The following is a 121,853-nucleotide window of genomic DNA, read 5'->3' as shown; positions in this document are numbered from 1 at the left end:
AACTTAGCCACTGTGGTAGACTGGTTAATAAGAAGCATATGTTTTAGTTGATTTTATAAGACTGACCAAGAACCTAGTGGAAGTTGAATTAAAGGAATTCTATATCCCAAGTTTCAAGCTGAAAAGTAGAACAAATAATGTATTGTAGGACAGGCTATAGTGAAATCATAATATATATCACTACATTTAAAGTATTTTAGTTTCTGATATGTTTATTTTAAAGTCCCAGGGAAATTTCGTCATCTTTTATTTGTCTTTTTGCTATGATAGTCTAAATTTTAGATTTAGAATGCCATATATTTAGGAGAATCTCCTTTAAAAGTTATATTCCTATAAAATCTTGAAAGATACAGTCTGAACAACAGTTGTTACCCGTGTCCCATTATTTGCAGGATGCTTTGAAAAACAAGCATGAGAAATTCCTTTTTTCATTACTTTTACCTTAAATCCAGACTACCTATTGCAACTCTTTTTTTTTTTTTTAATTAGAAATGGGAATTTCTCAGGTCGTGATGGGATATTTGGCAGTAGAAGTGGTGATGCAGCTTCTCCATCATAAATACCTCTCATGTTCCTACACCTCTATTGCCCCCTTTCTTTCGTGAGTGCTAGAATTTGTGTGGGAGTGTGATGGAGTCGGGAATTGACACAGGAGAAAAGCAGTGGCAGTGTTTCAGCTGAAAGACTCCCTGATCTGGTTCACCTTGCAGCCATACAAACAGCTGCGTTGGCAACAGCAAAATGCACTTTGAACAGTGTCCTGAAATTGTTATCACTTAAGTAGAGAAAGATCTCAGAAGAAAATACATGAGAGAAATAAACTGAGTAACGCAGCACCTTAAGTAGCAGAAGTTGCAGTGTTAAGTATCAAGATGAAAACAGAAGAAACCAAGACCATCTTATTTAACTAGGCACATTACAAAGGACTAAACTTGCTATTTATAAGCACTGCAGTTGTAATCCCTCATGTTATCCTGCAGACAGCGCTAAACTTCATTCATATTGATGTCAGAACATTCGCTGAATGGGAGACTGACATGCTAAAGACATGCTTGATGGCTGCTGTTTCAACACATTGGTTAGAGCAATAGGTTTGTTGATTAAGGCTAGCCTAAGGGAAAATGAAAAGCTGGCATGAGCAGCTTTATTCCCTGTTAAGCAAATTAAATGTGGATTATTCTCTTTAAAAAAGACAAAATTTCTGTAAGATTGTCACTGTTACTAAGTAATAGCTGTGTCTTTCATCCTGCTGCTTTTTACCATTCTATCATGTCTGTCTGTATACTTATTAGCTTCAGGTGAACGACAATAGTTAATGATTTTATAATGATTTTCTGACTGAAATTTGTTAGGGTAGTAGAGTTTTTAACCCATTAGTTAGTTATTCAAGGAAGTGTTTAAACTGAAGAACCGAGTCCTGCATTCCAAGAACACCCAAACTGCACTCCAAGATTTACACCCTTGTTGCTCTGCCACTGGTTCATCATATCTTCCAGGCTTGCTATGTTTGTGTCTGTTTTCAGATTTGGCCAAGCTACAGCCTGAAAAACATGCAATCATAGATTTTTTTAAAATAGTAGTTATTAAGGCAGAAGAAAATACATATTCTATCCTTTCCACTGCTTTACAAGTAGATGTGTTCCTTGTTGTTAATCTTAAATTATGATAATATCTTAAGATTTATGATTGAGTAGTTAATTTTAAAAAATGCCTCATGAACTCCCTTGTTTAACTAAAGTGATTTTCTGAGCTAAGGAAGAGTTGGCACTTACAGAAAATGGAAATTAAGGCATTTACGCAGCTGCCTTTTTCAAAAACATGGACAGCTTTTTAAACATTTTTTTTTCCCACAATAAGCTTATAAAGCAAAACAAGCAAAGGGACTTCTCTTGAGCTCTAAAAAAACTTTTGGAGAGGAAACAAAACAAAACCTGTCTGACTTTTGTAATTCAAATGTTATAAAGTAAATTGCTTTGGAACCCATATTTATTATGTGCTCACTGATCAGGAGAATTACATAGCTGTGAATGATACTTTTAGATGAGTGGAAGACAAGTAAGTTTTTTCAGTGTATTCCTTTTTCTGCAGCAACTGAAGTCCTTCAAGCAACATTTTCTGACATTAGGATTACAGTTCACTGGAATTTCTGGCTTAAATAAGTTATTTATGTCTAGAGATAATTCCAGGAATACATTCCCTTCAAAACTGTTTTGGTTTTCCTGTTTTGAAAGAGTCCTTGATTCTTTCCCAGACCCAGAATTCTATCATGTATATATGTATGTATGATGACATTGCTCTCTCTCCTTAAACAGTGGTTATGGAGTATAACTACATATGGAATAGATGGTTATTCCAACTCCACGTGTATTTTGGGAAGGAAAAAATGTATCTCTCCCTGAATAATTCAAACAGGAAATTTCAAAAAAGATATTTTTTTAACATCTGTAAAAACACTCAGTTTTGGTTGGACATTAATATATGTTTTAACTACTACCAAAGGAAATATTCAACAACAAAGAATGTATACTTAAGTTCTATAAATACTTCACTGAGATAGAGCTTTATACAAAACAAGAGTATGAAATATAGAACTCCTTCAGTGAAAGCATGCTCAGGAGTATTGACCTGAATTAACCAGGCTGAAACAGTTAAGCCATATTATATCTTTATGAGAAGAGAAACCTGCAGAATTAAACTGAACTAAACTAGATTATGAACAATTCCCTTCCAAAGGCAAGTGACTTAAGCAAAAGAATGCCCTTTATTTTAAATAATCATGTGTAGATTAAATATAGTTTAATGTAATCCATTCTAAAAGTCAGTTTGCAGTTGGTGGGTTTTTTGCTTGTTTTTCCAGGGTGCCCACACTATTATTCTATTTTCTGCCACTACTTGGCATCCCTCTTTTTCTTAGGATACCCAGAGATGAGTGGGCATTGCTCTGACCAAAATAGGAAGACCTGTTGCACATTTTTGTAGCTGGCCAGCACTTGAAGGAGGACTCCCACCAAAGGTATTGGCAATATTAGGTTTTGTTTTGGCTTTTTTGTTGGTAGTGATGGATTTTTTATATCTCCATGATAAAACATTGAGTATTGCATGCAAGTATGCTCTCTGTGGTATTTTATCTGTTCTGTCATGTGCATACCATGCTGTTGAAAACCCAAACTCACTGCATTACTGAAACAGCAAAAGTTTTTCCTTTTTAAATGCTGATGAAATTGTACATTGTCATTTTCAGCAGTTACTGGTCAAATTATGGGCTTGACCCCTGAAAATAAGATGAATTTTTTTTTTTTTAACAGCAGCTACATCAGTCTATACCCTTTTTTGAAAGCCATGCAATAAGAGAGTATCCTATACTAGACAACACTTACGTCTGTAGAAGAGGTTTTTGCCTTTTTTTTTATTCTTTCTTAAACATATATATATTATTATTTAGTTGCCCTTAGACTTGAGCTAAACAGCATAACAGTATCTTCCTAGACAAATGACATGTTGCAAAGTTGTGTTTGTGACTTGGTACTCTTAACAACTATGTTTCAGATACAGTTCATTTACTTTTTGCATACAGTGGTAATGCCCTAGCAGAAAAGTGATTTCTGCTGTCACTAAGAAATTGATGGGGGTGGAGGGGCAACAGTGTATTTAGAGAACAACTACCAGGCAACTTGAACTGTAACTTTTATGATATGAGCCTGATGTTAGATATGAACATTTTTAATTTCCTTAGGAAACTTAGCATTCTTTAAATTAATTTAAGATTCTTTCTTGTTAAAACATTGTTGGAAATTGTTTAAGCCAGTGAAACGTTTTGCGTAGGAATGGGTTAGTATAGAAATCCATCCATCAGTCATATGCTTTACATAAAAATTTAGTATACGACAGAGTATTTGGTTTTGTTTCAATGTCTCAGTCGTAATCTGCAGCAAAAATTAAAAGCTAGCGAACAGTCATTCTGTAATGCCTCGCCCTAACTTCTAGATTACTTTCTCAATCGAGGAGGAATTTTGCCTTCCGGAGTAGCGGAGTGGTGGTCCGCCAGACCAGCAGGGGGCGCAAGTCCCGCTCCGGCCCGTCCTGGGGGTGGCCAGGCCCCAGTGGGGCTGAATCCCAGGCGGTAGCTGCCAGGTGGTATCTGACCTGAATCCACAAAAAGTAGAAAGATAACGATTCTTTTAGGTTGAAAGGTTCAAAATTAGAAAGGACTTCTTGAATTTAAAAAAAAGTCAAGCAATTTCCGTGCAATATTTTAGCACACAGAAAACAAATGTATTAAGTGGGGCTAGTTGAAATTTGTTAATGCCAGCCACCACCGTAAGCATTAGCTTCAGGCCTCTGAGTAGCCTCAGAGGATAATGGTGAGTAAAATATGTTGCAGTGTGACAAAGTTACAGATGACTGGTCTAATGAGGATGTGAACAGAAAAGATAACCATTTTTCAAAATGGGTGACCTGAGATCTGCTGTTAGCCAGAAGAAAAAAAGGTGGGGAGGAAAGGGCCAGTCTGTGCTTTTAACCTTCTCTTAAGAGTAGTAAGAGTTATAATCGGCAGGTGGGACATGGATCTAGAGTTTTTTTCCCCAGCTAGCTTTACTCCCTAAGGTATCCAAATTACTCATACCTCTTATTATGTTTGGAAACAAATCAAAATGTACCACCTTGCTTTGGCAGGGGGAAGAAAAAGGAATAAAAAAGAGACATGCTTGTTAGGCTATCAGTGGTATTACAGTTTAGACTGTCTCCTGATGTTGTCATACACATTTAAACAGGAAGAGTGGCAAAACTGGAACCACGTGAAGCTATACCTGAAAGTGCCCCTACAGCAATGACCCAAACCCACTCTTCATGCGCACTGTCCCAAAAATGCAGTAGTTAAATTTTTAATCGTTACAATCAAGGTGCCTAGCTAAGATATCCTTCCTAAGTGTTAGTTGTCCAAAGTATGTAAAGATATGCAAATAAAACTTGTTTCTGGACTAGAAAATTCAAGATTCATTTGCAGAGCCACACAGAGAGCTTTGAAAATGTGACTTAAAAATTAAATGGAAGGTGTAGGGCATTTGGATTAATTCAGACAAGAAATACTAGGAGTACATAAATTTGAGAGACTGATACAAATAAAAGTTATGCTCTGTAAGCTCTCAGTAGATTAACTTCAGTTTTCCATCTTACTGGGCCTTGACACTGCATACCCTTAAGATCTGTAAATCTTTTAAGGTGCTTTACCATTTTCTTAAGAGATTCACACATTTGTAAAATTTCTTATGATCAAATGTATCTGTCTGGACATAAAGGCTGTATTTCAGTAGGAATCATATACATTGCTTCAATTCTTGATTTAATGATATCTGGTCTATTCCAGCTGATTATAGGTAATTTTGGCCAGGGTAATGAGCCATCAGAAGCTCAGATAGTTCTGTGGGCAGTTCTTACAGCACCTCACTTCACGTCCAGTGAGCTAAGAACACTTCATGAGAGTGCAGAATATACCTTGAAAAATGAGGTACTGATTTATATATATCAAGATACTTTAGGGATTCAAGGAAAGCATATCATCAAGGTATTAATTTGTCAACTCTCTTCTTTCTGAGAAGCTTTTAATTTTCATTTTTTTAACATTATGTTAGTCTTTACAGTTTCCCTAAAGAAAAGAATATCAGAACTTTTCCTACCCTTTAGAAATAATCTTTTTCTTAGTGTATATTGTGGTTAAGAAGGTTTAAATGTAGCAATCCATGCCCACTTAATTTATTAGATTATTTTATTCTATTCCATTTTCTCTATAGTGTTGTCTTACTCATTTGTATGTTATAAACAGGCATTGGAGATTAAGCTGAGGAATATTACACCTATTTTCTGACCTATTTGCTAATATAATATTTACATCACTGTTGTAACTAGCTAAGCCATTATCATGAGCTTCAGCTGTTTACATCAGGTCTTAATTTTATCATTTTCTTTTCTGTAACTGTGGCTACACTGATTAATTTAACAATGTAAGGTGTGTCTGATTCCTTCCTTTGGAAGACAGAGAATGTCACTGCCTCCACTGTTAGCATGAATCTTAGGAAGTGTTTTGCTCAAGGTATAATGCTTTGTAGCTGTACATTTTTGTTAGATTCAATATCTTGATTTTTTACCCCAGTAGTCCTGTCCTTATTTGCTTGGCTTTATATTTAGAGGTTAACTACAACAGATATTTAATGCTAGAGAACTCTAGTGTAACTGAAAAGGTGGAATATTGGTAAAGTGAATTGATCTCTTTTCTATCACAGGTTATATATGAGGTTTAAATCTGCCCATAAAGAAGATGGGGGAGGGGAAAACAGTGGTTTATAATCTAAGTCAGTTAAAGAATTGTGCTTTAGCAAATAACACAGGCAGAACTGAAGAATACCTCTCTACACAGGGAGAGATCCCTGCCTGAATAGCAAAAACCCACCTTTTTTCTTAGCTTTGCCAAGATCTAGAAGGTCTCAATCTCACAGTAATGTAAAAGCGAAACTAGTGTGACTTCTAGGAGAGTACATTTAGTAAGAGTTGTCCAAGAGAGGCCAGGGAGGGAGGTGTATGCTGACTGCTGTCTTTGCACATACTCATGTCTACTTTAGCAAGTAGACTAGTCCAAAAGAAGCCCATTTGTAGAGCGAAAGTTGTGTGGATGTCAAATGCTGAGCACCAATGCACATTTCAGGGGTTTTACTTTGGAATAGCTTTAGTCTGAACACATTGGTTGAATGTAGTGGTTGGAGCACACCTTCCTGGCTCATTTTATCCCAGAGGAATCCAGGTCACATGCTCTGAGACAACTATAAAATGAACCAAAGCATGGTACATGGAGACAATCAATTTGGCTCACTTCTGAGCCAAACTAAAATGCTAACACACACACACACACACACTTTGCCAGTTAGATTGCTCTTAGAAGGAATAATCTCTCTGAAGAAAGTTTTGCTGGAGACCTTTGCATAAACAAGCAGGGATCAAGCCAGATTTTCTCTTTTTGCAGTCAGGTATCCTAATCACAAGCTAGTGTCACTGGTGTATGTTCCTTTCTCTGTCACTAAATAAGAGACACTCTAATTCTTTCCACAATTTCAACAGAAACAGTAGAGGCAGTAGTTGCTTTCAAATCTCTTTAAGCTGGCAATCAGATTATCCTCTTCATAGGTGAGCTAAGTAGGTTAAATATCTTCAAAGCCTCTAAACTCTATCTCTCATATCCTGAAAGCTATTAACACATCGGCACTATCTGCTTCCCTGCAGTCCTAGGTCAAAATGGCTAAATGTTATGCCTCTGCCTTGCTTAATCATATCCATGTGGCTAAAACAGAAAGTCCCCAATCATCATATTGGCTCTTATGAATTCTTAATTCTCTCCATATACTATGGAGGAAGCTCAGGCCCTTCACATAGAGAACCAGCCACCACAATGCTCAGTTATAGACCAATACCTTAATTCCTGCAAACAGTATAAGCAGATATTCATCAGCTGATCTTAACTGTCATCCTTATTCTGAAAGGTCAAGCAGTCATCCAAAACTTGGGTTTATAAGCACTAGTAAAAATGGCAAAGTATTTTCAAGCTGAGTATAAAAACATACTTAAGGAATTCTTCAGGTTTACGTCTGACACATTCCAAAGAATTGGAATTTCAAGTCCTTAACAGTAGTGTTCACTTTTTGCTTTATATCATTCTACTTCATGTTGGAGAACATACTGAAAAACAAAATCATTTTAATACTGTGTCTCCTAAAACATAGTAAAACAAAAGCCACATTACAAAACTAACAATTTTACATATATACTGAAAAACTCTGACTGAATTTAAATAAAACTTTAAATAAGGAGTGGCCAGAGTTGACTAGCTTCTTTCAAAGAAAATACTTTTGACAGAAAAACAAAGGAGAATGAAATTAGCTGATGCATTTGATCTAGCTTATTTCTGGTTTTATATTGCTGAACATCAAACTGATGAGAGTTTTTTTTGTTTTCTTTACAATCATTACTGAAATACAGGATTCAAAGTACAACTCCTTCAGAGGGCAGGGGAGAGAAGAGTCTTCCCACCCTCCCAAAACACACACGCACTTTTCCAGATAAAATTTGCAAGTCGAATTCGCCTTTTATTCCTTCCTGGCAATCTTCATTTCAATTCTTGACTTTTCTTGAGCAACAAACTGTTTTAAAATACAAAAAGGATAAATAAATATAGCAATTTCTTTTTTTTTTTTTTAATTGCAGAAATTACTGGTAAGTAATGCTGCTGTGTTTTAAGAATTATAAATGGATACAGGAATGTTTTGGCAATGTGTAGATCAGTCATCATCAACAGTCATTTCATTAAGTGATCTAGCAAGCAACCGAAACTTTTAAAATGTGTTAAAACTAGGTCCTATAAACTTGAACATTTTCCTTTCAGTTCTCTCTTCTGTGGAGAAGCAGATTCTTTGAAATTAGAAAAAAAACCCAGAATACTTCATAATTGAGATTCTATCAAAAGAGAAATATTTTAGAACAGTATTTTAATTGTTGTTTGTCAAATTAGAAGGATTAGCGTTTTAAGGAAATCATAGAAGTAGAGCAGAAAACCATGAGAATGCTTTGGATGGGGCTTTGAGCAACCTGATCTAGTGGCAGGTGTCCCTGCCCACAGCAGAGGGCTTGAATTAGATGATCTTCAAGGTTCCTTCCAAACCAAACCAGTCTATGATCCTATGAATGCTGCTATAGACACCCTAAGAAATTATTTTCTTTGAAGTATCATACATGGCATCTGTCTGTCCAGCATCTTGGTATTCAAGCCAGTATGACTCTAAAATTATAAAATCTCAGAGATTTAATTGATTTACCACTGAAGTTGCTATATAAACAACACAATCACTGGAAGTTAGTGATTCCACAGGGAATTATTCTGAAGAAATTAATACGTGGAAAAATAAGGTTAGTGCATTTTCTTCTTATCTGACAGTGTCAGTATTCCCCAGTATGCATACTGCTCAAGAATTCTGGGAAGCAAGTGTAAACTACTGTGCTACTGCTGCCTAATTTAGTAGTGCTGACATAACTGTAGCTGTCAGCTGTATTGTAAGCATCTAGGTATATATGAATTAATCCTATAAATATATGGAATTTCAGAAGTGATAAGAGTTCCATGACAGTGGACTAACACAATATACTTAGTTTCACAGAGTTCTAATTCTGAAGTATGGAATAGAATCCAGAAGAACAGGCAGTTTACAGTGGCCATTACAAATAATGGCACTGATGGAGCAGCAAGACCTTTCACAACAATCTTAGTCCACATGGGTATTATAAGGCAGGATATAGGATACATGAAGTAATGGAGGAATGTTTTTAGGAAACAATTGCAATTGCAATTGCAACAGAATTGCACTGCCATTAACATAGAAGTTGCTACAACAGGCAGAGTCCTGCTGTTTCTCATACCTTTGCACTAATCAACTTTTTGTTTATTTCATGCTCTTTTAATCTGTTTTATAAATCCAGTTTTGTGTTTCTAACCACTTGTGCTTCCACAAAATTTGAGTTCTGAGCTTGTATGCTGTAAGACTCAAAACAAACCTTAGATGGTTGGGTTTTTAACTTGAATGCTGTGCTCTAAAATGTGGCACCCCACCCATTGGCTGTATACAAAAGGAGGTTTTAAATTGACAGGAGAGTTAACATTCTTCCAAACCTCAGCCTGGAGCATGTATAATTATGCTAAGTCATTGTTAGAAGCTATTTTAAAAGGAAATGTTGCCTGCCTTCTGAGGTTTTTCTGTATACATGTAGTTCGGGCATGTCAGCCTTTCTTTAAAACTACAGCATTATTATTCTTGATAGAATAAGCAGCACTAGCACACTTCAAAGCACAGAAAATAAGACAAGCAGCTAGGCTTTTCCAAGTTTGTATCTCCACCTTGCCACTGACTTTGTATAGAGCTTCAGTTATCCTGGGTCTCATTATTTAAGTTTGTAAAATTGAGCTTTGAGTTTTTAAACCTATGTAGCTGTTGCAGTGATTATTTGTTACATAAAAATGTACTTTCTTTTGTAAACTGCTGAATCTCAGGTATTCGATAGTTTTATACATTTTTCTTTGTTACCTTTTTGAAATAGAAATGTACTGGTCTAACTGAGGGCAGAACCTAGCCTGTAGTAAATATTGTTTACACATTATTTATATTGTCTCAAGACTAAAGTTTCTCTGGCTGTCAGTTGAAACATTTTAGTATTGAACTTACTGCCATTCCTTCCTTTTCTCAAAGGCTGTCCCAAATTATCACCTCTAACAAATATTTTAATGAATAAACCACCTTTTTCTTGCTGAGAAAAAAGGTTATCTTTATTAAATTTTATTTTTACTATAAAAATATGATCCACTTCAAATGTGCATAGTCCCATCTTACTGTAAGTCAACTGGTTTTAAATAAACCCTCCCCTAACTAGGCTGTCCCATCTCTACTTCTGGTGCCTACTCTTGATTCAACTTTTTTCCAGCCACAGGGCCCTTACAAGACATTCTTCTGTTAACAGAACCGGAAGTTCCTTATCTTCTAAAACTGTGTGACTCCAAATTTAATTATATGCTTTAAGCAAATAGAAAATATGCCTTGCTCAAAGAGAAATTACTTGGGCTGGTACAAGAAATTTCAGGGCCTATGGCATACAAGGCAGATAAGATGATCTGACCTTCAGCTCTTTGAATAAATGACAAGTGACTTAAGAAGCTGAAGAAGAAAAGATGATGGGCAGAGGCCAAAACAAAAGGATGAAAAACAAAATTCAAAGATGAAAAAAAATTCAAAGAAGCAGTCTACCAGTAAGCAGTTACACTTACTGGTGACCTTTCTCTAAGGGATTGTGCTGCTCAGTGTTCTCACAAAAGTTCCTAAGTCCAGTATTTCAAGTAAAATTAGGACAGCTGCAGCTCCTCCTCTTCCTTCAACTTGCAGTCATAATGATCATAAAAGGACCCACCTAATTCTAGTCCTTCCAGTTGTGGGGTAATCAGCTAATTATGGAGATTACAGAAAACTGAAGGGGGGGGGATGCAATATATGTGCTATGGTACAAAATATTTCTTTCTTTCTATGAAAGAAAGTGATCCTTTAGTGCTTATATTATTTAGTGCTTGCTTTCTGTCCAAAGGAAGATGCATTCCCTTCCCTAGGATCAAGGATGAAGTCATTACAGAGAATTAACTACTTTGCTTTACATTTTAATTCTACTTCATTGCCTGCATATGCAAAACACCTTTGCATGCATCAGTAGGCAAACTATTTGTTGCTTCAACAAAAATTAATAAATGAAAAATACTACTTGATTGGAAGTGAAGATAATGAACCTTCAGCAACATCTCAACACACAATTATCTTTGAACATCCGTGGATTTGAAAGTGATGTACAGTATTGACTTTTGCTTATTAAAATAAATACTATACAGATATTTTCTTTGGTGGCTATCAGAAAGAACAAATCTAAACAAAAATTCAGTATAGTATTTTACAGAATAAGTATTAATTAGAATTGCTTATGTAATTAAGTTTGGCTGTGGCTCCCCTTGACCCTCCATTCTAAATAAGACTTGGACACAAGCAAAGATTATCTGTTCCTGGCAAATCCTTCCTAGGGATTACATGCTGCATAAACTAATAAGGGTTTATCTTTTCTTTCTGAGAGAGGAAATAACTAGAGCAACATTAAAACATTAATGTGGCATTAAAGAATTCCAAACAGAATTAGGAAATTAAAAGGTTAGGATTCTCACAGTAGTATCAAATTACCATTAAGTTTAAGTATGCAGATTTTACGTGCAGACCACATAAAATTCAGATACTCTGTGTATGCAGTAGTGTTCTGCTCTGTGAAGTAAAAATGTCAAGTATGTATAAGCTGTTTATTTTAAAAGATAATCTGAATATGGTTGGCATAAAATTGTGTATGCAGCACCATATCATTCCTGTTTTTTGGGGTGCCATAGTCACAAAACGAAGCTAGACAAAATTTCTACCATTCAACATAATTTAAACTAAAATATTTATGGTAAAGTAATGGAGACACAATTAGAATGTGCTAAGTTTTACACCATAAAAAGATAAAAATGTATTTAGTACTTGCCATCTGAAAGAGTTTCATGATCACTGTAAAATGGCTATTTGGGAGTAAGTCTGTTTATTTCTGCAAACTTTGAAAGGCTAATCAGTGAAAGCTACAACATAAATCTGAAACTAGGAAGTTACCAAAGAAGGCCTCACAGGAATGAACTACTTTGTTACTAGTCACCTTTTGACTGCTGGTTCTTGAGATCACCTGTGACTTGATGCTATGTATATTTTAGGGTAAGTGCCTTAAAGAATTTAAATTCATTTAGCAAGATTCACACCTCTAACAGTTGAAAAGAAAACTATTCTTTCTAATGCTTTACTATGACTGATTCCTTGCTCCCATTTTTCCTTGCTATCTTGCACATCCTGATGCCAGTTTGCAAGGCCTATTACACACAGTATAGCAAACTCCCTTGTTCTGTATAGTAAATGCAAAGAGAATGATGGTTCCATCACTGCTAGTACAAATGGGGTAGTTCATGGCATTTGATGTATTAATTTTATGATGGCATCTCATACGCACTTAAGATTTTTTCTCCTTTATACATAGGAACAAGATTCTTCATACATGTCATTGTAAAGCGTACAGCCCCTCTATGTGTTTAGGATGGTATGAACTTTATTAGGTACGGGACCTGTAGACAAGAGTTTTTCTAGATGGCTTTCTATGAAATTCAGTAAATGAAGTATCACCATTAGGAATTTGTTTTATTTTAAACCAAGGAAGCAATTTATGTATTTGGATCAGGTCATCTTCCTTGTATTAAAAACAAAAAGAACAACCAAGGCTTAAGACTGCCAAACTCACTGGTGTCCTAGTTTGCAATTTCTACAATGGAAATTATGCAACATTTCTATATGTCTTTGAAGATTCAGTGAACTCTCTAAGAATTAAGTATCATCATCTTCCCTGAGCACTGTCATATTTACAAGGTACTGGGATTTCACTTCAGCAGCTACCTTCAGACTCAACTGTTTTCTTAGCTTTTTTCTGACCATGAGCCTACAAGTCTGCTTGTAAGTGTCCTGAACATGTCTTCTCTGTTCATAACTGATCACTTTTAAGGAAATATAAAGCCTACAGAATCATAAACTCTTTCTTAGTTTTAGGAAAAAGTATTCTTAAGCCAGTAATTGATACTACAAAGAAGCATAAGCTTAAGTCTTTATAATTACAGGTTAAATAAATTGTTCTAAATTGTTTATATTATATAGTACATGGCATTTGTTGCCTTCCAAATGCAGTAGAAAATAGGCCTACATAGAAAACTTAATAATACGTTTGTCATGATGGCCCAGATTTGAGAATGCATTTAAACTCTTACCTTCTATTGAGATGAGAGTCCTCGCTTCTCACTGGAAATCAAAACAGCTGCTAGTGGCTAAACAATAGCAGTTAAGCAAACATTTTACTGAACATAGACCTGTATGTTGTGCGCTTTATGCATACTCCTAAGCAAATGACTATTACATTTTTTGAGTGATTTGGAAGTGTCTGGTTTATTTCAGGTATAGCAAATCATGATGTTAGTGCTGACAGTTCTTTGGTTCAATTACTCCTCATCCCAACCACACTGCAAAAGCAAAGAGTAAACATGGGAGACAATCCAACAGCAAATAAAGATATCCAGAGCCTGCTTGACAAGTGACACATACTCAGTTCTTCAGCACTACTGAGCCCGTTTTTGATCCCATGTGTCTTAAGATACCAGATTTCTGGTATTCATTTCTTTGCTACTCATAAGTTCCCTAGCTAATCCCAACGTTCCCCATCCCTCAGTACTTCCAGGGTTTTTTTGTCTCTCAACAATACATTCAGTAACTTCCCAGTTCCCAAAGCAGGCTGGATGGCATTTAAGCTGTTTAAAGATAGATAGGTCTTGTGCTGATTAGCCTGAAACAGACAAGGGCTACATTCTACTCACCTTTCCTTTGATGGACACATAACTTGGGGGTTTTATCCTCTGCCAAGTGTCCAATTGCCATAAAACTCTTCAGAGCTGAGGAAGCAGACATCATGAACAGAAAGGTCATGAAAGCAAGCTGTAATACAAGCAGACCAGAACAACAGGGCATTGTACCATCGACAGGATGAAGAACAAAACAGTAAGAGGTGAACAAATAAACAGGTAAGAAAAATCTGCATTTTATTTTTAAGTGATTTAAAACATTTAGAGACAACAAAGAGCCAGTAGATGTACTAAAAGGAAAAGTTACACAAAATCATAATATGTGCATTTCTGTCTCTTCCCTCTTAGTGCAACGTAGTCTGCACAGTCTCTATAAATCCATGTTCTAGCTTCACCTTGAATACTGCATACAATTCTGCAGCTTCCCCCCCATCTCGGTGAAAATAGAACTGGAAGAAGATTCAGAAATGGTCAACAAGGACAAAGGCATAGAAATGGAATTTCCGAACAGGGAGTTAAAATGGTAGGAAAGTAGTTCTTAATGAAAAGGGCACTGCTTCTGTTTATGACAAAGCTGTCTTATAGATAATAAAAGTAGGCAAACAAAGTCTCAACTCTCTTTTAATTTAGTACAGATTATTTCCCCTGTGCATTTGCATATCTTAGTTGGTGATACATGGAAAAAATAATTATCAATGAATTTGTTATTGCAGTAGAACAGGCCTACTGCCTTCCCTGCCTGCAGGGCATAGTTTCATGAAAACCTTTAGGCAAAAGAAAAAGTGGTATTGGAGTCTCTTTCCCTGGCAGGGTGGAACTGCTAGTTTGAAGCTATCTGCTATCACATCACAAAATCATAGACTCACGTAGGTCGTAAGGGACTTCTGCAAGTCTGCAGCCCAACTTTCTGCTCAAGGCAGGTTCCATTAAAGCAGGTTGCTTTGGGCCATGTCCAGTTGAGCTATGACTATCTGTAAGGATGGAGTTTCCGTAGCATCTCCGGGCAAGCTGTTTCAGTCCTTGACGATCCTTTGTAGGGAAAAAAAAAAAAAAAAGAAAAAAAAAAGTTGTTTCCTGTATTGAATTTCTCATGTTGTGACTTGTGCTCATTGCCTTTTGTGCATCACTGGGAAGAATCTGGCTCCATCTTTTCTACATCATTCCATTAGGAAGCAGTAGACAGCAGTACAACCTCCCCTCACCATCATCTTCTTTAAACCTGAGCAAATCCAGCTCTCAGCTTCTTCTTGCGTGTCGTGAGCTGCAGCCCTCTGAACAGTTTGGTGGCCTTCACTAGCCTTGCTTTAGTATATCCATGCCTTTCTTAAAATGAGACACAGAGCTCCAGATGTAGTCTCACAAGTGTCAAATAGAGGGGAAGAATCAATTCCCTTCAAACCTACCAGTTATAGTCAGCCCAGTATGCAGCTGGACACATTTGCTGCAAGAGCACACTGTTGACTCACATTCAACTTGTCCACCATGACACCCAGCTTCTTTTCTACAAAGCTGCTCTCTATTCAGTCAGTTCCCAACCTGTCCTTCTGCATGGGTTTATGCCAACCCAGATGCAAGGCTTTGCGTTTGCCTTTGCTGAACTTCATGAGGTCCCCAACAGCTCATTTTTGCAGTCCGACTAGGTCCATCTGAGTAGCAGCCCTGCCCGTCAGTGTATCAAGCACTCCCCTCAATCACCCACAAACTTGCTGAGAGGTCAGTCTATTCCATCATCCTGGTCATTACATCAGTCATTTCAAGAATCCAAGTTGATGTAAACTATATAGAAGAAAGCAAGTCTAAGATCCATCCAGAGATATGCTAGAGATTTCAAATTTTGTTTTACAAAAATGCAAGAGTTGCATTGCTAAGGCTCTTCTTCTCTAGATATAAAAATAAAAAGTAGCCCTAGGTTCCACAAGCAGCAGGTCCTGGGTCTTTTTTTGGGTACAAATGCTGAAATGTAGAACTTGACTTACAGCGTGTAAGAAATCTACTGGAAGGCAGAGATGACTCTCAAAACTTAAGAGCTAAGCAAGCCAGAAATTATAGAGTCCTTCCCCAGAATCTTCCAGTCTGTGGCTTTGCTCAAAGACAGAGCATGTATTTCCATATCATAAAAATGGACAGAGTTGCATCAGTATATACATGGTACAAGAACATACTTGCAATCTTGTTATTTGCCTGGATGATTGTATGCACAGGAAGGACTTTGTGCTAGCAGCCATTATACTTAAGGAGCAGAGGGTAGAATCTGGAACAGAACAAAGCCAAAAAAAAGACAGATGAAAAAAGAAAACTGTAGGAGTAATTTAGCTCGTCTGCATACATTATAACTGTAAACCAGTTTCAAGAACATTTATGTAATAACAGCCTTTCCAGCACACAACTGTCTGTTAAGGGCAGCTACACACTAGCACAGTATTTTTGCAGAATGGACAGAGTAACATTGCTGCCAAAGGGCATATAAAGGACAACGCTACAAACATGGTCCCCCAAATTCTTTCAGAACATACTATGCTACTCATAGGCTTACTATTACCAACGACATTACAAGTTATAGTATGGGATGGTATAGTCTTAAAGTCGGATTTTGTTCTGTATGCTAGAAATAGATCTGAGATAATACCAAGTACATTGGAAAATACTATAAAATGGCTTAACAGAATGTTTTCTAATCTTCCACATGGAGCTTGTCTCTCCAAACTACACTTTATAACTCTCGTAGTTTTTGGAACAACATCCCCAACAACACGAGCTGAAGAAAACATTGGTAAACAGGAAGCACTGGTTGTGGAAAGGAGCTAAGAGAAGATGGAAGGACATGAAAGAGGAAGGCAGCCAGCCACACCTCTAAAAATAGGAATAAAGGCACTGAATGTTTCCAAACAAATACTTGAATAAGTAAGGCTGTTTTGGTTTTTTTTTTTTTTAATGAAGATAACAATGATAAAGAATTTGATGGTGTACTACTTGGACATTCAGTATCTGAAGGAACTCAGACTTGTAAGGGATGTATTCCAGGCCAAACCTGTGTCCCAATCTGATGTTTAAGAAAATGTGGGGTAACTTAGCAACATTTGCCAAGTATAGCAATCAAGTAAATACAGTCAGTTGACTTACTGCTGGGAAGCAGCTTTTCAATTCTAATTATTCTGATACCTTCACAGTGAGGCATGTGTTTTCTTTCCTTATTTTCCTCCAGGTGTCAGTGCCACAGAAGAACCCAGTCTGGGACTTAAGCTGGGATGCAGAACACCAAGGTGCAGTTTCCTAGCTCTGCTACAGCCATCATATAGCACCTTGAGCAAATCACCCTACCTCCATTTCCATCTCTAACAATGGGAAAATAATTTCTTTCACCATTCTTTAGTAGTTCATTAATTCAGTGGGGCAGCAAATATGTCATATAGCTTAATTGTCACATACTTAATGCAGCAGGATCCTAATTTTGTAGGACTTCGCTTAGATACCTACAGACCCTAGTAATTCTATACTTGTCATCTTTACTACAGTTCTTTGTAACAGTTAAATGCAGAGTATATATAAATTTGACCAAGGTAGGTGGTCAATGTTTTTTCATTTCTCAGTAAAAATAACTGTTCTTACTAAATAAAAAGTGTTAATGGAACCAACTTCTATTACTAGAAAAATACAGCTTTGCAGCTGTTTAGTCAGCAGTAAATATACTGTTATGCTGCTCTCAAAATCACTACCTTCCCCTGCTCACAGGGAAGTGGATAACTTACACTTACATTAGCCATATTTTAGACCATTCTAGTGCTTTCCATCAACATTTTAACATTTTGGATTAATATACTTTATCATCTTCCTGCATGTACAGAATCACAGCCACTGAGAAATGAGGCTTTTACAGCTAACTTAACAAGTTTGCCCATAATATTGTTATGCTGTGAGAATGTTCCTCAGTACAACTATGTGTCTCCATTATATTAATCTATTCTTCAGATTTAAAACCAACTTTAATTAAGCAATGATTAGGCACATGCAACCTTGTTTGAGAAAGTATATTTGAAAAGTAAATGCTTCTCCCTGCCCCTGCACAGCTCCAGTTGACAAAAAGAAAGAATTCATCCGTAAGAAGGAAAATGCCGTTTGTCACATATGACTTACACCAATTACCAGACACTTCAGATAAAAGGAACACTACAAAAAGCAAATATGACAGGTCTGCACTGCCACATAAGTTTTTATTTAAAAATCTAAAAGGAATTTTAAATCTTATTTTTAAAAAAATCACTATCATTGTAATCCATAGTAACTTCCAATCTGTTACTAGTATATTTTCTTAGCCGTATGCCACAGCAATTAGTCGGACAACCTAACTCCTCCTCGATAAAAGTATTTTTTTTCGATCAGTTTTCTTACCTCCCCACCCCAATTTCACTAGATGTTCTCCTTTGAACTTCAGCTTGTAGGAAATAGAACTCCTGGCTTGCATTTCTTACTTCATCACTTCATATAGTTTTTGTCTACTTTCTGATAGAGGCAGCTGTAGTCTGAACATTTCAGTCTCATTTGATTTTTCAATGGTTTTAAGATTACTTTCCTTCCTTCAGAGAAAAACATGTCAACTGCACTAATCCAACATCAAGTGCACTAACACATTGCATCAGTCAGTCTCCTGAAGAACAAACATGAAATGTAATTCATGTTGCTCCCCTGGATACTGTTTTCATTGTCATATCCAATGGTATGCTGGATGGGATACTGTTCAACTGGAAGTTTCACTAAACTGCTGTTGAACACTATTAAAATGTTCTAATAGGTGTGACTTATTGACCGGAAGAGTCAGTAAACAAATGCAGTATAAGTGACAGTATGAAAATAGAGTAGCAGTAATTAGCGATGTGACTCCATGAGTAACAGGAAAATTGCTTTGACCCAGTTGATGGCAGTAGCAACAAAATCTTAAAAATAAATTTAAAAAAATCTGTCATAAATAAATGGGTTTTCTATTATGACTTGTACATGACCAAGACTTCTCAGGGTCATTGACAACGTTTATGGTTGCCACAGATCCTATTTCGCTAGTATTCCAGTCCGGCTCTGTTGGGAAACACAGTGGTAGCTGTGGTCCACTATGCTGGTAAGACCCGAAAGATGGAGATAGAAAGACTAGCTGGCAGCATATCCTAGCACATTGTATCAGAAGCTACTTGGCATCGATCAGCAGGAAGTCACGGTCACACAGCAAGCCTCCAACAACTTTTGTCCTTTTGCAGAATATAAGCTCTTGAGCTGGAAACCCTGCTTTCTTCTGGTTTGTCAAGTCCGTACCATGATCCCTTCTGCTCGTTCAAGCACCATGCACAGTTTTGACTGGGCTAACGTACCATTTCTGGTGTTCTGCATGTAGTTGCACAAAGGTATATTAGGTGTACAAAGGCATATTAATATCCTACCTTAAACTGATGTGCTTCTACATTTATCCCACGCTACCCTAATTTCAGTGCCAACACAAACATTTCATAGAGCGTGGATTAATGAGAGCATAACAAAACCAAATCTGATCTGTCTGTGCATGCTTTTTGTCTTTTGGAATCAGACCACGTACGATTTTCTACTTCTGATTGAAGAGGAATGATATAACGCAGAAATCAGAGCATTTTAATGCAAAAGTCGAATTATCCTTCAGTATGCATGTGAAAAAAACATTTTACTTCTTTGATGAAAATACCATTCACTACAAAAAAACCTACCAGCTGCTCTCCAATAGTAAGATGACATGACCAAGAAGTTCTTGGTAAGTTTGGTAAAAAACCCTTTGTTTTTCTCTCTCCTTCCTTATCCTAGCAGTGTATGCCTCAATGGGATCCAATGGGGGTCATATCCCGGAATATAATAATATTTAAAAAAAACCCAGAACAAAACAGACACACAAAAAAATCAATACCTGAAATTTCAGGGGTCCTGATTACTTGCACAAGTGACAGGAAATGCACTGGTTTCAGTGCAATTATAAAAGGTCTGATGAAATACTTGGAACATATCAGCAAGGAAAAAATCACATAAAAGCAAGCGGTATTGTCTGTGTGTTGAGAGGAGCAGTGAAGCTACGATTGCAATATGGCATCTAGTTGTAGGTTTTATGAAATAGTACGAGAGTTGGAAAGGGAATGGAAAAATACGCAGAGATCCCACAATGTACAAAAAAAATACTCAGTATAGGACTCTCTCTGGTTGAGGGAAGGCTAAAAAGTTATTTCGATCGAGCTACAAATATCCATAACCAGTTTGGGAGTTGGTTGTTCTTTAGTCCTCCAAGAAAAGCAGCAACTGGGAGATGAAGTTTGGCAAACTGAGACTACAGGTGCAGCGCACGTATTCAGCACTGGTTATAACTAACCACTAGAATAAGTTACAGCTCTCTGCCGTCCTGCCTCTCCGGGTCCGGATTAAGTTATCTAGGGAGAGCTGTGATTCAAAGAGCGATCACGGCTACCCGCGCGGGGAGGCCCCCGCGCCGCAGCCCAGCAGACAGCCTGGCCCCAGGCTTCCCTCCGCGTCTGCCCGGCGCTCCGCTGCCCGAGTGACCGGTCCCGGCGCTCCCTCCGCAGCCCTGCGGCGGCAGCTCCTCCCTTCTGGCCAGATGGACAGCGGAGCGTGGTCTTCAGCCCCGGCTCCGGGGGGCCTGACTCGGGGCAGAAAGCCGCCTTTTATAGCCGGCCCGCAGCTGCCCCGGCTCACACCTACGCGCTCAGCTGCCGGAGCGGGGCACGCACGCACTTCGGCCGGGAGCCCGCACCCCCGCCCGCCCCCGGGAGCTGCCCATGGGACCCCGCCGCCCGGCGCTGCCCCTGCGGCCGCCCCTCCTGCTGCTGCCGCTGCTGCTGCTGCTCGCGGCCGGTGAGTACAGCCGCTGCGGGAGCCGGGCCCGGGCTCGGCCGGCGGCGGGCGGGCGGCGCGGGAGCCGCCGGGCCGGGCCGTGTCTGCGGGACGCGCTCGCCCTTCTCCGGGCGCTCCGCTCCGCTCCGCTCCGCTCCCCCAGGGACGGGGTTGGGGGCGTCTGGGGGAAGGCAGGAGGGGCGGGCGGGGGGGAGAGGAAGGAGCGTTAGGAGCGGCGATCGCGGCAAGGGAATGAATGCCTTCACGCTTCGGAAAGCAGCACTCCGAAATTCAGACTGCCGAACGCGCGGGGGCATAGCTTGGCCGTAACTCGCCCAAACGGAGAACACCGAGCGGCCGGCTGGCTGACGGCGCTCTGCCGGAGCTAGAGGTGCCGGCTGGCGGACAGCGGTAGGCTGGAGCTGGCTGCACTGGCAGCCCGTCCCTTTCTCAGCTTACATGTGCAACGCGGGAGTTTTGCGGGAGGGTCTCACGCCACTTCTTGTAAGTTCATCAGTAATGGGCAAGCGTGTTAAAAAGTTCAGTATTTAAAATCAGACCGCAGATTGCACGCGTAAGAACAATCCTTCTACAAAGCCGGTAAGTACACATACCCACACTCTTCTCGGGGGTATTAGAGCGAGCTGTCTCGGAGCGCTGAAGTTACAAAGCAGTTCAAAAGCTAGGAACTGCTAGAACTGAGATTGCCTACAAAACCGTAACTGGGTTATTCTGAAAGAATGAGTCAGTCTTTATGAATAAGTTATGATGTGAGAATGTAATTAAAGGACCCCTGCCTCATACCTGAGCATAGCCGACTACTCACTTTGCAAGTATTTAATTATTTTTTTTGCCTCCTATGTCCTATTTATTAAGCAGTCTTCAAGACCAGTTGTACTAATTTACACTCCATTTCCTCATAGGTTTTCGTAGGTATTCATCAGTATAGTATCTGAACGTACTTACTCCTTTCACACTTCTGTCAAATTATATTATCATCCTCTTTTTCAGATAGATAGGTGGGCTGACAGAAAATAAGCATCCACTAATTTTAGGTTCCCGTAGTGACGTGTGGCTCTCATGGTGACACGCTAGAACCCAATTTTACCTACGACTACTTAAAATTATGTGGAGCTTCAACTACTCAAAGCCTGGCTCTCACCAAGTATTGCAGTAGTTTAGTACTCCAACCCCAGGATATTCAGCAGGCTGGGAGCATACTATTAGTAAACATCGATAGGCGTTGTTTTAAAGTGATTAAAGTAACCTCATGCTGAACCTTTGTGACAGCTGTAAGGATAAAATCCAGTCTTCCAGAATAGCACTCAACTGCTTTTAATTAAGAGATTCTCTTTTGTCTTCTTACACTTCTTTTATACATTCCTACAGAGCTTGCAAATTCACCAAACTAAATCTTACAAATATCAGGACACTAAGGACAAGAGTCTCAATTCATTCTTGTAACAGATTCTGTGCACAGAACGAAGCAGGGGCAGGGGGAGGGGGAGAGTGGGGCAATCACATGATTAAAGACCATAAGGTAAGGTGCTTGCATAATGGGGCCAACTTAAGGTCCCACCAAGCTCACTGCCCCAATTCTACTTCCTGACCTCAGCATGCCCATATTATTCCTTCTGCATTTTGATCATTCTCCAGACTTCATCCTTTGCATGGCACAAACCTCAGCACGAACATTGAGGAAAGCAATGAAAGACTGTTTCGCTGCTTCTGCCAGCCTGGAGTGATCATTACAGAGAGCCTGGCTTCGGTCCGATAGCTCTGAGTCAGGCATCCCAGTCCCTTGTTCTGTAGGCAGTGAGGAGGAAGGCAAATGCAATTTACCTGTTTCTCAATGCTTGGTCCACAGTATCATAACAGGCAAATTTATAGTTTCAAAAAATTTACACGTGACCACAGTTTGTGGAGATTGCACATCAGTAATCTGGGCAACAAGATGAGGTGAAAAAGGCTATTCCTGATAGTTTATGAAACCAGAGGAAAAAAATCTAAGGGGGGGAAAAAAAAGAGTTCTATAATGCATACAGTTCAAAGGTTTCCACTTCCGGCAACATCTTGGAGATGCATCAGAAAGTCTGCTTATTCCCAAGTTTCAAGTTCTGAACTACTAGAGCACTATGACTGTACAAAGGAAGTATCACTATAGGAAATCTTACACATATTTAACATCAAAAAGTGTTTCTGTAGCCTCAGTCTTTGAAAGAATGGCTTAACATTTCTTTTAAAACCCACAAAACATCATGGACTGGATGCTAATGATTAATGTAGTTATGTATCATAATTATGCAAAGCTGTGCATTTCAATAAAAATATAATTATATATCTGCAAAAATAATTATTAAGTTTGCATTGTGCCCACTGCAAAGAGTAAAATGTTACGGGAAGTATGATCTTTCACAAAAAATTCATGTGTTTCTAAAATGTGGGTTTTTCCTCTATGCATATGGAAATTTCATGGACTGGATTTTTAAATACTATTGTAAGCTATTCAGAAAACTAGGAAAAAAGGAGAGTGAGAAGGTATAGTGGAAAACATCTTGCAAAGACATCATAACGTACAGCACTGAGCACAATTTGAACTCTCAAGGGCTTATGCAGGCAACAAACCAAGACAGCATGATGAAGTTCAAACTCTCCAAACATGGCAGGGCTCCAATTTGGGCAACAGGTATTACAGTTTTAAAATCAAGCACAACACATATAATGTGATTACTTACTGTTACTTTCTCTCAGGCTGTCTTTAGTGTTTACTTAATTTCAGTCTTCAGAAAGTCACCTCACAGCTTTTGATCTCTCTGGCTTTGTCATTACAGTCACAAAGACAACTGCATAGATTTGTTTGGGGTTTTTTCTTTCCCCATCTGCTATTTTATGGTGCCTAAAGCAGCCTTAGGATTGGTATGGTTTTGGTTTCCCTTCAACCTTTACTTTTAAAGCAGCTACGTCACATCCAGTTAAATCTGAGTTTGCTGATGGACTAATCTCTTGTAAGTTTTTTTTTTCCTCTCCCAAATATGTGTCTTTAAAGTTTTCTTTCAAGAATGAAAACAGTTGAAACTTTAACAAAGTTCCAATTCCTATTATGCACTAAACACTGGAATTAAATATTACAAGAATATTAAAAGCCATAACAAGACTAGACTCAAATTGTCTAACTGTAAATTATTTTTGTACGCTTAGTTGTACGTATTTCCTGTGACCTTTAGGTATCAAAACAATGTGGTTTTGATTTTTTCATGCAGATTATAAAGCAATGAAATTAAAATAAATGCAATCTGGATCCTTCCCTTTTTCCCCATGCACAATACTGTGTTTGATAGAGCTGCACAGAACCCGCATGACAAAACCAAAAACAGACTAGACATAGAGAGATGACATTACTCTTTCAGGAATGCATAATCAAACCTACAGAAATACTCTTCTCCATAAAGATAAATGTGAAGTCTTCATAAAAAAACAAACAAAACCACACAGAAGATTTTAAAAACATACCTTAATAATGAAACGTTTGGAAATACGCAGGATGTCACTTCACTCTGACTGTATTCCACAGAATTTCTGATAAAATACTTTGGAAATTCTATTATGTTGCTAATACACTAATGGAACCATCATCATACTGATAGTCTTATTGTTTACATAGTTCTGTGTCTTCTAGGATGGTCTTTGGTCGCTTTCATTAAACTCAGGTTACAAAGCTGTTGGGACAGAGACTTTTCCTTTAGTCATATTCAGAGTATCTACAGTACAATACAGTCTTGGTTTATACCTGGATGTCCAGATGCTGTACCACAAATAAATAGAAAAGATAAAAAGTTCATGTCCTTTTCTTTAAGTTACATGGCACATTTTAAAGATTTATAACTCAGGGAGCAGACAGTTAATCACTTCTACTTTACAGGGATTTAAATTAAGGGACTTGGATTTGTCCAAAGTTAGTAAACAATTCTCTAATGAAACCAGGAATATTTATTCTTAGTTTCCTCTTCCTGTCTTGTAGCTCTCCTACACCATCCTTCCTCAGTAGCCAGGAACTGAGACACAATGTAAAAATTCTTCACTTTCTTCAGAATCACTAACGTCATGCAAAGCAAACCCCCCTCTGCCATTAACGACTAACATGGTGCCTTCAGACTTTACTGGCTGAGTCTAGCCAAATCTTACTAAACATTTAAGAATATAAGCAGTTGCCATTTGTAATGCTGCAGCCTTACTGCAGTTTTTTTTCAGCTGGGAATTTACTGAACCTATACTGACAGTGAAGAGAACACTTTCAATGCCATCGTAAAGATAAGAATCTGGTTATACTCAAATGAATGCTTCTGCTCTCCAGAGCTGAAACATATATTCAGAGCTGCAACGGAATGGGAGATGATCACATGTCAGTTCCACAACGTGACTGTTATTTTGACACCTAGAACTACAAGTTCCAAAGAGTCCACCCAGTACAACTTATGGACCCCTTGGAAAAGCGTGAGAGGATCTTTTTACCAGAAAACCTATATAACTAAACAGCAGATAATATCCTAGAATGGGAGCCATGACACAAGAGATACTATTCACTATCTTAGCAAGGAAGTTTTACTGCCAATGGAACAGTTTTTAAATGAAACTGCATGTGACTACGTTAGCCAAGGATGCTTTTTTAACTCCTCAAGATGCAATTGCTTTTAATCAATGGCCAAAGATACATGTGCAAGTTTAAGCACTCTTGTTTCCACATCCTCTCCTCTCCCTAAATCACATGCCCACAAAGCAGGAGGGAACAAGATCTGGGAGCAGCTGCCAGTCAGAAAAGTACTAAATATTGTCTTAGGAAGCCTAGCTATTTTCGCAAGTAACATATGTTGTTTCTAAAGCTTTTTTTACCATTCTCCCATACAAACCAATTGTATTTCTTGATGAGGTGATTTCACGAGGTGTATAAATTTCTTTGTTTCACGAAATTACGAGTGCTGGAGGTCACCAGCATCCCACACATTTCAAGTTACTGAACTGTGCTGCAAACAGTATTTTTCTGGCAGATCTTCTGTTAACTGATTAATCATATAATCTATTATAATAGATTAGTCTATTAGTTAGTCTATTATAATAGATTATATGATTATACAGATTACATACAAACTGTATAATCATATAGTTATTCTGTAGGAAAATAAATATCAAAGCCTTCAACAACAAAGTCTAAATAATTTTTCTGCTGTCTCTCTCACAGATATTATCAGTTATTAAATCTTCACGTCTTTCCCAATCTGTATCCAGTACTGGGAGTTAAGGCTTATAAACTGTTCTCCTCATACCAAAATAAATCATTTATTAGTTTAATTAGTAAGACAACTCTAATCAGCAGCCTTCCACTAATTTGTTTTGTACTCATCCAGCTTCTTAAAAATTGCTGCAAACAGTTTGGAGCCTGCACTGCAAGGAAATGCTGTCCATTACCATTAAGGGTCTTTGACATGTTAGCTCAACCTGAAGGATGACATGAAGCCCCCAAAAAAGTCATCTGTCATCTCAACATTAATTTGCTGCCCTGGACCTACTGCTTTAGTACTGACACAGGATAGCTAAAATAAAATTCCTAAATACAGTCTTGTTCTGGTGAAATAATGGTGAGAATCCCTTAAACAACAACAACAAAAGCCAAACAAAAATGAAACAGAAAAAAAAAAAAAAAAGCAACCCTTCTTCTAATTTCCCTGGCAATGACTCCAAGCACTCACCCATTTCCCCACTCTACACCCACACCACCCCTGCCAGTTATTTGGCTGCTTTGTCTAAAAATGAGGAAAACCAGAACCCCATCATAGAGGGCATTTGTTTAAATGTAAAGCATTACATTCTACAAAATAACAACATGGGCAAAATTGCATGTTATGATAAGGAGAAAATACTGCAATGCTTAGGGCATCTAATCTTAGCAGATCAGTGGACCTAGACCACAGAACACATACTAGCCCTTGCCAGTTTTAAGGCTGGAAATGACTGAAGTCTGCCATTGCATGGTGCCTTGATGGGAGGAAATGACTGCAGCTATTCAGAATCTTGTTCAGTATTCTGTTCACTAGAGATCAGGGTAAAAAGGGACTGGGTCAAGCAGTGTGGCCCCAAAATGTCAAAAAGAAACCATTATTTTGAAGTACTGACATTCATTATCAAAGTTTAAAAAAACCAAAAACTACTTTATATCTGCATGTTTGATTCAACAAAAAATAAAGAGTTTTTCTTCCACAGGTTATAAAGGCACTTTTGGGGAAGCCCATTTTAGAAATCGAAGAGGAATTCTTGAATTAGCTGGAGCCATTAGATGTACTACAGGACGATCTCCTTTCGCCTACCTACGTTATGGATGCTACTGTGGTCTGGGAGGAAGAGGATGGCCCAAGGACAGAGTAGACTGGTAAGAGTAACTATTTATCTCAGTAATGAAGTGCTGAATGTATGCAGATGACAGAGTAAAAGCACTAAAATATGAATTAGGCCTATTTAACATCAGTGAGGGAACCGAGTTGAAACACACCTCAGACTGCTAAGAAACTCCAAAGCGTTAAAACTGTGTTACTGTCGATCTACATGAGTCCTACTTGCCTTAAACTCTCATTGCATTAATATTGGATTCACAGTACAATTGAGTTTCTTTGCTGTTGCTGTTTGGCCAAGAGCTGAAGAACTAAAGTCTTGGAGAAGTTTAAAGCTCAAACATTTAAGCTACCTATAAAAGTAAAAATGGGGGGAAAAAAAAAAGGGGCAACTGAAAAATCTTTTGATTCTACTACCATCCATCCCATTTTATTAGTATTCAAAAGAATACATAGAAAATTATGCAAAATTCAACCTTGAAAAAAATAACTCTTGAATTATGAATTGTTACTAAAATAATTCTAAAACCAAACCTTCGTATTTAGTACTAAATTTAGTCAGCGTACTGACTACCATCAATTTAATTTCTAATTGAACATGAGCTGACAGGAAGATGATTTTCTGGTTACAATAGTTAAATACAGTTTTATATTTTCAAGTTTATCATTATGATACATTTCCCTACCGTATGTGACATCTCAAGTTCTGACTTATCAGACAAATATATTGTAAATTAAAAGGAAAACAAACGTCTGATGCTCACATTTAGGGTAGAATACATGGGAAGTTCAAATCTGATGTTCTTTTTTTTTGCATAAAGATTCTAGTCGTAATTAGACCTAAAACTTTTAGAATCTTTGCCTATGTATTTCAAGTTTTTGGATGTGTAATCTGTTAGTTTAAAGACAATTTTGTAGAATGTAGTTGCTACTTTAGTGACTGGGAACACATAAAAAAACGGACTATATTATTAGTTCTGGACACTTGTATACCTAAAGATATTGATGGAGAATCTGCAGTTTGCCAACCTTTCATTGTAGGCCATTTTTTCACTTTGTAAAAGTCACACAGTAGCAAGAAGCTGCTTCTTCACAAAACATGGTTAGCTATTTGTGGTCTGGGTTTTAATAGCTACATATTAAGAACGAGCCAGAAGTGAGTGTACTTAACTCTACCGCATTTGAACAGAATCAAGAATTGCACTGATTGAATGTAGAAACATTCTTACCAAGTTTGATTTTTTAAAGTTTTGAGCTACACTGTGGGCTGTTTACATTCGGAATTATGCCTGAAAACAAGTGAAGTGAAAATACAGAAATATTTAATCTGAAGTAAGAACATCTGTAATGGAATTATTCAAATAATAGTTATTGCAATTTAGATTTTTGCCTGCCACTTATAAACTTTCAAATGGAGATAATCATATATTGCTTTCATAAGACAAAATATAAAATCCTTAAGCATCTATTTTTATTTAAAATGCTTAAAAGTGGACCAAAGTAATTTTAAACATTTCTGTGAACACATGAAAATAGTCTCCACTATGGCAAAAGAAGCCGTATTTCCTGGTTTATTTATCTTAGTACTGCTACAAAGACTCATTAGAATTTTAATTTTTTTTATTTCTATGCATGAAGTGGATGTATTGAGCTACTTCACAGGCATGTCCTGTTCAACTGTTATGTACTGCAGGATCTTTAAATGGCGATCCGTGTGGCATTACCAAGTAATTATTTAATAACCATAGGAAAAAACAGTAATTGCAAGTAAGAGCTCACAGCATTAACTTTTTCTATTGCAGACACAAATGCCTCAGGCAATCTAAACATCATGTGCCTACTGTAATATGATGGTTTTAGGCTACCAGGTGGAAATTGAATGACCGAATGCAAAGAGCTCACAGATACACCCTGTTCTTCCACCGAGTCAAAAAAGAAAGAGTATAGTTAGTTTGCAGCAAAAACTTCCAAGCTATCTAACTTCAGGTCCTTGTTACCTTCCCTATTTACTATTCTGGGCTTGCAAGGACTCTATACCAGAAGAGTAATTATTTTTTTAAGCACTAAAATATGCCGTTAATGCTTACCTGTACTGTTCAGTTCCACAATGTGACAAAGTCTATTAATGTCCAGTTATGACAGGAACAATTTTGAAATCATCATTTTGGGCAATTTTCCAAATTTTCTCATGATACTGAGCAAACAGTTTTAGTTATGGCATCAAACAGTACCCATGCCTATTCATTACTGAACATTTCACCTGCTCTCAGCTTTTCTGCCACCATCTAAGGACTTTGCTATAAGGTGACATTTATGATAGTATGCTACAGCCTAACAAATATTTTTGTCCCTTCCCTGTTAGTAACTGTTGCGATAGCATCAATAACTGGCAGAAAAACACATAATTCATTATCTGACAGACTGTTCTGGCATTTAATCTTCTTCTTGGAAGGGGCTAGGAGAGAGGCATATGCACATAAGTTTATGGTGTTTAAAACAGAATGCTTTTAAGATTTCTTGTATTTTCATCTATGAAGTTCAACTAGATCAACGTGTATCGGGCATTTTCCTTATCACTGATTATATGAAAGAGTGTAATTTCTTCCCAGTGATCTATAAAACAATTAACATTTTGATTCCTGAGCAGGTAACTGTTTGTACATTCGCGTATGTTGACTGTTCTATTATTTCACAGCCTGTAGAAACATGCTGATAAAAAACCATCTAGATTATGTGACCATAAATCACCACAGTATGAACTAAGGCAAGCTTGTTTCTATTACTCTCAGGTGCTGCTTTAATCATGACTGCTGCTATGGAAAGGCAGAACAAGCAGGTTGTCACCCAAAGATAGAAAGTTACCACTGGGAGTGTGAAGACAATGCTGCTGTGTGTGGTGAGTGAACAGTTCTAGTTGGGGCGGGTGGTTTTGTGGATTTTTTTTTTTTTTTACTTCTACCAATTGTCTCATTGACTTCATAGAAAGACATTTTCTTAATTAACTGTAAAATCCTTGTTTTACCAGCCTTCCTTTTGTGACTTCTTTGCTAGGGTACGCTGTGCCTCCAGAAAGCACAGCTATGCCAGCCAACTGAATGCAGTTTCTTCTTCTTAATCCCCACCTACTGGCATACATCAGCAAACAAAATTCTGATCTACAACCTTCTACTACCCTTTCAGAAAACATTACCAAACCCCCCTCTTTTTACTGAGCATTTACATATGTTGAGGAACCCATGTTATGCTACTCTCTGCAGGTCTCCAATTGGAGAGCAACTACAAACAGGAGGCGAGAAAATTACAACTGTTTAAAAAGGATCCTTTTTATACTTAACAGAAAATATTTCACACCATTTTTAAGTTTATAATGAACAAGTTTTTGGCATATTTACCACTGATCAATTGCACAGCCCACTACTAGTGGCTGCAATTTATGAATGAATTCATAATTACAACTTAAAATTTCAAACACTGAGGTAATAAAATATTTGATGATAAATATGTTTATTCATGGAAGTAACATGTCCACAAGCCATAAAATGTTAATTTGAAAATATTTACATAATTAGCTTACAAGTTGCAACAGAGGGCTGACCACATCCTGATAAATTTTGTTCGATTGCTCCAAAATATGAATATAATACACTTGCCATGCTGCAGTATCAGAGAAGGACAAAGAGATCTCAAAGAAACAAACAAAAAAATGTTTAACATGAAAAAGCAGCATTTCTTTCACATTATTTGTTCACAACTCCCAAAGTTTTAGCAAATATTTTCCAATACACTTCAAAGACTTTTTGAAACTACAACTTCTCACAAGCCCCCCAAATTTGCAGGGTTTTTTTCTTGTTGTTGTTAGGTTTTAGGGTTGGTTTGTTTGGCGTTTTGATGGGTTTTGTTTGTTTGTTTTGTGTGTTGTTTGGGTTTTGGGGTGGGTTTTTTTTGTTTTGTTTTGTTTTTTTTTTTTTTAAATCAGGTGCTAGGTAGGTTACTTTGCATGTAATTTTATGCTATCTAGAATGCAAATCAGCTTGAGAATTGGTTATTATTTGCACTACAAAAATGCAGACCCATACATAAACTTGTTTACAAGTCTGACTACCACAGTTTAAAGACAACACAGTAGGCCATTCAGAGAAAACACAAAAATCTCTCATTTCATAACACAATTTAGAATTTGCCTGACCTGAAATTAAAGTTTTTGACACTATTTCCTTTCCTCCTTTTCATTCAACCTTTACTTTGCCCAAATGTCTACCTCATGCAGAATCTCTACTTGCTAATTTCCTCTGCTCCAGAAGTACTAAGCGTCTTCTCTCTCGAACTATCTAATTAACTGTCAAGTTACAGTCCACCTATATTTGGCTGTAAAGGTTCTCTTTCTGTTCCAGTCCAGAAGCTGACAATATTTTAAAACACTGGCCAAGACAGTAGGCATGTCATCAAGAAACAAAGCTGAAACAAAGTCTGTGGTGTACCATGGAGAAGATTAAGTTTGTAGCAATAACAAGAGAAGGAATAGTTCTTCTCAGTTAATTTTTTTTTTTTTTAATCCTACCATGTTGTTTATGCTACTTATGCTACTGAGTAGTTCTTAGGGTAGCTCGTTGCAGCATCAACATACATATATAAAGAACACTTCCATTTTATAGCAGAATTTGAGTTCATTCACAAAACTGAACGCTTGTTCTGCTCCTAGACAAATCTCAAGCAGAGATTTGGCTAAGCTTTCAAGATGTTAAATACTCAGACAAAATATAATCAAGGATTCTTCAGTTTACAGACAGTTGCAGGGAGAAAAAACACACATTTCTGGGTTGGCACAATAAAACCAAAATATATTGCTGTAGAAGAAAATGTTCACGCCAAGAAGAAACGTTCATGCCAAGAAATCTGTTAAGCTACAACACTACAATTATAAAACAAGTATGGCCAGACATGAATTTTATTGTACTTAAACACACTTTACCTAACTTCTTATTGAATACCTTAATAAAAAGGGTGGGCAATTTAAGCTGAACATAGAACATCTTTGCATCCCTTATTTCACATGTATAATTTTAATACTACATCCTTTAGTAGATTAAAGCATATGTGAAATGGAAAGTATCTTCCCAAACTCAAGTTTCACCAGAGCAACAGGGCGGGCAGGGAGGGTCATATACCACTTTCTAAAGAGGAATCAGTTATCAGAGTTCCTTTATTAAAGAACGTGAAGAAGAGTATTTAAGTCTTTATCCAATTACTGTATTTTCACCTGACAAGATAGTTCCACTGATTATCAATTGTCACTAAACCAAACCATGCTTGTATATTCTCTGTTGCTGAGATGTCCTAGCATGGAGCTTTGTCTAAAGAACACGAAAGAAGTGTAAGTCTTACTGAAGCTCAGTACAGTTCCTATTGCACTTGAAATACAAGAGCCATTTATCTGGCAAATATGGAACATAAGGCAGCAATTCTTGGTATTCCATTTGGTATTTTTAATTACTTCAGACTAACATCCAACTTACTGTGTTTTCTTTCAGAATCACTAGAAGACAAATGCCAAAAAATGGCATGTGAATGTGACCGTGAAGCTGCCAAATGTTTTTCTAAAGCTCCCTATCATACAAAACACCTTTTGTGGCCAGACTTTATGTGTGGTGAGATTCAGCCTTTGTGTAGGTATTAGATATACAACATTGGTCTTTATGAAAACTCTCTGTGTATTTAAATCTAAAATTACTTTTTTTTTGGTCACAGTAGTGACAACAAATGATTTTCCCCTTTCTTGATCCTCCTTCCTGCCACCTCAGCCTCTCTACCCCAGAATGGCCAAAGTAAACATTTATCCTCTTACTTACCTTCTACAGTGCATGGACTAAAAGCAAGTTCATTAGTTCTATGTAAGCTTTTATTGACTAAATAGGAATTTGAGTTTATCAGCTTAAGGAGTAACTGACTTAAAATTAATTTTGTTTATATTCAGATTCACAGATTTTTCAGATTCATAACATCATTCACTGTAAACTTTTTATCCCCCCTCTGCTGGCTATAAGATACAAATCAAACCTTTCCACTAACATTTACCTTAACATTTGTTAACTTTGAACTGACCGGAAGAAATGCATGGAGTGACAGCACAAAGAGCCCTCTCATCTATATTAAACACTTATTATGAAGCATAATTTAACTTCTGCATCTCATTCACCTTAAGTAGTCCTACCTGTATTAAAAAATGCCTAATATAATTATTTTTTTCTAGTATTTACTTTTTAAATACGGTTTTCTAAGAAGTTGTTCCTTTGATATGGCTCAAGCTCCTTACTCTATGTACACATTGAGTTTCCTGTGGGCAGAGGGAGAAGTTCTACCCTTAAAACTTCAGATCCAGATTTACAAAGTGCAAATGCAAACCATCACGAACACAGATACATGAAAAAAGTAGCAGTCACTGGGACCAACTCAACTGCCTTTCCCATAAGTGTTTGATCTTGGACAGCATGGATTTGCAAAGTTCAGAAGTGTATATACCTCATAAGGATGTAAAGATGGTTTTAGTTAGGGTCATTTCATAGTGTTTTGAAACATTTTAGGAAGAGAAATCAGTAACATGAAGTGCTGAATAATACGTTTTTTCATAAGTGCTAGTTTTAACAGTTTTAAGAACCAGGAGTGTGTTCCGCCTACTTTCACCCATCTCAACTTAAAAGATGCAGGGCTACAGAACAAGTTTGCACAAGTCAAAGCTAATGACAAGTACTTCAATACAAAAAAACAGAATAAAACAAAACACTTCTTTAGGAAGAATGAAGATTTCAAAAGAGATCTTTATTCTTTAAAAATATTCATAGGCAAATTTAAAGTTCATATTAATGATACAAATGGAAAAAAACAGCCCCAAACCCCCAAACCAGTGCAGAATGCAAGGGGACAAAACTCTTGAAAAATCTGACTTTTGTTTCAGTCAAAAACCATACATTAACAAATGGCAATCCTGTTCACACAAAATAACTTTCCAGTTGATATTCACTCACAGATCCAGATAAACACGTTATATTGCAGTGAGATGTAATTACAGTGTCAGGTCACCTTTCCAAAATAATCCTTCTTAAGAGATAACCCTGAATTTAAGAATAAGCAACAGACTTCAAGAGGAGAACATTAAAGAAGCTATTAACGAAGTTTAACTGAATAAAAACTTTTGAATGACAACGACCGCATTTTGCAAAACAGAAGAAAACTCAAGCAGTCTTTGCCTTCAACAGTAGGAATTTTAGAACAAACTCTACTGTAAGGCTGTATTTGACGGTCACAACTTTACGTGTAAAGCAAACTGAAAACACTGAAGTACTTTCAATATCAAGCCTATCCAGGAATAGCTTTGCTTTGGCAAACTTAAGTTGAGGAACACCTTGCTGCTATGAAATGCTAAGTTACAAAAAAAAACCCAAAACAACCAAACAAAAACAAAACAAACAAAAACCCCAATCATTGTAGCTGTTCAGAAGACACTGATTTTAAGGCAGGCTTGAAAAATAACCAGAATGCTCAAGACAGAATAGAGGAGTTTGATTTGATCAAAAATAGGGTGACATGACTGTGTAAGTTTTATATGGCTAAATCAGGAATGTAATTTTTTTTTTCCAATAGAAAATTCCTTTTGGATAATAAAGCCCATCCTCAGATTTGGAATCAACTAGTTTAAGAATAACTTACCTTAAGGCTTTTTTGTACGTTTAAGTTAACATAATCCACCACTTTCACTGCTACATATATAAAGAAAAGCAAAGCTTATTTCAAATGTCCATTTTTAGAAGCTAAACAGCTCAAAAGTTCCAATGCCAGTCACTGCACTTGTGTCTCCAGACGCCTTACTTCTTTAACCACAAGATCAATGTTTATAATTGGGTTAAAGTACAAGGCCCAGTAAAACAAACAATTGCAGACAAACTGAGGAATAAAAGGCCAAAAAACGGCAACAAAAAGACCCTGGGTTGAGACTTTCCAGAAATGTCTCCACATTCTGTGAGGAATAGTCCTGTGAAAAAGGAAAAGAGGCTTAGAGGAACTTTCCATTTTGTTTTTGCCCATTCTAAGTAAAGCTAGTATGTGCTGCAGCCTCAAATTATTTAGCCCTTACTCAGGTACCTGTAAAATATAATTTTGCACTCCAGAAAAACTTTCTTGAAATATAGTAATACTAGATTTTATATGAGGAAGCATTAAGTCAATTTATTCAGACCACAAAGCACAGCAAGTTAAAGTGGTCAAACTCCAGATTTCTCACAGATCATGTCCATGTAGCCTGTTCTCTTTTGAACATGTTCTGCCCCCTAGCTGCTGGCAGAGAAAGTGAAAACCCAGTATACACCAAAACAAGAATTTCTCCTATGCAAGTTCTAAAAACTATGAATAAAAGATCACAGCAGTTATGAAGTACTATTAATATGCCTGAATTAAGGCTAAAGCAGGAACTAAAACCAGCAATTTTGATCACCTATCAGAAATATTATCAGTGTAACTAAACTTATTTATGATCCTGAGGACTCATCCTTTAATAACTATATTGTAAGCATATAATGACAAAATTAGCTGATAGCTACTACCAGTTACCATAAAAGGCAATTCTCAAGAGTTAATATTTACCCAATGGTTAAGAACATGCTTATTACCATTACAGCATTTGCTACATATGATCAATAAAACAAGCTATAAGAAACCCTTTCAAGAAATAAAGATACTCAAGAGTGAGTACTGGTATATGTGCAGATTCAGATTCACATGTTCTTATTAACCTCAGAGTTGTGGTTAGACATGTCATTTCAGTGAGCAACTGTGAAGTCGTAAGACTGTTACTTTCTATTTATAAGGCCATGTACTTCCTACCTTCTTCAACAAGCTCAGTAAGACTTACTTCAATTCTCTTCTTGACCAGAGCCTCCAAAAGGAGAATAATTCCAGAACAGACAGCAACATGGCATTTACAATTATAAATCTTGATGTCCAGTAATGCACATCCAGCCAATCCCAAGCAAATTCAGCTATCAACTGGTATGGCAAAAATAAATACTTCACAATGAATTCTCTCCACTGTTTCCAAGAAGGATCTTTAAGGTCCTGTAAATTAGGATAAAAAGACTGTTAATCAATTTCCTATTAAACAGGCACAATACTGGCTTATTTCCACTAATCTTTTGTTGAAAAATTGTTTTTTCATACATTGAAAGCAGTAATTTATCTTTACTATACTTTCTGGTAGATAATACTATAACCCAGTAATTTCCATTAGATCAGAATAAAACATCACAGACAGCCAGACCTTATAATGCCATTTGTTAAAATACTGCTATTTTGAGTGAACAGCCATTCTATAGTCATGTGAACGTCAAAAAAAAAAAATAGTTTGACAGATTTAAAGTCTTAATAGCCTTAAATCAATCTTATGAAAGGTAACGGTCACAACACTGGTGATCACATACAACAAAATCAAGGAACCACTTACTTTGTAGGACTTTTTTTTAAAGTTGTAAAGAGATGAAATGGTGAATAATTAGATCATGTGTTTTTATGCTGCTAGTCTTAAAATGCTTATAACTAAAACAAGTAGCATACTTAATGTTTTGAACACTTACTAGTAGTTTTGTGACAGTATCTTCATACTTGTCTTCTTGCGTAGGGCAAATTGTGTGGATAAAAGGTAGGAAAGCTTCTGCATAATCAAACAAATACAGGTATAACATACTAAGTCTTGGAGAACTCTTCAGTGCATACAGAAGAAAGAGTGATTTTCCTGGATTTACTGCCTGAAAGGTATCAAATTATCAAGTTTCAAACAATGAAAAAACAAAATGAAAGGGACATGCCAGTTCTTAGATTTTCCTGACAATCTTCTTTCAAAGGACCATTTTTCAGATACAACAGTTCATTAAACTGAGCAGTTTTTTACAAGGGTAATTCTACTACCTTAACACTCCTCCTGGCTTTAAGAGAATTTTCTTTTAAAGATATTATTTTAAAAACATTTAATATACATGACAGACTTTATATAAAATGTACCTTATATTCCCAAAGGTTCTGTGGTGGTTTAACGCCTAAAGTTTTCACACGTTCCAGTTCCTCCATAATAGCTCTTCTATGGTTACTGTTCTCTATACTGTAAGGCTCTTTCATGAAATCCTCCTCTGTCAGTGTTACAAGGAGTCTACAAAAGCAGAAGAATTCAGAAGGTAAACAGTGACTCTTCACCAAAAAGATACGACTAACAAATTAGCAATTACATACTGAAACAGTAAGCTACTGATAGAAGGTATCACCTTTTGGATTACAGAATCACAGAATGGTTTGGGTTGGAAGGGACCTTAAAGATCATCATTACATTCTGTATCAAGTGTTCCAAATCAAATGTGTCTCAGAGCCTGGGTTTTAAATATCCTTCTTTTCAAGTTTTTTCTTGCCTGCTTTCAGCATGAAAATTTATCAGCTTCTTGGCTATTACTGAACATAGTTCTTCGGTACTTCACAGATCCAGCCTGGTCTCCTGAAATCAAACCTAGAGCTCTTGGGTGGAATGCCACAATGCCTATAGCATATGAATATTTTCACAAGGAAGAAATGGTGGGAGGCGTGGATAATACATTAGTAGTATTTTACTTTCAGTATCATTTCAGTCTGCATTGTCAGCATTTAAGAAAGTTCTTAGAAAATTTTCAGTGAGCTTGCTTATTATCTACTGCTAAAGTTTTCAACTACAAGTGTTAAAACTTCCCCTGAATCTTATTCTGATACATCAACAGAATATTCCCACAGTCTATGGAATGAAGTATGGTCATTTCACAATATACCATCCCTAACGAAAGCTATCCAGTAGTCCAATCAAATGATAGCTGTTCTTGACAATTAGGCCTCTCACCTTCCATTCACCTTCTCCAGTAAAAATCTTTCTTTATAATGTGAAGCCCATGGGCCCAGCTGCTCTAGCCAAAGTATCACTTCCTCAGCAGTCCATTTAGCAACAGGCTTGTGGACAAGAAGATCTTCTTCAAATTCTCTGCTACTCCAGTGATATCCAAGTAGAACTACCTGTAAGTAGATTAAAAAAAAAAAGGAAAAAAAGAGATCATTTACCTGCAAAGCAAATATATTAATGATACAAATAAACATGCATTAAGAGGCTTGACATGTAGAATCTTCCATTTTATGGACTCTAGAATATTCAGGTTATAAGAAAGTATCTTGAAGTTTTACCCAATTTGTCTAACTTCTGTTTGCTGTATATTGCAATTGTAGTTCCTGACAGACAACTCTGAATGCTACCTTATTTACTCCACTCAGCTGAAGTTTCTTCTGTGCTGACAATCTTTCTTATCTGCATGTAATTTAAGTATATCTGATTGCATGCTTAATGAAGTAAATATGGAGAACCAACCAGATGAAACTTACTGCTACACAAGTTAAAGCTGTCAGAACGCCTGAGAAAAACCCTCCTCCTCGAGGATTAATTCTTCCTGTGTTCGGAACTGTAGGGATCTGGTCACTCCCATATTTTTGGAAGGTTGCTAAGCTGCGTGCTACATCACTGTTTTGTTGAATATCTTCTTTTCTTTGTTCAATGGCATCAGAAAATAGCTTTTCAATAACATCCCTAATGGGAAAAATATTTGTCATTGTACTATAACCACTGAGGCTTAACATTCGGAAAAGGGACTAATTTGGGGATTTTTGTTTTCCAGCCTCTACTAAAACTGTCATCTTTGAAAGTAAAAAAAACGTTAGTTATTAATACTTAGTAAAGTTAAACTTAAATCATTACTTCCAAACAACATTTTCCTTAGCTTCTAAAGATAGAGGAAGTTAAAATATCACACACACACACACACAAAAATCCTTATTTCTTAGATAAAACTAGAATTGTGTGTGCTACTGGCAAGCCTTGATTATTCAAAAATGTTAAGCAAAAGACAATATAAAAGCCTACCATCAATCCTACCATTTATTTCTTAAAATATTATTAACCTAAGATAAAGTATTATTGCACAAGAACTTGTGGGTAATTGAAGACAGCAAATTGATATGTCTAGGTTTGTTCTGCAATAAGATCACATTTCTTCCTATAAATAATTCCTATTACAGAAATAATTACATAATTATCAAAGATCATTCTAACCTAGAATTATTAGGAAACAACCAGCTACACTAAAAGATGCAAGTGTCTCAATAATAAAAAAAGATTCCTCCTTTCCACGCCCCAAAAATTCAGAAGGGGAAAAAAACACGAAACAAAACCCAAACCAAAGCAAACCAACCCACCCCTTAGTTCCATGCAGAAAAATGTACTTGAACAGTTCAGTACAAGTGCAGAACACGAAAGACTTCAGGATTGAAACGTCCTTGTGACAGTTCAGACTGCCAATAAACTACAAAAATCTGCAGCAAACTCAAGAAACCAGACAACTAATTTTGGTGGGTTTACAAATCCAAAAATGGCACAATATACTCACCTGAGGAGGATGTTGACTTTTGGGAATCCTTCCCATTTTTCTCTGCATTCGGGGCATTCATTCTTCTTGGACGATACCCACCACAAGGCTAGGCAATGTCTGCAGAAACTATGCCCACAGTTCAGGGTGGTGGGATTGACCAGAATGTCATAACAGCAGTGGCAAAGGAACTCACTAACTGATATCTGCCGACCGATCTCGGGAGTAGCATGTTTTTCAACTTTTGCCCTCTCCTTTTCACCTTGTAAAGTCTCATTTTCTTCCATTTTCTTTTATACCTTATGCAAACAGTAAGCTCTCTTAGGTCTTCAAGGCAGGTAAGGTATTACTTCTGCAAAGCAACAAGACAAACCTCATTAAGAAAAAAGTTACTATAGAAGTTTAGAATTGCAAGCAGTATAATTTATCATTGTAATTCTTTTGTCTCTCTGATGGTTTTAAACTTTGTAACTAACTTAGCTACCCCCAAAATGAAACATGATCTTCTACTTTTTCAGCAACATATTTATTCCAAACTACAATCAAAACCAGATTCTAGACGTAAACAGCTGGGCTCAATCTCCCTCTATGTTCTTTTCCTGCATTACATAACACATGAAACTGAAACAAAAAAACTCACTATGATTCAGATTACTTTTGACAATATCTTTAAATCAAGGTTTTAGTAAAAGATACCAATCAAAAGAAATATCATCAGAAAATACCATCAGAGAATACAAAAATAAAACACAAGTATAACGTAATGATCTAATTTACTCCAACACTGTTCTTTCCAAGCATATGGAATAAAACATTACTAACAAAGGTCAATGCTAGACATTGCTGGGCAATGTTAAAAAAATAAATTTTGAACCACAAAGTCATAGAAGGGATTGATCTGGACTGATCTGCTTGGCATCTCAGTGAAGGACTGAACTCTGTTTTAACTTTACTGGTAATTACTCGTTGCTAGTATTTCAGCAAATGCACAAATGAGAAGAATTTAAGATTGTTCCAAGCTTACCAAAAATGTAAACCTATTTGCTTGATGTTCCTACTATGTTCTCTCAGATGGCTGTATCCAGTTCCTTAAGAAAAACACTGATCCAGATCACTTCCTTATCAGTCATGGTATGTTAGAAGTTATCAAAAACTATACAATTTTCTTCTCAGACACTACCAAACCAAAATATGCTTACACTCTCCACCATGTGGCTCCTCCTTACTACTAAGTAACCATCTTTCCATCCAGATCAAGGACAAAGATGTAAGCAGGCAAGTTGGTAAAGAATAAAAATAATAATGAAAAAATAATACAAGCAGCACAGGAATACAAACCAACAGTGCAACTAGGATCCTCAGATTGTTACAAACATGTCTTTTCCCAGCAAAGCAAAGACTGTTGATTTTCTAAAAGACAAACCTGAAACATCACTTACAAGAGGAGACATAAAACCAAGGCTTTGCACCTAAGAACATTGTTCCTAGTTTTCCTGGAAGAGAGAGGCAGCAGGATTTCTGTGGGTGCAAAAATATTTCAGCACTCGGTCTCTGCAGCAGACAAGAGAGGGGTCAGAAGCAGAACGCTTACTAGCTCCTCTCCTGCCTCCTCCTTCCAACTTCAGCCCGCTTCCTCGCCTCTGCGCTGCCACCAAAACCGAGGCACCGACGGTTCGGGCCTGCAGCGACGTGACGGCCGCTTTCTCCCCCCCGCCCCAGGCAAGGCAGGGCCCATCGCGGAGGCGTCACCAGCCCGCCCCTTCCCACGCTCCCGGCAGCAGCGGGGAGCCCGGCGAAACGCCACCACTCTCGCCCCCCAGGCAGCGTGCACCGGCGACGGCTCTGCGGCGGCCCGGCCCAGCCCGCCCCGGCCCGATCCCCGCCGCCGCCCCCGCCCCCGCCCGCCCGCCTCACCCGCCGGCTGCCGCGGGGCCGCCGCTTCCCCACAGCCGCCGCCGCCGCCGCGCGGGGGCGCGCCCGGCCCGAGCGCCGCTGCTCCGCCGGGGGCGGGGAGGGTGCGCAGCTCGCGCGGCCCCTCCCAGCGCCCCGCGCCCGCCGCCTCACGGGAAAGGCGGGTGAGCGCCGTCCCGGCGGGCGGGGGGGGCGGGACGGGGACGTGCCTCCAGCCGCCCCCCGCGCCCGGGACTGCGGGGGGAAACGGCGTCCCCGGGTCCAAGGCGAGGAGGGCGCTCCGGTAGGGGTAACCGCCACCGCCTCCTCTCCCGCGGAGCAGCAGCGGCAAGCAGTCCACACGAGCAGAGCCCCTTTCTTTTTTATCTGTACGCCTTGTATTACGAAGCTTTGAAAATCACCGGACGGGAACACCGCTACGCTCGCATTTTTCTTAATACGCTCACCTCCACATCCGCCACAGTACAGCTAAGGTTTGCTGAATGTACGCCTGCACGCCCAGGTGATCTTCGTTCACAGAAACTTTGTTCACCGTTTATTTTACAAGTTAATGCCTAGAGGCATTCTAACTCTTAAGTAAATTAGACTTTCAGGTGCTAGCTTGACTGCAATGCCAACGCATACTGCACCAGGTTGCTTCACACGGACTATTTTTACCACATGAGAGTATATCTATATATACACACACGTTCACAATTATTTCTATCGGTCTCTGTTTCCTTACTACATTTCTTTTTGACTAGAGTCCGAAGAAAACTGAGTGATTTTTTTTTTTTAAGTACTGTTGAAATGTATCTTTTCCACTGTGCAACACAGTGACATTTTCTTAAAGATTTTGTTCTTGTTCCAGTTTGATACAACCTACAAGTCCAGTTCAAATGACATTTGAGTTACCAAAACCAAATAATTAACTTTATTGAAATAGCCTAGAATAATTCAATAAAGAAAATAGTAGTCTCTCACTGTTTCCTTTCCCGTATTATCCAAATTTCTCCAGAGGACAATTATTACTGTGCTGATACATACATAGCTCTGGTTTTGTTTGCTTTAGAACTATCCTAATCAGATTTCTTATGGGACAGAAAAACATGTAGCTGAAAAGTCCATCAACTGTTTGAGCAATGATCCAATATTTGTATATCACACTTCCATATTTAGTTGTTTTACTGAACGGTTATTGCTTCTTTACTGTCACATGGAGTTCTGTTAAGACTGCAGTACTATTGCTTAGATCCGTTTGTGGCAAAACAACCAAGATCCAATTCTGGCCTTCTTTAAAGTAATACATTAAAGGTACTACACGTTTCCTATCAACATGGAATAAACAGGCATCTATGCTCAAGTGTACATGCCATTTCAAGATTTTTTTTTTTTTTTAAATACAAAATTCTAGCTATAATGGTTCAGGGATCATAGGAACTGATTATGGCTTCCAAAGCAGTTTTCAGCTTTAGTCAAATACAACTTAAAATTCCACTAGCAGCACAGAAGTGTGGACAAGCAGGTAAGTCCATGCAAGCTAGCTTCCAAGGCTTATTTTATGAAAAGATCTACCAACCAGCTCATACTTAAGTTTATTTGTAGTTTTAATTAAAGATTTGAAGTCCCAATCAGCAAATCCTTATGCTGTCCTAGCATGAAAGTATTAAACCTCTTCTAGATCAGAGAAAGTTCATCTAGATCTACCTTAGTACACGAGGTGAAAGTGTGGCCCAGAATATTTAGGCCTTGTCCTAGATTCTAGTTTTTTAGTACTTTTTCTTTTTTTTTTTTTTTGGTGTGTTTTCACTTAGCTTCACATTTGACATTCAGTAAAGTAACACAACATACAAAAGTGTTTGATACAGTCTGTGCCACAGACTTACCTGATGTTGCAGAAATGTGGCCTTTTTGTCCTAGTTTATAAAACTTCCATGTATAAAAAAGCAATGTAGTCTTGTAACTAGGTGTTTGTATTGCTTTCTCCCAAGAGTACCCAGTAATTTGGAAAGCAGCCAACCTTTTCTGGTGTCATTTAAAAAATGAGAGATTTAAAGAACTCTGATTACAAACTACACATTCATAAGTGCAATTGCTTTAATATATACATGGAAGACAACCAAGCAGGTACTTAATTAGGCAAATCTTCTGAAACTAAACAACAGTGAAGATGTATGCCCTCCAAAACATTTTTTGACATATACAATTGCAAACAGAAAACTAATTAAGGAAAGCTACACAATATTGGGGATTAAAACTTGAATAAATATCATGGGAGCTCTAAATTCTTCTTAACACATAATAGCATTTCCTTTTTATTGCAATATATTATATACAGGAAGACAGTAAAGAGGAGACTATTCCTAAAGAGGAACAAAGCCAGAGAATGAGGCACCTGGGCTGTCAGCTGCACCATCAAAAATTAGGTTTTTCTCCAAACCAGATCTTCTCAGAAAGCAAAAGGAAGGTAAAGTACTCTCATCTATTCAAGCTCTAATTGTGCAGTTTGGGACAGTAGTAACAATGGTGGCGAATCCAAACAGAAGTCATCTAATATTTAAAAAAACCCACGAAACAAAACACTCAAAAAAACAACACAAAAGTAAATCTGAGGGGATTAATCGGACATTACACCTTCAAAGAGAAAAGATGACTAGTATCAAATGGTAGTTCTGACTACACTATCAACTAGGCAGAAATTGGTTGAGATGGCAAATGATTCTAATTCAGCAGAGTACTTTGCTGTTATAGTAAGAAATCACCTTGTATCCTATATGCAGGGCACATTTCCAAGATGATGGCACCAGAAAAAAACAGAGCATACAATACCATATCCAAGGTGAAACTGTATTAACTCTTAGCATAAATTATTGCATCACATCAGTATTTTTGAAACTATTATCACCAGAGTCAATGCTAACTATAATTGTGCTGATTTGGTCCTGCTATTAAAGTCCTTTACACTTTTTCTCCTTCCAAGTTAAAAATAACTTTTTTTTGATAACAAAAATGCAAAAAGATTAACTTGTTTCAAATTTTCCTTCTAAATATGTAATAATACATGTATGTTGAAGTAGAAAATGTCTAATCTGTAACATGTAATACTTAAATTCCTATTAAGTGCACTTTATTACAGCATCTTACATTTCTACTTGCAGTTTAGCTTTGTTTTGCAAGTGAATGAAGCAAAGAGTTCCCGGATTTGTCAGCTACTTGGGGAAAAATGTCAGGTTTCTGAAACAGCCACGAAGCACTTCAAAGTGCCATGAGCACTTTAACTACAGACTGCAGGAGCACTTCTTAAAAAAAAGAAGAGTAAGATGAAAATGTTAGGCTTCAGCCCATTTACTGCAAAACAGAAAAATCTCTACTACTATTTTAACTAACCTCTTACTGAGCACCATTTAATCGTACAGATGATTTGCTGGGAGCACACGTAGAATAAATTGCTTATCCTGAAAAGGCAAAACTTAATCTTGAAGAATCTTTAAAAGCGCTCTCCGCTCAGTCCTGCGTAATTCTGTATCTTCTGCTCTATGCAGAAATTACCTCCCAATTTATGGACCATTTTCCATTTGTTTCCATTCTGCTGGAATTCTAGAAAAGGCTCTTCACCTGCTGCGTGAACTCTAGACCTGCAGCACATATGGTAAACTCTGCATACTGTCCTTGCCCACAACTTCTGCTTTCTGCTCTTGCGCAACACCTTGGGCAGTCAACTCTTGGGCAGTCGTTTCCTTCCAGAGCACAGGTGCGAGGACATCTTCCTGGCCGTTGAGCTTTGCTTACGGTTACTCTACAATGAGGTGTGAAAGTGCTGGTTTAATCATTTTAACAGGAAGACAAAACACTTCTTCCGTAATACTTCCAGCCAGCCTACCAGTTCCTCCAGACTTTTCATCATTAAGGCATAATCACTGGTGGTTCTCCACTGCCCTTCTGGTCTCTCCTCAGCAAATTCCCATTCCTTCTTTCTTGCTGGTGCTGGTTCTGCCTTTCCAGTCTGAAAGGCAAAGACCGTGTTTTCCAACATCTGCGACACTTCACCCCACAGAAAAGCAGCTGTTTCACGACTCCCTTTCCGCTGGCGGCCCTATTACAGCTTTTCCGCTCTGGAGCGGCCGGCTGGGCCGTCCTCCCCGCCGTTACAGCACGCGGCAGGCAACCGAGTGGCACTTTTCAGTCCTAACGGCCCTCTGCAGCGGCGGCAGCAGCGGGTCTGCTGCCGTTCACACGTAGGCGGACGGGCCTCCACCCCGGGAGCGGTTCCTCAGCCGCCGCGCCCGAGGATAACGCGCGGGAACAGACGACCGACACGCTGACAGACCCGCTCCCGCCCGCCACCAGGCACCGCCCCAGGAGAAAATGGCGGCCGCGCCGCCCACCGCCGCCGGGCGCTCACGTGGGCGCTCACGTGCGGCGGGGCGGGAGGGGCGGTTTCCGGAAGCGCTCGGCGGAGGTTGCGGGCGGTGCCGAGCCGGGCCGAGCTGCGGGCGCGCGCGGGATGGAGGTGATCAGAAGCAGTGAGTGACCAGCCGCCCCCGCGCGCCCTGCGCGGGTCGCGCCTCGCGGCCGCGGCGGGAGGCTCCGAGCCGGCGGCGCAGAGGCCGCCCCGGCCTGCCGGCTTCCCTTCCCCAGGCTGGCGGCGGGGTCCGGCCTCAGCCTCTCCTCCGGGGGCGAAGGGGGTCCCCGCTCCGCCCCTCGCCCGTGAGGGACGGCCCTCAGGGGGGGCAGGTGCGGCGGGAGGGGAGGGCGGTGCGCCTCCGCCCGCGCCCCGAGGCTGAGGGTGCGGCAGGCCCCGCCGGCCCCGGCCCCGGCCCCGCCGTCGCTGGCGGGCGCGGGCCGCCTCTGCCCGCCTGGGGGGCGGCGGGCTGCGGTGGGGAGTCGTTAGTAGCCTCAGGTGCGTTTTACCCCTTTACCCGCAGATTTTAAGGATAACCTGAACAAAGTGTATGAAGCTATCGAGGAGTCGGACTTCCTGGCCATCGATGGGGAGTTTTCAGGTACGGTCGCACCCGTTTCGTGCTCGTGAACCGCTGGCAGTATCTGTGCGGGGTCCCGGGTGCCCGAGTTTGCTCGTGTACGGCGTCTCAGTGTTGGCTTGAAGAAGCTAAAGCTGAGGCTACCACAAAATGATGAAACCACTTATTATATGTGTGGTAGCAAGGTTTTGGTCAAATGAAGATACACGTCGTACTCTGCTGCTTCTGCTCCCTCCTTGCTGTAATCTTTTAATGTGTTAATTGATTTTCAGCTGCAGCTCAGGGAAAAGAGAAAGATTTTATATGTATCATGAAACCAAGAGATTGGGATAAATAAGGGGGGCCCTGCAAGTATTTGGACAGGGAAAGACGGCAGTAAGAACTTTGACATTTGTAAAACCCAGAGGGTCTGTGCATCAGAGAGATGCCTTAATAAGTGCTTTGGGATACAGAGTTCAGTCAACCATGAAACATAAATGTGATCAAGATTAGATTTTGTTAGATGTGGAGCTTGTGGAAATATGGTTGTTGTTATGTACGGCTTAGGGTGACCAAGCCATTCAATACATCTATGGACAGCACTCTTCCCATTTTTAGTTTGACTTTGATCCTGCATTGTGTTGTAAAGACCCATCAACATTATGTTACTGGTAGGTCTTTTCATGTTACTGTTGTGTTGAATAGGAACCAGAGCAACAGAGCTTTTGCAGCAGAGCTTTACTGCTAGAACTGTACCATCTGGGTGGCTTTTACGCTAACATGCATACTTTTATGCAGTTGGAAATATTTCTCAACTGAAATAATCTTAACATGTACTTTAAGTGAAAACGTTTTTCTTAAATTAACAGTTGTTGCATTTCTTTGCTGTGGCTAATTTTTAAACGCTTACCCAAAGCAAAATGCATTCTACTTTTTCAGGGATCAGTGATGGGCCTTCTGTTAGTGCATTAACCAATGGCTTTGACACTCCAGAAGAAAGGTATCAGAAACTTAAAAAGGTAAAGGGTTTACCTTGACTAAAATGAAAATGCTGGAAAAAGATGAGAACTCCTTAGTTCAGAATGGAGACAACGTAGGGAAATATGACAGAGGTCTGTAAAATTGAGTTACATAGAGCAGAAGGGGATTGCTTGTTTCATTGTCTCCACTAACAAGAAGCGGGAAGTGTTGCATTAAACTTGCAGAAGTCATGGTCAGAACAGACACACATGATTCCTCATGCAAGAGTTAGTAGATGTGTAGAACTTTTTAAAGGATCTTGAGAGTGTTAAAATTTATCAGTTCAAAGGGAGACTGGGTAAGAGCAATTCAGTGACAGCAGGACTAGGGTCCTTCCCAAATTACTTCCCCCGCCAGCATGTACTGACCCTAACAAAACTTAAATGCCAGCTGCCACCACTGCCTCTTCCTTTTTGCAGCACACACACAAAAAAAAAAGGTGCCAGAGGATGTGGAAGGAGTTTAGAAAAATAGCCAAATGACCACAGGAGACAACATATGGTGTGTGAGGTTCAAACGGTCAAAACTGTGATGTCTTGGGTTGTGGGTTTGGCGTTTGGTTTTGGGGTTTGGGTTGTTTTTCCATAAGAGAAGGGAATCAGAAAAGAGAAAAATCCTAAGCATCTCAGCACATGCTCTTTCCTGAAGTGTCCAAAGAGACAGTAAACACTGTTTACTAATGTTATGTTAAGAGACATTGCAGGATGAGGGAATGACTAGTTAGTGTTCCTACTGAGAAACTAGGACAACAAATGGCAAAAACTGGGGAGGAGGCTGTAGCTAAAAAAAAAAAACAAACCAAAAAAAAAAACCCACCAGAAACCACCAAAAAAGAAGGAAAAAAAAGAAAAAAAAAAAAAAAAAAAAAGAAACCCCCCCGAACACTGAAGGAGACAATAAAAGTAGAGATCAGTCTCTGAAGAGCATCCAAGAAGCTAGAGGATGCCATGTTTTGTTCACCTGGATGAATACGAGCCTTTGAGTGCTTCAGGGTAGCTGACAGTTCAGGCTCTGCAGGCACAGTGAGTCTCTCTTGTTCATTGTAAGAGGTCTGGTGTATTAGAAGCCAGCCCCAAATTCTTTGTTGTCACCTTCTTAAAACTTAACTTTTACCAGATAATAAATTAACTTGATTATTGTTATTTTTGATCTTTATACTCAAGAGAACTAATTTTCTATGTCCTGCTGCCACCCATTATTTTTTCTCTATGATAGTCTTGAATAATTCTGTGTGTTCTTTGTGCTTAAAATGGATGTTTGGCCCTCAGGAGGAATGAGTCTTTCAATGAGACCACAGTGCTTTTTTATTTTCTTGTACACTTGCAGTGGTGTTAAAAACATTTCCAATATTGATCCAACAATTGTGAAATACTAGAGGACATGATGATAAAGTGCCTAGTGACTATGCTAGTACATCTATCACATTATCCACTGTTAGCCACATGAGTTAGAAGAATATTAAATGTATTATTATGTGTATTTGAAAACTGTATACAGCCAGTGTCCCTCACACCCTGCTCCCACACTATGGGGAATGTAAATGAATGTTGAGGAGGAGACTGACAGCTGCTTTAGGTGCAGCATCTCATGTGTGTGAGCAACAGGTGGAGAGAGATGGGACTTCCCTCAGTTCTTGTCTGTTTACGGAATGGAAGTGCATGCTACAAATCATCTTTGGGCAATTGTAAGATGATTAAATGGGGATGAAAACTAGTTGAAAAACTCTGGTGTATTTATGTAAAAATTACCAACAGAACAAACGTTGGTTAAGAAGGTTCAGATTTGCTTAATTTGAAATACAGCAAAATCATATTTATTGTGGATGCACCCCAATTTTCTTTAAATGTGTACGATTTTTATTCTCATGCAAAGTTTTCCTTTCCTTTCCAGCATTCCATGGATTTTTTGCTCTTTCAGTTTGGCCTTTGCACTTTTAAATATGATCACACAGAAGAAAAGTATGTTATTCTCTTATTCCTTGTTTTCTTAATTGAGGAATTTGCAAAGTAATAGTGATAAGCTGTACTGACATGCAACTCATCTTTTTCACAGGTATGTAATGAAGTCATTTAATTTCTATATTTTTCCAAAACCCTTTAACAGAAGTTCACCAGATGTCAAGTTTGTCTGTCAGGTTAGTAGAAAAACAAGTTTGATTTTGTTTGGTTAAGGTACACCTGCAGCAAACTTCCAAAAAATGTTTCCAGGAAGACTCTACATCATTGCAGAGGGAGAAGTGGTTGGTTCTTTTAACAGCTTAAAAGGCAGAAAAACATAAGTTTCAGGTTTTTTTTCTTATAAAAGAAATAAGCATCAGTTAAGAGCAATCCCTAAAAATGAGCTCTAAGGGAATATCTTTGACTTCAGTTTTTAAATCTTGTCACACATTACATTGTGTGGTTTCTGGAATTGGAGATAACGTTCCAAACCTGGCAAGATGATTCTTTTCTTTCTTTTTTTTTCTTTTGTTTGTTTTTTGTTTTGTTTTCTCCCCCCCCCCCCCCCCCTTCTTGTCTGACTTCCTGCTCCCTTGCTTTTTCTGTTTGATCCTTTATTCCCAGCTGCTTATCTGACTTTCACTGCTTCCCAGGCTATCGCTGGCATTTTTCTGCTCTCAGATTTGTTCTCCTGAACTACATTTTGCTTTCTTTAGTTTCCTTTCTCCACATAGCTCATTCTTTCAGCTTTATCCCTTTAGTGTATTTATTGTTCTTGTATTTTATGGAAGTTGAAAATAAATAGCAAAAGTAGCATAGCCTAAACTCTCTGTGGCTTCTTCAGGGTCACAAACTTGGTCGCTCTTGACTTTGGACTTCATATAATTTCTTTAAAATTGTAAAAATAACTGAATTGATCTTTTTATGCCACAGATACTCTTGCCAATTATAAAGCTATTTTCTTTTGTTGCAGAGTTCAAGTATAGATTTTTTAGCAAACCAAGGATTTGATTTTAATAAAGTTTTTCGCAACGGTGAGTTGTTTTGTTGTTGTTTTTTTCTCTTTCTTTCAGTGTCTGCAAAATTTATGATGACATCTTTCTTCATTTTCTGCAAAAAGGCAGCCATTCATGATACTCTCTTAACACATAATGAAGTTCTTAGAATTATTCTTACCTGATCTATAATTGTGCTGATAGTTACTCCCTTTCCAAAAATTCATTGTATAGATTCAACAGAATAGAATTCCTATTTAGATGAGTGCTTGGTTGTTTATTTTTTTTGGTGGCTAAACATAAATAGATAGAAAAAGAAGTTATGTAGCTGTGTAATGGATCAGTAGTAACATTTTAGAAAAGGTATCAGTGCATTGTAATAAGTGCTGCTGCAGTCCATTATTAAAGTGATACAGATAGCAAGGAAGAGGAGTGTTAAATATTTTTGTGATTGTGATCTACAGTTCTGCAGTCCTCAAGCTCCTGCCTTGTGCAGATGAGGCATATAGGTCTTAAGAGTCCAATGGTACCAGCTAATCTGGCATGTGCTAGAAGGAAGCCTGTATAGACACAGATAAAGAATGGGGTCTAGAACAGACGACTGAAAGGGAAGGATATGTTTTGAGCCTTCAGAGGTGTAACACTGGCAAATGCTTGGTTAGTAATAAGTCTTTGCTAAATCATACATCCCTAATTTGTCTCTAATTATGATGAGCTTTTAAATCTCTCTCTCTTTCTCTCTCTCTCAGGAATTCCATATTTAAATCAGGAAGAAGAAAGACAGCTAAGGGAACAGTATGATGAAAAACGTTCTCAGGCCAATGGTGCAGGATCTCTGTCATACGTTTCTCCTAATGCCGCAAAGTGTCCTGTAACAATTCCCGAAGATCAGAAAAAATTCATTGAGAAAGTAGTGTAAGTAAAATTGATTAATATTCTGATGTTGTTGAAACTAAAACATAAACGATAATGACATGTTCATATGTTGAAGCTGTTTTTACTAGTTCAGTAGTTGTGAAATAGTTCTCTCTTTGTTATGAAGTGTTTTCTTGTCTTTTGGGGAGAGCTGTAAACATCATAAAAAGAAAACAGTAGATATAGAAGCAAATCATCTATTTCTTCCAGGGAACAGATAGAAGACTTATTAAAGAATGAAGAAAATGAAAGTTTGGAACTGGAGCCATGCACAGGGTCAGTTTCTGAAATTACATATCTTCTAAAAAAATCATTTATTTTGGCTGTATAGAGTTAGGGGATTGGCAAAGAAGAACAACATCTTTATTTGGGTTAACTGTAGCAAAATCTACATTTGACTAATCTCTGCAGGTTGAGAAAACATGGTAATTTATGTGGATGTCATACTCTGCTTTATGAGCCATAACTTCTGCATGTAGTGACAACATATTTAAGTATAGCCAAGAAGCGTCTTGCATATGTGAGCCTCCTTTTGCTATTGCTGAAGTGCTCCATAAACCTCGGTTATGGATTTTATAAACAGATTTCTCAAACCTATTGAGCTATTGGTTATTCAGAGTTGACACTATGTATTGAAACTGTTTTTAGTAGGTCTCCTTCCCAAAGTCTATTCAGCTTTGGAGTCCAGATGTTTGGAGAGTGCAGTTATTTAAAAAATTATTAAAAAAAAAAAATAAAATTTAGAAATACTAGAACATTATGAAGCTGGGTGTAAGGTAACATCTCTGTATCTATGTTCAGTAATCATGACTACAGAATATTTGCTTACGAGCTGGTATGTGGATAATTCTACAAAATGGTGTAAATGCCTTTACAGCTTGACAACTGAACGTCAGAATTCAGTAAAACCCTTCCAAGCCTATAGGTTCTGGTAGCAGTGACTTATACTTTAAAAATCTTTCTACAAATGAACATGGAGCTGGCTTTAACTGAGCATTATTACTTTGAAGCACTTTTGTAACAGGAGTGTTAGTAACACAAATGTCTTTTGATTTTAGATTTCAGAGGAAATTAATTTATCAGACCTTGAGCTGGAAGTAAGTTACTGGTAATACTGCCTTACTGTATATTTTTTAGTATTTCTTATAAGAAATCTGGGTAAGATCTGATCTACTTAACCTCAGAGGTGATTCATTTAGATTTTTTGTTTCCTTTAAGAGCAGACTTTTATAATGTTCTGAAGATAAATTGCATTAAACTGGTTTGTGATGATTCATTAGAATATTTTAAAGCTTAGTATTTACTTTAATATTCCTACCTAAAATCTGTGAATAGGACAGCACAGCCTAGAATTAAGTAACAAATGCAACTTGACGGGTTTTTAGTGAACAGAAAGTGCATGTCCTTATACAGATTGTGGGCTTTACTTGAAAAACTACTAGTTCTTTTGTAGGTACTGGTATGTTTATAGTTTTCTGTTAGGTGCCAAGGATAAGTGTTTTGATGACTTAAAAATCCTAATTCTAGTAGTAATTCTCTTCTTTCTTGGCTTACTTTATCCCTCATCTTTGCCTAAATATATCTCTTAATGCCTTAGGAGAAACTGTAAGGCTGTTGAGATGAGATTTTCATTGTTCTGATTGCACTAGTAAAATGTGGAAAATACAGTGGAAATCTTTTTTTGTACATTTAGTTAATTTGGTGTTGCAACAGTATCTGGCACTCAGTTACACTGGAAGTGGATAAAATAAAGCTTCTCTCTATGAAATGCAATCTCAAGAAGTGAGCTTGAGAACTGATCTGAAAAAAAGAGAGGTGTTTTCAAGAATTTTTCTGTGTGAATTTTTTAATATATTGATAGAATATCTACAGCTTCCAGTAGCACATAGTGTTATCTTTGTCTGACGCTTAATCTTGCATCTTCTTTCGGTGGATGGAAGAGTGTGTTCATGAATTGTATTTTTTTTTAACATTCAGCTGTGTTGCTTTATGCGTATACAGCTGTGCACACTGTGTGTGTATATTGGCGAGAGAAAGCAAAATTGTGAAGTCAGCATGGAGATAATTAAAGCAGAAAACAGTGAGGTTATTGATTGGCCTTGTGTCCTGAACTCTTCACAGGTAATTTTCTCTATTGAAGTGTTCTGTTGTGCAATAGTGTTTTGATGCATCCAAGGTCTGTGACATGAAACAGCTTGAAAGTGAGGTCTAGTTTCAAAATTGTGTGAGAAGTCAGGGTGGAGAGGACACAGTAGTATTCTAGTGTGTGTTCTCTAGTACTAGTTTTAGTAGTAGCCAGAGGACGAAGGAAACATGCTGGTTCTGCAGTGGTTATATAATTGTGGTTAGTTTATTATAATGGGAAGAGCAGAGTAATATCTACTTGTTAAGCAGTGAAAGACAATATTCTCTGACCTTGCTATCGGTTGGATGCTCTGTGGTTCTGTGTATGGTAGTACTTTGGTAATTAACTGTGATTGTGGTAGAGTGATGCAACCCTGTAGCAGAGGTAATGACATTTGTATTAATATTTCATATTAAAGCTTACTGTTAGCAGGAAGTTCAGGGATGTTTATAAATCCTAGAATAAGTGACATATTAAAGGCATGCAGTCACCAAAGAAGTTGTCTTGTGGCTGCAAGTAAATGAGAGCTTTCTCACCAGTGTTTTGGTTTTGGATTTCTTGAAAGGAGAGATTCTACATTGTGATGAAATATGTAGATGATGTTTATTTGTAATGGTACTAAAATAAGAAGCTATAGGTTCCACAGCAATAGGATGGGAAATTGCATAAGAAAATACATTTTAGTGCTAGTTACTGTTAGGTAACTTAAGGAGGCCAATTTAACTAGCCTATTGCTTCAAATTTTCCATTATTTTAAATTAAAAAGGAACTTTTAATAGTTCTTTTGCACTTAAGACTTATAGGAATAATGAAACATGAAATTACCGAATCACTGTTGTGGTTTCAATATGCTAAATGCCAAATTAATAACTACTTATTTTTACTTTTCATTTGTTTTGATGTAGGTATCCAAAAGGTATCCATGTTGAAACTCTGGAGTCAGATAAGGTAACTAGGCATGTTACTACCTGTAACATCTGTTCTCTTTAAAGGAAATTGTATTTCTCGATTTTACCAACTCTCCTAACTTGTAGATCTAACTTGAGCTTTGTTATGCAAAATGCAAAACATTTTAAATGGAACGCAATGAATTAGTTTCTAAACATTAAATCTGACCAACATATGAAGTGTAAGCATGTATTTGTGTGGCATAATGTTATTATTATATTTTTAAAAGGATACTGAAAGGTATTTTAAGGTGTAGTGCATCTGATGTTCAGTATTCATGAAAAGTAGATCTTGATCTTAGAGGAGAAATAGTGGCATCACATGCTGTATCCTCCACTTGCCAGCACAAATCTCTGCTTCAAAAGATACTTGAAATCCACTATTTGCAAGGAGATGCTGATAGCCTTTCCTCAGAAGTAAAAAGTGGATTTAATAAAAGTTAGGTTTGGTGGATGAATCTAATGCAGCTTTCTAATGTAGGCTTTTGGGAGTAGGTGATAAAGTGGTGCTTACAATAGAAACAGTCATGTTGCCAAGTAACTGCTGCTGAGGTATGACTTAATTTTCTTTACAATGTGAATTTACAGAAACTTGCAGTGGTCTTAAATATGAACTTCTCAGGGTCAGTCGTCAAACTATACATTTTTTATTTTAGAAGGAGAGATATATTGTTATTAGCAAGGTAAACGAAGAAGAACGAAAAAGAAGAGAACAGCAGAAACAAGCAAAAGAACAGGTAAGTAAGTTCCATTTCATTACTTTACGTGAAAAGAGGGAGGGGGATAATCTATGACTTCAATCAGCTCTGCAAAATTGTGTGATAGGGTTTGGTAATATTTTGCTTTTGTTTGGCTGTGGCTATTGTCTGAAATTGATCCTCCAGATTCTACCAGATGACTTAGGCTTTACAATAGAGCAAGAAGAGTAGCAAGACAGTACAAAATCTTAAAGAATGAGTAATTGTAGAATACTGAACCAATATTCTGGAGCAGTGAATTCTTCCATGTATGAATCTGCTCTATCAGAGAAGCATGGTTTAGTAAAAGGAAACACCAGTTTATTGCATTTATTAGTGCTGTATAACAATAGTAATTGCAAAAAGTATTGCAGAAATTCTCAAGCAAGTTTTCACATTATTTGGATTCACAGTCTGTCCTTGGAGTAGTACTCTGTTACAGAACTTGCTTGCTCTTAGTTGTCCGAGTTAAAATGTCCTGTACTACTAATATGTCAGCTGACTTTTCTTGATAGAAACGTACTGCAAGCGACTACTGTAGTAACAAGTTGACTGGAAGGTCATGTCTGGTATATTCAGGCACTCTTATCGTTGTTTATGGGACTTGATATTTTTGCTTACTGACTCTGAGTCAAGTTTGAAGAAGTCATAAGACTTGAATTGTGGGAATTCTTAATTACACTCTTGTGATTTGTGCTTACATGTTTCAAGACAAAGTCAGTCTGGGTGGAGCAAATAATACTTGCATGCAGGGTGCCCCTTAAGAGGGAAAGAGATACCTAACAGAGACCTCAACAAATGTGACATCTCTTTTTCCAAAAGGCAAGTTAGGGATAATTTACTACTACAGTAGATTTTTCTGAAGCAGTCTTTATAGGTGTATTACTCTGACTAGTGGCATTCAGAGCTGAACTAAAGTAACAGTGAATGTTTTTATTGAGTTTCACTTCTGGTTGGATAAAGACAGATAACGCAAGGCAGAAATTACTTCCTTAGACCTGAAGAAGAAAAATCTGTTACAAATTCTTTAAGAGAAACTAAAACAGATGCTGTGGTCAGATTCCCCCACCCCCCCCAAGCCAATCTGAGTCAGTTTAAAATGTGTAACTCACATTATATAATATTGTAGTTGTATAATATTTCTTCTTATTTTTGTTTATATAAATAGTGAAGAATGTTTCTTCCCCAATCTCAATGTCAGCATAAAAATACAATCTGATTTAATAGAAATAACAGTCAGGATTCAACCTGTTGCATCTTATGACAATGTATGTAAAAAATATGGCTGAAGGTATGTAGCTTAATTTTAATATCTTCTTGAGCTGTTTGCAGTCTAATAGCTGTTGAGCTCTATTGAAGATTGACAATATTGACATATTGACAATGAACTGAGTACAGCTGTATTGGTCTGGTTGGGATGAAGTTAACTTCTTCGTAGTAGCCCATGTGTTTCTGTGCTTTGCATTTGTCGCTAAAACAGTGTTGATACCATAAAAGTGTTTTGGCTACTGCTGAACAGCGCTTGCACAGTGTCAAGGCTTTCTCTCTCTCTTCCACCCTCCTCCAAAAGCAAGTAGGCTGGGGGGGGTGGTCAAGAGGTTGGGAGGGGAGTTTGTGGTTATGGTGTTTATCTTCCCAAGCAACCTTTAAGCATGCTGAGGCCCTGCTTCCTGGGAAGTGGCTGGACATCTGCCTGCTGATGGGAAGTGATGAATGAATCCCTGGTTTTGCTTTGCTTGTGCATGCAGCTTTTCTTTTCTTACTAAACTGTCATTGTATTGATCCTATTGATCCACAAGTCTTTTTGCCTTCCCTTTGAAATTTTTTTTTTTCCTTCTATCCCCTGGGAAAGGGGAGTGAACAAAAGGCAGAGTGGGTGTTTGGCTTTTGGCCAGGGTCAACCCACCACAATAGCTTGTGACTTCTCCTACTGTACAGTGAACTAGAGCTACCTGTAGCAGTGGAATTCTGTCAGCAGCATCCTGCTTTGAACTCGTGTATCTTCCAAATACTGGCATTTCCTCTGTGGTCTGTTCTTGGCTACGTCTGAGAAACAGTTTGAGCCAAACTGGTGTGTCTGCCAGTTTGCAGGTACAGTTTTGACAATATTTGTATTTATGTTTCACTAATGTCAGAATATTTGCTTACAGGAAGAATTGAATGATGCGGTAGGATTTTCCAGAGTAGTTCATGCCATTGCTAATTCTGTAAGTTAACATGATTTTTAATGTACCTTTGGTTGTAAGAAAAAAAAAAAAAATCAAAGAATTCTTTTGCTGTAACATTTTGGAAGACAAGATGAAATACAAGTTAAAGTAGCTTCTTTTTTTGGTTTTTTTTTTTTTGTTTTTTGTTCAGTTGATGTTGCTTCATGTTTTACAATGGTTGAGTATGGTAGGTTAAGTAAACTCTTAAACTAATGACATGAACAACCTCATTCTTAGGGCTCTTAACAAGATTCTCTTAAGTAACTAAGCTTTGAGGGCTTTTCTCCTCTGTCCTGAAAAGATTGTTGATTTTGGTTTTTTGTGTTGTTGTTTTTTTTTTTTTTGTTTTTTTTTTTTTTTTTTTGTTTTTTTTTCCTGGCAGTTAAAGGCTTAATCAGAGAAGGTCATCTGGTTCTCTTCTATTTACATAGTTAAAATAGTCTATAGTTTTACATCTGTCACCTTCAGCCCAATTATTTTAATGTAGTTGTTATCAGCCTGCTGTGTAGAAAAAAAAATACGTATGCATATTGTTTTCTTTAGCAAATGGAGGATGCAGGGAAGCTGAAAAGGTTGTCATGTCAAATGAATCAAAGTTAATGTTCAAAAAATTTCTTGTACTTTTTCAAGAAGGAACTTGCTTGTACAACATCTGCCATGAAAGATTCTGCACTGTGAGAAGCCAGATCATGCCCCTAATAACTATTATGTATTTACAAACGTAAAGAATATATTGTGAGTTGTTGTACAAGTTGTAAATTAAAAGGACTGAGAAATCACTTGACTTCAATCTTAAATAGATTACATTTGGAAACCAGGTTGTAAGTAGCTGTTCTAGTGCATCTTCTCAACATTTCAAGCTGCTGCTGAGGGCTGTGATAAGTGGTTGGGACTAGAGGAAAAAGGAGTGGGTGCTCTGAGAGGATGGAGGAGTCTGTGGGGCAGGCAGAGAGTGAATGTGGAAGTTTGATTTGTATTTGTTCCCAGTTGCCCTTGGCTAGCATCTGGGGTAGGTGCTTTTCACATATGGCCTTTGCCATGGCTGTCATTGGAAGTGTAACTAACATTTAATGTTCTTTTCACAGGGCAAGCTTGTTATTGGGCACAATATGCTACTGGATGTTATGCATACCATACACCAGTTCTATTGTCCCCTACCTGATGTAAGTAATCTTCTGAACTTTGAGATGATGAAAAAAATGCCTTAATGTATTTGTCTTGAGTCTTATCTCCAAACTTTCTTGTGAATGGAAGCATATGACAGTCTACAGAAAAGTATTTTAAAAAGAACACTTGCTACTTCTGGGCTATTGCATTATTTTCTTAAATCTTCATGTAGAAAGCTTAGTTGGATTGAATTCTGCTCCTTTACATTTTTTTAAATGTTCAAATTAAACATTGGAATTGAATTGTGGTTTCTGCTCATATCTCTTAGTCCTTCAGAAACTGTTTGGATAATGGCAGGTAAATTTAACTGACTTGTTAAGATACTGATTTGGAGCTTTAGCATTATTGTGTGGCACTTTTCCCCCTGTAGTTTACAAAATGGGAATACATGTTTTCATGTAATAGTACAATTAACAGAATGATAAGAAATCTTGTAGCAGGATGATGTTTGTTGGGGTAAAGAGGTGGAATGTCTGAATAATAGGAGGGAGCATACTTTCATGACTGCAGTAGGGCAGTCGAACAGTTCATGACTGCGATAGTCTAACAATTTAGTTAAACTAAGCAATGTATTGGCACTGAGGACATTGTCTGAAGAAGCCAAAGGTCTCATTGGAAGGATGGCCCGCATGATGGTTATATTACTTGAAATCCTCAAAGGTTTGTGGGTGTTATGGGAAAGACTTGCTTATGAGATGGGAGAAGAAGTCTGGGACCTGTTTGGACAGTGTTGGAACATAAGCAGTTGTCAGTTGTTCCTGTGCTTTTGACACTTGGAATATCTAAACCTGTAGGCAGTCAGCTGTCCACCTGGACTGACTGCTTATATTTCATTGGCATATTAAATGATGGGAACATTTAAGTAGAACTGTTAGCACAGCTGGAATTAGAGGTAGTCTGGGTTGTATAATAGGATAGGGTGTTGGAGGTGATAGAACATTTCTCTTACGAATCACAGACAAATCAGAAATAATTAGTCTATAGTTCTATGTGATTGCGGGTTGTATTTATGGTAATGCTGGCAGATACATCTCTTATGAGGTGAGAGTTCAGTCACTGTGTCTCAGTTTTAGAATCCAGTTGGATAATTGTAGCTACTGCTATCTGTCATCTTGAGACTGATAAACAGTTAACTTATTTGGATTTTATCTTCCGGTTAAATGTTAAATTAGGACCTAAGTGAGTTCAAGGAGGTAACATCATGTGTCTTTCCCCGGTAAGTTCTTAGTTCAAACTTTCAACTGTTCTAGTATTGTTTTAGCAAGCTGATATTGTTTGTCCTAGCCTTGTAACCTAGCTGCTACTGGAAATAAAAATGGGAACAAGTTAGATAAATATAGTTTTTAAAGTATTCTGTAGCATCTCTTTTTCAGAAGAGTAAAGCTGTTGTTCTACTTCTTGGCAAAAGATGCAGCTTTGCTACCCACTTGCTTTTGGCATTAGGTTTGGTGTTTTGAATCTGCACTACATTTGGAACAAGATTTATTTGCTACTTATTGTTTGCATCTCTCGCTATTGCTTAGTTGCTGTCCTTTTTCTTCATGTTGAACAAAGCCAAGGAGTGTTTTGGCTGCTCTAAGATCTGAGAGTAATGTTTTAGTAGGGTGAAACTGCTGTTTCCCGGCTAATACACCAAAACGTTTTTGAGGATTTGGCAAAATGGATGTTCTTCCATTTCAACTTATTTAGCTCTTGCATTGTTTCTAGGCTATTGGATACTAAACTGATGGCAAGTACACAACCTTTTAAGGTAAATTAATATAATATTATAGAATGATTTGAAGATACAAGTTTGCATTAAGTGTGTATTGAAACACATGATTTATTTTTAGAGAAAAATGTCTAACAATGTTTTCTGTGATGCTCCTTTTTCATAAAAGAATGATTTTTCTTAACCCCTTATCTAGACTTACGAATTTTTAGAATACAAGTTTTTACTTTTATAAAAGTGACTTCTGTGTTTGTTGCAGTTTTAAGGTAACTTAGCAGCTTTAAATTCCAAAATATGTACAGTTTTTTTCTACTTAAAAATGTGATTAGCAGATTTTCTGTCTTGTAAATTAGCACATGACTGCATGTCTCCTCAGGAGGAAAAAAAGCGTTATTTGTGAACAAATAGGACCTGGAAGCTGCTTGTATAGTCAAAGCTTTAGAATATTGTGACTGATGACTTAGATTTGTCTAGAAGAAGATACTTGAACATCATCATTAAGCTTTATTGTGGCCTGCTGTTCAGTAGGTAGTCAGCTGGAGAAAAAAATTACAGGTTTCTCTTAAAACTTCTTGCAATGTGAGTGTTATTCTTCCAAAGAATTATTGTGATGAGGGATCATACTCTCTTGCTTTCCTATGTGCCTTTGGAATGAATTAATTAAAAAATATGCTGATGAAGCAGCATATATCTTTCTGCATACCTCTCTGACTACAGCATTGCATAACAGAAAACCTCATTAAAATGTACTTAGTAGATATTTTCAGGTTTGTCTTGCATACTACTGTAGTAAGAATAGAGGCTTTTATATTCTGAAACTAATGATCCTGCACAAGTTTTATGTTTTGTACAGTTATGTTGATATTTGTAGTTTCTACAGTAGGTGTTTGGGTTTTAGGCTACTGTTATCAAATGGTGCTTTGGGATGCCAATATAATGCATCATTTAAGCTTGTTGATGTACTGAGTTCTTGATAACTTTTCAGACTGCAGACTTAGTGATAACTGTAAACAGCTGTCTTGATTTAGAACCAAAGGAAATTTGGTCCTCAAAAATTTCAGGCAACTTTAAGAAAGATTGTGTAAGATTTTTTGTTTTCTCTTGCTATTGATTCTGCATGTTTTTTCCATTGTACTGATTGACAAAGTATATTTGATTAAGAGCTTGAAGAATCATAGAATCATTTAGGTTGGAAAAAACCTTTAAGATCATCTAGTCCAACTGTTAACCTAGCACTGCCAAGTCCACTGCTAAACCATATCCCTAAGCACCACATCTACACGTCTTTTAAATACTGCCAGGGATGGTGACTCCACCACTTCCCTGGGCAGCCTGTTCCGATGCCTGACAACCCCTTCAGTAAAGAAATTTTTCCTAATATCCAATCTAAACCTCCCCTGCTGCAACTTGAGGCCATTTCCTCTTGTCCTATCACTTGTTACTTGGGAGAAAAGACTGACACCCACCTCGCTACAACCTCCTTTCAGGCAGTTGTAGAGAGCGATAATGTCTCCCCTCAGCCTCCGTTTCTCCAGGCTAAACAGCCCCAGTTCCCTCAGCTGCTCCTCATAAGACTTGTGCTCTAGACCCTTCACCAGCTTCATTGCCTTTCTCTGGACACACTCCAGCACCTCAATGTCTTTCTTGTAGCGAGGGACCCAAAACTGAACACAGTGCTCAAGGTGCAGCCTCACCAGTGCTGAGTACAGGGGGACGATCACTTCCCTGCTCCTGCCAGCCACGCTATTTCTGATACAGGCCAGGATGCCGTTGGCCACCCGGGCACACTGCTGGCTCATGTTCAGCCATCTGTCAACCAGCACACCCAGGTCTTTTTCTGCCGGGCAGCTTTCCAGCCAGTCTTCCCCAAGCCTGTAGCGCTGCGTGGGGTTGTTGTGACCGAAGTGCAGGACCCAGCACTTGGCCTTGTTGAACCTCATACAATTGGCCTCGGCCCATCGATCCAGCCTGTCCAGATCCCTCTGTAGAGCCTTCCTACCGCCCAGCAGATCAACACTCCCGCCCAACTTGGTGTCATCTGCAAACTTATTGAGGGTGCACTCAAGAAGTTTGGTTTGAAGAAATTAATAATCCGTATACCTTTTTGTGACATCTTACATACGCGTATATAGATTCACTAATGCAACTTATTCATTAGTTTGCATTCACTTTAGCTAAGCTGAAGTGTAGGAGCAGCTTTCTGATTGTAAGGCTTCTTTCACTTTGTATTACTTTAAATCAGCAGTATTTACACTTACAAAACTATTCAAGAATGTCCAGTCAGCAAGCACACTTCAATAATCACCTTGAATGTCTTCAACCATTATGATCGCTATTTAGGATATTTTGCCTTGCTGTTTGTGCTGTGTTTTCCCTTGCCATGTACCATGCATGGAACCAGATTCAAATAGAAATATTACTTTGGCATAATTCATCATCAAGAATTCTGAAGAGTGCTAATAAATGCTTGTGACTCATTATGTTCCAAGTGAGGCCAGTTAACTGTTTAAAACTTGTCTTGACAGACTTCTCTGGTGTATGATTTTGAAATGAGGCTTTGTATAAATCCTTAGAGAACACAAGGTGGCAACAGTAAATACTCATTTTATCCTATTTGATTTCGTTTTCCAGGGAAAACGTGCTTGGCACTGGCAGTTAATAGTGTCTTTTCTTGCAGGAGATCATTAATAATACATCCCTTGCGGAACTGGAAAAGCGTTTGAAAGAGGTTCCATTCAGCCCTCCTAAAGTTGGTAAGGCTATATCAAAATGGTCTTATTTCTGAAGTGTTCTCCTCTTTCAGAGGAAAGAAAGTGTTTTGATTATTTTTGTTCTTGGTCTGAAATGTAAATTCCCCTATTAATACTTAGTGTTTTGATGATAGGGATAGTGCAGTCCTAAATATAACTATTAGTGGAAGTCAGTAGGAATCCTTCCACTTTATTTCAGATAATGGAAGAATGGATTTATTCAGTGAACAGCAGTGTCGTCATCTTCTAATGATGGCATTTTGGTTTTTTAGGTTGATTTTTGATGAGTAACTTGAAATTGTTTTAAAGCTGTTTCATTTGGCGATTGTTGTCCTTCAGATCAAATCCAGAGTACTCTAATAGGCACTTGGACAAACAAAACCAAGAAAACTTACACAGTAGTGACTAGTCATATGTGTTCTACAAATTACTAAAGTTCCTTTAGAGCTTTCTTTGCTTTGAGGTGAACAAAAGGATATTTAATCAAAGGGCAAGCTTATCTCAAGGTTCTGGAATTTTGCTTAAGCTGCTGATTTAGAAAAGAGAGGGCGATACTGAACAGTAGAGTGTGTTGAAAGGGAAAGTCTCAATGCTTAATCAAAAACAAGATGAGTGATACTTTTTATATTGCTGCTTGTGCAGAGCAGATGCACTTAAGCTGTAGTAACAGGAGAGATAATAAGATGGATATTCTACAGTCGTCTTGGACAATGAGCAGGAGCTTTTGGTCCCTAGACCTAACTGGTACCATGCATATGGAGTCTACGGTAATTGCGTGCAGACCTTTTAGTGGCATGTCCTCTGTAGCTGCTTCTCAGGATGTAACATAATTTGGCAGCTGTCAGGTGCTACGTTTTGCTGATGTAATGTACAATAATAATTTTACCAGTTTTGGTTTTTTTCTTGAGCAAAGTATGACCATAACGGTTAACTGACTCAGAAGTGTTAATATTTAATCAAAGATGATTGATGTAGTTCAGAATATCCAAAGCAAAGCATGTTTAAAAATACTAGAATACTTTCATTAACTGTTAATTTGTGTTTTCTTTTGGATATGTATCTATTAAAAAAAAAAAAAAAAAAAGAAGCACTAGGAAATGTCCTTTTCAGCTCAGCCAGTATAGCTTAACGTTGTCTGAATCTCAGACAACTTTATTTTTTTCAATAAATATTACAAGGGCTCATCTGAAAAAAGGCCTGATGTTTTGCTACTCTAGTTTTATATATAAAATTTGGATTCAAGTTTCATTTTACAAAATACAACAACTATATATGCTTACATATTTCCATTGTATAAGTTATGCTAGTATTTCTGTATCACTGTTTTAAATCCTGGGTATGTTTCATCATTGTTTTAGCTTCTTTTGCTAGGTTGAATGCAGTAAATTAAGCGGAACTTAATTTATTGATTTGATTTATTGACAGAACTTTTCAGTCTGTACCTTAAAGTAAGGGTCATGATTCTGGCTTTTTAAACAGTTAACTTTGTTCTTCCAGTCCTAGTCTCAGTATAACTTCTAGAGGAAAATGAGCTGGCTTTCTAGAGGTTGAGAAGTAGCTACAGATGTGAAATAACTTTGATGTTGGGAGTGGGAAAAATTTAAATGATAAAGAAAAAAGTATGGTGTGCACACATTTCTCTGTTACTGAGACTTGGGCACTTTCAGATGCTTCAGGGAAGTGCTTATCAAGGTTTCCACTTTCAGGGGTGATTCAAGGGATACTTCTCAAGGTCTTCACATAAACACCAAGCATGATTGTCAATAAAGACATCCTTTCATCACTTAGTTCCATCTTCCATCATTTAAATACCTTGAAAAATCTGACCCTAGGTCAATTGGATGGTTACCAAACAGGTTAATAGTAGAGTTTTCAATTAGCCTGAGTGTCTGTTCTTTTAAATGCAAGACAGTCAGGAAAAAAATACGCTGTGTGGAGAATCCTGCTGTCATTGCGTTAGTACTCCATTTTGGCTAAGTAGATCTGTGGATTAATAGCTTTTTAATAGGAAGGAGTTCCTATCGTAGGAGCCTATTATTATTTAAAAATGCAAAAGAACCTCTGTTTTTTTCAGAACTTCGGAAATGTCAGAACTTCGGAATTTTCAGAAATTCTGAAAATCATGTAAACTTACCTAAATGATGTTATGCTCTGACAAAATAAATGTGTGGGTAGGCATACAGGGCTGCCTTTAACTTCTGTGATAACGTGTTTACAAATTATTTTTTGTCCTCAGAAAGTGCAGAAGGGTTTCCAAGTTACGATACAGCTTCTGAACAACTTCACGAAGCAGGATATGATGCTTACATTACTGGACTGTGCTTTATCTCCATGGCTAATTTCCTAGGTACCTATGTAGTCTTTTTTTAAACTTTCTCCTTAGTACTGTCTGTAGCTGCTTATTACATACTGAATTTCTTCTCCTTTCATCAGGTTCCTTCCTCAGTCCTCCGAAAAACCATGTGTCTGCTAGATCAAAACTCATTGAACCTTTTTTTAACAAGTAAGTAGTTTTTGTATTAAAAGACCTGCTAAAACATGGAAATATTACTGGCCTTAGAATATATATCTTTAGCCTCAGAATCAATGGCTAACTGCATTTTTCTTTACACTTCAGTTTTGATTGGCTTTCTGGTTCATGCTAGTAATGCTGAAGAGAAGCCAGAATTTGTACAGTAAATACCTTTTCTTTTGGAGAGAATGATTTTTTTTTTCCTGCTAACCTGTAAAAGGACACTTGGAAGAGTACCTGGACTGCTTTAATGGCTTTGTCCATGCCAGTGTTGATAATATGTTTACAATTTAGAAAGTTCTTTCTGGAATAAGCTTTGGGAGTAGTAGAACTGAAGAAAAACTGGTCAGGTGTTCTTTATGTTGTAGGACACTGTCGGAAACTAGTGATTGTTTAGTGTACTTAGTTTTAACTGTCTGGAAAAACTGAAATATCCCTACTGTAATATCAATCCAAATAACACAAATCTATTGTATTAACATTATCAGGTAACCCATTTTTAAGAAGGTATAATAAACAGATATGGTTAGTAGTTTATGGGATGATGCTATGATCAGTATTTTGCTTTTGAATTGGATCTTCATGCAGATTACTTGAATAAATTGAAGTAAGACTTGAGAAATCTGGAAGTCTTTATGCATGGATTTGATTCTTTGCATACTTAATCTGTAGATTTTACCTTATGAAGCTTGTAAAGATAGTATAACCTGTCACATAAAGGTAAAGGAGTTGAAATTAAAAAGCTGCTAGTGCTTTGGTCTGTCTGTTTGTTTAAATTCAGGAGAAATTCCATCCTTTAAAACCCTATCATATAGGAGTTGGCAAAATTAATTATTTTAGCTTCAGGTGGCCCACACAAATGAGGGAATAATTGGGATCAATGGCTTTTAGCTTTCATTGGTCTGGAAACCAAATTACTATAGTGACAGCAGTTAGGTGATTCTCTTGACAGAGACATGTGAGGCAGTAACTCCATATGTTCTAGCAGATGTTATAAATTGTATGTACATTCCCTAAATTGAACATGGACCCGCAGTGACTGCTTGATTTGAATGTGAAGGTGATGATAGAATTGATCAGCATAATTTCATTTTAACATAGGATTTATCACAGGGTTGTTTGCAGTAACACCAGCATGCACACATGCCAACTAGTAGATGCCAGTTGAGGGGGTTATTTTTTCAATCATTAACCAAAATGCTTTCAGTTCATTCTGGAGATGCATATCTGCAACAAGTACAAACTGAAACTTCTAAAACTGCAACAAGAACATGTTAAATTTAAGCTTTTCAAGTTAATTAAGATGTGTACTTCAAATGTGACTTTCCTCTAACAGTGACACTTAAAAGTTTTGAGAGGAAGCCTGCCTGTGTCTGTTCTGGCTTCAGCGTTAACATTGCCTAAGTGTAACGAAAGGGAAAGTTAACAGAAAATTGTAGGGAGAACAACAGCTTTTTTTTTTTTTTTTTTAATGTTAAGCAAGAACTGAAAATTACTGTTTACAAGAAAAAAAGAAAGTTTATCCATTCTGTCATTATTTGGAACTTGTAGCTTCTTGTTTCAGAAAAGCTATATATTATTTTTAAATGATGGAAACTTGGAAGACTTGCCATGTCTTACTTTCACATGATCTTAGAAGCTTTGCCATAGTCTAACTAACATCTGCCACATCACCTCAGTCAGAGTTTGGAGATTAGACTGTCTCACCTTTTCCTTACAGTGAGCAGGCCAAGGCTTGTATTTTTAAAGCTATTTTTTTTTACTATAAAGCAAAATAAGAAACCAGAATAAGACAACTCCATTTATTTAATGATTTTTTTTAAGAAGAAAAAAGATTTAAGTACATTTCAGAAGTCAGAACTGTTAGATATTTAAATGCACAAGTCTTTTGCTCTGTTCAGTATGTCCTTGCAGACCAGATCTCTATTTTAGCACTTCGTCTGTTTAGCACCTCTAAGTAGCGTCCAGGGCTTGTGCAATTTACATAGTTATCTTAAGGTCCCTAGTAAGTATGTTGCTTCTGGGGCTTTTTTGCAGGTTTGCTCTGGGCTGCCAGCTAGCTTCCTGCTACAGCTAGTTTTCTCTAGTTTGTGGTCTAGAATCTTTCCCTAGCTGAGCATCCTCTCTTCCTCCTGGGAAGAAAAAAAACTATCTTCCTCCTTCCTCCAGAAGTTCTACCTGATCCTGTGGGCAGCAGTCAGAACAAGGAAACCTTTTCCTTTGTGCTGTAGTCATGTTCTTCAAGCAAAACACAAACTACAACATGCAAACAGTAAGCTAAACAAATGAAAGTTATACTATCTGTCACAAAAGTTTTTTCCTGAAAGAAGCTGAACAGAGTAGTTTGTTTATTATAAGGCATTTTATTTAGAAGCAATGTTCTCAGTTTGAACTACTATCAAGATAGTCTTGAAAATGTACTTTAAAGCAGACCACTTTATGATTCTCTGGGTTGCTTATAAAGTCTTAATTTCAAGATCTTTGAACACTAGGTGTTAAATACAGTTCAGAGATTAAACTTTTACATGATTGGTGTGACTGACAGGATTTTGGAAATGTTTTCTGTTTGAATAGACTTGTCACTAATGTGAATAGCGGGAGTAAATTTAAAGCTGAAAAATCAAGCTTTGATTTTTACAAACTTAACCTTCAAAGGAAAGTAATACTTTTTTTCAGTAGCTATTTTGACCTCTTTTGTTATGTCAGCAAAGTTAGGGAGCTTCCTGGCTTGCCGTTCAAGAGTGGTGGCAAGCATATAGGTTAACGTTCATACAGGTTAATGATGAACATAGGTAAAATCTTTAGTTTCAACTTCTTGTAAGAGTGGAACTGATTAAAAACAGACTTTTCCTTAGGGTTGTTTGGCTCTTAGGCATAATGCAGTTAAGTTGTATGATAAACAACTCAAGAAGCCAAGAAATCCAGAGATGCATTTCTGTAATCTTTATGCTTCATTGTATATACAACATGTTTGAAAAATCATGTTCATGTGAACAATCTGCTGTGAGTAATCCCTGGTGAACACTTATGAGTTGAGATTATGGGACTTTTTACATTGTAATATCTAAACTCTTATGTGGATAATTTGAATGCTATATTGTGTTACATACTTTGGAGTTGAGTTGAAATTTTTTGACCTGTTTTGTTTAGAGCAACATGTCTTCTTCCATACCTCCCTGCCCCGCATCCGCAAGCCCCTCCCAAACTTTTAGTGGCAACGATATTTCAGATCTCTTTGGGTTGTTTGAATGTTGTTTTTTTCTTTTGATGTAGCTGGAGGCAGGGGGTGAGAGAGGTGTAGAGAAATGAAAACACAACTCAGTTTTACTGAGCTGAATAGCATGATGGTCTGTAGAAATATAAATTATTTTAGAAATTTTCTTTTCATACAAAGGGATATCAGAAACTAAAATTTGTGCAAATAGCTTGGTTTTGTGCTATATTTGTGGAAAATGTCTCATCAGGGAGCTAGGTTCTCTGGCACGTATTGCAAATCAGTCAATTTCTCCTTCTGCTTTTCTATATTAATTTAATTTTCATTGCAAAATTAGTGCAAAGGAATGTCAATGTGCTTTTCTGCAGTTTGACCGATAGCTTTTCAGTCACAGTGGAAGAGTAAGCAATTGTTGTTCTTGTGCTTTCAGCCACATGTGGCTGTACTAGTTACTGATCTGGGTTGGTAAACTGATCTGGGTTTAAAAAGATGCCTTTTCTTTTTTCAGCTGCATCAGCTTCTCTACACAGTTCATCACACAGCTGTGAAAACTTTCATCCTAGCTCAGTGCAGAGGAAGAATGTTGACTACTTGAGACTACTTATGCATTGCTGTGAAGTGGCATGATCATAGCCTTGCTCTCCTTATTTTACTTGACTTGCCACAGAAGCAATTGTCTTCCAAGTGGCTGTCTCAAAATACCTCAAAGTTCCTAGGGATATTGTTGTATACTGAGGAATAGACCTCTGTCCTCTGACTGTGTGATGTGGCTGTAGCCTCTAAACAGTGTAGGAAATAACCTTTTTTAGCTTGGTCAGTATAGCTTTTAAATGGTTGTGAATTAATGTAGTGAAAAGCAATGTCATAGCTACAACTTCACAAATCTAGCTAATTTAATATAAAGTAGGGTTCATGTTGTCATACCGAACAACCTTATTAGTTTAAATTTTCTGTAGATAGATGAGGAATCTTACAACCATAATTATGGATACTTAATTATGGATTATGCTGCAATTCAGTGTTCGTAATCCATGTGATATAAGTTAGTGCTACAAGATGCAGTTACTGCTGTAATGTACTTTAAGTGCACTTAATAATAAAATTGGTATTTATACTGCCTCTTTAGGAAAGCGTGTGTGTTTGTGTGTGTATGTACTGTTTAGAGACATAGTTCTTTGACCAAACAAGTAGTTGTAGGATTTGTCTCAGAGGATAAAAACCAGATCTTAATTAATCTCAGGTATATGCTTTTTTTTTCTTTTTTTGGTATAAGTCTGTTTTTGCTGTTGGCCACTGTGTTGCTTTCCTCAATGTGATGAAACCTGGGGGAAGGCAGTTTAACTAGTATTCTCCCCAGAAATTTTTGTTGTATTTTTAGTAAACTTCATCTTTATTTTTTTGCTACCTAGGAAACTAAACTAGTTATTTGAGTACTTTAAAAAGTAGCTGGTTCCAAGAATTCTATGAAAGCTTTTTCTTCAGGTAGCTCAACTTAAACCAAATCTGTGGGTTTTTTTTTTTGTTTGATTTTTTTGTTGTTTGTTTGTTTGGTTGGTTTTTTATAACTTTTGCTATCCTGCATGGATGATGGACAACCTTCATCCAGTGAAGGCTAAACTGCTTTTACTGACTAGCTGAAATACTGTGTATTTAGGCTATGCTTATCCCCTGCAAAGAAGGCTGTGGCTCCTACTAAGAGTGACATTGACATTATTTCAGATGAAGACATGAGCACAAATCATAGGTAGTAAGTGGAACTGAGCATCTTTCGACAGTCTGAAGTGAAGTCCAGCTTACTAGCAGAGCACAGATCCCAGACTTGCAAGTTCTTTTCTGCCCAGCTAGGGTGCTCTGTGATAGTGGTATGATCCCACTTGCTGTGTTCCACCAGAGATGGAATATAGTCACCTCCCTTCTATTCCTCATTGGAAGATGTGTCCCACACTCCCTCTTTGTATTCCCCCTCCCTTTAATCTCATAAATGATACCCTTCTGGGCTGATCACTGTGTCTCCTGTCTATTGTTTTCTGGGTGGATGGGGGTTTTTTTTGTTTCTTTTTTGAGCAATAGCACTGCATGTCTTCTCAGTATAACCCCGAATCTCTAGGATATGTCAGAGTAAGGATGTTTTTCTCTGTTTCCTTCTGGAAGCTGTGTTCTGAAGCTAGCTTTATTCTCAAGGTGTCGCTCCTGTCCTGTTTGTATGGATAGCTATAATGAAGCCAAGGCTGCTAGAAGTATGGCACCTAAGGCTAAACATAAGAAGAAACTCTGGCTCCTTTGTAAAATATCTCCATTACTCAGTAGTGCTATGCTGGAATTGTTAAAGTTTCTGAAGTTAATTGATGCTGATGTTTCTAATTTTTACTGATAAAATTCCATTTAGGTTCTGCAGTGCTCAGGGGGACGCAGTGCATATTATACCATATCTTCCTTGAGACTCAGCAAGAGAAATTAGATGGGACAGTGTATCATAACTGGTGCCAGTTCTCTGAGGACCCTCTGTCATATAGCCCATTTTCTCCCCAGTGGTTTTTTTTTTTTCTTTCCTCTGAGTATTTATAGTAAAGACAAGTTATCAACTGCATTCCAGTAGACTTTCCAGTGGTACAAGTAACCATAAGGACATAATATTCAAACTCTTAAAAACCAATAGTGAGTGTGGTATGATACCAAGAATCTCTAGGGAATTACAGATCAGTCTGCACACTTAAAATGTTTTTATTAGCTGTTTATATCAGTTATTACTTAGTTGAATAGAGTAACTGTAATCTGGTAAGCATTTTAGAAGCTTTTTGAAGTTACGATAGAAAAGTTATTCATTTTAGCCCTCCAGTGAACACTATATACAGCAGATGTTTTGTAACAGTAATGTGGCATCTATACCTATGATAGGATTTTAGAGTACTTACCTTATTTTGGAGGAAAATGGTTTTCAGAGCTGAATATGAGCTTTTATTGAAAGCATTTCTTGAATATTTTGAGAAACTCTTCAGTTACATGCTAAAGGGCAAAAGACTCATCCCTGTTACCTCCACTAAAGTGCTGTGATGGCTTTTGCAGTTTTAGGGTTTTAAGATCCATTCTGTCTAAAGCATGATGCAGTGCTCAGAAAATGGGAAAGTATATGTGTATTTAGAGTGACAGCTTTTGCACTATCCACTGTGTAACTGGTTCTTAACTGTGCAGAGCTGCTACTTTCTAAATGTTCATTTCCCCACTTGTTTTAATTGTTTTCAGCAGTATCAATTTGGGACTTCTTTGTTCTTGTTTTGTTGAATAAGTAAAATTACTAGCATGATGCCAAGTAACTTCTTGAATCTGGATTGGTCGATAATGGATTGGACTTAATTAGAGGGCCTGTTTGTGCTAATATAGCTTAAGATATGGTTGGGGTGATTAATTCTGCTTCTTCAGAAGCAACATCTAAAAAACTGTAAAAAGGAAAGCTTGTTAAAAGGTCTTTAGGCAGAAATTTGCTAATGGTGCTTTTCCGTTTTGCTTCAGGCTCTTTCTTATGAGAGTTATGGACATACCATATCTCAATTTGGAAGGACCAGACTGTAAGTAGCTCATTTCATTGTAAACTTACTACCATTCTGACAAATTTCCTGGAGGAGGAAGTGTACAGATTAATTATCGTATATCTAAAGCATGGGATATCAGCTGTGTTTAGGTTATTAGCCACTTATCAAATGATCTAAATGTCACCTTTTTTTTTTTTTTTGAATGAAATAGTAAAACCATAAGTTCTTCAACTTTGACCAGAGAATCTGCATTATAAAGGGGATTGACTAGAACAGCTTAAACTATTGTAACTAAATGTAACAGAGTTTGAAGTTAACACCTTTATGGTTATTTTGGGTCATTATTCTTAGGTACCATACAACATAAAAAGTGGGATCTTAACACTTTCCCCCTCTCCCCTCACCCCAGCAGTAAAAACAGGATGCAAACTAGTGAAGAGCAAATGGTTCTGAAAATCTTCTGGCCGTTTCACAATTTGTGTGCAGCAGTACCTTTACTGAACTTCAGTCAAAACATCAGAATTCTTTTGCCACATGAGATTATGATAACATAAATGGAAAAATATTACTTGAAATATTTTTACATTTCACATTATTTCAGGTTACAGACCTGGGGCTCTAATAAGTTGCTAATGCATTTAAATGAAAACAGATTTTACTAATATAAAGGTCCTTAATGTTATGGGATGTTACACTATGAGGGAGAAAATGTCGGATGAGTGTTACCACTGATGTCTTGACTTACAAAAATGTGAAGCCCTGGAGGTCAGTCTAGTCCTCAACTAGATGAAAGCTTAGTTTTATACTGTGAAGTCAGATACACAAATGTTGTAAAAATGATACCCATCTGGAAGCAATATTGATGTGAAGATGTTTTCTACTCCATGGATCGGAAAGCTCAGACTGGAGGATGACCCTTATTAGATGCTAGTTTAATGGTAACAGAATGCAGTTCTAGAAAGATGGAAGTAACTACTGGGGAGAAAAATATATGCTGTAAGGGCATATATTTAGTTTTTAAATGCAGTTAGGTGATCAGATCACTGAGCTCTGGCTCTGCGGATCTATTGGAATGGTTGTCTAATTATGTTGCATACTTCTTTCCCCAACTGTTTGATATTGAGTGGAAGAATAGATAAATACTTTGGGTCATTGAGAGAATGCCAAAGTTACTAAGCTGTAAAGATGCTACTTCCACTTGCTAGCCAACTTACAGGATTGTTTTGATACTTTGCCAAGAAGAGCTGCCAAAAAAGAATCTGCCTCTGAAAGTCTGTCTCTCTTATCTGAAAAGCACTACTGTAGAACAGACTGTTGCAGATGTTACAGCATAATCTGAACCAGGAAGACTTTCTAAGCTTCAAAACGGAAAGTACATCTAGGGTGGTATGTTTGGCTGGCTGCTTTAGAAACTTACTTCTATTCTGAGATTTAAATGCTACTGTATGTTGAGGAAGCTATCTGGTTGGTTGTTGACTGTAGGGGCATTTTTGCAGAGAATTGAAGCCACAGAAAGAATAAGGTCACACTTCTGTGGTAGATGTACTTGGAGACTGTATATTAAAAAAAAAAAAAAAAAAAAAAAAGGTGAGGTGTGGCTAACTAGATGACTGTCATAAGTCTTGTGTTTGTCAGTTTATTTGTCCTGTAGTGTTTCCAATGTGGTCAAGTTAAAATCTGATCATATAAAGCTGTGTGTAGTTAACCCTTGAGTTAGCTTTAACAGACCGTAGCAGTAAATTATAAAGTGGAACACTCCACTTTAATGGTTCAGCCTCTGTCTAACATCAAATGTAAAATGGCAAGGGAACATCTAGCAGTGTCATGCATAAAACCATAAATCTCTGCAGATACCTGTGGAGAGGCTCAATTAATGATTTGTAAATAGTTTCATATGAAAGTAGAAAATATTTCAATATCTTTGTACCTTAAAATACCTGATTCCACTTGTTTCTTTTTAAAATATGACAGGAATTCACAGGTTCTAAAAGCTCAAGTATCTAGTGAAAGGAACTTCATTTGTTTGTACATTGTGGTGATTTCTTATGTACAAATGATCTTTACCGGGCAAGCTCAAAGGTCCCTCTTGTTCAGTAGCCTGCCTCTGTTGATGACCAAACCCAGATGTGTAGCGGGAAGTATGTAAAAGTAAGGCAGATATATAGTGATAATTTCTGCTGTACTCTTACCTCGTCCAGCAGTTTGACTTGGATTCTCTCTCTCAAATTCACAAAGCTCCAAATAACTTTCAGTGTACACCAAAGACGACTTCTGTACTTCTTCTTTAGATGTTGGCCTTTACATGCTATTTTTTTTCTTGGTGCAGTTTTTAATTAAAAAAAAAAAAAAAAAAGTCTGTCAGTGTGTATATTCTAGCTTGTACCTAATGTAACATGAAAACTGAATTGAACATTGTTTCACAGTAAATTTTTTATTGACAGAAAAATAGCAACATTGAATTATTGCTAAGAATTTTTTAAAGCTAGACCTGGAGCATGAAGAAGCTGTTGGTTTTTCCTTCTGTCCTTGAACTTGGCGCAAAGGATGCGAAGGACTGGGTTTGTGGGCATTTCCCACTGCATGTGATGCTGTTTCAATGTCTTACACAGATGAGCTAGTAGGATTTAGTATGTCTATTTCATGCATAATTGCAGGCATATTTTCATTGGTGCCTGATGTAGATTCACAGATCTTGGCCTATTTTCTTATTTAAAAAGAAAGAAAGAAAATAAAAAAAACCTACATGACCATATTGGATAAATTTCTTATGATATTCTAAAAATAGTAGTGTGACTCTTATTTAACAAATGCTTTTTTGTTTTGCAGTGCAGCCAAAACGAGATCATGTTCTTCATGTTACTTTTCCCAAAGAGTGGAAAACTAGTGACCTTTACCAGCTTTTCAGTGCCTTTGGTGAGTGATATAGTCTATCCTTCCTTCCTTCCTTATATTCCCCTCTCCCCCCCCCCCCCCCCCCCCCCCCCCCCCCCCCCGCCTTGGCCATTAGCAAGTACCCCTGGTTTTGTTTGTTATTTTTTACACATTAACAGATGAAGATTTGCTCCTAGTATAGGTAATGATGAATTGCTTTTTGTAATTTTTGAATGATGTCCTGTGGACTTTCTTTGTAATGATGTGTTGAAAATGTCTGCCCTGATGAACTGTTCTTTAGAAATTTTTTTATGTGGTGCTTGTTGAATATCGTAGATCTTTGATCCTTTTATTTACAGCTTCTCCTGGGAGGAGGTAAGAGTTTATATAGGTGGGTAAAGGGAAGGGGGATTGGTGTGAAAAGGCATATCAAGGTTTTAGGAATAAGGTTCATCCTGCAGTCTGCTTAAAGCCAGGTGCTAACTTACATGAGTTTAGGCAAGCAAGCAAGCTTGAAAATAGCCAATTTGATTTTCAAGATTGTGAACACCATCCAAGTCAGAAGGAACAACAAAAAAAGCTGTCTAATAATTGGGGACTAGTAGTCCTGTTGTTTCTCTACTAAGTATTAGTCTATAATGTAAGGACATGGAGATCCTAATTAATTTACAGTGATCTCCTGATACCTAACTCTTGCAGCAGGAAACAGTGGTTATGCTTCGCGTCCCTAAATCAGACCAAGAATGATCTTTCATACAGCCTTGTGTTGGATGTTGTTTCCAAGATTTTTATTGCAGATTGGTTTCTAGTTTCTTATTTGAAAAAGATCTTTTGGGCTTGCAAATAATTTGAAATTATTTTTCTGGGGCTCCCCCCCCCCCCCCCCCCCCGCCCCGAGACGTAACTTCTTTCCATTTCTTAAAACATTTAATGTAAAACAAAAATTACACTCTTATTAAAATAATTTTTTGCATGATTTTCCAGAAATATTTATTTGCAATACTTACAATATGTTATTGGAAGTAGCTTATTAAATGTTATGTATAATAGACATCTATGCATCTCTGGACCTATATAAAGTTCACTCAGTTCCTTCTGACTTTGATCTGTACTGCAGCATGATGCCAGTATAATGCTGGATAGCATTTAGTATTCCCGATTGGGAAATCTAGAATGTGAGAATGTAGAAAGTTACTGAGATTCTTCTAGAGTTGCTATGACAGGGGTAAGAAACAGCACAGTTTGGACATTGTTACTATAGGCTTTTAAAGACTCAGCCATATAATTTTTCTTATTTTATCAACTCCCCTTCAGTGTTGGTGTGAAACGCAAGCAGAGATCACTACCACCAGGGGTCACAGTTACACATCTCAAAATACTATTCAGTTTTGAAATTCCCATTTCTCTCACTTCTCCAGATTTCAGAGCTGAATGTTTTCATACCTGGATTTACAAACTCCTGGTATTTGGGTAGTACTTAATCTATATTTTGGTTTAGGTCTTATTGCCATGGTATCTCAAAACAAACTGCAGATTATTCTTTCCAAAATTCTAGGAGTACCCATGCTTTTTCAGTTGTAGCTAGACAGAGAGACAGTGTGGCGCAATGTGAGGTTAAGTGATTTGCCAAAAGAAAAAAAAAAATATGGCAGTAACAGACATGAATTATCCCGATTTTTTACACCGTTAAACAAAAGTATTTTTAAATTAAGCTTTTACCTGGATTAAAAATCAATTGTTAAGTTAAATAGCAACATTAATCTGACTTTATAGAAAAATTATTTTGAATTTGTTTTAGCCTAGTATGAATTGAAGCAGAGTTGTAATCTTCCATGAGGCTTCTAATGAAAGCAGTGAAACAGCTGAAGGGGCTGCAGTGTCAGACTTGGAACTGGCTTATGTTTGCTACTCTAGAAGGGTTGTTCATGATTCTGAAGTCTTTCAGTACTGCAAGCATACCAAGTGGACACCTGTTCATGCAAGATGTTTTTATAGTCTCATGGGTGAATGTAGTTTCACTGTACAAGTACTTGCAGTACTATGCAGTCTCTTAGAACACTTACTTTCTTTAAATTCTTAAATTTGTGTAGTTTATTTGGTCATGCTGATGTGAAATATGAAGGTATTAAAATAGTATTTGCTGGAATACAGCTTCTGTGTGTAGCCTTCGCTTCTACTTAAATGAATATATTTGATGGGCTTTAATTAAAACACATACTATCAAAGTATTATAAAAAATACTTCTTAAAAATTTTCCCAGTGAGTGGAGTCAAACCTATGCATTGTATTTTGTGAGAGCGTGAGAGTTGTCTTTAAGAGGGAGGTGAATGCTGGGGTAGTTCATGGAGTCATAGTGATCTTGAAGATGCATAAATTACTTATTTTAAAACGTAACCAGTCCTTTGGGTGTTTAAATCTTGTTCTAGTAGTCCAAACCACTACACAGGCGAGTTTTAAGTGACTCTTAAGCACGTTTTTGAGACTCATTTAAAAGTTCCATGCACTATGACATCTGTTCCTGTTAACCACTGTACTGCAAAATCAGTGTTTAACTTTTCTTAAAAAAAAAAAAAAAATAGGTGGAGCTTGAAAAATGTCCTTTCAAAGGTGAACAGTCTAGTTCAAGGTATATATAAATAAAGTGTTCTTCCGAGCTTATGTTCATATAGACATGTGAGTTTTGAGTGTTGGTTTTTTGGTTTGTGGGGCTTTTTTGGGCATGGGGCGGGGTTTTTTTTTGTTTGTTTGGTTTTTGTTGTTTCTTTTGGTTTTGTTTTTGTGGGGTTTTTAAAAGTTTAATTCTATTTTTCTCTCTGCATTTCTGGCCTTTCCTCCTTTTTCTCATGCCAACATTTCCTTCAGCTGTTCTTGCTTTCTTGGTACCCTGTCTTCCTGCCAGAAAGGTGGAAGCTCGGTTAACCCTTCTCAATTATTCACCAGGAAAATGTTGTTTGTGTTCAATATATGCGTCAACCTTTGCTTGTAGAATAAAAGCTTCAACTATTTCTATTATCTGATGCAGTCAGTGTCCAGAAACTGTTAGCAATTCTATCATGGTGTCAATGTGGTCATTTTTTTGTTTTGTTTTTTTTTTAAATTAAATTGTAAGAAAATGGAATATATTAATAAACTTTTTTGGTTAAATGAAGGTCTATATAGTCCAAATACCTATCCAAAGTGTTTAATTGCCACTAACAGTTCTGTAGGAAATATATAAGAACAGAGGTAAAGTAAAACAACTTTCCTGCCTTCTAGCAATCTATAACTTAGGGACTCATGAGCTAGAAGTCACACTTGCATCTTTTCACTTGATCCTGTCACAGCTTTCTGTAAGTCAGTCTAAAATCCTTCTTTATCCCATATATGTTCTTGTCATCCACAGCACTCAGTGGCAGTTCCCTAACTGCAAATTAAGCGTTGTATGAAAAATTCTTTTGGTTTTAAAACTCCTGTATATTTTATTAGATGTCCCTTAGTTGTTTTATAATGAAATAGTGAATCCCCTCTGTACATCTTTCTTTTAATTTCTGTTGTCATATCTTCCCCATAGACATGTACAGGCATCTTTCTTAGAATTTTCTTTTGAAGGCTGACTCCCAGTTTACTTAGTCTCATATACAGAAGCCTTTCCATACCTTTGGTCATTGTGGTATAAAAACGGAGGGAAGATCTGTTTGAATGACATAATCCATCAATATAATTTTATTCTGTGGATTTTAAGGTTATTTGCATGTTTGTGTTTATATATATAGAGTATTAAATTTATTTATAGAAAAAAGCATGTTACTTTGCACCTTCATTTCAGAAGCAACAGATCAGAATTTCATCTACTACTATTTGGGCAAAGATGTTTTATTTCACTTGGTAATTCTTTACTTGATGTTACCCTTTTTTTAGCAAGGGACATTGTTTGACATTGCCTGTAGTAGCAAATAGAGAAGGGGTCATATAGGCTAACAATGGTGTTTTTCAAAGTATTGAAGACATTTGATCTATTCTGGAAGTGTAAAGAGAGAAATCCTCTAGTTTGTTTCTCTAGAGCTGGTATTCTATTACATTGCTGTATATGGCTTATTTGGATTAGCCGTGCAGTAAGCTGACATGCAGCTGTATTGATTGCTGAATATTTTACTTGAAGTGGAGATGCATTTGCTTTTCAGATCTTTATCACCCTTTCACCATACTTTTGAAATGCATGATATTTACCGAGTGCTTAGAAATATTGCTGAATGATTTAATTTATTAATCTTGTCTCTCTTAAATTCTTATTTCTATATAATAATGAAATGTGACATAGTCTGAAAAGAGTATCTTTTAAGCATGGAGAAGTGCGTAAGAGCACTCGTTGCAGTTCTCTTCAGATTGCAGCTCAGTGTCCACTATTTAATGTTTGACTTGTTCTTAAAATTATATATTTAAAATGTATAAATCTGAGTATAAAGGCACCATATGTTGGCAGGTATTGAAACCCTTAATTATCTAAAATACCAAAGTCATTTAGAGTGCAGCAGGCTTTCTGCAGCAATGAATAAGTTTCTGATACTGAAATGATGTGCCATCAATAGGTTGGATTTTTATTTGTTTATTTTTAATTGGTACTTAGTGAAAATATAGGCACTGAAGTCCATTTGAGTAGTAGCTGAACTCTTTCAAGAGATTTTAGTCCATCACTGATCCATTTTGATATTTTACGCCAAGAGCACAATTGCAAGATGTTCAGGACATTTTTTTTCTTTCTGATCTTTCTTTTGGTCTGTTCAGGGTAGGTATGGAATTAACTAACTATATATATATATATATATATGTATATATATGAAAGAGACAGAATCTGGACAGGACTTCCATGCTGAAGGATTACAGAAGAGTTTTGTCTTGCATGTCTCATGATTGTTTAGAAAATTTTGTAATTTGCAATGCCAAAAGGGAGGACTTGATGCACAAAGAAATTCAGAGCAATAATTTGTCAATGCACTTGGAACAATGTTAAATTGTGCAGTAATTTCTAATATTTAAAGGAAACTTGGTGTCAGGGTACTACCAAATGCACTACAATTTTGAGTTGCAATCATAAATCAGCTCAGGCTTTTCCTGTGTTGTGAAATGTTAAGTGTCCTGCCAAAAGCATGTTCTCCCTACAGTAAAGACCCTTACCCACAGGCAGCAAAGATCTATGTTCTTCAAAGACTGAATTATTAGAAATTGAATTTATTTGCTCTACAAAGTGTTTAAAGAAATTCTAACATTTGACTTCTCAGTGTAGGCTCTTCTTAATAGCAGCCTTAGCCCTTTAGTATAGGGAAATGTCAGAAACCATACTGAATTAATTGTGGTTTTGGCAATGATCAAAATGATTATAACTTAAAGTCCCTTAAAGTCCTAAATAGCTGGCTACTCAAATATATAGCATGCAAACTAAATCTAACTAAGCTTTTTTTTTTTTTATAATTAGAAAATCTGTTTATTATCTGGCTGGATTTCAGAAGAGACTTCTATAACCTCGTAACCTGTAGGCTAAATTAGATTGAAATAGATTAAACATCTGAAAATAAAATGCATTTTAAGCCATTTTGCATCATTGTTTTTAACCTTGTAACATCTGAAGGTTAAATGGTGTTGTAACATATATAACTTGATTTCCTGGTCTACCTGAAAAAAATTGCACCAATTTTCAATATCTGAATTGTACTAACAGTAGAGCACTTAGATGAGGACAGGAGATGTAAATGGATTTCAGACTATAATAAGAACTTGTGTCTGGAATGGGAATCCTTTCCTCCACTTTTGCTCGATTATGAGCTCTTTTAGTGCTAATGTGACATTTTAAGCCGTTTACATAGAAAATGCACTAACTGATTGATTAATGGAGGAACTTATTTCCAGTTACTCTTCCATTGTAACAGCTTCCAAATGAGGTCCATGAGTTTGTGCATTTGTCCTCATATTTACTCAAATTAAGTTTTCATTGCACATCCAGGAGGTGGTGTATAGTGGGATCCAAACAAACCAGAGTTTGAAGATTTAGAGTGTCGCAAGAACTGGAGTTCTCTACTTGCATGATCAATCCCCCCCACCCCCGTCCCTCTACTGGAATTTCTTATCTTGGGTGTCTGTACTAGTAAAGGAACAGTGAGTGGTAAGTGGAGCTTGTCCATGCTGTGTCTTTAGGAAATGCTGCAGTTCTGAAGGATGGGTAGGTTTTAAAACCCAAAGAGCTGTTCTTTATTTTAGTACAGAGCTGAAATTTCCCAGAAAAAATGGCTTCAATTTTTGTTGTGGAATTATATAGAGCACATGAAGGGAAGAGTAAAAAAAAAAACCCCTAAGATTACTTGAATTGTTACAAGATTTGTTTAAAAAAAAAAAGCTATGAAGAAGCAGAAGAATACTCTGGGAGTGAAAAAGTTATTAGACTTGTCTCTTTCCTTTTGGTCCTTTAGTGGTTCTGAGGGTATATGGGATGCATATGCAGCCCTAACAGTCACTGCTTTTTGAACAGTTCTAGGCTCATGTACAACTGTGTATGCGCTATGCACCTTTATAGTGGACAAAAGCCTTTTCAGGTGAAGTTACTCTTAGTTGACTATCTTTTATGTCATGGCACATCAGATAAAATCTGTGACTAAGCCTAAGATAAAAACAGTCATAATCATTTTGTTTTGCCTTTTGTAGGTAACATTCAGGTTTCATGGATTGATGATACATCAGCATTTGTATCGTTGAGTCAGCCAGAACAAGTACAAATAGGTAAGTGTTTCTGAATTTACTTCAGTACTAAGACTTCAGCTGGCTCCTGTAAAATGCTCTGAGCCAACAGGGTCTGTGATTCTAATGACAAAACTACTGACTTGGTTCAGATGCTATAGTAGGAACTAAACTTTTAGAGTACCAGCACATGCATTGCAGCAAAGACAAGCCCAAACTGGACTTGGTTGAGAGTTTTGTGTTTCATTCCATGACCGTCTAAGTACCTGAACCTGTAGGTAGAGATTTCTTCACTTGATGCCATATTTAATGAGGTTATTTGCTGTTACTTTGCACAAAGCAGAGCTATCAAAGACTTTTGTGGTCTTTGCCTTCAGATACCCTTTTGACTGATATACATGTTTGGTTTGGTTTACATTTGCAAGTAACAAATGCAGTGGGAGAGCCTTTTGGTGCATTGTAGAACACATGCAAAATAATAGTCTCCAAACAGTCTGGACTGCTAATGTGTCTACAGTTTGTGTATTAATAATGTGCAATCTCTCCAGACCTTAATTTTTTTAGTTTTTATTTGAACTTTTGAGCTTAACTTTGAAAAATCTTCATGGACATAAGTTCTACAGGAAAGTATACATGTTTAACTTTCTTCTTGAAAGTTCATTGGGTTTGGGTTTGGTTTTTTTTTTTTTTTATATATTGCTTCTTTGTTTGGATATGAGGAGAAGGGTTAGTTCAAAGAAAAAAAATTGTGCATGACTACATAAATACTCTTAGTGAACCCACATTCCTAATTCACATAATTAGGGCAGATAGCAAAATTTTACTGTTTACAAATGTGCAAGGTACTCTAGAAAGAACCATTTCCAGTATAAGCAGCTGACTGAAAGCATAGAGCAAAACATTATCTAGATATCATAAGAAAACAGAATAAGTAATGCTCTTGAGAAATCATCAAGAATTAATCAAGAATTAAGGAAAAAACAAAGGAAGAGACCAGCATCTCTGAATTTATTGAAAATATTGCTTCCAGTTATGAGGAAAAACAATCTTTTTCAGGTGTGGGTTTTTGGGGTTGGTTTTTTTGTTGTTGTTGTTTGGGGTATTTTGTTGTTATTGTTGATGTTGGTTTGGGTTTGGGGGTTTTTGTTTTGTTTTAAGATTTTTGTTTGATTGTAGTTGGATCCATAAACTCTTAGTGGTTTCTGTAGTTCTTTTGGGCATATATTTGAGGACTGACCCATAAACTTACTGCTGGGAACAATGACTGGAAGTAGACCATTATACATGATTATTTGGCATATGTTATGGTAGTGTCATCCCTATTTACTGAAATGCTTGCATCAAATGCTGTGGAGCCAGTAAGAACAGCAGTATACATAGCACTTTTGATTAAGTGGCTGAAATTTTGTTGTTCTTAAGAGCTATCCTGCCAGAATTCCCATGATCAAGTTCTAAAAAGAAAAATGAGAAAACACCACTGAGTTCACCATCATCTATCTCATGAAGCTCAAATATGAAGCTTTCAGGTTCTGGATGCATAATCAGTGCATCTCTCTAATGCCTTATTAACATCCTGCGAGTGTTTATTATACTTCCTCATGCATACATATCTCTGCAGAGGATTTTGAGTGCTTACCAGCAGCCTCCTTACAGCAAATGCTCCATAGTAGCAAGAGCCATTGTTTCTTCATCTATATATGGATATAAGGACCATATAACTTCTAGTGAGAAGTTCCAGATAAAGAATTACATCAAAATAAATGTGGCCCTATTTTAGCTAGCTCTGTAACTCAGGAAAGCATTGCTAGCACTTCTTGCCTGTGTCGTCTTAGTTTCTTGCCTCTGAAGCATTCGTGATTTGTAAACTGTATGTATTGTAGTTAGTTGTGATACCAGCTCACATCAAAGGTTTGAGGGAAATGCTGGTCATGCAGCAGCAAGTACATTTTAAGATTGGAGGGAATAAGCCTTAATCTGAACTGTCCTAAGTAAAAATGTACTCTGAACTGTGCAATCACAAATGATACGTTTGTGAAGTAGCAACTTACCTGAAGTGTCTGAAGCTTTTTATTTCAGACCTGATTAATGTTATTCAGAGTTTGATCTCCATGTTTGAGGTATAGGCTGAGGAAAAAATTTAATAAAGGGTTGGAATTGTTCCACCTTTTTGTCTTTGCAAGAGGATTTGTCTTTGTGGTGAAATACAACAAAGTTGTGTTTTCTGCTTTTTAGTTCAGATGCCCTGACGTAGAGGATACCTATAGGTCATTGTAAGATTATATTGCTGTGCCTTTTTTTCCCCTCTTCTTTTCAAGCTGATTGCTTGTTTTCTGAGCGGGACTTGCAAGACTATTTGTTTTCAATAAAAATCATGTGTTTTATATAATTTCATAAGCTGAAAGCCTTCCTAGATGCTGCTACAGTAACTTCCGCACCACTATCACCTCAGTTACTTACCTATTGTCTGAATGCGTGGCATACACATTCATCACCACTATTTTATTTATTTTTAGTTTTAATTTTTTGTTACAGCAACTACATATTGTGGGAAAGAACTGAATGTCTGCAGAACATTTAAACTGAATCTTTCTGGCACTGCTCTGTGTGTGTCTTTTTTTTTTACGCTTTCACAAACAGGGAGGCTTGTTCTGTGGCCTGCATGCTAGAAAACAAGTTATTTGTTTGAAAGCTCAGGTGATTATTGTCGTTCATAGATTTTTTTATGAAATCAGGTTAGTAAAATCTCATATACTGAAAGCAGTCAGCCAACCAAGCTGATAAACTATAGCAACCTCAATTACCAAAAAGCTGTGCGATTTTTACTGTAAAATCGCTTAAAGCTCTTGGGTTTTTTTTCCTGTAATAAATACATCATAAAATCAATTCTGTTATTCTATTTCCTGATCTTAAATTCTTTAATGAACTGCTCTGGCAATAGAAGTCACTGTTTGTACTTGTGATTTACTGAGTTGCATTTAAGTGAAGAACCTAGGAAAAACTAATTATGTGGCCTGTTTTTTAACCTGTTTATATAAATATGTCTGCATCTTCTGGACTATATAAAAAGCCTTGGAGAACTGTCAAACAACCTGCATGGACTTTTAACTGATTCTAGGTCTACCAAATCTTTTTTAAATTCAGTTCGGATCTGGGAGGTGTCTTTATTTTTCAGTTGCAGCAGTGACTCAAATACTGAATATTTGGCTGAACTAATACAAAGTTATAGAATTGAAGAGCAGATCATTTAAGGACTGATCTGCAGTCATCCCTTGATGTACATACTCAGGATAACCAGTTGATGAATCTGGCTTGTTTCTTAAAAACTTTTCTCCAATGTCTTTTTATTTTGTTCAACTTTATAGGTGTTAAAACAGAATTTGAATCATCATTTGTCCATATTTCTAGTTTTGTGTAACGGTATCTAAGGTTTGTATTGAAATTGTGATAATCTTGTGTCCTAAATACAGTTTAATTTTTTTCCATGCAGCTTTGAAAACTTTGAAAAGCTTTGCTTTTACTTTAAGATTCATTTTTACCTGATTTAAAAGGGGGGGGGGGAGGGGGGGAAGGAGGGGATTTTTTTTTTTTTTCCTTCAAGTTGTCCTTCACATTTCAGATGATTAGAATTAATTTTCATGCTCATGCTTAACCTTTACATCAAACAAATGACAGATCTCTTAAAATGTGACACTTTGTATAAGCTGTTCTATGCTGTTTCTGTTGCTTCTAACTCCTGGCTTCAGGTGTTTTAAATGGACTAAAATCTTGTTCATCTACACCCTGGGAATATGTTGGATTTCTCATGTTAATATGCAAAGAAATCCATTTTGAATATGTAAGTAATAAAATGTATCTGTTCATCCCCTAGTGCTCTTTAAAACAGTGTTCCTGAGTTATGTAATATCATGGATGGTAACCATTAAGACCTAGTCAAAAACTGATTGATAAAACATTGGTCCATATGCTTTTCTGTTTAAAAAGTATAAACCTGATTAGCTGAATTAAACTAATGAGTAGCTCTTCATATTTCACATGGTAATCAGTAGTGTATATGTGGCCAGGAAGAATGCACGTTCCAATTTTTTAATTTTTAAAGTGTTACCCTGAAGGACCTATGAATCTTTGCACAGTATCTAAAGACTTGTTCCCTCTTCCACTTACTTTCCTCTGAAAAAATAAGTAGGGGAAAGGGCAGGATTTTTATAGACAATTTTGGAGCTGCTCCTGAGTTTCAAACTGAATATAGCATGCTTAAAACACATAAAACAGAAACCTCGGGAAACAAGAAGCAAATCCCTTAACCTTCTCATTTCGCTGCTTATAATAATGTCCAAGAATCTTCACTTTATTTGGTTATTCATGCGACTCGCATATTGGCACTCTAATTTAGTATGAGTAGAAAAGGCTTGTTCTTGTATAAAATCATATTACTCTTTACAGTTAGAACATAAACTTCAGCTTGAAGTGGAAGCTGCATCAAGACAAATGTTAGTTAACTGTTTCATAATCACCACATAGTTAGGTGCCTGCCATGTCTATATATGCAAGTTGTACCTGCATATTTAGTGGGGAAAGATTGTTCTTGAGTTCTAGTGGGCTGTGTTCTCTGTCAGCTATCACTGTTGAACTGCTATGTTGTCATGTTAAAGCCAATAATGAGTTTGTGAAAGTGGTGGCTTAGATGGTTCTAATTTGTCACTTTTTACAACATGCTCTGCTGTAAACTGATTTCCAAGTTATAAGCACCTGAAAACAATAATGGACAATAAACAGTCTATTTTCTGTTGAGGTTTGCTGTTCAAGGTAGGTAATGAATAAGAATTTGTTAAATGGTTGATATTCCTTTACTTGGACATGTGGGAGACAGAACTTACTGTTGATAAATTGTACTTCATGGGGTCTCAGCATTTCTGTCAAACGTGGAGCACGTGCTTTTTAAGTATGTGGCAAAAGATAAAGCAGTGTGCACTCTTACAGTTGATAAATACAAGAAACTTCAGAACCAACTTTTGGTGTACAACTTCTGGCTTTTATGACTTTCAGCTTGCTGGGTAAGCTTGCTTTTGGATACTGTTTAGCTTTGTGTATTTATAAAGTTGGCTTTTCACCTGGAAAGGTTAGTATGAAATAAGTACTATTTCAATGCTTCTTGATTTACAGGGGTCTAGACTTCATACAAATAGTCTGGAAATGGTGGGGAAGATGGGAGAAACTTCAGCTTGTCTTAACTTTAAAGTAAACCCAGTATTTTATTTTAATTAATAAATTTATGTAACCCAAAGTATTTCAGTGTTTCAACCATTTCAGTATCTCAACCATTCTGGGCAGTTAACTAGTTTGTGAGTCCTCAGTTAATGCTTTGTATCAATGATAAGCTCTTGTTATTCACGGTTTCCTTGAATTTTGTTGCCAGCCAACTTTCAGTAACTATTCAGGTCGCTGGTCTAAAAAGAACCTAAATGCACTCTTAAAGGGAGCTTTCTTTAGATCTCTTTGCACTTGTGGAGTCTTTATAGACCATCTAAAATGTACTCTTAAAAAATGCTGTTACTTGAGGATGGGTTAATTTCTAAAACATGGGAAAAGTCTTATAAATATGTTAGATTTTTTTAAAGTGCTTGAAAGTAAAATTGGGTTTCTGTTCTCAGACATTGGACATAGTTATATGTTAATGGAAATAATGGGCGAGTTTGTCAGTGGTACTTCAAAAATACAACTGGTTTATTTTCCCTTAGCAGCTAATGCTTCCTCTTAATTCCCTTTACCTAAGGCTTAGGTGTAGTTTAATAATGTCTATGTTCTGATTATGAGCAACATCTACAATATTTTAAGAGCACTGGTTCAATTTAAGAGTGATTTTAACTTGAGAATCTTCCTGAGAATGTTTTTCTTGCTGTTTTAAAATGCAATAAATACACTTAACCTGAAATTTTAAATACATGTGAAAAGCAACTGCTTGTCATAAATGGCAAGCATTGAAATAATCTTAAGTTGTTCCATGTGTTAGTGCCCTGATACATGAGCTCATACAGAATTTACTGTGTGCAAGATATCTTCTTCCTCTAGGCATTGAGTAGACCAATGTATTTAGACAGCAGGGGAGCAATGGACTAAAGCAGGTGCAGCAGCTGAAATTGTGATGGCCTTTCAATGATTCTTCTTTAAATCATTAATATTTCTGAACTGGTGAGTTTCTCAGACAGGTCTGGACATTATGGTTTACAAGTGTTTTATAAGGTTTACTCTAGAACCTTCTACTTAGCATGAATGCTTACCACCACAATTTAAAAATATACACGTGTATTTTGAGATTGTGTGCATATCAGTCTCTTCTCACTGAGTTTGGGGAAATGGCAGGCAGTATCTGCTGTATTACCCAGATTCTTTGAAAAAATTATATTTCACATGACTCTGTTCTCACCAATAAGATAATGTGAAATTCATGTCAGATACACACTCCAGGCAGGAAGCTTCCTTAATGTAGACCAGGGAAGCTGGAGTCATACTGTAGTATGTCAATCAGCCATTACTGTTATTTTACTTTTTATTCAAATTATGTGCAGTCTCAAACAGATTCTCTAGCTTTTTGTGATTTCCCCTCTTCTCCCCCCACCCCCCATCAAATTTTGGATTCTTAAGATCCACAAGGTTTTGATGTTTTGGGAAAGCTTGGTTTAAATTTTGCATCAGTGGCTTTGCCTATGATGCTAAGTTTGCAGTGTTGTATCTTATGTGGTACATACATGTGTATACATACATATGTATGTATGTGCAGATATATACATATATAAAAATATCTTGGTATTTCTCTTGTTAATTTTTGAGTGGCTTGAGTTCTTGTGCTGCATCAAAATGGCATTTAAGATGAGAAACTACTAGTTGTAATAATTGTAGTAAGATATAATCACCTCGTAGATGTGTGCTTTTACGTTGTTTTCATGCAAGTTGGATTTTTTAAAAACACGTTATCTTGAAACTGCATGTAGTTTTTCAAAAGTTAGTAATGATTTATTATACATGCCTGTATGCTATGTAAAGACTTGAATGAAATAGTTTCACTAGGAAGACCTGAGCAGTTAGTCTTGTAGGTTTTGCAGTCCTCATGGGTAATAAGGGTTATCAAAATGGAAAAGTTAAAGATTCAGTTTTATTTGGGATGCCTTTTTAGATGGGGACAGTATCAACAGATTGTTTGATGCAGTAGTGAATATGTTAATCCTGGCAATGGAGTGCAATCATTCCTGTAGCAAACTGTATCTGATGGGTGAACTCATTATCTGGATGGTCCTTTTTGAAGTACCCGACAAGTGGAGCATTAGTAGGCGCTTCAACTGAAAATGTCTGTGTTAATCTTGAACAGTCTTCTGGACAGTACTGCCATGAGGGTGACTCCAAGCTCAGTTCACTAGTTCTTGTTCTGAAGTTCTTAACAAGTGTCAGAAATGTCATCAGATTTTGCAGGAGTGTGCTTCCTGCAACTGCTCAGCCTTAGCTGAAATGTTTAATTTGGTGGTATTAAAATATAGGTAATGGTTTGTGCCAGTCTTAATCCTTCATGGTTACATAAAGGGAATGGCTCTTTTCCCACTCCAACAGTGAGTTCTCACTGCTTTTCTTTTGCTGGTTCTGTGTCCAGAAAAAATAATAAAGGAAAATTCCTGCTGGTTCAGTGATGTGAACTGGCTCATCAGCAGGTCAATAAACACCAGAAACACTGTAAAGGAGGGCATGGGAGCAGGGGCTAAGAAGCAAGGCATGGGATTCTCCCATTTGGTAACAAGCTGTTAGATGAAATCAGACGTCTTGCCAGACCGTGGGTTCTGTTTCTTTCCAAAAAGCCTTTCAGATCTGAGCTCTCTGTGCTTTGAGTAATAATAGACATTGAGACCTTCTATCTGACCAGAAAAGAAATGTTTTGTACACTTTACACTTTTAATTTGTAGATTAACAGATCTGAACACTTTACTAGTACTCCTGGAAACTGAAATTCTCCAGTGTTCATTTAAAAGCATTTCTGTACTAGTAAATGCAGGGAATGAGATGTGGTGAATTTCTACTTGTGTTGTTCAGGAATCCTGACTGTAACAAGAAAATTAATTGCTGGTTGATATATTCTAGTCCTGGTTTTACAGTGGAACCTGTGGTATAAATCATAATATGGATAGCTATTTTACAACTTTCACATTACTGATGCAGAATTAAGAGGGCTGATTATAGACTTGCCATCAAGCACCTGCAGCCATATTTTTTCTCATCATTTAAAAAAACCCACAAAACAAACCCTGCCCCGTACCCTCTGCGTATAGTAGTGTTTTTTCTTAATGTAATGTTGCAAGTCTTTTGACTACCTTTTCATTTGATCTTGCTTTTTTGAAATTAGTTAATACATTTCACAGCTTTTGTTTCAATTACTGAGGTATTTAAACAAGGTGCAAAGGTTAAGTAGCTTGAATTCTTTCAGTAATTAAATAGCTTCATCTTTAAGAGAGTTAAAATCCTTTATAACAATCTGCATACATGCGTATAGTGTGAAATGTCTCAGTGGACTATACTATCATCTGTGTTCTTTGTCGAGAGAAATATTTTGAGTTTAAAACACTGTCTAAGGATCCTTCCTCTTTCTCTGCCATGCTTTGTACTTGGCATTTTGTCTGTCTTTTGTGAAACCATTTTCTTTCAGATCACCTGTTCATTTTCTCATTTTCTCCAAAATGGAGAGTCAAAGACTTATTTTGGTTTGCTCTCTACCTTGCCACCCTCATTTGCAAGGTGAACAGCTGCTTTGTCACCACATTGATAGTGCTCCCTGCTCTGGATTCAGTTGTCAAAAGAGATGACGATCTTTGTAAACCAGTCTTTTTTTAAAAGTCTATTTTCGAATCCGTATAGGCACCTTGTGCTATCTTAGGCTAATACAGGAGAAAAAAAACATAAAGGGATGGTCAGCACCATGTACAAATGGGAGTTTTCAATTTTGATACAGCCTGCAGATGGTTGCTATTATCAAATAGAATTCAGAGACTATGGATTCTTCAAATTGTTAAATTACTTTTCTCCATCAGTCTCTAGTATACAGATTCCTTGGTGCAAGGAAATACATCTTCACCAACCTTAAATTGTGTTTCTGTGCAGTCAGTATGTAGCTTGTGAAATTAGGTATGGAGTTAATTAAAAAAGTGGGTATATTTTGTAACTTATCCTAGCATAGCAATTTGTCCTTGGACACTTTGTGCTTAATTCTATATCTGTGTCTCTGAACAAAAGTGTTTTTTACAAAGCTAAGGTTTTCTTCATGGGTGCCAAAGATTAATGCAGTATTTTACCTCAGTTGATTTGGTTTTTTTTTTTTTTCCTAAAGAAAAATTTTCAGACATCTGCATTTCTAAGGATGTGAAAATCATCAATCAAGAATTGTTTGTTTTATTTTAGTAAATGCAGTACAGATGATTTCAAAGAGCTGTATTTTCTTATAGTAGTTTGAACAGGTGGTCTGTGTTGGTGAAATTGATAAAAACTCAAGTTCTCTAACAAAATGTTGAGACTTGGCACTTTATAAATACAGTATCTTCCAACCTGTTTAATGTTGGGGCAACTGAGGAGGAACAATGTGTATGCAGAAGTTTGATAAATTCCCTTGGGAAAGGGGGGGAAAACAGGCATGTTAAATAATTGAAAACTTGTTGAAGCATACATATTTTATGACTGAATGCTACAACTGGTACTAAGACTTGAGACTTCCTAATAGTTACATTGAAGCTGTTTGCTTTATCACTGAATAAAAGACAGAATAAATCATTCTGCTGATCTCTGAGACAGTCAACTGTAGTTATACCTCTGGAAGTACGTTGACTAAGTAAATACTTTGTAACTTCTTCAGGGCTTTTGAATTTTTCTAAGTGATGCTGGGATCCAAAATTATGCTGCATTATAGTTTCAAACAATTACGCATTGACTTCCACAGTTAGATGTTTTTACTAGTAAAAGAAATTGTAAGTGAATTTTAATTATCTCTTGACCTCAGAGCAAACCAAGACCTTCCCTTCAAGATGCTTCAGTGCAGCGTGATCCTAGAGGATCTTTCATGAGATCCTGATACTTTGCTTTACTTAATTCTCAGATTTTTTTTTTTTTTTAAATAAATTGCAGTGAGGGTTTTTCTTCTATTTAACCTTCCTTGAGGACAAGGACCTTGAGAAGCACACTGATGAAGTGTTACTTCATTCAGCAATGCTGGGCAAGTCTGCTGTAGTTACCTTGGCATGTGCAAGAGGGTTTCAATGCAGCAGCGCAGCTATTACGGAAAATGGAAAGAAGGCAATCAGGCTTTCTCTAGCTGAATTAGCAGTTATTTTTGACTCCCTTCAGTCACAATTGAAATATTTGTTTATCTCTATTAGAAATAGACCTGTGCAGGATACTTCTGTTTAAAGTGGAGAAAACTATTTTCAGGATAAGGTTTCATCTCAATAAAAGCTTTAGCAAAGGGTATGCTGAATACACCCAACTCAACAAAATAGCTGCCTTGCTAGTGTGGGTTGATGACCAAGGCTTTAAAGAATCCTGTCTGTCATATGTAGGTGTCTTACCCTGGTAAATTAGTGAGGCCTTAAATCAGTTTTGACAGTAACAGTGTTAGATGGGTTTACACTCCTAAAACCCCACTGTGCTGTTCAGTGATGGGTGATGAGTTGGTGTGAGCATTCCAGATGAAAAGAATTTTTAAAAACCCAAACAAAACCAAATCAACCACCACCACACAACACCCCCCCCCCCCCCCCCCCCCCAAGCCCAACACTTTAAAAGCAGTATTTAAGGAAACATGCAGGTTTCTCTGTTGAAATACAATTGAATTGGAATCCTTCTGACCTGCTAACTGTCAAAAGTAACCCAGTTTAACTAACTTATTTTGTAACCAGACTTGAGAAAATGGTCTAATCCACTATGTTTAGTTGGTTTTTGAAATTACTCTTTTGTCAGGACTAAAGAGTAACATATTACATAGGGCATTTATTCCCAGGATCCTTCTTTCCTGCTAAAGAAACATACTTGTTTTGTAGTCCTCTGGATTCTTCTACATGCTTGTGAAATTTTGAAAATCACTGAATAGTACAATGAAGTAGTCAGCTAGTTTAGAACTTTATTCTCTGTATGTACTGGGAGAGAAGAGAGCACAAAGATTGTGAGATTGAATCCACGCTGTATTTCTGTATTTGAACGAGAGCCATTCATAATTAACTCTGGGGTACTACATAGATTACTCCAGATGAAGAAACACTAAGAAAGAAAACTTAGTACAGTAATTTATTGGTAGGAGTCAGTATAGCCTGCCTACTTCCTAATCCTAAAGATTGCTCATAGTTTTAAAAAACTGTTCATTTAGTCTGGTGGGAGAGGGAAAGGTGTCCTGGTGCTCTCCTTGTTCTTTACAGTGTTCTTTATTTTGGCTTTCAAACCAGACTATTTTAAGAAAAAAATTAATGGCAACAGAGTAATTTTTAACATATGTTTTTGTTTGATTGTTTGGGGTGTGCTGGTCCTTCTGGAGGTAGACCGAGGTTTCATTTCACCAAGGTTTTTTGTAGTACTACATAGATCAGCCCCATTGCCAGCTCTGCTTCCTTGTTTTAGGCACAGGATGGCCAAGGAACTAGTGAATGGGGGTAAGACTGGGAATTGATTAGTTTACATGTTTAGATGGAGCAAAGAGGCTGTGATTGGACCAGGTTTGAAAATAAACTAGTTTGACACTGAAGAAAAATGCATTTGACAAGGATTACCCTGCCTGAAGAAAAAAGTGGGATAAAGAACCAGAAATGGCACATAGCTTGGTTAAGTTGGGGAAAATTGGTGCCTAATGGTAGCATAGACAATTTAAAAAAGGAGGTAGGAGAGCTGCCTTGCCAGAGAAAATAGGGAACAGTGAGTTTAATATTGAAGAATGTTTAGAGTTATGATAGATTGCAGAAAAGACTGAAATGGGAAAAAGACAAATTGGAGAGGGTAGGATAAGAGCAGAAATCAGCAGAAATGTTGGCTAGTGAGAATTCTGTCAAGTTCATCCATCTCTTTCTGAGAGAAGCCAACAGAGAGTGTGCCCAGTGCTTCTTATATTGCGTCAACACTAGCAACTATCACTAACTTTCATAATTCTAGTGGGAGAGGCTGGAGAAGTGCATTTAAAATTTCTGGTCCAACTAATGAGTCATGTGTGTAACAGTGTGATGCCTTGCAGCAGAAATTGTCCAGGTATGCTTAAAGGTCTGAAAACTGCATATAGGCTGAAAAAAACCCCATTAATATTGCAATGCCAATTTCACTAATATTTAACATAATATAGGTGAATTATGCTTATGTATTGGTAAAGTCCACGGCCTTGTGATCACATACTGTTTCTTTTGGATTTATGGCTTCTCTGGGAATCTGTTAATACATTTGCTGTGTAGGAACTCAACCCTGATTGAATGCACTGTGTAGTGGACAATTTAATTAGGTTAATTTAAAAGATGCTCTCTAATTTGGGATCTTGAGTCTTTACTTCTGCTTTCCGTTTATAAAATAGGCACATAGCACTGCTGCTTCAGCTCATGAGCTTTACTTTGAAACACTGGACAATGCCATGATGAAAAAAGTGCACATGCAAACTTCTGATTTTTTTTAGATGCAGCATGAATAGCCCTAGACTTCAATAAATAAGGCTGTGGAACCATACAATGAATAGTGAGCATAAAACAAAATACTGAATTAGCTACTCACTAATTGAACACTGTCGATCCAACTGAGGCAGCAGTCCCATGTTTTAGGTAGAACATGATCAGATAAGATAAATGCAGCATCTATACAGAGGTCACTTTAAGGCTTCACGGGTGAATTTTTACTTTAGTATTTCATAAACTTGAGTGTTTAGTATTGCAGCCTTAATCTGAGTAGTTCTGTGTATTTATTTTATTTATGTGTTTTGGGTTTTTTACCTACACAGCTCACTTACATATTTGTCTATTTATTTAAGAGGCTTAATATTATAAGTGGCCATCTGTCAGCATTTTGCTCTGCATAAGAGCAAGGACTTGGTGAAAGAGTATCTTTGTATGCATTCCTCTTGGATCACTCAACGACAGTCAGCCTGTTTAGTAGCTTGGCTAATAACTAGAGAAGATGGCATTCTCTAGAAATGCTTTTCCTAAAATAATGTGCAATTACTATTATTCTACTGTGAGACGGAAACTTAACTTTACAGCTGCAACTAGTGTAATGAAATGCAGCCATGTAGTGTTGGTTACTAGGTCAGGTTTCTCACAGAAGGATTTATCTTTTCTCTTATGATTTAAATAAATAAGTAAATAAACCACTTAAGTTCTCTTTAGTTTGTTAGAATTCACAAAGCATTCTAGCAATTAATTTCTTTTGTTGGCAATGCAGAGTGATGTAACTGTATTTGCTTTGTTTGGCAATATGGACAGCATTCATCAAAAGAGCATCAGAGAAAATGCATTTTAAACTTTTACAGGGAGCTGCTCTTCAGTTCAAGACCATGCAAGATTGATTTATGTGTGTGACTCCTTAGACTTCTCCATATACCTTCATTTCAGTTGTTCAATGCATGAAGCAATATATTCAGCATGTAATTCTTCGTTATATATACATAAATATGTTTCTGCATATATTTGTGTGTGTATGTGTAATATGGGTTGCTATAAAATACAGGCCTTATTTCAAGAAAGCAGAGTTGTCTTTGTTCAAAAATATTGACTCTTACACAGATTTATTTTAAAATTGTCTTTAGGCTGCATAAGGATGATTTTTTTTTTAATTTTTTTTTTCCCCTCCCCCCTTAAATACAGATCAGGTTTGTCAGGGAGTTAAATGTAAGAGCCATAACTTTGGCTCTTAGTTTATAGCAAAACAAATAATCTGAAATGGTTATTGTGTTTTAACAAATCACTATTTATCAGATGATCCATGGTAACTGTGTGCTTGATTTTAGCAAGTAAAAACATGCTTGAGTTTAACTAAACAAATTTTACCCTGAGGAATGTCGGCTGGCATGCAGTAACTCCAGTGAGTGTTATTAATTCATTCATGATGCCTGCACCATACCTTCATGGGCAATAAATACACTCCTAATTCTTATAAACAGATCCTGTAACTGCACAGTTCAAAACAAATACAAGGGGTGTGAAAGGAGGTATGCATAACATCTCTTTGGTTAGTGCAACAATCTCATGAGGCTATTAATCATAATTGCTGGTATCTATTCTTGGGATTAAAATTACATATACAATGCTGTTGCCCAGTTTTATGTACGTTTGAAAGACTTTGCAGCAGCATCTATATGCCATGACTGGTATTATAGGTAATTCATTTCACAGTAGCATAGCCAATATGCAGAATAGATGATCTATTCTGAAAGGGGAAAAAACCCAAATCCACCCATCTTCTTCACCTTTTCTGAATTGTGATGTTGGCGCTTGCTATTTCTAGTGCTTGGGCTAGAGGAATACAGAATACCTGTATTCAAGATGACAACATTTCAACTAGAATCAGAAAGTTGGATACACATCTGAAATTTCTACAGAAAGATTGGAAGTACATAATAAAATCAGAATTTTCTCTCCACTACAATTATGGTATTTTAAAATGTGCAGACCAAGTATATGAAAAACAATCTGGGTGTTTTGTTTTGTTTTATATTTAAACTGGTTTACAGGTTGGTTTACAATACTTTCTTTCAGTGAGTTAGGCTGAAAACAGCAGAGGACACCAGTTAACAGTCAGTTTAATTTGCTGATTCATCTGTTACAGTGATGGCTTCAGGCCAGAGCTTGGCTTGCAGACTAAAGGCTGAGAGCTGTGAAGATGCTAGGACTTGAAGGAATGTTGGTAAATTGTTGCTGAGTGAAGGCAGTGAAAGTTTTTTCTTTATTTTTGAAGTGTTTCTAATTTTGCACTGACAGAAATCCTTCTACCTTGAACTCACAGTCTTTTTTAGTTAAATGGAGACCAAACATTAGAAAGATACAAGGATGGAACAGCTGGATATTAGTGAAGTGCTGCTTCCACAGATATCTTGTGCAACCAAAAATGCAGCTCGAATAAGCTTATGTTTCACAGCAATCAAACAGAGTTTTGGCAAAGGCTTTGCAAATGTCGTCTTTTCCTGGCAGACTTGCAAAATAAACCTGCTGGGTTAAGTAATGAGACTAAAAGGGAAAAAATCCAGGAAATCTTTTCTTGCCAACAAGCAATCTGGAAGAGGGTTATGACTGAAGAATTGATGGTTTCTAATTTAAAAGAAAAGTCTTAAGTAGATTTAACCCTTTTTGTATGAAGTCTGAGAAGAGTTTTGAATATCTAATTCAAACATACCATGCGAATTTAGGAGAGTCTGGCATTTTCTTTTTTTTTTTTTTTTTTTTTTTTTTTTTTTTTGTAATACTAACATAACAATGGAACTAGAATTTGTTTATATGAACAGAACAAATAGCTCACTGCCTTATGCTTTTCAAAATAAGTTATTCCAGGGGAGAGGGCATGCTGTCATTTAACAGTGTTTTGTATATAACATCACTCTTCTTCCCCATAGCTGTAAACACCAGCAGGTATGCTGAAAGTTATAGGATCCAGACATATGCAGAGTATGTTGAGAAAAAACATGAAGAAAAACAGGCAAAGAGAAAATGTACAGAAGATAGTTGGAAGGAGATGGAGAGAAAGCGGTTAAAAACTCAATGCACACCTTACGTTTCCCAGAGTCGATACTACTGTGTTAACAGGTGAGACTTTTCCTCCATTCCCAACTTTTGTATTTTTACTGCATTTTTATTAGAAGTCTAGCAATTTTCAGGTAGTTGTGAAGCAGTAGGTGACTTTTTTTCTGTACATATTTCTTTGCATGTAAGTCAGTAGCGGTACATCAGCTGTCACAAGATTGTAGGTAAAGGAGCAGAGGGAATTTCATCACAAACATGATTAGACAAACTTCTAAAATATTGAGATCTTGAGGGCAGGTCAAATCACAGCTTCTGAGTTTGATGTAGCAGTACCATTTCTTACAACCAAAATAAAAGAATTATTTTCTTTATTATTTGACACCTCTGAATGGCTTGTGTCATCTGGAAACTTAGCGGTCTTCTTATACCCTTGTAAAGGCTGTCTTGGTTTTTGGATGACTTCCCGTGGTGATAATACTGCCACAGAGAAGGGTATAAATTACAATCTTGAGCAGTCCTGATGAAGTCGTCCTTATGCTTCAGAAACAACAAGGCAAATGACGATACTTGCATTGCTTTAAGCTTTTGGAGTAAAACTTGAAAAGCATTTTAGTTCATCATTTAAGGACAAAATTAAGTCAGGAGGTGCCAGTTTTGATTCTGGTACAGTATGTTGCTGTGTGTATTTCTTGTTCCATTTTTACCCTCTTGTGTTAATGACAGGTTTTGGATAGGATGGTAACAGGAGGCTTCTTTCTCAGTCATCTGTGTAGCTGTAAATGGGAAGGGTCTTTTAGTGTTAATATAACTGTAAAATTAATCAAGTTATTGCCGTTCTCCCCCTCCGCCCCCAATTCTATCAATTCTCTATAAAAATAAGTTTCAGTGGAGTGCATAAGTTATATTTCTGTAAGGTGGTGTTTTGGGTTTTTTGTTGTTTGTTTTGGGGTTTGGGGGGGGTTGTTTTGTTTCGTTTTTTCCTGGATAGACAGACAAAATGAGATGGTCATAAAACCAACACTGAGGTCTTTCTGCTTTATCTTTCTTGGGAGTGCTATGATAAGTTCTAGCTCTCATTATATCTTCCTGTAAATGTTATCTGTCATGTAACAAATACAATAAACTTATTCTGTTGTTCTCACATGAGCTTCTGATTTGCCTACTTTGCAAAACTAAATGCAGGTGTGCATTTTGGCTAGCTGTCAAATGTTCATGGCTTTTGTCATGGTGGGAATTCTGAATGTGTTAGAGACATGTTTGATCCCTAAAAACCATATGGAGGAACCTGGTGATAAAATCTGTATCAAATGAAGTTAGTCTAATTGAGCTATTGTACTTAGGAAAACTTGGGAGTGCATGCTGTGAAGAGATGAGGAGCTCTAAAAATTGTCCTGGCACTCGTTTACATGTGGCTAACATTTAGCTCTATAATTAAGTCTGTATTAAAAACAAATACTAAGTTCTAGTTTTATTTCTACTAGAGGAAGTATGTCTTCTCAGTGAATGTTGTTTTTTGGGTATCTCTCAGATTCTAGACAGATGGTAAGAGTGGCAGCTTATGGTTTGAACCATAGACAACCTACTCTTTTAATATATACTTTGGAAGACAGTAAATGCGGAAAGCTGATTTGTTGTTGTCTCACAAAGAAGTTTGAGGACAACTGCAAATGTATAATTTGGAAAATTGCTGAACAAAATTTTCAGTGAATTCTTTCCTTAAAATTATGATATACTGCAATGAGTTGTATGCCTAATCACTTAATCTCATTGAAAAAATTTAATCTATTTTTTTCTAGTGTTGTAAAATTCTGGAAGAAGCAGCCTTGGTTTTAGATGATCAACACTTTGATAGCCTTGGATAGCAGCCTTTATTTTGTTGATAGACCTTCTTTTGTAATTGATGTTACATGAATTTTTGTTCTCTCACTAGTCCATGAATAAAGTGATTTGGTTCTGTCTCAAATTCCCTTTCATGCAGGTCTTTTGATATGTTTTTCTTAATTTTATTTTTGTTACTAGTTAGACTGTGTTCTCTTGTCAACTAATCATTTGTAAATGTTTCCTCTGAAGTGTAATCTGGTTAGGTATAACACGGAACTGCAAACCTTGCGGTCTTTCAGTTCACTCAAGAGGAACATTTTCCTTGTGTTTGCAGACAAAGATATCTCAAAAATACTTATTTTTACTTTTAAATATATATAACCATTTTATATAAAATATAATAAATATAATTAAAATATTTATATAAATCAATCAGGACAAATATATATGTGTGCATGTGTATGTGTGTATATTTGTCCAGATTAATTTGAATCATATATAGTTGAGCACTCAATACTGTGATGTATTTAGCAGCTGATCTCTTATAATAGCTTCATGTTACTACATCCTTTATTTATTTATTATTTAATAAGCTTGCTGCATCAGTTTCTGCCAGGGAGCACAGCTGCAGAATAGCTGTTTCTCTCCATGATGACAATATATCCTGGCTACTTTTTCATTCAGTAATGAAGTTGTTGGGTATTTCTTGTAAGGAACTTTTGTCTTAAATTGACAGATTGATAAGTATGTAACAAAGGTTCTTTAATTCCTGTCTTACTTAAAAAAACTATAGTTCTGTAGAGGAACTACTCTAGAAAACACAGTATAATAGTATTAATAGCAGTCACAAGGTAAAATCACTTATAATTAATATATACACCTTGCATATAACTAACTTATTACTACTGTTAGATATCAAAATGGATTTTAATGGGAATATGCCTGATAATTAATGTCAGATGGGGAAGTAGAGGAAAAACTGATGCATTTGACAAATCTTCAAGTAGTTAATAAGATCCCCTTCTCTAAAGCTGTTCTCTATTCAGAACACACTTTTGAAATGGATGGATTACAGCCTCTTGTGTATTATACAGTACTGGCTATGTTGTGCTTAGCAAATAACTGCCTGGCAGCTCTGCCATGACTGTTAAATGCATGGGTTTAACATCTTTTCCTTAGCAAAACAGTGTTGAACCATAGCATGAAAAATGAAATAGGGTATGTTCTATGTAAAACTAGATATCGTGCTCTACTTATATTTACTTATTCTGATTTTCCTGATCATCATCTAGGAACAAGTAAAACAGAATAAGGCCAGTGGCAAAAGACTTAAACTAGTATGAAGTATGGGGAAGTGATACATCATTTTGCCTTAAAAATTTTCTAGCTAAAACCAGGAGTGCTGCATCTCCTGTCAAGTCAGGGTGCTGTTTTTAGCACCACTTCCTTGAACACCTTCATTTTGCTGAAGATAGTGTTTCTCATTTTTGAAATGTTCATGTATTTCTCCTGATGATTCTTTTGGTTTTTATAGAAATGGTTGTTTATAGTGGTTTATTACTAAATAAAGGATAAGAATTGGGAAAAGCTGAGTCATTAAAGGTAGGGGTTATAAATACTGCAAGCAAATTATTATAGTATTCCAGTATTCTAGTGTTATTTCAGGTGATTTCATCTGCTCTTAAGCTGATATGACTGATTTTTATGATGGGTCAGTAACTACTCCCCCCCCTCAATGTCGTCAAAGTGGCAAGAGAACACAGGGTTTATGTTTTCATTTAAATAAAATTTACTTGAAGTCGGAGGCCTGTATATATCCAGGCCAATTCAAGATGCTGTGTTGTGTTGCAAGTAAGTGATCCTTTTAAAAGTAGGACATGCTTTTCCAAAACAGAAAATGTTTAATGCTACATCTTCATAATTATTTTCCCACCTTTTGCCCCCCCTCCACTTGCTGATTCTTTCAAAATAATTACCATAGTACTAGTTGGGTTGCTGCTATTTAGTAGCTGAAGCAACATTTCAAAGTTCATGGGCAGTTTAATCAGGTGGAGTCCCTGCTCTTTCTGGCAGTAGAGTGATCTATAAGTCCTCCACATCCTGTTGATTCAGCAAATTGTGTTTAGTAATAATGTTGCTAGTAATACTGTATTTTTTGTTGATTAGGATTGTACTTAATAGGAATAGAATTTGAGAATAAAATCTAGATTTTTCTGTTTCTACCACCTTCTTCCAGTGACGTTCATCCTTGTCAGGTTTGCCTGTGGGCTGGCATTAAAATAGGTCAACAGAAGGGAGAGGTTGGGGAAGAAGGAGTAGTGGAAACTGCTGTCATTGAAGAGGCTTGGAACCCTACCTACCATCATCACTGACTGATGCGAGAGAGCTATATTGTGCTCACTAAGTAGATTTGCCAACTGGCAATGTATGATAGGCTTTTCTTGTGGTGGGGTGTTTTGGGTCCCCCCATCCCCGTCCCCCGTCCCTGCCCCCCCCCCCCCCCCCAAAAAAAAAAACAACCCACAAACCACCCCCAAAAACCACAACCACAACCTTGGCTAGTAATTTTATTTAAAAAATGAGAACAATCTTCATTTCAATATACAGAAGAAATTTCAGAACATCTTTAAATATATTCTTTTTAAAAAAAATTATCACCTGATTAACTGTTGTACATGTGTGTTTGGAAACTTAAGTGCTGCATTTGTTAATGGATGTTGTAAGTCTGTGTGTCTAAATGGTTCAGGTATCCAAACAGTTGAGGATCCTAAAAAATGTATCTGAATTGTACAATTACTGATAGCTATTAGTTTGTTCAGTTCTTCCACTTTTAGTTGTTTCTCAACAGAGTAAGGAAATTGAGACAGAAATATGGATATATTCCAAAATAGCTGGTATAATTAGAAAACCGAACTTTGCTCTGAGTAGTGCTTTAACTTGTATATACAACCATAATGATTTGCTCTTATTACTAAGTGAATAAATAATGTTGCTGTAGTCCTTGAATCTTCTTTTAGGTTAAAGAAGAATAAGACACAAAAAACCCAACTCTTAGTCATCTAGAAGCCATGCTGTCAATGAATGAATGTAGAATAAAATTAATATTTTGGGAGAAAGCAAGAAGTCAACAGTTCTTGATTATAAAATATATATATTTTGGATCTTGTGCTGCTGATTTTTTTTGATGGGTTTTTTTTCCTCTTAAGGTATCTGCCGCAAGAACATAAGGCCTAAAATTAATTTTTATTTTGTACTTTGGTACAAACCTAAATGTGCACTGAAGGTCAAGAACTCGTTTATCTTTATTTGCAATAACTTCTCAAGAGTTTAAGTTGAAAAAAATTAAATTCAGCCGTAAGACCTTTCAAAAAGGGTGCCTCTTCCTACAGTGAGTGCAAGTTCCCTTCTAAGAGCCAAGTGCTCATATTATGTCTAAGAAATCCTGGGATCGTAATTTATGGCTCCTGAATTGTTCTTCCTTATGTGTTTTTCAGAGTACCTTTCCCAAAAGTAGAATTCTTACACACTTTTCTAAACAGCGTGGTTTTTTTTTTAAAAAGATATGTAGTAGTTTTTCATTTTCTAAATGCTCTTTTGTCACTAGACTTTTTTTCTTTCCAAATGTAGTTTTTGCCTGTTTTACAATATTGAAGTGTGTATGTAGGATAAACAGTTCTATCCAGCTTTTTGGCTTGCATTTTTCTATTGGTGGTAGTTGCGGTGTGACTCGAAATCATGATTTCTAAGAAATCGTGCAAGAAGGTCTTCTGTGTGTGAATGTTTGGAGAAAAAGCTAGTTATTCATCAAAGTAAATGGTGTTTGTGCTCCTAAAGTGGAAGTAAGAGCATGAGGCGTAATCATATGTTTCATGTTTGTTTATTGCCTTTGGACATCCCAGAAAGAATCTGTTTTAAATTGCAAAATGTTCAGCTGAAAAAAATTCCATTTCAAAGCCAAAACTATACAGCCAAATTTAACAGTCCTTTAGCTGAAACCTTATTGAAACACCATAATTCCTTGCTATTATTGATTAGAAAGAAAAAATAAAATAGCTTGTAAAGCTTGGTATTAATTTTTATTTAAATAAAAGAATAGAACATAGCTTAGGTGCATACAGCCATTTTGTGTAGTTCTTAATGAAAAACTAAAGGTTTGTGAGTCGAAACCTACCTTTTTTTTAATTGCCTGTTCTAAAAGTGCATTAAAATAGACATTTAAGTAGCTGATATTCACGTATCTAGAAGTTTGTAATGGGAACTATTTTTTTTAATTAGCCCCTTTGCCACTGTATTCTTTCTCATACTCGTGTTAATTTGATTTTCATATTGTCATCTGTCTTTCAAGGAAACTTAACAATAGCATTCCAGTTGAATGAAAATCTATGCAGTGTTATTTCAATGTATGCTGAATGAAATGGAGCTCTAAGTTCATCTTCATGCTGTATTAGTCAGGCTTCATTCAAATACTACCTATGGAATGAGTGTGCAATTTTTTGTGCTTTTTATTTTACCAGCCTGTTGGATGGTAGGACTCTGATTTAAAGTTTATTATGGAGCTTGATGGTTTTCTCTACATTTATATAGTAGAAATGCTTTTAAAACTGCATATAGTTCCAGGAGAGAGGATGAAGTTAGCATGTAGAATCCTTCAATATCAAGATGTGTGTTTGAGGCTTAACAGTTGTGTATAACTTCGTGTCTATTGAGAATGCTTTATAAGAGCTTTCGTAACTAAGAGAATAAAAATTAAAACTAAGCAGGGATAGAGAACAGCTTTAATTACATTTGAGCTGAGTGATCTCATCAGAATAGCAGCTAAGCCTGAAACATCTGTAGTACAAAGAATTAATACCTTCATCTACATAAGACTGGATTAGATAGCCAATTGATGGAATTTTACAGTTAAGTCAGATCTTCCAGATAATGTAATTTCACGGTACACCACTTACTATAGTTTATTCTACTGCCTTCATAAGCATTTAATAGATGTATAACAACTAGTACCTATGTAATAGTTATTCTTGACTTGTTCATAATCATATTTCTTCTACGTTTCAGTTTTATAGGTACCAGTACAGTAGGAAAGAGAAGCATGAGTCCCATTCAGGAGGAAACTGGTTCTGATGATATGGAAGAGGGAGAAGGCCAAGATCCAGAATACGATCAGACAGACTCCTGTGCAGAGTCCCTTCCAGATGGTAAGAAGAGAGCCAAAAAGTTCAAAAAGATCAAGACAGAACAAGTTCCAGCAGGTAAGTGCAATGTTTGTGCACATGGTTTTCTCCTCTGTTTGGAACTACCCTAGGTCTGAACAGAATTGAAGTTGTTTTCTTGAATGTCTTAATCAGTGCAAAATAACTTATAACAGTGACTTACTCCATTACATTCATAGAAATCCAGAAAAGTTATTTAAACTGAAGATTGCATCATACAAAAATTGTAAAAAAACCAAACCCAAAATCCCCCCAAAACCAAAAAAAACCCCACCTGAGACCAACCAAAAGAAGCAGGATGTAGTTGATTTCTTACTTGCTTACTTTCTTCCTTAAAATAAAGCTCTTTAAATATTTTTAGCTATTCTTAATCCTTTTTTTATGTGACTTTCTAGTCAAGGTTACCCAATATGTTTTGCATATTGTAAGCTAAATTGAAGGAGTTCTGGAAGTAGGATTCTAGAGTAGATTTCCCTGTTAATCCAGTATTTTATCACAAAATGTCATGTTAACTTAATGTGGACATTTTCTCTTAAGCTTGATTGGATGGAGTTGTAGCATACTCGAATGCACGTAGCTTGACCTGTGTCGTGGTTTAACCCCAGCCAGCAACTAGCACCACGCAGCTGCTCACTCACTCCTCGCCCACCCCCAGTGGGATGGGGAGGAGAATCAAAAAAAAAGTAAAACTTGTGGGTCGAGATAAGAACAGTTTAATAACTGAAATTAAAAAAAAAAAAGTAATGAAAAGGAAGATAACAGAGAGAGTGAAATAGAACCCAAGACAGACAAGTGACCCATGTCTAGCCAGTACCCAAGGAGCAATTGCACACATCTCAACCCCCCCCAGCCACCTCCCACCAGTTTATATACTAAGCTTGACATCATATGGTATAGAATATCCCTTTGGCCAGTTTGGGTCAGCTATGCTCCCTCCCAGTTTCTTGTGTATCTGCTCACTGGCAGAGCACGGGAAACTGAAAAATCCTTGACTTAGGATAAGCACTACTTAGCAACAACTGAAAACATCAGTGTGTTCTCAACTTTATTCTCATACTAAATCCAAAACACAACACTATACCAGCTACTAGGAAGAAAATTGACTCTATCCCAGCCGAAACCAGGACAGCCTGCCAGATGTGTGTCATTAGACAACCTCTGTTGCTTGCAGATGAGTCTAGTTTTAATAAACCTGCCTGCTGCCCTGAAAACTAATGTATGTACCCTTTTAATTAGCACTTGAAGACTATATATCCTGATAATATTGCACTAACTTTCTTTATTTACAGTTATTTGTGAGATAAGATATATCTGTAAGTTGAGAAAACAATGGAATTTCTCAGTCTGGTCAGAATATTATTTACCTCTACAATTAAGCCAAAACTTTGACAGTCTACCTGCCTGCCCCTCACCACTCCTCTGGCACACCACTTCCCACAATGCTGCTTTAGGCTGAGTGCAGTTGGACCCAATCAGACTGCTGCTTTTTATCCCTTGGTATAAATAACTAGGCTGCAACTCCACTGAAACCCTTTCCTCTCTAGAACATTTCCTGAGCATGTGTTGACTTTCTGAGACAACTCAACTGAAGGAGTAAGTGGCCAGACAGATGCTGATTTACTGGGCCCTTAAACTTATGCAGGCCCTTTAGCTTTCTGGGTGCTTTGCATTTACGAATCACTTCACTGTGGGTGTTTTTCTGATTAGACTTGGCAAGACAATGATGAGAAGTGAGTGTGTTTAAAATCCTTTCCAAACATTTTGGACAGGTGGGTCATATTCACCCTTAACGGTTCTTGTAGTCTACCACATGCTCTGAGTAAGCCTTTGCTTATTTAAAAGGCTTACTGGACCGCAAGCAGATCATTCACATTTCATGGACTGCTAGTTGTTGAAGCTTGAGGAATCTCACTTTCAGGAGATGCAGATTTTGAAAAGTAGAAGAAATAGTAGTTTTTTGTTGTAAAAGTGTCAAATTGTGGATTTGCCCAAGTGATAAAATTTTTTTTCTTTCTTCTGTTATGTATTTTATAAATTTTCTTTTTTTTTAAATCTGGTTTAGAACTCACAATGTAATGCTTGCAAAATGAATAGTGTTTCTAACACAAATTATAAACACAAATAATCTTTTTCTTTCTTCCAAAAACTGTTTTGATGTATACATTGGTATATGCAATGTTCTGTGTGGTGTTTGTAACCATAGCCTTTATTGTTCTTTATTTGGTTGAAGACTTTTCACCTAGCGTTGATGTAAGGGGTTTTTTGCAGACTTTAATACCTACACAATTTTTAGCCAAAGTACTTAGAACTGTATGTCTGATTAAACATAGGCAGGTGACAATCTGATGGCTGTGTTTCACCTGATTTGTTTTGTGAGGCTGTGTGAGTTATTGCAGCCTGTAAAACAAAAACAAAACCAAAAAAACTTAGGTCACATGATTTTAAACCTCAAAAGATTTTACTTTTATTGATCTATTTATTGTTGACTCTATTTCAACTTTTGTTAGTAATTTCTTGTAGGAATTGGTTAGACTGTATTAAATTAAATCATGTCTTACTTATTGGTCATCTGGAGCACTCTCTGTATTGAAGTATATTCAAATATTAATATTCATAGTTAAAACTTCATTTCAATACCTGCGCTAGCCACTTTTATCCAGAAAGTGGTATTGTATACCAAGCATCCTTTCTCCTGATTTGGTAGAGTAAAATCTTAGCTGATTCAAAAGCTGTGCTTGGAAATTGCTTTCTTCTTGTAGTTCAGTAGGGCAATTGGGCCGTGCAAGCATATGCAAAATGACAAGACTTGTCTACTCTAATTCCAAGTATAAAATTCATGCTCTGTATTTGCCATTATGGAAATATACATTATTGGTATTTGTGTGATTCATCTTTCTTCTCCATCTAATTTGGGCTGGAAATATTCTTCATTGTCTTAACTGTCTTAAACAAGAATAACTGGAAGTACACTTGGGAAAATAGTATTATTTAACTTTATCATCCCAGTTATTGCAAAACCAAAATTACTTGTATTTTGCAATTAATATTTTTAATCCAATATTTACTATTTAGGTAAGAAACTTGACATTAAACTTTTTTCTTTTTTTTTTAAATACCTAATCATAAACAGTCTCTTGGTTTCCCTTTTTAAGTATTGACTTGCCAGTAATGTATCTAGGGCCTCACTCTGGTGGAGAAAATATGTCTTTGTATGCTCTGAAAGAATAAAAATATTCTTGATTTAATTTTTATTCCTTTCAGTGTTCGTATATTGAAGTCTTTAATATATTGTTCCATGACTGTCTTTTAGGAAGCCTCACAGCTAGTTCCACTGGAATTTTTGAAGTCCCTGAAACATGGTAGGAAACAACTGCCTTAACAAGTGGAATTGATTGAAAGCAGTTGTGAGAATACACCTCTTGGAAGCCATACTTTATTTAAATAAAGTGGTGTTAACAAAGCAGTATGTGTCCTGAAAATCAGTTTAATTATTTTAAACTGTTCATTGAACAATCACTGTCAATTTTACTTGTGCGTATATTAACTAGTATATGATTCATTGTTGATCATGTGAAATCCTTGCTGTCGTAAATGATGTTAGATTTAAGAAGCAAGACTAAATGTATTTTGGCCACCTACTTTGGCATGCTGGCTATGAAATGTACAAAAAGAACTGGCACTCTTATGATTTTGTGCTAGGCTGTTTCCTGTGCTTGAGGGGAGTTACCACAAATCTCCTAATCTTTAGCTATTTTTTCAGGCAATATCAGTATGCTGTCAGCATTCTTGAAACAGGTAGAACTGCAGTTTTGCATTCTGGAAATCTTTTTTAGTTTTCCATTCTCTACCCCCCACCCCTTGTGCAGCCAGTATTCATCTAAATACGAACTTTACGCATACCTTACCCTTTCAAAAAACTGTAACTTACAAGTTTCTCAAACATTAATTTCCTGGTGGGAGGTAGTTATTCTTTGTGTTCTCATTTATTGCTGTTTTCACTCTTAAGTCTTGATCTGTTTCTTCCCTCCTTCTTCCCCAGCTTGTGGGGTTTTTGTAAAAATGTTTTCTGGTACCTGTGACAAACCTGCTAACTGCACCAGCCCTTTATTTGTTTAAAAAAGGATCTGCATTGGTAGTTTTCAGAAAATGTTTGATATTTAACATTTTTGTATCATGGAAATAAAACCAAAATATGTATTTCCATAAAATGAAAATTAAAGACATTTTCTTAGGAACTGGTTTGGTTTTATTTATTAGCTTCTGAAATGTTTTTAATGAACTCTCCTTTTTTCGTCATAACAATTTTTTTTGTCAGCCTGTCATTAGCAGACCCTTTTGGTTCATGGACTACTTTCCAGATATTTGTGAAATGTAACCAAGAAAAGCAAGCCTGTTGTCATAAGATTTAAATCACTATGCGTTTCCTTTGGGGGGGGGGGGGGGGGGAGAAGAAAGTTCTACAAATCAGTGAGTTCAAAACCATTGCTGTGGAAGAGTGGAATATTAAGGCTTCATCAGATTGTATTTACATTAGAGTGGGAACCACTGTCATTTAAACAATGCAATAACCTGTTTGAAGGTATGCCAAAATTTGTGGGTTGTTAAATGTGAGAGCTATCTTGAACTTGCATTGCAAAGGGAAAAATAATTTAAAGACGTTAAATATGAAATGTTTTATTTCTAACCTTGGAATGCTACCAGAAGTAGTGTAATTAAGTTGTTGGTTTTTTAATAGCAGCCGTATCATCACATTCTCACGCTAAAATGTGGGAAAGAAGACAGTGATATTAGTGATGCAAGGAGAAATTAGTAGCTGAACATTTCTGCTCTCAAGGATCCAGAGACTTTTCTTCTCTGAGACTCATGACCTTAGGAGTAAATACTTAAGTCACTTTTATCTTGAGTATCCAAACCTACAAAGAAACTGCAAATTTACTTCTCAGAATATATGCAACACTTAAAAGTTGTATAAAATATTCATCTCTTACGGAAGTGATTCAGGTAATTTGTACGGTGTTCTCTCCAAATGGTGCCAAGCGTGGTTATTAGCTATATATCCCAAAGAGCTGGCATAACGTGATTTGGGAGGGAGCTTAGAGTCATGGTGTCAAACGGATACAAAAGCATTTAATGGGATTGTCAGAAGTGTAGGTGAAGAGGCAAGGAAGTCTGCTCGAGGGCTCTACAGGCCAGTGCTGTCGTGAGAGAATCCACCTGGAGTCTTTACCCTGAGGCCATTAGGATCTTCATGGTACTGACTTCACTCTTGAACAGCAACATTTACATACCTGCAGGGAAAATATAGGTCTTAATTGCATTACAATACTCTGTTTCTTCAGAGTAGGCCACATGCATGCTTCTCTAAACTACAAAGGTTAATAGATATTCCCACTATTTCTACCCTCCTCCCCTGCTGAACTGTCATTTGAGGAGCAGGACATTATTTATCTCTACCTGTAATTAATACCTCTTAAGAAAATACTACTCTTCCATTTTCTTGTCCTTATATGTGTTTGATTTTAACATTTAACACCTAGGTAAGCTACTAAAATGTGACTGGATGTGGGGCTATAGTATTTGTAATGCCAAGTTTGGGTGGAGAACTGTCAGGGGTCAGTGACGGGTGGTGTCCCAAGAAGGAACTGGCCTCATTGATACCGCATCAAACCTCATTATTCTGTGGGGTTTGGTACACTTCCCTTTGTTTTAAATGAAATCATTAATTCTAGAAGGGATAGAATGTAGCTTCTTACATTAGGTCCACAGTTGTTTCGTAATGTATGTTTAAAATATGTGCATAGAATTTGGATCTTTACAGCGTTTGTTTCTGAAAAAGAAAGCTGTCATCGCTAGTCTTCATGGCTGCGGAGTTTCCTGGGTCTTGATCTCTGGGGGTTTTGTGTGCTGTTACCAGCCTCCAGAGGTACGGCGAGGCATGGGTCTGGCTGCTTCACCGTAGAGCTGGGATAGCTGGTAAGTTGCTGAGAGGCGATGTTTTGGCCTGGTAAAAAGTCAAACGCATCCGTGTAATACTTTGATCGAATTACTTTTTTGAATGACTTTTTTTCTTTTTTTCCCCTTCATTCCCTTTTTCTTCCCGGGGGGGGGGACGGGACCCACGGATCTCTTCAATTTTAGAGCTATTGTTTTGCTTTCTGTTTGGAGGAGCAGGGATGGCTGCACCTAGTTCAGCGTCCTGCACAACCGCGCCAGTTCGGGGCCGAGCCAGCTCCGGGCGGGAGGACCCTCTCCCCTCCCCTCCCTTCGGCGTTTGTTGGCGGACGGGGGGCGGCGCGGCCTCCCCTCTCCCCTCAGGGCCCGGCGGGGGTTGCTGAGGCAGCTCCCCTCCGCGCCGCCAGGTGGCGGGCCGGGGCCGGGGCCGGGCTGAGGTAGAGGCCGCGAGGAGGCAGGGCGAGGAGAGCCGTGTGGAGCCAGGGGCTGCAGCCGCCTTGAGGGTTCTTATTTCTGCGTGCCGATTGTATAAACCAGCCAGCATTACCTTGCTGTTAGCAGTACCGAAGGGGAAGGTTTTCTTCAGCAAATGGCCAGGGGTTTTACTGTAACTGTGTGTGCCCTGCGGAAGGTTGTCCTTGCTTGTGGAGAGGTTAGAAGTGGCCGGTTCCTCACCGTTGGCTGTGAGGGAGAGGGAGTTGGAAGCTGCGTGGGGGGCGATATGCTACGGTCGATGTTAGAAGCAACAAGCAACAGTATATAGAAGTGCTGGAAGTAGGGTTTGAAGAAAATGAGGAATTTCCTTGAGAAAATGAGGGAAACTTGTGCATAACATTGAGGAGAAAAGATGAGAACTTGGGAGTGTAGCCCTGAACGTGGAACAGGCTGAAGAAATGGTGTGGAGAAACAGGGGAGGAGTTTCAGCAGGCAGATGAGGTAGGTGGGCTGAAATCCTGCCTCTTCAGAGGAATGAGAATGTGTTTATTTGACTGAAACTTAAACTTGACAATGATAATTTATCAATGGTGATTGAGCGCTTCATTGTTTGCATGAGAAAGCAAGTTAAAACTGTATTTGAAGTAATTTTTAAATCCATCTCAAGCATTTATGGGTGAGAGGTATTAATGTGTCAGAATACACAGCATTGACAGCACAGGGTATAGGAAGTTGCTGGTAGACAAGAAATATGGAGAAAAAGGTAATCGTGTAGTGTAGAGTAAAAGAGAAGAGTGTGAGTGTCCCTCAAGCACAGATTTGAACGGGGACAGGTAAGAGAGAATGAAGACTTAAGGGAGAATGAACTATTCTGCATAAAATTAAGGTTGCTGGGAGTGCAACAGCCTATTCTTGGTCTCAGTTCTGAGCTTATGGTTTGGAGCAAAAAGCTAAAGGCTTCAGATGATTTAGATGGAGGACTAAATTTAACTATCTGTCCAGTGGAGAAACCAAGAGAGAGGTAGAAAGCTAAAACTTCTGCTGATTCTGGGAAAAAATAAATGTTATAACTCTTTCTTCCTTTCTTTCTTTAAACCTTTGAGTTCTGTCATGGTGCCCAGAAAATGTCTGGTACCCTGGATGTGTTCTCTATCTTTAAATCATGGTAAATGTAATGCAGACAAAAATGTCCTCAGCAATTGAGCTTCAGAGCATACACAAGAAAACTCCTGATAATCAAAAGTTCTTGGCTTCTGAAGTGTTTAGACTATTGCCAGCTGACCAGATGTGTACATTGAAGAAGATTCCTCAAGTTACTCCACAGTACATTTAGTACATGAATAAACACTTACTTGTCTGTGTTGTACTGTTGTAGCTTTAAACTTATATTAAACTAACACTCCCTGTGTGCTTTACAGGAATACTGCCACACTTCCATTGGATGAGGAAGAATAGATGGTGGGTTAGGCTGGGATTTGTAGGGTCAATATACTCATAATTAATATGTTCTTTTTGCTTTAATAGGTATGCATGAAGCTTCTTTTAAAAGTACTTTTTTTCCAGCAGAGTAATTATGGGCAGTCATGTGCTTCCATGAGCACTATAGCAGATCATGGGTCGGTCCCAGCTCAAGATGAACTCATATGGAACCCATCTATTCATAAATGCAATATAGAAAACATTCAGCCAAACTGTGAAAAGTTAGATTTCCCTACCCTTATATTAATTTCTTAAAATGACTAATAGTTGTATTTGTCCATGAGCAGTCTGTAGTCTGTAAGTTCTTGCAAACAATTTTCTGGTTTATTACCAGAGTGACCCTATATGTTGTGATTAGTATTAGTATGCAGTTGAACGTGAAAATCTGGGGGTTGTGGCTGTGCCAAGCCAGCTGCATCCTAATCTATGATCTGTTTACAACCCATCAGATGACTGAAAACACAATTGTGTTAAAGCTGATTACTTCAGATTCAGCCTTTGAAGTTACCAATTCCTTATATAAGCCTCAAAAAAACTTTGTACTCCTTCTGTGGTAAGAGCAGCTATTTTGTTTGATTCTAAAGACTGTGAATAATTTTCTCTTGCTAATGAGTGTGTTGATATATATATACATATATATGCATTCTAACTTTGAATATCTTTGTCTTTTTCAAATGTGATTTTAAACTTAGAATGGTCAAGGAAGACTGAACGTGTCTAGTTCGTGTGTATACTCTTTATTTATTTTTTTTTAATTAGAAGTTGGATGACTTCATTGTGGGCTGCTTCTTACTCTTCAAAAATAAGTGCTCTGAGCCTGTATGGTATGCATGTCTGTAAGTCTGCCATTTAAAATTTTTGCTTTAGAGGAGGTTGCTTGCTGCATTTGCAATAAATAACTGATACATATTTGCTAGCAATTCCACAAAATGTAAAATTGGCCCTCCATTTTGTTTGGAAAAAGTCTACACTTCAGCCTTCCTTTTTAATTCTCTCATATGCTGGATTTAATTTCAGTTATCGTATTTTCACTGTTCTGTCGAGAAGCTGCCAGTTATCAATAGAAACTTTTTACTACAATAGTATACAACTGCTGAAAGTGGAAAAAATAGTTCAATTGTCTGCTCCTGTGATGAGCATATTGCTTTCAACTAATAATGCAGCATTAGAAAGAGATGATTTACCAGAGAATTTCACCTCCATGTTAGTGGAGTCCCTTGCTTGTAGACTAATAACCCTTTCTGCTAGATTGTACCATACTGGCCTGGGGTTTTTAAGTAATAGTTGTTACTAAAACAGGTTAAGGAATGGTTATGGTGGTACTAAATGATTATTCCGTGAAGAAGTTGATGGGAAGTGTTTGTACTGGTGAATTTTGGGAGGTAAATGAAGTGGTTCTTGAAATGTTTAATATTTCATTCTTCTAAAACAGATTACTGTATTTTCAGTACTTAGCTTTCTTAACTGAACTAAATTCTTCAGTCTCTTAGAGGGTACAACTCTAAGGTGTTCTAAAGTGCTTATAACATCTTAATAATTATTGCTAATGTATTTTTGCAATTATGCACAGAGGAATGTTTGAGACTCACACTTTGGTTTGAATTATGTCCAAGAACAGGAATTTAACATCTAATTGATCATCTAATACATGTCTAACATGAAATTTGGATAAGTGCTCAGTAGGTTTGAACAAAATAACCTTCTCTTCCTGTGCATCATCTCCTCATATGTCAGCTAAACAGTCCCGTCCAGGAGCTTTTTGACCCTTATCTGCAGGCAATAGCGCAAACCTCCCCCTCCCCAACCAAGCAACCAGGCTATGGTATATGTGTAGTACATCAGATAAAAAATACCAAATGTTATTATCATGCTCCCATTCAAAGGCCTTCAGTTTAGAAATCTATTAGTCTATAAACCTTATGTATATGTAAACATAGCCCAGTTGTTCAAAAACAAAGCCAAGTGTACAGAAAGGAACACTGTATTTACAGATTGTTAGTTGAATAATAGTCTGATAAAGGATGTGCCTAAAGTAAAATGGAGATTCAGTGGCAGAATCAGTTGTTTAGTACCCTTTAGTCTTTTTATGCATTGCTTTTTTTTTGGAGGAAAGAGCTAGAAGAGTTAGACTAAATACAAACTAAATATGAAACAGTATTTTAAACTGGCAGTTTCAACAAATACTTGTTTTCCTTACAACTACTCTGAAGGACACTTGTGACACTTTTAAACACTTGTGATGACAGCAGTAATATGCTGATTGAGTACTAGCTCATACTAAAACGTAAATTTAATGTAGGTTATCTTAAAAACCTTACAATAGCAGCTATACAAACTTTAAGAAACTGTTTCAGTTTATAAAGACTAAAGAATAGAATGATGCTCAATTTAATATTTTTCCATACTAGTACCACTGTAAGGTTAGCAAGGTGGAGCTATTTTTTTACCTTGGAAGGAATCTGTAGAAGAGATGCTTCTAAAATTGCTACTCCAACGTATAAAATAAGTCTAATAAGTAACAGTAGAAAGTAGTACTTTTCTGAGGAAATTGCACTATTTTTCATGGGGGAAAAAAAAAAAGGATGCAGTGTCATGAGAGGAATTCCCAGTTACAGTCTGATGATTTTCAAAGATTTGATGAATGCGCAAACTCAGGTCTGTGTTTTTAGAAGAGAACTTGTCTGGCTTCTTTTTGTGTATATGATACATAATCTTAGGGTATGCGTGTTATGAGCAAGAGCTAGAAGCTTTTATACATGTGCTCCAGTATCTTAAAAAGCAGGCTTTCTTACTCTGTCTTGCCAAAACATGCACTCAGGCTAATGTGTTTTAGTGGAACAGAAGATTTTTCTATCAGTAGATGCTTTTCAATCTAGTGTAGATGTTTCTTCAGTTTAAATAAGGAATTTGGTAAGTTCTGTGTTTTGTTTCTTCAGGAGTTCAGATGAGACAGTTGTGATATGTTCTGAATTCCAGTTTCTTAAATAAAGGTAGTTCCCTGCTTTCCTTCCCATGCATACTTCAGCAGTTTAAGTTAATGCACACCAAATTTGTGTATGGCTACCACATTCTCATCTATTTCTATTGACTAAACTGCTCACTCATGTTAAATGAATCAAACACTTTCTTGTTCCTTGAATACTTTCCTGAAAAACACACACGCACATAAACACAGATGTACTATTGCATTCAGAACTCTTTGAAAAATGTTTGCTAACACTACATATAGTTTTACTTGTGTGTATATTTCCTTTATATTTAGGAATAAATTATTGGGATAAAAATACTCCTGTGAATTGAACATAGAGTACAATTTCAAATGTAGGCATACAGTCTAAGGTAGATTTGTGAACTGTAATCAGTATTTAGATCTCCATTACTCATTTTGGCAAATAGATTTCAGCTTGTTTCCCTCTGCAAGAACTGAAATTATCACTGTTTTGAAATAGCAGTCTCTTTACCTCTCACAGGCTGTTTTATGACTTGGGCAATCTGTGTAATCTCAGTGTATTAATGGATGGAGCACTCCATTTCCACATGCAGAATATTTACATGAAATGGAACATGAAATGGAACATAAAATTAATAATTTGGCATGGTGACTATTTAACATACTGCAAAGGGTTGTGGAACCAATGTGTGGCTGTTCAGCCATGCTACCACCAATGCAAAGGAATTCCTGCAAGCCAAGGCTGGAGACACTGGAAAACTGCTTATATAACAGCCTGAAGAACAGTATGTTGTCAAACATTATAAAAGCTAGAGAAAACTGGAGGAATTTTTTCCTTGGAGGCTGAAGAGCGAACCCAAAAACTGAAAAAGCCTGAAACATACTAAAATAAAATGGACAAAGGGCATCAGTAAAGATGAGAAGTTAATTAGTTGTTAGAATTTTGAGCATGTCTGCCCATTTATTTCTTAAATAGAACTGAAAAGGCTTGTGCAAGTAAGACCTCATGCAGGCAATATTTGGTGATGCCCTTTGTAAGGGAAATGACTAGTGGAAATTTAAATGTGATACTAGATTGAGAACATAAAGGATAAAAGTGTTTTCATGTTTTGTTGGATAACATGCAACTATATTAATACTGCCTGTAAGTGTTGAGTACTCAGCTGGACCACAGGATATAGATGTTCTACATTGGAGCAGAATCATACCTTCTATTTAGGTGTCTTGTCCTTGTTAGGGGCAATTAATACATAGTCACTCACATGTTCTGTAACTGTTTACATGTATGTAAAAGTCTAAGAAGCTCTACGGTTACTACTTACTTCCTATAGCTTCTCTCTCAAATGCCAATAGTGTGGTATTTATATCACAAATATTTACAAAGTATCTGCTTTTTTTTTAGGCTAAGAATATTCAAACATTTAGTCAAATAGACATTGGAAGATGGAAAAACCAAATGGTTTGTATTGTACAATTTGCTTTCCTTGCTTCTTTGTACATTCTTAATAAGAACCTGCGTACCTCACTTAATCATTTAATTTCAGTTTGTAAAAGCGAGCAATATTTTCTTATCAAGCATTCCGGCTAAGTTTGTATCTGTATGTTTCTTTGAGACAGCTGGAAGATTCTGTATATACTTTTTAAGTTTTTCAGTTTTCTGCTTAATTTTTCAGTTTAAAGATAATTACTGAGGGTGTTACCAGATTTTGGAGAGCGAGGCATTGCTACAAGAAGACATGTTTCTCTTAGCAGTTGTCTTTGAACAGAATATTCCATTTCTATTCCATTCTGGTTTTGGGGGTTTGGGGAAGGGTCTTGATTGTATTGCAAGGCACATTCTAAAAATAAAATACGAAACTGTGTTGTCTAGCTCTAAATGTAAGTATTTGATGACTACAATCAAATGGGTATATGATATGAACAGGAAGAATAAGGCCAAGCATTGGCATCTCAATACTGTGGGAAACAGAACAGAGAAATGATCTTTTTGGCTTATAAATCTGACTGAAGTTATATTTGCTAGCCGTCCAACTGTAGAAACTTCTGGGAAAAAATAGCAGGAAGCTGACACTCGTCTAGTATTCTGAGTAACTTAAGTGCTAGCGAACTCATGTTCAGGAAACTTGGTTTTTGTCTTTTTAATGCTAAAATGTATTGCGTCTGGCAAAATGGTCAGATGATTTTGAAGTTTCATCTAAGGAGAAATGAATTGCTTTCCAAGTTTAATATAGTCTAACCTAGAAAAACAAAAAGTAAAAATGTTTACTGTAGTGAGATGTGAGTAGACGAGAAAAAAATTTGCAGGACTCTTGCATTCGCTTTTGCATTTTTTCCATTGCTGCTCTTACTCTGTATATTCTGAACCTAACAGACATAGATGTTTACTCTGTAGATTAGAAGAGCCTTACTAAGATCTATCCACATTCAAAATAATAAAAAAACCCATCACACTGAATTTTCAAAGCTTGTAGTGCAAGCAGCGCAGAGTGCTGCCATGTTCCAGACTTTTTTCTGTGGAATAGTAATTGGAGTGAATGATCTAAGAGAAAATCTGAACTGTGCCACTGATCCCTCTGGGTGGGTGGATCCATTTTAGCATGCTCTGGCTGGCTTTTAGGTAACTGAAATTAGTACTGGAAACTGGAATGGAAAAAATGGCTAATATAAATAAGTTAAAGCATCCATAATCATAGATACACAGTATCTGCTTAACAATAAAACCAAAGCAGGAACTTAACAACCCTTATAAAATTCCAAATATCCAAACAGAAGAATAACTGGAGAATTTACATAGTTGAGTTGAAAATCTTGAGTGCTTTAGTTATATTTCATTAGAAGAAGGTAATGGCTTAGTGATTAAATAATATTATGCCACATTCAAAAGCACAGTCTCCCACTCTCCCTTCATTTCCTGAAGTTTGAGCCCTGTTTAAATCACTGTAAAACTGTTTGGCACTTAATCATATTCAGACATGCCAGTTCATGCATTTCTCTGGGATCCAGCTCACTCTCACGTGTCTGCAACTGTCTCGCACCTTTCATGGTCTGAAAGACTTTTTTTTTTTTTTTTTTTTTTTTTTTTTAAAAGCTCTGAGTTGACTGGGAGCTACAAATGCAAGCCTCAGAGTTTAAGCAGCTGCATAAGTTCCCTTGTACAATGCTCAATTCTCGTGCAGTATGTGCTGCTGAATATTATATTCTACAGAATCCTAAACTTGGAAGCTGAAATGCTGCTAGAAATAATTTGTCTGAAACTATAGTAATTCTTCACAGTGTGATTTGTCTGTATTCCACCCTGGGATATTTGTTTGAAATTTAACACTGAAATGCATGGTTGGTGGGAATCTGCAAACATTTTGATCTGTGGTTTTACATGCACTTACATCAGATTTTGTAACAAATATGAATAATGACTTTTTCTTCTCCTTTAGTTCATTTCTATTTCCACTGCTCTGTGGAGGATTATATAGCAGCATACAACTTAGCCTGAACAGTTCACAAATGTATTTTCAAACTTAGTGTGGAATAAGATACAATTTAAGGGATTCCCTACTTGTTTTCACAGTACTTTTAATTCTTGCAACACAATCTAATTCTCAAAAGATAGAAATCTTCTTTGATTACTGGAACTATATGTAAATAGCTATGGCTGGCAGACTTTAATAAAGTATCTTCTGAAAATGCATGATATTTTTGATATTAGATGATATCAAAGATGTAAATTATGTAATCAGTACAGGTAATGGTGGCTTTAAACACAGATATTTTTTTTTCCATAGTGGTGATAAAATGTTGTGGGGATTTATTTTGTATTTTTAAAAAAATCAGTCCAATCTCAGAGATTCAAGATTACTTTTTCTGGGGTACATATATTTAGCCATGAGCTGGATAAAACCTCCCTCCTGAAAAGTTTGCATTTTTATGCTCATGCTGTTTAAGTTAAGCTAATATTTTCATTAGTTTAGACTTAATTTTTGTGAATTTCCTACAGAGTTCTGACTTTTTTTTCTTCCTGGCAGAAAAAATTCTTCTGATTTTAACTTTCTCTTTATACAGCTTCTGGGGTATATCTCAGGACATTGATTTATATAGGGTTAGACAGTGCATAGAGTGAAGCTCAGCCACTCAAACCTACATAGGTTTAAAGTGGTTTGTAGATGTGAATTTAATATTGTATTTAGCTAAATTTTCTAGTTGAGGATAGTTCTTTAGTGAACCTGTGAAGATTAACAGCATTATGAGGGGAAGCAGTACAGTATTTCCTATTTTTGCTGGCTCTATATAGAATAATTGCTCTGGCAGTTTTACTGGCACCTCTCTTCTTTCAGTTTACCATAAAATTATATTACAGAGAATGTCACATTTTCCCAACAAAATAAAAACAAAATTTTTAAGGTTTTGATAGATCCCGAGGGTGGACTGACTCCAGCACTTAATCTGGTTGATATTGTAGAGCTGTTTTACTGCTACAAAATTAGAAGAGGATACTCTCCTTAACTTTTAGGTTTCATTAGTGGAATGTAAGTGTATTCTATTGTTTTGTTTTGTTTTGTTCTGGTTTTCTTCCCTTTAATAGCGACCTAAAAGGAACAGCCACTAAAATGCTAAAAATGAGGATGAATGACACATTGTAAGGAAAGAGGCACTACGCCAAATTCCACACATTTACACTGCCAACATTTATCCACAATGTTGGCAAAGTGGAGAAACACTTCTGAGCTGCTCTGTTATTTATGAGACAGATATTTTTTTTTTTTTTTTTCCTCGTAGGACAGCACTGGATAATCTGATTTTTGTCACCATCGCCTTAGCCACCAGTTTTTAGTGTGACATTGGGCACCTTACTTTTACACGTGTCCCTAGTTTCTCTATCTGTAATATGGAGGTAATAGTTATGTATCTGATATTAGTACTCTGAGACTGAATTCAGTTAAGATCCAGGAGTATATTGTATTTTTATGTGAGGCATTGTTACATATGAAAAGAATCATTACTTACATGAATTTAATGAGTATTTACTTGGGATGTTGTGAACTTTGTCCATAAAAGCAATACATGAGGAATTAACTGTTTTTCCATCTATTAACAAGTGTTTGATAAATCAGGTACAACAGCCTTCTTCAGTTTCATTTGACAGATATGACCATACACAAAGATATTCTGCCTCATTTGTCTTTCTGAAGTGATTCCAGGATCTGTCTTCACTGTGAAATACCATGTTTTACCATGTTGGTCCCTTCCCTTCCCTCTGTCTCCCCAGTGTTATAACTAAATTGTATATTTCTGTGTTCTGATTACATGTATAGGAATCATGTTATGTTACAGAGTCTTAGTTTATGGAATGATATCCACCCCCCCACCCCCCTACCCCCCCCACACTTTTCTTGTCCTGAAAAGACCTATAATGCAGCTTTTCCCGGTATTGTAAACTGCCAACAGAGAGCATGAAGTTAGAAACGTATGTTCATTCAGTGAGAATGTTAGTTTGAACAATGTGTACTAAATCCTTGTGCATGTGCAAGTTAATTACTGTGTAAGAGATTTCATATAGAAGTTCATTCTGGGAAGTTGCCTTAGGCAAAAAAGACAAATTCTTACTTTTTGAAACGTCTTCACTGCAGTAAGCAGTGAAAGCATGTATAAATTCAAGCAGATAAATCTTTACTGTAAACGTAACCTGTGTAATGTAACACTGCTACACAGAAGCTGTTTTTCTATGCAACTTGATTACTACGCAGGAATAATCCAGCTGGGAGGAGACAGTGGAAATGACGTAAAAGAACAATTAGAATAGCTATTCTTTGAAATCATAGTCCAGGTTTTCTTGGTTAATACTAAGTGTGTATTTGTGTAGGAATGGAGGCCTCTAGGACAACATACCCTTTTCATCTTGGTATTTGTAGGAAAAGGCATTACTTTTTTTATTCCTTGAATAAATACGCAAAAATACTTCCCAGTGACGTTTAGTATCTGCTACAGTTCTCTTCAAATATGTTCCTGGTATAGTTTAAAGCATCATGTAAGCACAAAGAGAAAGCTTTATCCTGTTTCATGTGGTCAGTGTGGTTAGACATACTAATTTCTTTCAGTTCATATCTAGTGCATTCAGTCGTCCATAACAGACGGACCAAGATTCTAAGGTCCAGTCCACTCATTTGTATTGCTCTGATTACATTAAAAATAGGGGTAAGTTGAATTTGTTCTGCTGGGGGGGGGGTGGGGGTGGTGGTGGTTGTTGGGTGGTTGGTTGGTTGTTTTTCCTTGACCTCTCCTGAGTAGAAGTATCTCCTTGCAACAGTCTAATTTGCCTACCTTTTTTTGCTTTTGAGTTTCTGTGGAACAGATAATACCAAAGAAGAAACAATGCTTCAATTTATTTTTTTATTTCGGCTTCCATT

General features: G+C 37.0%; 3 protein-coding genes across 10 annotated transcripts; 2 read left to right on the top strand and 1 right to left on the bottom strand.

Annotated features, from left to right (window-relative positions):
* The first annotated feature begins 20,588 nt into the window (after positions 1-20,588).
* On the top strand, positions 20,589-33,482 carry PLA2G10 (phospholipase A2 group X). The gene is made up of 4 exons (XM_030002172.2): positions 20,589-20,893; positions 27,125-27,290; positions 30,039-30,145; positions 32,778-33,482. The coding sequence occupies exons 1-4, from the start codon at positions 20,818-20,820 to the stop codon at positions 32,921-32,923; spliced, it is 495 nt and encodes a 164-aa protein (XP_029858032.1). The 5' UTR covers positions 20,589-20,817; the 3' UTR covers positions 32,924-33,482.
* A 559-nt stretch (positions 33,483-34,041) lies between these two features.
* Positions 34,042-41,640, bottom strand: BFAR (bifunctional apoptosis regulator). 5 transcript variants are annotated; one of them, XM_030002168.2, is made up of 9 exons: positions 41,625-41,640; positions 41,150-41,228; positions 39,732-40,062; positions 38,674-38,875; positions 38,144-38,313; positions 37,291-37,435; positions 36,867-37,037; positions 36,149-36,351; positions 34,042-35,272 (listed from the first exon to the last, which is right to left on the bottom strand). In XM_030002168.2, the coding sequence occupies exons 3-9, from the start codon at positions 39,995-39,997 to the stop codon at positions 35,080-35,082; spliced, it is 1,350 nt and encodes a 449-aa protein (XP_029858028.1). In that variant the 5' UTR covers positions 39,998-40,062; positions 41,150-41,228; positions 41,625-41,640; the 3' UTR covers positions 34,042-35,079. The 5 variants fall into 5 exon arrangements, with proteins under 5 accessions (XP_029858028.1, XP_029858027.1, XP_029858026.1 ...); XM_030002167.2 differs by lacking the exon at positions 41,625-41,640 and adding an exon at positions 41,524-41,578 and having other exon boundaries at positions 41,150-41,229; XM_030002166.2 differs by lacking the exon at positions 41,625-41,640 and adding an exon at positions 41,302-41,515.
* A 4,365-nt stretch (positions 41,641-46,005) lies between these two features.
* On the top strand, positions 46,006-108,465 carry PARN (poly(A)-specific ribonuclease). Of its 4 annotated transcripts, none has more exons than XM_030002163.2 (24): positions 46,007-46,123; positions 46,526-46,603; positions 47,501-47,580; positions 49,472-49,539; positions 49,634-49,715; positions 50,492-50,552; positions 51,263-51,428; positions 51,639-51,704; positions 52,487-52,525; positions 54,459-54,501; positions 55,157-55,237; positions 57,388-57,444; positions 58,530-58,607; positions 59,784-59,827; positions 60,319-60,361; positions 63,000-63,075; positions 65,309-65,419; positions 65,506-65,575; positions 72,306-72,361; positions 75,152-75,238; positions 81,866-81,940; positions 97,479-97,668; positions 104,485-104,678; positions 107,950-108,465. In XM_030002163.2, the coding sequence occupies exons 1-24, from the start codon at positions 46,105-46,107 to the stop codon at positions 108,000-108,002; spliced, it is 1,917 nt and encodes a 638-aa protein (XP_029858023.1). In that variant the 5' UTR covers positions 46,007-46,104; the 3' UTR covers positions 108,003-108,465. The 4 variants fall into 4 exon arrangements, with proteins under 4 accessions (XP_040976189.1, XP_029858023.1, XP_029858025.1 ...); XM_030002165.2 differs by having other exon boundaries at positions 46,038-46,110; positions 47,501-47,561; XM_030002164.2 differs by having other exon boundaries at positions 46,038-46,110.
* Positions 108,466-121,853: the final 13,388 nt, after the last annotated feature.

Source organism: Aquila chrysaetos, chromosome 25 (assembly GCF_900496995.4).
Source record: "Aquila chrysaetos chrysaetos chromosome 25, bAquChr1.4, whole genome shotgun sequence".
Classification (NCBI taxonomy): Eukaryota; Metazoa; Chordata; class Aves; order Accipitriformes; family Accipitridae; genus Aquila; species Aquila chrysaetos.
The sequence above is the reverse complement of the archived record's forward strand: the minus strand, read 5'-3'. Positions and strand labels throughout refer to the sequence as shown.

What these genes read in the sequence shown, in the direction of transcription:
- PLA2G10 (XM_030002172.2), top strand. Translation starts at nt 20,818, where the DNA reads ATGGGACCCCGCCGCCCGGCGCTGCCCCTGCGGCCGCCCCTCCTGCTG. An exon ending in CCCAAGGACAGAGTAGACTG is followed by an intron (nt 27,291 to 30,038) that starts GTAAGAGTAACT and finishes TATTACTCTCAG; the next exon opens with GTGCTGCTTTAATCATGACT. An exon ending in AGACAATGCTGCTGTGTGTG is followed by an intron (nt 30,146 to 32,777) that starts GTGAGTGAACAG and finishes GTTTTCTTTCAG; the next exon opens with AATCACTAGAAGACAAATGC.
- PARN (XM_030002163.2), top strand. An exon ending in GGTATCAGAAACTTAAAAAG is followed by an intron (nt 47,581 to 49,471) that starts GTAAAGGGTTTA and finishes TTTCCTTTCCAG; the next exon opens with CATTCCATGGATTTTTTGCT. An exon ending in AAATTCATTGAGAAAGTAGT is followed by an intron (nt 51,429 to 51,638) that starts GTAAGTAAAATT and finishes TATTTCTTCCAG; the next exon opens with GGAACAGATAGAAGACTTAT.
- BFAR (XM_030002168.2), bottom strand. Translation starts at nt 39,997, where the DNA reads ATGGAAGAAAATGAGACTTTACAAGGTGAAAAGGAGAGGGCAAAAGTT. An exon ending in ATACTGTCACAAAACTACTA is followed by an intron (nt 36,352 to 36,866) that starts GTAAGTGTTCAA and finishes CCTAATTTACAG; the next exon opens with GACCTTAAAGATCCTTCTTG. An exon ending in TGGTCAAGAAGAGAATTGAA is followed by an intron (nt 35,273 to 36,148) that starts GTAAGTCTTACT and finishes CCTTTTTCACAG; the next exon opens with GACTATTCCTCACAGAATGT.